The sequence below is a fragment of the Hyperolius riggenbachi genome, chromosome 6 (assembly GCF_040937935.1).
Source record: "Hyperolius riggenbachi isolate aHypRig1 chromosome 6, aHypRig1.pri, whole genome shotgun sequence".
Taxonomy (NCBI): domain Eukaryota; kingdom Metazoa; phylum Chordata; class Amphibia; order Anura; family Hyperoliidae; genus Hyperolius; species Hyperolius riggenbachi.
The window spans coordinates 377389249-377533427 of NC_090651.1; the positions used below are offsets into that span (position 1 = coordinate 377389249).

At 45.0% G+C, this 144179-nt stretch overlaps 3 protein-coding genes across 4 annotated transcripts; 1 reads left to right on the top strand and 2 right to left on the bottom strand.

Annotated features, from left to right (window-relative positions):
* Positions 1 to 5971: 5971 nt before the first annotated feature.
* Positions 5972 to 27203, bottom strand: LOC137521968 (uncharacterized). Of its 2 annotated transcripts, XM_068241945.1 has the most exons (4): positions 27109 to 27203; positions 14314 to 14783; positions 12202 to 12319; positions 5972 to 7581 (listed from the first exon to the last, which is right to left on the bottom strand). In XM_068241945.1, the coding sequence occupies exons 1-4, from the start codon at positions 27119 to 27121 to the stop codon at positions 7571 to 7573; spliced, it is 612 nt and encodes a 203-aa protein (XP_068098046.1). In that variant the 5' UTR covers positions 27122 to 27203; the 3' UTR covers positions 5972 to 7570. The 2 variants fall into 2 exon arrangements, with proteins under 2 accessions (XP_068098046.1, XP_068098045.1); XM_068241944.1 differs by lacking the exon at positions 12202 to 12319.
* Positions 27204 to 45810: 18607 nt separating this feature from the next.
* LOC137521969 (uncharacterized) lies at positions 45811 to 56855 on the top strand. The gene is made up of 3 exons (XM_068241946.1): positions 45811 to 45869; positions 51598 to 52067; positions 56226 to 56855. Exons 2-3 carry the CDS (start codon positions 51603 to 51605, stop codon positions 56676 to 56678), a joined length of 918 nt encoding a protein of 305 aa, XP_068098047.1. The 5' UTR covers positions 45811 to 45869; positions 51598 to 51602; the 3' UTR covers positions 56679 to 56855.
* Positions 56856 to 69301: 12446 nt separating this feature from the next.
* On the bottom strand, positions 69302 to 92946 carry LOC137523077 (uncharacterized). Its single transcript, XM_068243276.1, has 5 exons — positions 92918 to 92946; positions 85317 to 85350; positions 81200 to 81310; positions 75816 to 76202; positions 69302 to 70007 (listed from the first exon to the last, which is right to left on the bottom strand). The coding sequence occupies exons 2-5, from the start codon at positions 85326 to 85328 to the stop codon at positions 69891 to 69893; spliced, it is 627 nt and encodes a 208-aa protein (XP_068099377.1). The 5' UTR covers positions 85329 to 85350; positions 92918 to 92946; the 3' UTR covers positions 69302 to 69890.
* Positions 92947 to 144179: the final 51233 nt, after the last annotated feature.

Sequence of the window (144179 nt, forward strand, 5' to 3'; positions counted from 1 at the left end):
TAATGCAAAAACGGATCTCGCTCTACACAGACATAGAAACGGAGGGAGATCCGGATTGTCTACTACCTGCTCCTCCACTCAATGACAAGGTGTGTAGGCTGGAGGGGGGGGGGGGGGGGGAGCAGCCAGGAAGAGGGGCAGCGGGGAGGGGGGGGGGCAGTCACCCCCCCCCCCCTCACCTGGGTCCTCTGTCCCGCTCCCCCTCCAGCTAATAAAATGTAATTGCAGCGAGCGGGGAAGCTTACCTTCCTTCCTCTGAATGCCGTGTGACTTCTTGCAATGCCGCCCACTGAAGTATAGAGGGCGGCATTGCAGGAAGTCATGTGGCAAGCGGTGGAACACAAGGAAGGTAGGTAACCCTCCCTACTCGCTGCATAACCATCACATTAATGCAAACAGCTGGGGGACGGAGTGGGGGGACGACCCCCCTCCCCGCCTCTGCTGCTGTTTTTTTTTCTACTAGAACAGCATTTAGGGCTGGTGCACACCAAAACCCGCTAGCAGATCCGCAAAATGCTAGCAGATTTTTAAACGCTTTTTTTTATTTTTATGAGGCGTTTTGCTAGCGGTTTTCAGTATAGTAGATTTCATATATTGTTACAGTAAAGCTGTTACTGAACAGCTTCTGTAACAAAAACGCCTGCAAAACCGCTCTGAAGTGCCGTTTTTCAGAGCGGTTTGCGTTTTTCCTATACTTAACATTGAGGCAGAAACGCATCCGAAATCCAAAAAATGCCTCACCCAGGCATTTTTCGTTTCTGCAAAACGCCTGCCGCTCTGGTGTGCACCACCCCATTGAGATACATTGACCAAGCAGATCCGCAGCCGCAAGCGGATCTGAAAACGCCCAAAAAGCCGCTCGGTGTGCACCAGCCCACAATTAGTTAAACACAGGACTGCCTGCAGGGAAAGCTGGACACATCCGAACTGGAGATAATGTTATCTTGTGTTTACATTAGTCACGTGATACAATTAAGTAAATCTCTGACTGTGCAGTCACTCCTCAGACACTCCACAGTCAGACACTCGGAAAGCATTTCTGCTGTATTACAGGATGAATAAAACCAGTTCTGAATAAAATGCAAAGGCAGCTCTCAGAGCAAAAAAAATGTTCTTTGGGAACTTGTTATTTCTAAATGAATAATACTTATGCACAAAAGCAAATATGATAACCTTATGGCATATAAAAAGTAGGAAAACATGTTTTTATTGATTATGTCAGGGTTTTATACCGCTTTAAACAAAATAACATTTATTAGATGCTCCAAAATGCCACCAATGCGCATTTGGGAGCATCTAAAAAAGGTCATTTTGTTTAAAGGACAACTGTAGGGAGGCTGCCATGTTTTTTTTTTCCTTTTGTGCAATACCAGTTGCGTGGCTGTCCTGCTGATCCTTCGCCTCTAATACTTTTAGCCACAGCCCCTGAACAAGCATGCAGATGATCAGTTTTTTTCCAACATTCATGTCAGAACTGAAAAGAATAGCTGCACGCTTGTTTCTGGTGTTATTGAGGCTAGATTCACAGTGGGACGTTGCGTTTTGATGCCACGTTAAAGTCGCACCGCAAGCTTACAACGCAACGCGCCCAAAAAGTGGCAACGCAGCGTTACCGTCGCATACAGCAGATACAGTAAAAAATACAGGCAATGAAAAGTATGCTTCCAAGTCATTACTGAGCATGTGCAAACAGTCCAACGCAGCTAATAACATGTATAACGCACTGCATGCAGTACTTTTACTTAACGTGCAGCGTTAGACACCAACGCAACGTGTGCACTGTGAACAGGGCATTGATTTTTCATTGCAGTGAGTTATTCTGCGTTAAATGCTGTTTTAACGCGCGACTTTAACGTCCCACTGTGAACTTAGCCTCAGACATTATTCCATCCACATAGATCAGCGGGGCTGCCAGGCAACTGGTATTGCACAAAACAAAATAAAAAAAACATGGCAGCCTCCCTACAGCTGTCCCTTAAAATAACGGCTTTCAGTCTGTTACTCTACAAGGGAGGCAAGTCCACCATTAACTTCCCCCTTTTAAATGTTTTTTTACACGGTTTTATTCTTGTTGGCGCCTCTGTTCAAAAGTTTAACAAAAACTTACATGTTTGGTGTTATTAAGTTAGATCAGCACATTGCAGTGAGCAATAAACCGTTCTTGTGCATTTCAAAATTTACAGCAGTATTCCTTCAAATACCAATAAGGATCTGTAAAGTGTAGAGATCCTATGCAGGGCCACAGGGGCTTATCTGGGCAATATAGCACCTGTGGCAAGCACTGAAATTGCATTCCCTGCCCAACCAAGTAGTGACATGCCAGATAATCAAGAAGTCACTGCTCCCTAATAAAATATTAAGTAGTCACACACCATCAGATAATATAATTAGGGAGCCACGTGTGGCAGGGATGAGATTGTGAGCTCCTCTTGCACAGTGACAGCTGCTGTGGCGCCCATGGCATGATCCATACCTGCACCCTCTAGATACGCCACTGCAGGGCCGTAATAAGAGCTAGGCATGCAAAGCTACTGCTCAGGGCTTGGGGAGAGCACTGGTATCTGCTGATAGGCAAGCTTATGTTTAATTTTCATAGATGTTTCCTAAAGCTTTAGGGAATGCTTTTGTTTTTCTTTTAAAGCAATCCTGTGACATTTAAATCAGAAAAAAAAGTAGTAATCGGGGGGGGGGGGGGGGGGGAATCAATTGTATCAATCTGAAAAGTTACAAAAAAAATATATTTTATTGAGCCATTTACATTTAAACCAGGAAGTCACAAACAGACAAGATGAGAAGGTGGTGGTCTCAGTGGAAGGGGGTGGGGGGGGGAAGGAAGCACCATTTTTGCATCTCAACAACACATAAAAGTGTTACAAGGCCTGCCATCTGCAGAAAGAGCAGGCAGATAATGATTTCTGTAATTAACAGTAGCAATGAGCAAACAAAAGCTTTCATCAGCAGGGGGTGGGGAGATAGGGCATTCTTCAAGGAGTTTTCATTTCATTCACTTTCATTCAGAAAACAAATGTACACAGATACACTAACTACTTCCGAGTACTGTTAGTAATACTCAGATTCAGTGTAGCACCATCTTGTGGCCAAAAAGTAAGAATACACCCACCCATACATTATACATATATTTATATAAAGATATACATTTCTATTTGATGTTAACCCCTTACAGCCCTACCCTATGTAGTTACCAAAATAAAACACTTGTAAAAAAAAAAAAAAAAAAAAAAGAAGGACACCATTTAACTAAAAAAAAATAGTTACCTGATAGACTGTTTAATATGTATGTCATGATAGTATATTACTGTTAATTTTGCAAATAAAGGCTTGTAATTAGTAATATAGCATTAAAATCACTAAACCGAAAAATACACCTTTATTTTCAGATAAAATATTTTCGGCATACGTTGCAATAGGGACACATAAATAATAACCGGGACAAATAAAATGTTTGGGTTTAAGCCACAGCAGCAAATTTTATTTTAAAACAATAATGGCCAAAAACTGAGAAATAATGATTTTTTTTATTTTCTTTCTTATTATTCCCTTGAAAATGCATATAAAATAAATCATAGTAAAAAGTACCACCCAGTCCTGTTCAGTAGTGAATACCTATTAGTTGCAAGTTATCACATTTATGAATGACCACATGGGCTGTCCACTAGTCTACGATGCCAAAACTTGTTTATTGGATGTATTTGCTGATAAGGTTACAGATAAACATAAGAAAGAATTTGTGATGGAGAGATTACATACGGCACAGAAGCAATTTACAAAGAATTGGATAACTGCAACAGTCCCCTCTTGCTCAGACTGGATTCAGGCAGTTAATGTAGTGCTGCCTTATAGGAAGGCTATCAAAACAGAGGCGCTCTACTCCGGTTTAATAAAATATGGGCAGTGTGGCTTGGCTCCATGCATACAGTTATGGTAATCGACCATTCAACAGATATACTGAGAGAGTGAGGTGGGTGGAGGTTCTGACTTCAGGTGGGTACACACGTCAGATAAAAGTCTTTAGAAAATGAAAGATCACAGACCAATTTTACCCCCTTCCATGTAGTATGAGAGCCACACCTACACAGTCTATTCTATGGAGCTGCACTCCCCATCAGACAGAAATCTTACCCCCTTCCATGTAGTATGAGAGCCACACCTACACAGTCTATTCTATGGAGCTGCACTCCCCATCAGACAGAGATCTTACCCCCTTCCATGTAGTATGAGAGCCATACATACACAGTCTTTTCTATGGAGCTGAACTCCCCATCAGATAAAAATCTTTGCAAGATGCTGCACACACAGATGCTGTAGACATGCAACAGATCAGTATCTGCAAAAGATCTGTTCCTGCAAAATGCATTCAAAGTCTATATCTGCAGATCTCATACACACCTTGTTTAACGGACCATCATCTGCAGATCAGAAGATCCAACCTGGTGGATCTGATCTGCAGATAATGGTCCGTTAAACAAGGTGTGTATAATGATCTGCAGATATCATAGACTATGAATGCATTTTGCAGGAATGGATTTTTGGCAGGAACAGATCTTTTGAATGTCTACAGCATCTGTGTGTGCAGCATCTTGCAAAGATTTTTATCTGATGGGGAGTTCAGCTCCATAGAATAGACTGTGTAGGTGTGGCTCTCATACTACATGGAAGGGGGTAAGATTTCTGTCTGATGGGGAGGGCAGCTCCATAGAATAGGCTGTGTAGGTGTGGCTCTCATACTACATGGAGGGGGTAAAATTGGTATGTGATCTTTTATTTTCCAAAGACTTTTATCTGACGTGTGTACCCACCTTTCCTCTCTGAATTACCGGGTGAACTACCTTCAAGTACTTTATACGCCAATATGCAATGATTCGTTTTGCTTTTTTTAAGAGCTGTTGGTTGTAAAAAGATACCCGAAGTGACATGTGACATGATGAGATAGACATGTGTATGTACAGTGCCTAACACACAAATAACTATGCTGTGTTCCTTTTTTTCCTTTCTGTCTGAAAGAGTTAAATATCAGGTATATAAGTGGCTGACTCAGTCCTGACTCAGACAGGGAGTGACTAGCTGGTGGCTGGATGGTGTAATGGTTAAAGAGAACCAGAGATGAAGCACCCTCTTGTATTTTACTTTATAAATCAGTGGGAACATGACAGTAAACACCTAATCTGCCCTTTGTTTCATTGTTCTCTGTGTAATCTGACTGTTATCACCTCTGATAAGAACCCCCGACTGAGAAGTCAGGCTGCTCCGTCTAGCTTTGCTACAGAAAGATTATAGCTAAGTCTGTCTTCTGTGGTGTTATTTCAAGCCCAAGCCTGCCCCCTTGTGGCTTTGCTATAATGACTCAGCAATAATCATTCCCAGCAAAGCCAGATTTAATTGCTCAGTCTGGGATTCTTGTGACTGCTGATAAGAGACACTTTTAGCAGTGAGGACGAAACAGACAGCATGGTAAGTGTTTTCTCTAATGTTCTTACTGATATACATGGTAAAATACACAAGGGTGCTTCCTCTCTGGTTCCCTTTAAGGGCTCTGCCTCTGACACAGGAGACCAGGGTTCGAATCTCGGCTCTGCCTGTTCAGTAAGCCAGCACCTATTCAGTAGGAGACCTTTGGCAAGTCTCCCTAACTCTACTACTGCCTATAGAGCACGCCCTAGTGGCTGCTGCTCTGGCGCTTTGAGTCCGCCAGGAGAAAAGCGCGATATAAATGTTATTTGTCTTGTCTTGACTACAGTGTGTCCCTCACTGATAAGAAATTACAACTATAAAACACTTTCCTAGCAGAAAATGGCTTCTGAGAGCAAATAATAGATAAAAAGGGGAATCAGTAAGGGTCACACTGTAGTCACTTCCTGTCTGAGTCAGGACGAAGTCAGCCACTTACATACCTGATATTTAACTCCTTCAGACAGAGAAAGAAAAAAGGAACACAGCCTAGTTATTTGTGTGCTTGGCACTGTACATACACATGTCTATCTCATCATGTCACCTGTCACCTCGGGTATCCTTTAAGCAAGTAGAGTTACAAATGTTTTCAATGTTACATAATGGAGCTTTATGCTTACTAGTCTTCTCCTGTGTGTGTCAAGGGCTATTATTTATTTTTCATTGCTATAGTGTTGGCTCTATGTGATGTTTTATATGCTGTATTGTAGTTATTATTGTGATTTTTTTTTAAACCATATTTTGTATGGTTCTGAAGCTTTCAATAAACTTGACTTGAAAAAAAAAAAAAAAAAAGTACCAACCAAAGAAAGCCTACTTTTTGGTGAAAAAAAATAAAAATATATAGATAATTTCTGTGCGATAATTTATCAGCGAATGAATGGGAGAGCATCATGTGAAAATTGCTCTGATTTTTAACTGGGAAATCCTATGGTTTGGAAATGGTTAAAGGATGCTGGCCCTTACAGTATATGCAGGCGGTAATATTGGACAAAGAGTTGCCAATCAAAATCAAGAGGGAACGCACACGTTACATTAGGAAGAGCTCATTCTTGCAAGATGATATTTCAATTTCATTCAAACAAACGCATTTATATTAGTTACACAGTCTTGGAGTTCGCATGACCTACCCTCACTTTTACTGCAAAATACTTTACCAACCAAACCAAAAAAACTTGCTGATGGTGATCACCAAAAATGCCAATATTCGTTTCGCATTAATATTTGTGAAAATAATGTTGTATTTGATCTTCAAAACAAAACATTTCTATAAAAAATAGGTTGTTATTTTTTCGTGTATTTTTTTGCATGTACAACAAATTTTGCATTAAAAATAAATTTTTTTTTCCAGGAAAAAAATAGTCACGTTAAAAATATTGTTTTTCCACAGTTGTTTTTTGCTGTAAAAATCTTGATTTTTCAAAAAAAAAAAAAAATTTATGTTAAAAATATCATTTACAAGCTATTATTTTTCGTTAAAGTTTTCTCGAATCGAAAATTGAATTTTCTAAGCGAAAATGACTACTGAAAATGCGCAAGCAACACTGCGTGCTCCAGTTCCCCACATCTGTATAAGGTCGTGTAACTTGTCTGTGAAGAAAGCTCGTCTACCTGGTATGGATGGCACTGATTGTTCTGAAACGCAGAAGGTTGCCGCTGAGGTAATTAATAGCCCGTGTGGTCCCCATGATATTGTGGCCCTCTGTGGGAGGAGTGTGGTGGTGCAGGTACAGGACGACGGATTAGATCAACCCATTGGCTAGTCAGAAGCCCATCACTTGCTTTGTACAAGATTTCATCGATGGCAACATGGGCGTGGTGCCACTGCTCACGGTTCAGCATGTTCAGCCTCTGTCCCCATTGCAAACCGATCAGTTCATTCACACTTTGCTGATTGTGTAGTAAAACTGAAGCTTCTTGCACACGGCCTACAATCTCATTCACGGTGCTCTCATTCCTGCCTCTGTAACCACTTCCTGTGTCTGGTACTCTTGGTGTGTCCGGCAATATTGGAGAGTTTGGTCCGGAGTTTAGCCAATCATTATTCGAGGTCTCCTGTGCATGAGTCATATGGTTGAGGGGATCAGACGTTCCAGGCCTGCTGCTACAAGTTGTCTGGAGAGAAAAACAGACGATGGTAAATTCACCATGAAATTGACATTTGATATTTTGCAATTACAGAGTACACAACAAACCCTGGGTGACTCATGTCCACTTGGCAAGTATGAGATTAAAGGACACCCAAGGCGAAAATAAACAAGTTAAATAAACAATTGTAACTATCTTCCTTCTCCTAAAAAATGACTAAGATATTCCAGTTTTATTTTATGTTTAAATCTACCGTATTTTTCGGAAGACGCACTCTTTCTTCCCCAAAACTGGGGGGGGCCTGTGGGGGTTAGTGGGTGTGTCTTATATTCCAAAGGTACGGTATTTTAGCCCCATAACATACTTACCGGATCCTGCCGCCGCGATCCTCGCCTCCTTAGTCTGTCCGCTGTCATCCAAGGTCACAGCAGCCGTCATCTGAGGGTCCCATTAGGTGTCATCAGAGGGTCCAGCAATCCCATCCAGTATCCCCGCTCTTTAAGTGTCCAGGTCGCCGCACGTGCGCCGCTCGTCACGCAGAAGGGGGCACTGTAACTAAGAAGAGGACACCGTAACTATGGAGGAAGTCGGCCCTGGCAGCGCGTAATCACCGCAAGCCCGCATTCAAGCATGACTGCAGCGAAGAGGAGCCGGCGACTTGGACACTTAAAGAAAACCTGTACTGAAAATTAAAAAAGTCAAAATAACCATACACAAGTCATACTTACCTCCTGTGTAGTCTACTCCTCAATCTCTTTCTCCTCTCCTGTGTCCTGTTTGTCCACTGTGATCAATGGAATTCTCCGTCCTCCATTTTGAAAATGGCCATTACCCCATAACAACTTCCTGGTCAGCACACAGTTAAACTGTAACATCGCCCACTTGAGCCATAGGGAAACGTGGACACATCAGTTCTCCTTTTAGCTGTAACTGACAGCAACTGATATATTTCAGTTCTGACAAAATGTTGTCAGAACTGGAAGGGATCATTGTCAGAAGAAAATGGTGAGCTTCTGAGAGGAACTGATGGCAAGGTAACTATGTAATGTTCATTTGCAGCTACATATTGTGTTTATTTTAAATAATTTTACTCAGTACAGGTTCTCTTTAAAGAGCAGGAATACTGGATGGGATTGCTGGACCCTCCGATGACACCTAATGGGACCCTCAGATGACGGCTGCTGCGACTCTCGGGTGATGACAGGCAGATGGAGGAGGGGAGGATCGCGGCAACAGGATCAGGTGAGATGCAGCAGGGGTGAAGTGTAGTGTAGTTTGGGTTGGCTGGAGGGGTTAGTGAGGGAAGTGTAGTATAGTTGTTGTAGTAGGGGCTAGTGAAGTAATGTGTAGTTGGTGGGGGCAGCAGGGGTAAGGGAAGTGTAGTGTAGCAGGTGTTCGTATAGATGAGCAGTGTAGCTTAGATAAAGACAGTTTTGGGGGAGTTAGAGGTCCATAAGAAGCCCCTGCACCATAGACGCACCTAGGTTTAGTTTATTTTTTTTTCCAGATTTTTGCCCTCTAAATCTAGGTGCGTCTTATATTTCGAAAAATACGGTACTTTTTAAGTTTTAACAGTTTTATTGTTTTTGCTCAATGACACATTCATTAAAGTATGCCAGGGGTAAAAATCTATGAACTATTGACCCTTTTTATCTCTTTCCCGCTCTCAGAAGCCATTTTCTGCTAGGAAAGTGTTTAATAGTTGGAATTTCTCATCAGTTAGGGTCACACTGTAGTCACTTCCTGCCTGAGTCAGGACTGAGTCAGTCACTTACATACCTGATATTTAGCTCTTTCAGGCAGAGAAAGAAAAAAAAGGGAACACTGCTTCATTATTTGTGTGCTAGGCACTGTATATACATGTCTCATCATGTCACATGTCACCTCGGGTATCCTTTAAAGCTAATGGGAAGCTTAAAAAAACAAAACAGATACTTACCTAAGGAGAGGGAAGGCCTGCCCACTTCTCTCTTAGTCCCCACCCTTAAGCGCTGGCTCCCACGTTTGAATCCTCCACCGCAAGAAGCTTAGGAAGTCTTTAGGAGCCCAAGTGCTCCCGAAGGGAAGTGGCTCCTTACTGCGCATGTGTGAGAGGGCGATTGCGCGTGCGCAATATGGAGCCAGCAGTCTTCATGGAGCACTCGGGATGCCAAGACTTCAGAAGCCTCCTTTGGAAGAACAGAGAGCAGTATTTGACCTATCGGTTCGGGGGAGCCAGCGCTGGAACGCAGGGACCGCAAGAGGAGCGGGAAGGCATTATAGGACCCAGAGCCTTTCCTTTGGTAAGTATCTGGTTGATTTTTGGGAGGTTCCTGTTCACTTTAAAGCATAGTTGAAGTGAGAGGGATATGTAGTCTGCCATATTTATTTCCTCTTAAGCAATAGCAGCAGATCAGGCGTTTTACATTTTTAATCTGGATTAGCTGCATGCTTGTTTCTGGTGTTATTCAGACACTACTGCAGCCAAGTAGACCAGCAGGACTACCAGTGCCAACAGGGCCAGTTCTAAACTTTTTACTGCCTGAGACAAACTTGTGAGGATGCCCCCCCCCCCCCAAGAATTGAAATGATCACACAGCACCCGTCAATTTTCACCACACGTTATAGCTGTGATGATCCCCCCAAAAAACACCCTCAGCATATGTAGATAGCCAGGTATAGGTGCCCCCAGTATAGGTTAGCCAGGTACAGTTGCCCCAATACAGGTTAGCCAGGTACAGTTGCCCCCAGTATAGGTTAGCCAGGTACAGTTGCCCCCAGTATAGGTGAGCCAGGTACAGTTACCCCCAGTATAGGTTAGCCAGGTACAGTTGCCCCCAGTATAGGTTAGCCAGGTACAGTTGCCCCCAGTATAGGTTAGCCAGGTACAGTTGCCCCCAGTATAGGTTAGCCAGGTACAGTTGTCCCCAGTATAAGTTAGCCAGGTACAGTTGCCCCCAGTATAGGTTAGCCAGGTACAGTTGTCCCCAGTATAGGTTAGCCAGGTACAGTTGCCCCCAGTATAGGTTAGCCAGGTACAGTTGCCCCCAGTATAGGTTAGCCAGGTACAGTTGTCCCCAGTACAGGTTAGCCAGGTACAGTTGTCCCCAGTACAGGTTAGCCAGGTACAGTTGTCCCCAGTATAGGTTGGCAAGGCATTCTCTTCACTTCCTGTTTCTGCCTGGTGCTGTCCCCAGACTTCTGCCGCCTGAGGAAGTTGTCTCACTTGGCATCATGAGCTGACCGGTCCTGAGTGCCAAGCAACTGGTACGGTTTAAAAGGAAATAAATATGGCAGCCTCCATATACCGCTCACTTCAGTTGTCCTTTCAAGTACATCAAAAAGCCCTCCTACAGAATATCAACACTTAGGCCTCGATTCATAAAAGTGTGTGCGGTTAATGAAATCTGTGCGGGAAAACTCCGCACACGGTATTTCACACTTCTGGGTGGTCATTCATAAAATTTTGTCAGTTGCGATAACAGAGCGGAGATCTCCCGCTCTAGGCTGGTGGAAGGCTTGCGGAAATTTAGGAAGCTGCCGGAGTCCCTCCGTGCGCTGCTCTCTGTGCTGCTGTTTGGGAGGTCTGTCCCATTCACTTGCACATATTCCGCATGGTTATCGCTACATCCCGAGGTAGCGGTAATCCCCGGCTGCATACCGCTTGCGGTAATTTTTATGAATGGGCATGTTGTTACTTTTATTAACATAATCACCGCACAAGGCGGTGATTTATCGCTCTGCTCGCGAATGTCGGCTTTTCATGCGGAAACAGCCTTGATGAATACACATTTTGCTTAGTTGTCGGTAGAACATCCGGCGAACATCTCCAAATCTCTGGGGCTCTTACTACTTCCGGGTCGCACTAACCCGGAGTGGTACGCCTGCGCTGCCCGGCAGAGCGCATCCTAGATCGCGCTCCTGTTGCCGGGCAATTTCTGCGCGTGTGCGTGACGTCATGAACGACGGTCACGCTCATGCGCAGAGAGTGCCCGGCAACAGGAGCGCGATCTAGGGCACGCTGCACCGTGCAGCGCAGGCGTACTACTCCGGGTTAGTGCGACCCGGAAGAAGTAAGAGCTCCAGAGATTTTCGCCGGGCAAACAGTTCGCCACATCTCTAGTTGTCGGTAAAGTCATCTGTTTTCAGCATTTCCGCATGCGGGAATGCTTTATGAATCGAGGCCTTAATGTAATATGCCTTTATCCAGCTTTAACTGAGCAACTATTGTTTCCCATGATGCATCACTACTGAATAGTGGTTCTGGGTCACCCCAAGCTGCTTGGGTACTCTGTAGTGCTGGTCAAAGCCCTGACCCCTAGATCCATATCAAACCATGCCATGCATCGATGAGGACCAAATGTCCGAAACAGGTTGTCTGCATGTTGGGTTGATGTGGCTCTGCTATAATTATAAGCTAGAGGCTAACTATACACCAGCGGTTCTGGATGTAAGCCTGGCTTCAGAGGCATACAGAGATAAGTTGGATATACAGGAGCGAGGCATCATGGGAAACCACAGTTGCTCATGTTTAATCCTGGATTATTGCAAATACCTTCTGTGTTAATAATTGCTTTCCCACAGACATTGGCCCTGGACTACAATGGACATGTGACTATGGTAGGGTTTCTATTGTGAGTGTTCGGGGACAGTGGTTAGTGCTCTCACCTTGCACTGCTGGGTCCCCGATTCCCATCCCAGCCAGGGCACTATATGCACAGACTTTGTATGTTCTCCCTGTGTCTGTGTGGGTTTCCTCTGGGCACATTGATTTCCTCTCACATCCCTATATGTAGGTAGAAAAAAAACAAAGTCTTGTAAAAATCACACCTTTTAATGGCTAACTGATAAAGTTAAATGATGCAAGCTTTCAGGGATCTAGTCCCCTTCTTCAGGCATATATCCAAATGTTAGCAGAAGTAAAACACTGATGCAGGTAAACAGCAAACACGAAGATGGCAGTTGTGCTGGTTGCTGTTTAGCAGTTAAATGTCAGGTGATCAGCAGGCTGGAGCCAGTGAGCTTATGCAGGTTTCTGAAGAAAGTGAAGCCAAGTCAATCATGTTACATGTTACAGGAGTCATGAATCCCGTTCCACAATTTAACCCTTCTGTTAATGTCTTGAACATTTTCATAAATTTGTACTCAAATATTTCTTGCTTGTTCATTTTTGAAGTTACCCTTAAGAATAAGTACTTTGAGATCTTGCATGCTGTGTAACTTCAAAAATGAACAAGCAAGAAAGATTTCTGAGTACAAATTTATGAAAATGTTCAAGACATTAACAGAAGGGTTAAATTGTGGAACGGGATTCATGACTCCTTATGTAACATGATTGACTTGGCTTCACTATCTTCAGAAACCTGCTAGATTTCATGTGTGTTTGCATGAGCTCACTGGCTCCAGCCTGCTGATCACCTGACATCTAACTGCTAAACAGCAACCAGCACAACTGCCATCTTTGTGTTTGCTGTTTACCTGCATCAGTGTTTTACTACAACTAACATCTGGAAATATGCCTGAAGAAGGGGACTAGAGCCCAGAAAGCTTGCATCATTTAACTTTATCAGGTAGCCATTAAAAAGGTATTACTTTTACAAGACTGTTTTTTTCTACCTACATATATGGTTTGGCTAACACGGTACAGAAAATTTTTTACTACTATCTCTCACATCCCTAAAACACACAGATAAGTTAATTGGCTTCCACCTAAAAAAATTGGCCCAAGACTATGATACATACACTACACGATAGACATTCATATGTCTATTGTATCGTGTAGTGTATGTATGATTGTGAGCCCCTCTGAGGGACATTTAGTGACAAGACAAACTTTTTGGAACTAGTCTACTTTAGGGGACCCACCGTAAATCCCCATAGAGAATTTGAGCTGTGCTGAAAACGGAGCGAATTTCCGCTTTCAGCCTGTTTATACCCCCCACAAGTCATATATCTATGGAAAGCTCAGAATCTGCTCTAACGAATGGTGCCACTTTCGGTGAGAAAAAGCTGAAACTCACCGTGTACGAGGCGCCGAACGGCCGCGATCGCGGCTCCGTCAGCCATCTTGACATCTGTGCTGCTCCTATTTTTCTCCCTCCTCATTGGAGGGATTGTTAGCTGGGGGCGTGCCAGAAACTGCTCTCTCACAAGACTCACAAGTTACTAGCTCCAACTTTTTTGGTGAGGGGGCACACCTTGATGGCTTTGAAAAATTTTCAAGACACCCCTGAGCAAAAACAACTACCTTTATTAGGCAGCCCCCCCCCCCCATCCATCCATTAGCAGCTAGTGATGTTTATTGGGCAACATTCCCCCTCCAAGTAGTATTCCCACTCCTTGTAGTGACACCCCCATCACCCCTCCTCCTCAAGTAGCTAGTGATGCTTACTAGGAAGTATTTTCCTCAAATAGCTAGTGATATTAGGCCACATCCCCCTTTAAGTAGTCAGTGGCACCCATTGGGCAAGTGGATACTGACCCAACCCCTTGTATATCAATGTGGTGTTGTGCTACCTGATGGCAAAGCACAAAGGATGGTGATAAAGGCCGAGGCACTCCTGGAAGGTGCTTGAGGTGCACCAGGGTGCCGCGGCACCCAGTTTGAGAAACTCTGCTCTACAGCATTGTGGAAGATGTCAGCACTATATAAATATGAAATAATAACAGTTAGTATAGATACTAACTAGCGATAATGAAATACACACATGATACAATTGTACCAAATATGTACACTGGTACTAAATAGAAGTCTTGAAATTTAACAGTGCATGAACTCACTATTTCGAGGCTGCTGGTCGACGCATCACAAGGTGAGTAAGGAATGCCATGTGCCTCCTCCAGTGGTGTCCATACCTCCTGGTCACTTGCCACTGTCCCAACCTGCACATTGGAACTGGTTGTGATCGGACAGTCCTGCTCATATACAAATAACAAAAGATCAAAGTACCACAAATATGGTTTCTTAATCTTGTCTGGCCTTGCTCCTGACTTTTTGGATGATTGATATTTCTTGTAAACTCTGTGAAATACGGTTCGTAAGCATTGAATTTTGCGCTTCACAGACGTGACATCGACATCACGGTTCCTTGATTTGCAGAATGACACCAGGCTGTTATAGGCGCTCTCCATCTTAGTGCGGTCCCGGTATTCATTGGATGTTGTTTTCCATAAGCACGGGAGTCGTCGGTACTGCTCAATAAACTCTGCGGTGAACTGATGGTCCCAGCCTTGTTCCCTTGCCATGTTATCTGTCCATAGGTAAAAACACATCTTGTCAGTAACGTGAAGAATCAAACATGCACACACTTTACACCGCACTTTTCTCAGCGATATCATTCACTGCCATGCTCTAGACGCTAATTAAGGTGCAATCGATAAATAATTTAATTGTGGTAGTAGGATATCGGTAGACTTACCGATATACTACAACCTTATTCATATTGTGAAATATCGGCAATGTTTGCAGATATTTCACTATAATCTAACCTCTCCCTACTCTCACACAGAACCCTACCCTAGTGGTGACCAACCCCAAGACCCCCCTGGTGGCACCTAACCCTAAGACCCCCCCCCCCTGGTGGCGCCTAACCTCAAGACCCCCCCCCCAGTGGTCCCTATCCCTGAGACCCCCTGGTGGTGCCTAACAATAAGACTCCCCTGGTGTTGCCTAATAGAGATGGCCCGAACATTTCACCGGCGAGCAGAAATCTGTGAACATCGGCTGTTCGCATTTGTGGCGAACAGTGAACATTTGGCGTGTTCGATTCGCCCCCTGTGCATTTATTGAGCTAAACTTTTACCCCTTACCTCACAGTCAGCTCACATGGCAGCCAATCAGCTAGCACCCCTTCTCGGATCCCCCACCCCCTATCAAAAAGCAGTTGCGGTGGCCATATTGGATTCATTCTCTGCTGGCTGCTGACTGTTAGTGAGAGCAGGGACAGACTTGCTGCAGATAGGTAGGGAAAGCATTTGCTAGGCCTGTGTTCTTGTTCCTCACTTACTGTGAAAGCACCCCAAACAGCCCCTTTGAGAGCTAGTACATCAGTCTCCTGTGTTTTTTTGTGTGTGACACTCCACAGCCCACTGACACTCAGAGCTGTGTGCACACTACTGCTGTTACCTCATTAAGCTGCAGACACAGTACCACTCCAGTGCATTATTATTTCACTGGGCCAAATGTACATGAACCTAACAGCGGTGTAACCTAGAGATCATAATGGTGGACCTGTGCAGTCAAATTTTGGATGGAGCCCCTATCCTTTAATTAAATTGTTTACTATCAGTATAGGCATAGAATAAAGATGCATACACATTCCATTTTAAATTGGTCAATCACTGACCAATTTTACCACCCCCATGTCGTATGAGGGCCAAAAGACTTTGAATACTATGAATTAGGCCTGAAAGATAAATCGAATTTAAATCGAAATCGCGATCACCAAGATCACAATTTCAGAATCGTCAAAGTGGCGAATATCGCGATCACGTCATTTCCACGAAAGGAAGTTTGAAGAAGCGCCTTCAAACTTTCCCAAAGTCCCAGTGCCCACAGCGTTGTACACACCTTCCATCCTCTACCGCCCTCTGCCGCCTCTTGTGCTTGGCAAAACTTCAGGTTCCTGTATGTCACATGATATACTGGAAGTATCCCGTGCATTAGAGCTTGCAGGAGGCAAAGTGGATAGACGGGCATCGCTGGACTCGTGCTGGAAGCTATGTCCAGAACTGATGCAACTTGGGGGACAGAGGGGGCACAAAGAGAGACACAGAGGGGGCACAGAGACACAAAGGAGGCAAGAGAGAGACCCAGAGGAGGCATGAAGAGGCAAAGGGGGCACAAGGAGAGACGGGGACAGAGGGGGGACAAAGCTTGATTTGAAGGAAATCGTGAATCGAAATCGTAATTTTGGACAGAAATCGCTCAATTCAATTTTTTTCTAAAATCGTTCAGGCCTACTATGAATAGAGCTGTGTTCTCATGATACTTAGAAGTACTAAAATTGGCTAATCAAAATTGTGTGTGTAGCAAGTTTTACAACTAATACTGGAGGTAGCAGGGATCAGCACACACTGCAGCTAGTTTAATATCAATACAGGCACAGAGTAACACATTATAACGTACATACTGGTGGTAGCAGAGATTAGTGGCACATAACACCTTATACCAGTGATCTGCAAACTTGGCTCTCCAGCTGTTAAAGGACTTACGAGGCCAAGATTTTAGAAAAAAAAATAAAAAAAAGTTAGCTACCTGCGTCAGCTTCTCAGGCACGGAGGACGCCGTCCGCGCCGTTACGCCCGGTCACCGCCGCTCAGTAGCCTCCCAAACGGTCCCCGACCGCGCGGCCCGGGTCGCAGCTCTGAGGCCAACCCCCCCCCCGATCCACGTAACAGTAGCGTGGATCGGGGGGGTTGGCCTTAGAGCTGTGCAGCCGCACTCGCGGCTATGCATACTGCGCAGCCGTGGCCAGCTCCGGCCGCCATCTTTCTACAGGCTGGAGAGCCCGACCCGGGCCGCGCGGTCGGGGACCGTTCGGGGGGCTACTGAGCGGCGGTGACCGGGCGTAACGGCACGGAGGGCGCGGACGGCGTCCGCCGTGCCTGACAAGCTGACGCAGGTAGCTAACTTTTTTTTTATTTTTTTCTAAAATCTTGGCCTTGTAAGTCCTTTAAGGAACTACAAGTCCCACAATGAATTTGCCTTTATGAATCATGACTGTGGCTGTCAGACTCCCGCAATGCATTGTGGGACTTGTAGTTCCTTAAAGTAGAGTGACCATATTTTTGTGGGTCCAACCTGGGACGGGGGGGGGGGGGGGGGGGGGCGTGGGGGGGGGGCGGCGCGCGTAGCGCGCTGCGGCGAAAAGTGGGAAGGAGTGAGGAGCACGCAGCGGCGAAGACTGGGGGAGGGGGGCTGCGGCGCGCGCAGCGCGGCGCGGCGAAAAATGGGCCATGACATTGTATGGGCGGAGCTAACGTAATGATGTAACAGCGAGGCATAAGAAAGCAGTGTTTACGCCATGATGTGGACAAACGAGACTTTGTATCATGGGTGTGCAGAAACTGTGTGATGCTAATAGTGTACCGTAACCACAAAGCAGCAAACATAGCCATCTATGACCATTAAATAATAAATGCAGTAACAGTTACCCCGGACACCAGAAAATAAACGCAATAGGCAACATGTCAGTATAAAATAAACGCAATGCGGGCAACATGTCAGTACAAAATAAACGCACTGCGGGCAAACATTTCACCAGAAAAGAAACGCACTGCGGGCAAACATTTCACCAGAAAAGAAACGCACTGCGGCCAAACATTTCACCAGAAAAGAAACGCAATGCGGGCAAACATTTCGCCAGAAAAGAAACGCACTGCGGGCAAACATTTCGCCAGAAAAGAAACGCACTGCGGGCAAACATTTCACCAGAAAAGAAACGCACTGCGGGCAAACATTTCACCAGAAAAGAAACGCACTGCGGCCAAACATTTCACCAGAAAAGAAACGCACTGCGGCCAAACATTTCACCAGAAAAGAAACGCACTGCGGGCAAACATTTCACCAGAAAAGAAACGCACTGCGGCCAAACATTTCACCAGAAAAGAAACGCAATGCGGGCAAACATTTCGCCAGAAAAGAAACGCACTGCGGGCAAACATTTCACCAGAAAAGAAACGCAATGCGGGCAAACATTTCGCCAGAAAAGAAACGCACTGCGGGCAAACATTTCGCCAGAAAAGAAACGCACTGCGGGCAAACATTTCACCAGAAAAGAAATGCACTGCAGCCAAACATTTCACCAGAAAAGAAACGCAATGCGGCAAACATTTCGCCAGAAAAGAAACGCACTGCGGGCAAACATTTCGCCAGAAAAGAAACGCACTGCAGGCAAACATTTCGCCAGAAAAGAAACAATGCGGGCAAACAATAACATTTCACTAGAAAAGAAACAATGCGGGCAAACATTTCACCAGAAAAGAAACAATGCGGGCAAACATTTCACCAGAAAAGAAAAAATGCGGGCAAACATTTCACCGGAAAAGAAACAATGCGGGCAAACATTTCACCTGGAAAAGAAAGCATTTACTCACCTGGCAGAAGTGTCCGGCCTCTGGCGCGCTGCTCCGTCCCGGGACCGTCTTGTTCCTCCTGCTCTGGTCTCCCGCGCTGACAGGGCTACGGCAAGATGGCGCCCGAAGCCCTGTACTAGTGACACAAATAGGTCTCCAGTACAGGGCTCCGGCAGCCATCTTGCCGTAGCCCTGCTCGCCTGCTGGTGTCGGAAACAGACACCGGAAGAGGAGGCTGGAGCGGGGCTGCGGGCAATGAACTGGCACGGCGTCTATAGACGCCGCTGCCAGTTCATTGAGGAGAGAGTGGCCAGAGTCCCGAGGCCGGGACGTCCCGCTGCTGAAAGCGGGACGTTTCCCGGGACCTCATTAAGCCTGGGACAGCGGACCCCGAATCCGGGACGTGTCCCGGGCAATCCGGGACGTCTGGTCACTCTACTTAAAGGGAACCTAAACTGAGAAGATTATGGATGTTTCCTTTTAAACAATACCAGTAGCCTGGCAGTCCTGCTGATCTCTTTGGCTGCAGTAGTGGCTGAATGACACACCTGAAACAGGCATGCAGCTAATCCAGTCTGACTTCAGAGCACGTGATCTGCATGCTTGTTGAGGAGCTGTGGCTGAAAGTATTAGGGCCCGTTTCCACTAGAGCGAATCTGCATGTGTTTCCTGCATGCAGATTCGCATAGACAATACAAGTGGATTGGACTGTTTCCACTTGTCAGGATTTCTGAGCATTTTTCTGTGCAGAAAAAAATCTGCACAACAGAGCCATCAGAATTCGCATACCGCTATGCAATTCGCATACAATGTATTTAGTAGGAAATTTGCATGCGGTTTTGGTATGCGAATTCGTATACGATTTCGCATAGAAACAATGTAAAAGCACACAGGCACTGCCATGGTTAAATTTGCATACATAGTCATCCATGCGAAATCGTATATGAATTTGTATGAAAATCCGTATGCGAAATTCGCATCTGCATGCAAAATTTTTCCACGGCGATTCCCAGCTCACAAGTTGAAACGGGCCCTTAGAGACACAGGATCAGCGGGAGAGTCAGGCAACTGGTATTATTTTAAAAGGAAAAATCCATATGTTTCTCAGTTTAGGTTCCCTTTAAAGAGAATCTGTATTGTTAAAAATCGCACAAAAGTAAACATACCAGTGCGTTAGGGGACATCTCCTATTACCCTCTGTCACAATTTCGACGCTCCCCGCCGCATTAAAAGTGGTTAAAAACAGTTTTTAAAAGTTTGTTTATAAACAAACAAAATGGCCACCAAAACAGGAAGTAGGTTGATGTACAGTATGTCCACACATAGAAAATACATCCATACACAAGCAGGCTGTATACAGCCTTCCTTTTGAATCTCAAGAGATCATTTGTGTGTTTCATTCCCCCTGCATCTCTCATGCACTAAAGTTTCAGGCTGCTCGTTTCTTCCTGCAAACAGCTTTCCCCTTGTCTGTAATTCTTCAGTATGTGAAAGCCCAGCCAGCTCAGAGGACGATTTATCCAGCTTGTAAAAGATAAGAGAGAAGCTGCTCTAATCTAATTAACACACAGGCAGTGTGCAGAGAGTGGCCTGGAAGGGGGAGTTCATAGCAGAACCACAATACTGAAGAACTTGGCAGCCTTCCAGACACAGGCCACAAGTCTGACAAGGGAAAGATACATTGATTTATTACAGAGACTGTCATAGTAGAAAGTGCTGCAGTAAGCCAGAACACATTAGAATAGCTTTTGGAACTTGTAGGATGATAAAAAACAGGATGCAATTTTTGTTACGGAGTCTCTGGAGAGCCAAGTTTGCAGATCACTGCCTTATATGATACATACTGGGGGTAGCAGAGATTGGCACATGCAGCAGCTAGTTTACTATCTGTACAGGCACAGTGTAACTCCTTATACCATACATACTGGGGATAGAAAAGAACCAGGGCTGAGGAGTCGGAGTAATTTTGGGCACCCGGAGTCGGAGTCATTTATTTCATAAACTGAGGAGTCGGATGATTTTTGTACAAAATTCACAGCCCTGTTAAGAATTAGAGTAAGGAGTCGAGGAGTCGGGGCAATTTTGGGTACCCGGAGTCGGAGTTGGCGTCGTGGCTTCATAAACTGAGGAGTCGGAGTTGAAGTCGGAAGATTTTTGTACCAACTCCACAGCCCTGAAAAGAACGACACAAACTACAGCGAATTTACTATCAGTATAGGTGCAGCGTAAAGGCTCATACACACAGCCAACTTAATAATGGACAACCAACAAGTTGTTTGCCTGACAAGTACATACACACAGAGACCAACCAACAAAACAACCAACTCACTTAAATACTATGTATGCAAGCTAAATGACAAACTGAACAACATGTCCGCATTCAAAAACAAAGTTGTTCAAAAGACTTGTACACATGTTCCAACCTGAGTGATAGTTGGGCAGATTGATGCACCGGTTGGATCTGGCAAACAACCTTTTATGAGTTGGTCGTCTTGTTTGCCAGCTGTACACACGCCCAGCTATGTTCCAACAGACAAGTTTGGAAAATAGTTGGTACGTGTGTATGATGACGTATGCTGGGCATACACGAGTCGATTTGGCGGCTCGATTAGCCGCCGGATCGATTCCCGCTCGTCCCCACCGGCACTTATCTTCCGCTTGATTCGACCGCCATTGTCCGCCCGCGGAATCGATCCCCGCGTTGATCGGACATGTCGGATATTATCCGTGTATGCCCAGCATAAAAAGGGACACTTAAAGAGACACTGAAGCGAAAAAAAAAATATATGATATAATGAATTGGTTGTGTACTATGAATAATTACTAGAAGATTAGCAGCAGATTCTCATATTTTTATTTTCAGGTATATAGTGTTTTTTCTAACATTGCATCATTCTATAATATGTGCAGATTACACAACACTCAGCATTCAAAATGAGTCTTTCAGAGCAGTCTGTGAACTAATGACCTCTCCTCTAACAGAGGAAAAGTAAATAGTTAACTAACAGTTGAGATAATAAAAGTCAGATAACAGCCCTCTCCATGACTTTGAAAGTCGTAGAGATAAGGCCTCAATTCACTAAGATCATGCTAGAGATAATAAGGCAAGAGAAAACTTACCTCCACACGTGAGAGAGTTATCTTACCTCTTCATTCCTTAAGTTACCTCCTCTGTAGTTATTTTCACATGCAGCTAATTAACAGCTTGTCTTTAACTCTGGAGTTATTTTAAGGATTGGAGAGTTAATTTAAAGACAGAAGAGTTAACTTTAGGCTTGCCTGAGGTAAAATGTTTCCTGAATACTACATGCCTTATCACCATGGTAACAACTCTAGAAGAGTTATTAAAGACAGGAGATAAGTTTAGTGAATTGAGGCCATTTTGTATAGAGATAACAACTGGAGTTTCTTAACTCTTCCTGTACTGGAAACAATTACACTGATGTATCTGATCTTAATGTTTTATTTCTTAGCTGTACTACACATACAAAACATAATATCATAGTTTTTTTTCGCTTCAGTGTCTCTTTAAGCCGAAAGTGAAAGTAGCTGCCGGCGGGGGACAGGAGCATCTGATCGAGACTGTGAGGGCACAGGATGGCTGCAGGGGACTGGTAGAAGCCCCAGGTGAGTAAAACTCATTTATGGCTTAAAGAGAAGAATCTGTATTGTTAAAATCGCACAAAAGTAAACATACCAGTGCGTTAGGGGACATCTCCTATTACCCTCTGTCACAATTTCGCCACTCCTCGCTGCATTAAAAGTGGTTAAAAACAGTTTTAAAAAGTTTGTTTATAAACAAACAAAATGGCCACCAAAACAGGAAGTAGGTTGATGTACAGTATGTCCACACATAGAAAATACATCCATACACAAGCAGGCTGTATACAGCCTTCCTTTTGTATCTCAAGAGATCATTTGTGTGTTTCTTTCTCCCTGCAGTTCTCATGCACTGAAGTTTCAGGCTGCTCTTTTTTCTCCTGCAAACAGCTTTGCCCTTGTCTGTAATTCTTCAGTATGTGAAAGCCCAGCCAGCTCAGAGGATGATTTATCCAGCTTGTAAAAGATAAGAGAGAAGAGAGAAGATGCTCTAATCTAAATAATACACAGGCAGTGTGCATACAAAGGCCTGGAAGGGAGTTCATAGCAGAACCACAACACTGAAGAACTTGGCAGCCTTCCAGACACAGGCCGACAAGTCTGACAGGGGAAAGATACATTGATTTATTACAGAGATGGTGATAGTAGAACGTGCTGCAGTGAGCCAGAACACATTAGAATAGCTTTTGGAACTTGTAGGATGATAAAAAACAGGATGCAATTTTTGTTACGGAGTCTCTTTAAGTGGCTTCAGATCAGCGCACGCAACATAGTGCACACCCCAGCCAAAATTGAAGAATAATACCAGCAACAGGCAGATGACCTCATTCACAGGATAAGATGCCAATACTATCTAAATACACAATATAAAACTTTAATGGACCACTATGGCAAAAAAAAAAAAAAAAAAAAAAGTAAGCTGTTAAAATCTGACAGTACCGACAGGTTTTGACCTAGTCCATCTCCTCATGGGGGATTCTTAGGGTTTTCAAAAGCATTTCCTGAACGGCAGTTGCAAAGTCTAATGCTACGTACACACATGCGACAACAATCGTTCGTTGAGAACGAGGAACGAACTTTTAATTGATGAAAGAACGACCTAAGTAAAGTTAGTTTTAAAAGGTGTGTAACGATCTGATCGTTAGAGCGAACGTTACATCACGTAAACCAACTATTGCGCCTGCGCATAAAAATGAGAAGTTTCACAGAGAAATAGTGAAATGCGCATGTCAAGCCTAGTACGGACGACCGTTTCCAACGATGTTTACTATACTACTTTTGCAAACGATCGTCGTTGGTTAAAATCCGCCGAGACAGAACTTTCTTTTGTAGCGATTTGGCTCGTTCGTCGTTTGCCTCAATAGTCGGTGGTTCGTTTTTTTGTAACGATCGTCGTTGGTAAAGATCGGGGAACGATCGTTACAAACGACTATAGTCGCATGTGTGTACGCACCTTAACTGCCAAAATAGTGTGCAAGTGAGTAGGGAGGCTGGCTGGTATCTTACTATTTTGGCAGTTAAACTGCTGTTCAGGAAATGCTGTTGAAAACAAAGAAAACCCTGAGAATCCTCAATGAGGAGATGGACTAGTCCAAAACCTGTCTGTTCTGTCACATTTTTACTGCTTAATTTTTTCACTGGAGTGGTCCTTAAGTGTACCTGAGGGATAAAAAGAAATGAACATATACCTACTTTGATGACCTATAAGCTCTGACACCTTCAGGCGCCTTAATGTGTCTAGCATCCCCTCTGTCTTGCCACTGTAGCCCCCCTTTGTAGCTCTGACCAGGACCAGTTGAAAGTAATGGAACCTGTGCTTGCCCAGAATGCTCCTGGCTGCAGCTGCTACACGATACCGTGCATGCCCCCTGGACATCCTGAACGGAGGATGCCACAGTGACAAGAACAAGGGATAGGCACAGTGAGGAGCCTGGAGGTGTCAGGAGAGCCTATGCATCGTTGAGGTCAGTATATCGGTTAACCCTTTATTCTCATCAAGCTTTTTTTAAAGTGTACTTGTGAGGGGAAAAAATAAGCACCCTAGGCAGACACTCATCTTAGAAGAGAGAAGTCTCTGGATAATCCGGAGGCTTCCCCATCCCCCACATTGCTCCAGTGCTGGGACCCCCCGAACCTCTGCAACAAGGGATTGTCGTGTACCTGCACTCTTGCCCGTGCACAAGCATGGCTGCATGGCGCGGGTGCACGACCGCTCACACCTGTGCAGCAGCACGGAGTCACTGGTCCAGAGCGTTTTCCTGCTGTGCATAAATGGCTCCGTGGTGCTTCATACGCAAGGGTGATCAGTCAGCTGTGCAGTACGGCTGCGATCGCTCACAGACGAGGGTCCTCAGCAGCTGTGGTGGTCCGGAGGAGGGTGTGGGAAGCCTCCAGAGGGAAAAGACTTTTCTCCAGTGTCACAGTAATACATAAGATTTAAAAAAACAAAAAATAAAGGAAGCATCTATAAGGGCTCATTCACATTGCGCTCCGATCGCGTTAGCCATTTTTGGACAAGTTTTTTTTTAGCGATTCCCGGCGCTTGGGTGGAAGATGCGTTTTTGTTAAAAGCGCTTTTCTAATCACTTTTCCCGAGCGGTTTTTTAATTCACTCCCTGACGCAAGTCAGGAAGTGAACTCTTTGATCTGGGAAAGAATAAATGCAATGCATTTATTCTTAAAAACATGAATGGAATCGCTGCACAAAGCGATTTTGTGAGTGTTTTGCGCTTTTCCTATACTTTCCATTGAGGCAAAATCGCCTCAAAATGGTCCCTGCAGCGCAAAACGTAACGGCAAGTGAACTGAACGCCCAGTGAGAACCATATCATTGGAAAGCATGGTGTAAGCGCTTTCAGGGCATTTTTGAAAAATCGCCAGCGCTTTAAAAAAAAAAAAAAGGCAAAACCGCCTCTAATGTGAGCGAGCTCTCATGCTGGGAATACACGGTTCACTTCTGCCGCAGATAGATGGTCCGATAGATCATTTCTGATATAGCCGATCGCCGTTCGGTCTTTTTGCCGCTCAGTTTGTCATTGAAGTGAATGGAAACAGATAAGAAAAATGAGCGGAAGAGAATTGTGCGGAAAATTGAGCGGCAGAAACGACCCGTGTATTCCCAGCATTAGGGAGGCAAAAAACACACATTCACTTGCTGCTTATCAGCTAAAAGCAGCAGGGTTGGCAGGAAACTGCAGACACTCGAAGGGCCCATTCACACGTGAGCGGAAATTGCGCTATTTCCGCTCAGCGCAAAACGCTAGCAGTTTGTAAAAACTGCTAGCCCATGTAAGCCTATGGCAATGTTCTCACTGCCACGTTTGCGGTTAGCATTAACTGCAAATGCGTAACATGCAGCGTTTTGCCGGCGATTCGCACTCGCGATTGACATGCATAGCAACGCTAATTGCGTTCGCTCCCAAAACGCTACAGTGTCCAGTGATTCTTTCCGCGTTAATCGCAGAAAAATCACTCCCGCAAACCGCTAGCGGTAGTCGCCGGCGTTTTGCGGTTTTAGGGGTGAATGGGGCCTAAAGCTGATCTCTTCCATCCTGTAGACAGATTCCCCATGTGTACAGTCTGTCGGCAGACTGATAGGGCCCATTCACACTAGAGCGCTTTTCAGGCAATTTCAGCATCGTTGGAAGTCGCTAGCGTTTTGAAAAGCGCTTGGTCAATGTTACGTATATGTGGCTGCTCTCATTTAAGCGTTTTACGTTTTTCAGCGATTAGCTGAAACGCAAACGCGTAACCTGCACCATTTCTGAGCGATTTTGAGCGATTAGCGCTTCAATGTTAAAGATAGGAGCGCTTCAAAATCGCCCCAGAAGCGCTGGGCTGTTCACAATAATCAGCGGCTTACCTGCGCTTTTACTCAGTAAATATTGCAGATTACCCATAAAACACTGCAGTTTACCCATAAAACACCTGTTTCCTGTGTAGTGGCCATTTCCTGTATGGGAGAGCGACACACGTGCAGTAAAATCGCTAAACGCAAAACGCAGGAAAACGGAAGGGCCCGTTCACACTTAAAATCGCAGAACGCCGGCGATTACCGCCGGCGTTTTTGCGGGAGTGATTTTCCCGCGATTAGCACAGAAAAAAAATCACTGGACACTGCGGCGGTTTTGGAGCGATCGCGATTAGCGTGCTATGCACGCTAATCATGATCGCAAATCGCGGAACGCTCATCGCCGGCAAACCGCTGCATGCAGCGCGGTTGCGGTTATCGCTAACCGCAACCGCGGCAGTGAGAACACTGCCACTCGCTACATTGTGTAGCGGTTCTTGCAGAACCGCTAGCGGTTTGCCGTGAGCGGGAATTGTGCGATTCCCGCTCAGGTGTGAACGGGCCCATACAGTTAAAAAACGCTCCAAATACTATTGAGGAAAACACCAGAAAAACGCTCAGCGTTCGCATTTAGCGATTTATAGTGTGAACAAATCCATAAGGCTGGTTTTGACTGATCTGTTCAGCAGTCAAAACCAGCCTTATCAGCCTGCCGACAGACTGCACACAAGGGTAAACTGTCGACAGAAGGGCCGGTCTGACGACCAGTGATTTGATGAAATCAGGGCTGTGTATGTAGCTTTATAAGCCCAGATATACAGAGCATGCTGGGGGAGGGGATACCTATCTGATGTCTGGCTTATCAGCATGCCTTGCCTGTGTGTGCTGCCTGTGTACACTGGTGTGGGAAGCCATTGTTTTGCAGATCTACTTGTGCAGCTCAGGGCCAGGCACCCCACCCTGCGGGCATTTACATGTGAATTCCAAAACAGACATCTGTTTCTGAACTCTAATCAAAAGTGCGTAAAAACCAGCAACACCGAGAGCCAAATATAGTGTAGTAAATCTTAACAAATGATAAATGTTTAGAGTAAATGCGATATACTCACAAAGCAGGGTCATCCAGAGTGTGAATTACATCAGCTTCTTAGCCCCTCCCCTCCAGTGTCACCCTACAGTCAGTCCCAGGGCCAGGCTCTCTCTGCTCTAGTGTTGTCCGGATCATGAACGATTCGGATCTTTGATCCGAATCTATTTTATGAGTCGATCATCCGAATCATCAAAATGAGTGATTCGGATCGCAAAAGGGGCGGGGCCAGGGGCGACACGCCCCCTCTCAGCGGGCAGCGGGGTCCTGGAAGCAGAGCAGGGACTGATCGCTGAGTTGGATGGGAGGCAGCCTTGCACAGGGACAGGTAGATGAGAGAGAGGGGACATGGGTGCCACTGCCAGATATGTGTAGAGCACACATACTGGCTATAACGTGCTGCCCATTACAGGCTGTCTGTTCCGTAGTGCTGCACAGTGATCACATTGGAAGCTTTTGGCTCAGCACAGCTCAGTAACTTTGCAGGGACTGTGATTGCTTTGCAATATGATCCTCCCAGACTCTGCTCTATACAGCTGCACTTATCTTCGGGGAATGCTTTCTTTCACTGTGCGACATTTGCATGAGAAAGTACACAGATGAGCATATAGGTGAAATACATGTAAAGCATATGATTGCAGCATGTGGGTATTGTGTGCAAGCAAACATTTCTGCTCTCTGCTCGTCCCTCCTCCCTTCTCTGTCCATTCCCTGCCCTCTGTCCATCATCTCCCCTTCTCTGTGTGTCCACCCCCCTCACCTTCTCCTGTCCACAGACCTGTCCTGCTAGTCATTTCACCCCCGAATGCTTCCCTAGTAAAATGATCCGAGATTCGGATCAAAGATCCGGATCTTTTCAATGATCCGATTCGAATCATCCGGATCATTGAAAAGATCCGAACTTCCCATCTCTACTCTGCTCTAGCTGGACAAAGCAGAGACATTTCTGTGCAGCCAGGAGGAAGTGACTGGAGGGAGGTGGAGCAACAGGGGAGGTAGGCGGGGGCTGCTGCACACTGACACACATACATAGCTTTACTAGTGATGGGAAGTCCGGCTCTTTTCAATGAATCGATTTATTCGATTCAATTCATCAAAAAGAACCGGATCATGAACCGATTCATTTGATTCATGTCACTGGGGAGGGTGTGGCTAGCAGTAACTGGTTGCTAGTCACTCCCCTCCCCTGCTAATTGGCCCAGGCATCTATTATTCCTCCTCCTGGCTCCTTCTCCTTCAGCTGTGTATGTTAGAGATGCGAAGTTCGGATCTTTTTAATGATCCGGATGATTCGAATCGGAACATTGAAAAGATCCGGTTCTTTGATCCGAATCTCGGATCATTTTACAAGGGAAGCATTTGGGGGTGAAATGACTAGCAGGACAGGAGAAGGGGAGGGGGGTGGACACACAGAGAAGGGGAGAAGATGGACAGAGGGCAGGGAGTGGACAGAGAAGGGAGGAGGGACGAGCAGAGAGCAGAAATGTTTGTGCACACAATACCCACATGCTGCAATCATATGCTTTACATACATTTCACCTATATGTTCATCTGTATACTCCCAACTCCCATTCCCAGAAGATAAGTGCAGCTGTATAGAGCAGTGCATGAGGATCATATTGCACAGCAATCACAGTGCCTGCCCTGTCCTAGCCCAGCATGCTGCCTGTAAAGTTACTGAGCTGAGCCAAAAGTTTCCAATGTGATCACTGTGCAGCACTACGGAACAGACAGCCTATAATGGGCAGCACATTATAGCCAGTATGTGTGCTCTACACATATCTGGCAGTGGCACCGATGTCCCCTCTCTCTCATCTACCTGTGTGGCTGTGCAAGGCTGCCTCCCCTTCAACAGAGTGATCCATCTCTACAGTACTACAGTACAGACTACAGTACTTACACTACATAATATAGACATATGGCAATAGTAGGGTTTAGATTGTGAGCTCCTTTGAGGGACAGTTAGTGACAAGACAATATATATATATATATATATATATATATATATATATATATATATATATATATATATATATATATATATACAGTGTACAGCGCTGCGTAATATGTCGGCGCTATATAAATACTAAATAATAATAATAATAATAATCTCTGCTCTGCTTCCAGGACCCCGCTGCCTGCTGAGAGGGGGGGGGGGGGGGGGGGGGGGGGGGCGTGTCGCTCCTGGACCCGCCCCCTTTGCGATCCGAATCACTCATTTTGATGATTCGGGAGATTCGACTCACAAAATAGATTCGGATCAAAGATCCGAATCGTTCATGATCCGGACAACGCTAGTGTATGTGGGCCATTTTCCACTAGCTGCGCTTTTGCCAAAAATGCAAAACGCATGTGTTTGCTGATTCTTAGGGCTCTTTTCCACTATGAAATGCGATTGCAATCGTGTTTTAATTTCCACCATGCGATTGCGATTGAGCTACTATACTCAGTATAGTAAAGCTCAATCGCATCCAAAACGCGGCAGGACGACGATCGCGTTTTGACCATTGCATCGCAATCGGATCGCACTAATGGAAATTGCTGCTGCAGTTTCCATTAGTTTAATGTACCTTGCGATTTGCGATCGGAATCAAATCGCAAATCGCAGGGTAGTGGAAAAAGGCCCTTAAAGCGGAACTGTACATTGCTAATAAACACAATCTTTCACTTACCTGGGGCCTCCCCAAGCCCCCAGCAGCTGTCCTGTCCCGTGCCGCTCCTCAACAAGTCTCCGTTCCCCCGCCGCTGCTCGGTCCCGCACCTCGACTTGTAAGTCGATGCCAATAGCAGGGGACGCGAAGAAAGGATACGCGTGGCCAGAGCCGTGCAGGCGCAGTGGCCCGGCGGCAAAACCGAAACTAGCTGGCGGCGGGAGAACGGAGGCTCGTTGAGGAGCGGCGCGGGACCGGACGGCTGCTTGGGGCTTGGGGAAGCCCCAGGTAAGTGAAACGATGTGTTTATTAGCAATCTACAGTTCCGCTTTAAGTGCAGCCTGTTTAAAATAATAATCCCGGGTGGCCTTTTCCACCTCTGTGTTCCGATTTTTTAAAAACCGCAAACGCACGTCTGCGCGATTATGATGCGTTTCGCGTTTCATTGTAAAGTATAGGAACGCATGAAAACTGCTTTGTGTTTTGCACTGATTTAAGCACTAGTATCTATTTTCAAAAATCAAGACAACACTGGCAAATGAGAAAAATGCAAAAGCATAATAAACGCACATCAAAATTAGTCAAGTTTTGCAGTGGAAACGGACCCTGTGCAGCTGCAGTTCCTGAATCATCCACTGAACTGATTCGATTCAGTGTGATGAGTCGGATCACTCAACTCACAGGAAAGAACCGGCTCAAATGAACCAATCACTTATGAACTGGACATCACTAAGCTTTACTTGATAGCTCAGCTATCTTATGTGTTGATCTGTGATCAGGGCTGGTACGAGGTTCTCCAGCACTAGAGGCAGAGGTTCCAAAGTGCGCCCAGGGGCGTAGCAATAGGGGTTGCAGAGGTTGCGACCGCATCGGGGCCCTTGGGCCAGAGGGGCCCCAAAGGGCCCTCCCTCAGCCACAGTATTAGCTCTTTATTGGTCCTGTGCTCATATTAATCACTTCTATAGATACTTTGAATGCTAGTAATCATTAACAAACTGTTTCCCATCCCCTCTGACACTGTCGTTGCCTTTTGCAGGTTTTGGTGTGCCGTATCAATTGTTATGTATAGAGTGCTTGGGGGGGGGCAATGTAAAACTTGCATTGGGGCCCACAACTCCTTTGCTATGCCACTGAGTGCGCCCCTCCCCAACTGTGCCCACCCCAGTATAGATAGCAAACCTCCCTCAGTACAATAACCAGATTTGCCACCATAACGTATGATAACGATTTCAGAATGAAATCTATTGGAAATTGATTGAAAATTGATCTAAATGCATTATTGCATGATTAGGTCCAATGCCACTCTATCCAGATTTGCCACCATAATGTATTAGGCAGCCCCCTCCCCAGTATAATAACCAGATGTGCCCCCCTCCTCTTCCCAATGTATTAGCTAGGTCATCTCCCTTACCCCCCCCCCCCCCCTCCTCCCTTCCCTGTAGTAGCCAGATGTACCTCCATCCCTCTTCTCCCCCACAATATAGTAACCAGATGTGCCCCCTCCTCCCAGTGTATTAACCAATTACGGAACAACGCAGTACAAATTTACGTCGGGCGGGTGGCGCTGCGGTTCTGACCGGACGTAAACTCTACGTCCCATTCACCGCACGCCCCCGCCTGTCCCCGTCGCTCGGTCCGCTCTGTCCCCGCCGCAATGTGATGCCCTGCCGCCTCTATGACGGCAGAGCACTGTGAGCCTGGCAGGAGCCATTTACATTGGCTCCTGGCCCTGTCATTACTGTAAGCCAATCCCATTGGCTTACATTGAGTGACAGGGTCAGGAGCCAATGAAAGCGGCTCCTGACCGGCACACAGCACTCTGCTGTCATAGAGAGGGCAGAGAGAGCAGCCTACGGCGGGGACAGAGTGGTGTGACCGGGGGGAGTGGCGGATTATGGCGGCGATTCGTGGGGGAAAAAAAAATTCACTTACCTGGGGCTTTCCCAAGCCTCCTGCCGGCATCCTGTGCCCGCGCCGGTCCTTCGGTGCCCTCCGGTCTCCCTCCGCGGCTAAGTTTCGTTTTCGGCCAACTGCCAGTCGTCCTCCAGCAAAGCGTCCTGTTCTTCTGCATTACTCATCGTAAAGAGCCGTAAAGCGCATCCGCATGACACAAGACGCGTCATGCGGATGCGCTTTACGGCTCTTTACGACGGGGAATGTGGAACGCAGGGGGCTGCGTTGCCCCCTTGCCGCGGGAATTGGATCGGCAAGGGGGTTAAGGGCCCATACACTAGTTGATTTCCTGAGCACTGGAGGTCGCTCTGACGTCATCGCCGGGGACCGGGACGGAGCTCTGGCGAACGGCTGCGCGCAGAGGTGCGGCGAGGGAGGTCCTGGGAGCTTGGGGCTGGAGGAAGCTCCCGGTAAGTAGCCTTTATTTTCTTTTGAAAGCCCGGATAACTCCTTTAAGGTAGCCATACATGTAGCGATGATGGGCAGATTCAAATGAGACAAGTCTCTCTCTGATCGAATCTGATCGGAGAGATCTGTCAGATGTCCATACACTGAAGGCCGATTCCTGGTCGATTTCAGCATGAAATCTCTCAGGAATCAGCCGAGCCGGCCACATTGGCCGCCTCGCCGCTGTGTGTGTAATGTATAAATGTGCTGTAACGTATGTTTATACATTACCTGTCCTGCCCATCTGTCTTATGCTGCTCTTCTATTATCCGTATACACACTGTCGGCGTAGCACATGTGTGATGTCACAAGCCGTCGTGCTATGCGTGTATAATTGAAAAAAGGCAGAAGACAGACAGGCACTGCAACACAGGACAGGTAATGTACAGGGCCGGATTTAGGCCTAGGGCACCACAGGAGGAAGGGCACCAAAGCAGCCGGCTAAACTGGTGCAGCATTTGTAAGCTTGCAAATGCTGCAATGCAGGGAGATCAGGTGAGCTCCTGCCCGCGGTACTCTGCTGCTAGCCGCCTGTGCAGCAGCCACCTTGCTCTCTGCGCACGTTTGCATTGTGGCCGGCGGCTATGGACTTGAGCAGCATTGGAGACAGAAAGGAAGAGGAAGCTTCTGCACTGGAGATGAGCGGAGAAATGAGTGACACTGATGGCTGCTGCGGTGTGAAGGTGAGCTGGCTACCTATCCTGAAAGGTGGGGAGATAGAGGGATTAAGGGAGTCATCTGGCAACCTATACTGGAGGGAAAGGGGGAGGAGTCATCTGGCTACATATACTAGAGGGAAGGGGAGGGGTCATCTAGCTACCTATACTGGAGGGAAAGGGGGAAGAGTCATCTGGCTACCTATACTGGAGGGAAAGGGGGAGGAGTCATCTGGCTACCTATACTGGGGAAGGGGGGGTCATCAGGTTTCCTATACTAGAGGGAAGGGGGAGGGGTTGTCTCGCTACCTACTGAAGGGGGGTGGCTGGTGACAGTGGCCTAGGGTGGCAAAGAGTTCAAATCCGGCCCTAGTAATGTATTAAAGCACATAACAGCACATGTACACATAATACACATTGCAGGAACAGCGCCGGGGGCTTCATCGTGTTCATTGCTCATCCTTCCTGATATCACTCGCATGCAACAGTGCAGGACGCTATTACAGACGGGAATGCGAGCAAGGATACGCATGGCTAGAGCCGCGCAGGTGCAGTGGTCCGCCGACTCCCAGTTGGCAAAACCGTAACTGCACTGGGGCGGCAGGGGAACGGAGGATCGTTGAGGACCGGCACAGGGCGGCTCCAGGGGCCTGATAGAAGCCCTAGGTAAGCGGAACTCATTGACGAAGTGTCATTAGAAGCCCAGCACTAGAGGAAGCTGTGCATAGAAGACAGAGGTCTGCAGTCCCCACATGCATGACGGAAAAGGTAAGCAGCTGCCGCTAAACACCAATACAGTGGACGGCATTGCAGGAAGTGCCGGAAGTGGAACGCACGCTGGAACGCGGAAGAGGTCATCCCCGCCCGCTGCCTCTTACTAGCAGCGGCTGCTTAACTTTTTAAGGCTGGAGGGGAAGCGCAGATCGGGGAACCTAGGCGAGGGAGGGGGTTCTGACTACCCTCCACGCCGCTTTGCCCAATACGCCCTTCCTGCCCGCTGCCCCCTCCAGTTCGGCGCCCCCCACCCACGGCTTGGAGGGGGCGGCAATTTTTTCTAAGTTTGCCTCAGGCGGCAAAAAGTCTAGGGCCGGCCCTGGACAGGAGGATACCATTTGAGGTACCCGCCGACCTCTAGTTCAGTGCGCGTGGGCACCGGCTACGTCTTCCCGCAGGAGTGTGCGCGTACTCCCGCGGACATACTGCGCCTGTGCTGACCCCACTGACCACTTTTTTGGAATGGGACCTTTTACAGATGAACAGAGAGAGGTGCCGGGCCTCATTAGGAGCGGTTAGCCTATGCACACCTCCTCCCACATATACATGCCGTCAATTACAGCGGGATGCGTTACTGTGACGGAAGGTGACAGCCGCATGGAGGAGAGGGGAATATAAAAGAAGAAGCGGCCGCCAGCTAAGCTAACACGAGTGGCGGCCACAGGAGAGAAAGGGGAGCGGGCATCGGGGACAACTATACCACCCAAACTGCGGTAACTATACTACCCAAACTGCGGTAACTATGCTACCTATACTGGGGAAACTATAATCCCCATTCTTGGGCATCTATACTCCCTATACTGGGGGCAACTATACTAGCTGCACTGGGGCAACTAAACTCCCTATACTGGGGCAAATATACTACCTATACTGGGGTAACTATACTACCTACATGGGGTGACTATACTCCCTATACTGGGGCAGCTAAACTCCCTATACTGGGGCAAATATACTACCTATACTGGGGTGACTATACTCCCTATACTGGGGCAGCTAAACTCCCTATACTGGGGCAACTAAAAGCCTGAAAATCATACATGCAAACATTTAAAGGGACTCCGAGCTCACAATAAAAAAGAAAGTTGTACTCACCAGGGGCTTTTTCCAGCCCAGTGCTGGTCGGGAGGTCCCACGACGGCGTCCTGGCTCCTCTCCTTCTCCCCGCTCCGGAATGGCTGGCAGGCCGCAGCCCGGGCGACACTCTCCCGAGTGTCGGGCTGCTTCTTCCTCATATGACGCTGATTACGTCACACGCTGGCCGCCTCGCGTCATCACGGCGGCCGGCGTGAAAGTACTGCGTCAATACTTTGTAGAACCACCTTTTGCTGCAATTACAGCTGCCAGTCTTTTAGGGTATGTCTCTACCAGCTTTGCACATCTAGAGACTGAAATCCTTGCCCATTCTTCTTTGCAAAACAGCTCCAGTAAATTGTATATATCACCCATTTCTACCCCAGCTCTATACCTTCTGTGAAGGCATTTGTTTCATGGCTATAATACTACTGTGTAGGAGCATACAGGTCTCTCTGTGATTGATGGCAGTCTCACACTTAGCCTCCACCACAGTTATGTTACCATACTCCTAGTTTGCCATGTGCTTTTGCAATCACTTTTAACAGTACTCTGCCGTGGTGGGACTAGCTACACCCCAGTATCCTCTGACTGATTGCCAGCACTGGGGGGGATCAGCAAAGACCTCGCACCTTACAGCAACGTACTTTTATTTCTTTTTTGCATATATATGTGTATCAGTACTAAAGTGAGACTGACAGTTATGACACTTGTGTCAAGTCTCTCCCCATACCTGTATATATGTTATTTGGAGACCTGTTGATCACTGGTTTACAAGACTACAATCCAGCTGATTGACCAGTGACTCCTTACGTCACTTATTTTGTACATATAGGTTAGGTCCTTTGTTGGGACATAGTTTGTGAACAAATATTACCTGTACTCCCATTCGGTTTGTTTATGCAAAACAGCTCCAGCTCAGTCAGATTAGATGGACAGCGTTTGTGAATAGCAGCTTTCAGATCTTGCCACAGATTCTCGATTGGATTTAGATCTGGACTTTGACTGGGCCATTCTAACACATGGATATGTTTTGTTTTAAACCATTCCATTGTTGCCCTGGCTTTATGTTGAGGGACATTGTCCTGCTGGAAGGTGAACCTCCGCCCCAGTCTCAAGTCTTTTGCAGAATCCAAGAGGTTTTCTTCCAAGAATCCCCTGTATTTGGCTCCATCCTTCTTCCCATCAACTCTGACCAGCTTCCCTGTCCCTGCTGAAGAGAAGCACCCCCAGAGCATGATGCTGCCACCACCATATTTGACAGTAAGGAATGGTGTGTTCAGAGTGATGTGCAGTGTTAGTTTTCCGGCACACATAGCGTTTTGCATTTTGGCCAAAAAGTTCAATTTTGGTCTCATCTGACCAGAGCACCTTCTTCCACATGGTTGCTGTGTCCCCCACATGGCTTGTGGCAAACTGCAAACGGGACTTCTTATGCTTTCTGTTAACAATGCCTTTCTTCTTGCCACTCTTCTATAAAGGCCAACTTTGTGCAGTGCACGACTAATAGTTGTCCTACGGACAGATTCCCCCAACTGAGCTGTAGATCTCTGCAGCTCGTCCAGAGTCACCATGGGCCTCTTGACTGCATCTCTGATCAGCGCTCTCCTTGTTCGACCTGTGAGTTTAGGTGGACGGACTTGTCGTGGTAGGTTTACAGTTGTGCCATACTCCTTCCATTTCTGAATGATCGCTTGAACAGTGCTCCGTGGGGTGTTTAAGGCTTTGGAAATCATTTTGTAGCCGAAGCCTGCTTTAAATTTCTCAATAACTTTATCCCTGACCTGTCTGGTGTGTTCTTTGGACTTCATGGTGTTGTTGCTCCCAATATTCTCTTAGACAACCTCTGAGGCCCTCACAGAGCAGCTGTATTTGTACTGACATTAGATTACACACAGGTGCACTCTATTTAGTCATTAGCACTCATCAGGCAATATCTATGGGCAACTGAATGCACTCAGACCAAAGGGGGCTGAATAATTACGCACACCCCACTTTGCAGTTATTTATTTGTAAAAAAAAATTGGAATCATGTATGATTTTCGTTCCACTTCTCACATGTACACCACTTTCACGTGGTCTTTCAAGTGGAATTCCAATAAAATTGATTCATGTTTGTGGCAGTAATATGACAAAATTTGGAAAACTTTAAAGGGGCCGAATACTTTTGCACACCACTGTATCTATTAGATCCGTCTATCTGAAGGAAAATTGTACCGTGCAGATGAGGCTTAAAGAGAACCAGATATGAAATGAAGGAAAGGTTTTATACATACCTGGGGCTTCCTCCAGCCCCATACGCACGGATCGCTCCCACGCCGCCGTCCTCCGCTGCCTGGATCCGCCGGTACCGGGTCCCGTCATTACTGCGAGTCGGCCAGTCGGCCAGTGGACGCGGCCAATTGTCCGCATCACAGGGGCTCCCTCCATATAAGTACGCGTGCGGATGCATACTGCGCAGCCGCATGCGTAAGGGTATGAAGGGAGCCCCTGTGATGCGGACGATTGGCCGCGTCCGCCGGAAGTGACGGGACCCGGTACCGCCGATACAGGAAGCGGAGGATGGCGGCGTGAAGGGCGATCCAGGCTTATGAGGCTGGAAGAAGCCCCAGATATGTATAAATCCTTTTCCTATTTTAGCTGGTCATTCGTCTCTGGTTCCCTTTAAAGCCCCATACATACAACATACAACAGCGGTCTTTTATGCAGCTCAATTGTCAAACATGTCTTGTTGTGAAACAAGATGAAACAACTAAAAAAAAGTATGTTGCTATTGTTCAAACAGCTGATTATTATTTATTTATAAAGCGCCAACATATTCCGTGGCGCTGTACAATGTAAGAAAACAAACAAGGGATACGTAATGATACAGATAATGATATACATCAGATATGGACAGAGGTACAAAATACAGAACTGGTGATTACTATAGCAGATTTAACATGATGACTAAAATGTGAGTGCAAGCTATTAAATGAATAACATTCCAAGACACAAAAGGGGTGAGAGCCCTGCCCTTGCGAGCTTACAATCTAAAGGGCTGATAAGAAGTCAATTCAACAGTTGGATTGAGTTCTTTTCAGGCTTATCAGCTGTTTGAACAATAGCAAAAGACTTTTGTTTCAACTTGTTTCACAACAAAAGTTTTCTGACAATTGTGCTGCATAAAAGGCTCCAGTTGAGCGTGTATATGGGGCTTCAGCCTGTGGTCCTCAAGCAGTTAATTTACACACAGTTTCTGCATAAAGGCGCGTACACACGCCTGATTTCTTCAACAACGGGGCGGCCATTCTGAGGACAGTTACCCCATGTGTACAGTCTGTCGGCAGGCTGATAAGACTGGTTTTGACCAATCCGCTGAGCGGATCAGTCAAAACCAGCCTTATCAGCCTGCCAACAGACTGTACACAAGGGTAAACTGTCGTCAGAAGGTCCGCCCCGCGGGTGGGTCTGACGACCCGTCGTTTGAAGTGATCAGGCATGTGTACGGAACCTTTAGATAATACAGGACAATGCTGTTCAGTTGGAATACACAAACATGCTGAGTTGTCTGGATGTCTGGAAAGGTTGTCTTCCCAAGATGTTAATGTAATTGGCAGGACTGGGGTCCAGGACAATCACCTCACAGCTCTGCATTCATGGATTGTGCCTGGGTTGTGCAGGGATATAAAGGCAGTTTGCATAGTCCATGGATACTATAACAATGAAGTTTCTCCATTGCTGTCCGTAATAGGATCTTACTAGGAGGGGTTTCCAGTGTTACCTATTTTCCTCATCCTACCTTCCTACAGATACACAAGCGATTGCAGCAGACGTCATCATCACACACATTTCTTTCAAGGATTTTTCTACAGAGGTTCGGTGAGTATTGAAAATGTAATAGCTTCTTTGAACGTTCTTGTCTATGAGCTGTTCATTGAGTACACATGAGCAGTTTATTAACATTGTAGGTACACGTTGTAAGTACGGTGTCAACGCCATATGTGTCTTTGGTGCTTTTTTTTAAAAGTCAGTCGGCCAGATTTATCAATAGTGTCTAAGAGCTGGGGCACACCGAGCGAGTTTTTCGGCGTCTTTGCAGCCGCTTGCGGCTGCGGATATGCTTGGTCAATGTATCTCAATGGGGTGGGTCACACCAGAGCGGGAGGCGTTTTGCTGAAACGCATACTCCTGGGGTGAGGCATTTTTTGGATTGCGGAGGCGTTACTGTCTCCAATGTATAGGAAAAACGCAAACAGCTCTGAAAAACGGCAGTTCAGAGCGGTTTTGCCGGCGTTTTTGTTACAGAAGCTGTTAAGTAACAGCTTTACTGTACCAATATATGAAATCTACTACACCGAAAACGCTTCACAAAACCGCAAAATGCTAGGTGAAACGCTACAGAAAAATAAGAAAAAGCCTTTTTAAAATCTGCTAGCATTTTGCGGATCTGCTAGCGGGTTTTGGTGTGCACCAGCCCTGAGAGAGAATTCTTGGAAGGTTTATAGAAATCATGCAGAACTGTCTCAGACATTTTCAGAAGGTGCAACATCCTTCTTAGGGCCAGTGCACACCTAAAAGCGCCAGCGATTCTAGGCATGTACCTAGCGATTTTGTACTTATGCCTAATGGTTTTTTGGAGTGTTTTGGTGTAGAAGTTTTTTTTATTTTTTGTACAGTAGCGCTGCAAATGTACTGCTTTTGTAAAAAAAAAAAAAAAAAAAATGCTGGGGAAATTGCTGTGTTCTAGCACTTTATAGAGCGATTTTTCACTTCCCCTAAAAGGATGTGGATTTTTCCTTTTAAATAATACCAGTTGCCTGACTCTCCTTCTGATCCTGTGTCTCTAGTACCTTTATGCTGGGAATACACGTTACGTTTTTTGCGTTTTATTCTCAGTGAGATCTATTAGCCATTCAATTCTCTGTTCAATTCTCTTAACTTCGTTTTTCTTATCTTTTTTTCCATTCACTTCTATGAGAAATCGAGCGGAACAGAATCGAGCGGAGAATCGGACATGTCGGAATTTTATAATCGAAGGCATCTATCGGAATGATTCTTCGTGAAAAACGCGCCGTGTATTCCCAGCATCAGTTACAGCCCCTGAACAAGCATGCAGACCAGGTGCTCTGACTGAAGTCAGACTGGATTAGATGCATGCTTGTTTCAGGTGTGTGATTCAGCCACTACTGCAGCCAAAGAGATCAGCAGGGCAGCCAGGCAATTGGTATTGTTTAAAAAGAAACATCCATATCCCTGCAATATTTACCTTTCCTGGCTCCAGCGCAGCCGCAGTTGTGGCTCCACGATCTGCTAAGGCGGAGTTAGTCAATCCTGATCGAGCCCGCTCTACTATGCAGGCAACACGTTTTTGGATTCTACGCCGATCATATATAATTTACCTGTTTGAGGGCTCTGGACATTGTTCTTCCCTCAGCGGTGGCCACTTTGTTTCCTCCTTGGCGCTGATACACATATGCAAAAAAAAAAAAAGGTAGGAAATAAGAAAAAAAAATTGTCGTAATTGCTTTGATAAATCTGGCCCCACTGTTTGCAAAGACTAACGTTGGCATTGCTTTTAGTTTTCTGTAGTATATTGTTATTTCAGATATATATTCATATTTTTTCAACACCACTTTGGTTCATTGTGCGCTTGGTGTCGCTGCATATCTCTTCACCCCCCCACCCCTCTCCCTCTCTCTTTCCCTACTCTCATGCTGGGCATACATGGCGTCGAGGGAGGCTTATCAATCGAGCCTGATGGTTCTATTGATAATATCCGACGTGTCCGACCACCGCGGGTATCGATTCCGCACTCGATACCCGCGGGCTGACAATAGCGGTGAATCGAGCAGAAGATAAGAAGCGCTGGCGGGGACGAGCGGGAATAGATCCGGGCGGACGAGCAGGGACGCGGCGGGAGTCGATCCGGCAGCTAATCGAGCAGCCGGATCCACTCATGTATGCCCAGCATTACAGGGATTGAATCTATGGTTATTACAACTGAACTGGGTTTTTTTATCCCTTGGTTCTTACTTTATATATTAAAAATGCGGGGGGAGGAGGGGGGTTGTACAGTCATATTCTTCTTTTTACCGGCAGCACTTCTGTACATTTTGTAGCTTGGTGAGTTGGTGGTTATGGATGGTTGAGGGATGGATGAATTCGGAAGACTGTTGTTTTTTTAGGGCAACACATCTATCCTGGCTACAGATAAAGTTTATAAGTAAATAATGTTTCAAATTTTTTTGGCTGGACATGTTTGTCTCTAGCGCTGGGTTTGCGTTTATCTTCCCCAGTGACAGGCGCGTCGCTAGCATCATATATCCGTGGCCCGTGCCACGGATATGCTGTTGGGGTGCCCCGCATGTCTCTCCCTGCCCCTGGGGCCCCTGAAAGTTTGTTGATCGCGATTTGCGACCGCACAACATGGTGGCCGCCATCTTGCAGTGTGAGAGCTCCAGCCCTCCATTCATCCGACCATCTGCCCAATCACGAGAACCTGGCAGGGGGCGTGTAGTTAGATTCAAAAGGCGGGGGGCTGGAGAGAGCTTAGTGTAGCTCCGCCCCTGCATGTGTAGACACCATGGACGTAGATTGCCTGTCCACCGCATTGCATCCTGCCGTCCTCCTCACTCAGCATTATACAAATTTACTACTGCAATGACGGACAGAGCCGGGATGAGCCAGAGGCTGGACAGCAGGGCCGGGTCGAGGCAGAGGCAAGAGAAGCTCCAGCCTCAGAGCGCAATGTAGGAGGGGGAGCTGGGCGGGGCCGAGGCAAAGGTGAGAGAAGCTCCAGCCTCAGAGCGCAGTGTAGGAGGGGCACACACAGGGCCGGGCCGAGGCAGAAGCGAGAGAAGCTCCATCCTCAGAGCGCAGTGTAGGAGGGGCGCACAACTCTCTCAGCTATCATTCCCCTATTGTGTTTGAAGCAAAGAGAAATAAGCAAAGGGGATACACGGCAGTGACTGCAAGCCAGATAAGTATAGATTAAGGTGTTGGGGGCCCTGGGGCACCTCTTAGTCTAATAGCAATCAGTGTGTGACGGCTGGAATGGCAGGGATGGAGGGTGCACTTCGGTGTCTCAGTCTTGGGGGCACTAGTCTACTTTAGGGGACCCACCGCAAATCCCCATAGACAATTTGAGCTGTGCTGAAAACAGAACGAATTTCCGCTTTCAGCTCTTTTAAACCCCCACAAGCCATATATCACAAGCCATATATCTACGGATAGCTTAGAATCTTCTCTAAGGAATTATGCCACTTTCACACAATAAATGTATTATTATACATTATTATTCCCTTGCCCAAGTTCAGTGGAAGCTATGTTTTACTGCACAGCCACTAGGTGGCGTGTGGAGTACACTTTTTCTTCTGGCACGCCCCCAGCTAACAATCCCTCCAATGAGGAGGGAGGAAATACATGCTGCACAGAACTAAGATAGCCGACGGACCGTTTCACGCCTCCTACACGGTCACTTTCAACGTTTTGTCACCGAAAGTGGCATAATTCATTAGAGGAGATTCTAAGCTATCCGTAGATATATGGCTTGTGGGGGTTTAAAAAAGCTGAAAGCGGAAATTAGTTCCATTTTCAGCACAGCTCATATCGTCTATGGGGATTTGCAGTGGGTCCCCTAAAGTAGACTAGCGCCACCTTGGGTGCTGGAGGACGTTGTCCCGGCTCAGCTGGACAGGCTACAGCGCATGATTGACAGGGCGCTGGGAGTGGAGTAGAGATGCGAAGTTCGGATCTTTTCAATGATCCGGATGATTCGAATCGGATCATTGAAAAGATCCAGATCTTTGATCCGAATCTCGGATCATTTTACAAGGGAAGCATTCGGGGGTGAAATGACTAGCAGGGCAGGAGAAGGGGAGGGGGGTGGACACACAGAGAAGGGGAGAAGATGGACAGAGGGCAGGGAGTGGACAGAGAAGGGAGGAGGGAAGCAGAGAGCAGAAATGTTTGTTTGCACACAATACCCACATGCTGCAATCATATGCTTTACATATATTTCACCTATATAGGCCCATACACACGTCGGATTTTTGCGAACGACCCGTCGTTTGAACGTTCCGTCGTTCAGTCGTTCGCACGTCAAATCCGGCGTGTGTACAGACTATCGTTCGGGTGATAAGACTGGTTTTCAGCGATCCACCCGGCGGATGGTTCAGGACCAGTCTTATCACCCGAACGATAGTCTGTACACATGCTGGATTTGACGTGCGAACGACGGAACGTTCAAACGACGGATCGTTCGCAAAAATCCGACGTGTGTATGGGCCTTAAAGAGTAACTGTTAGCCCCCAAAGTGAAATTTAAATCTGTACAGCAATGTTTTATTTAGTATTAAAGTGATCAAAAAAGCCAATGCGTTCTGCAAAAATCAGTATAATTTTGCTACTATGTAGCCTTTTGCCCACGCTAACGACGCAAAGCCGCATATCAGATACTGATGACATGCCTATGTTTCCCCTCTCCCCCCACACCCCCTCAGGACCAGGTGCCGATCTATTTGCACCACAAACAGCTGACCGCTCTGACACGGAGACAGAGCGGCAGCACTTCCAGCCGGAGCACCGCAGAGCAGCCGCCGCCGTGCATCTCTCACATGTGATTCTCTCACATGTGACTCGGCGGCGGCTGCTCTGCGGTGCTCCGGCTGGAAGTGCTGCCGCTCTGTCTCCGTGTCAGAGCGGTCAGCTGTTTGTGGTGCAAATAGATCGGCACCTGGTCCTGGGGGGGAGTGGGGGGAGGGGGGAAACATAGGCATGTCATCAGTATCTGATATGCGGCTTTGCGTCGTTAGCGTGGGCAAAAGGCTACATAGTAGCAAAATTATACTGATTTTTGCAGAACGCATTGGCTTTTTTGATCACTTTAATACTAAATAAAACATTGCTGTACAGATTTAAATTTCACTTTTGGGGCTAACAGTTACTCTTTAAGTCCATCTGTATACTCCCAACTCCCATTCCCCAAAGTGAAGTGCAGCTGTTTAGAGCAGTGCAGGAGGATCATATTGCCCAGCAATCACAGTGCCTGCCCTGTCCTAGCCCAGCATGCTGCCTGTAACGTTACTGAGCTGTGCCAAAAGCTTCCAATGTGTTCACTGTGCACAACTACGGAACAGACAGCCTATAATGAGCAGCACATTTCAGCCAGTATGTGTGCTCTACACATATCTGGCAGGGATCCATCTGAAAATGGCGCCTGTGAATAATGGCGCATGCTGTTGCCGCTAATCCGTTTGCCGCTTATCGCTATTTAACGTTAAAGCCTTATTGTTATTTAACGTTAAAGCCTTATTGTTATTTAGCGTTAACACACAGAACCCTCCCTGTACCTATCCCTAACCCCTAAACACCCCCTGTGGTGCCTAACCCTAACCACCCCCCTGGTGGTGCCTAACCCTAAGAACCCCCTGGTGGTGCCTAACCCTAAGACCCCCTTAGTGGTGCCTAACCCTAAGACCCCCCTGGTGGTGCCTAACCCTAACCACCCCCCTGGTGGTGCCTAACCCTAAGACCCCCCTAGTGGTGCCTAACCCTAAGACCCCCCTGGTGGTGCCTAACCCTAACCACCCCCCTGGTGGTGCCTAACCCTAAGACCCCCCTGGTGGTGCCTAACCCTAAGACCCCCCTAGTGGTGCCTAACCCTAAGACCCCCCTGGTGGTGCCTAACCCTAACCATCCCCCTGGTGGTGCCTAACCCTAAGACCCCCCTGGTGGTGCCTAACCCTAACCATCCCCCTGGTGGTGCCTAACCCTAACCACCCCCCTGGTGGTGCCTAACCCTAACCACCCCCCTGGTGGTGCCTAACCCTAACCACCCCCTGGTGGTGCCTAACCCTAAGACCCCCCTGATGGTGCCTAACCAGTGGCGTAGCAATAGGGGTTGCAGAGGTAGCAACCGCATCGGGGCCCTTGGGTCAGAGGGGCCCAGAGGGGCCCTCCCTCAAGCATAATATTAGCTCTCTATTGGCCCTGTACTGGTAATAATCACTTCTATAGATACTTTAAATAGTATTAATCATCAACCTACTTGCACCTCTGACATTGTGGAAATCCTTGGCAGGTTTTGGTGCACCGTATCAATTGTTATGTATAAAGTGCTTGGGGGGGCCCCATGTAAAGCATGCACCGGGGCCCTTAGCTCCTTAGCTACGCCACTGTGCCTAACCCTAAGACTCTCCCCCAGTGGTGCCTAACCCTAACCTTGACAGTGTTACATTAAATCCATTCACCGTTTTGCAGTTAAATAATGTCTGCAGTTTGGCTTATGTAGGGTGCTATTGATAAATAACGTTACTGTGCGCAATAACGTCTGCTGTTTTGCAAATGAACTGCACTATTGATAAATAACGTTAGTGTGTGCCACTATTGATAAATAACGTTAGTGTGTGCCACTATTGATAAATAACGTTAGTGTGTGCCACTATTGATAAATAACGTTAGTGTGTGCCGTTTTTCTTCTTTTTTTCCCTGTGCGCCATTATTGTGCAGTACTAACGATAAATAGCGATAAGCGTATCTTTTTAATGCGGCGCCATTTGTATGTATAGGCACTGTGCGCCATTATTCACTGATCCGATCTGGCAGTGGCACCGATGTCCCCTCTCTCTCATCTACCTGTCCCTGCAAGGCTGCCTCCCTCCAACAGAGCGATCCATCTCTGCTCTGCTTCCAGGACCCCCTGCCCGCTGAGAGGGGGGCGTGTCGCTCCTGGCCCGCCCCCTTTGCGATCCGAATCACTCATTTTGATGATTCGGATGATTCGACTCACAAAATAGATTCGGATCAAAGATCCGAATCGTTCATGATCCGGACAACACTAGAGTGGAGCAGAGCCGGGCCGAGGCAGAGGCTGGACAGGCTATAGCCTCTGAGCGCATGATTGACAGGGCGCTGGGAGTGGAGCCCGCCATCTATCCTCCTCTCTCTCTTTCCTCAGAGCTCCCCTCCTGTACGCGCCGTGTGCCAGCGATGTGTGGCCGGCTGGCAGCGTGTTCTCTCTCCCCTCTGTGTGCCCCCTCCCCCCCTGCAGTGCAGTGGACAGGCAGCGCTCACTCACCTCATCCTTGTTCCAGACGCCGCAGGTCTATCTATCTCCTCTGTAGTGTCACTGCACTGCACTTCCTGCTCCATAGTTTGGGCTCTAGTGCCGTATCTGAGAAGCAGGAAGTACAGGGAAGCGACAGTACAGAGAGAGCAGACGGGACCTGCAATGCCTGGAAGCAGGAAGAGGTGAGAGAGCGCTGCCTGTCCACTGCCTACACAACGCTGGGGAAAGGGAGGGAGGAGGCACAACTGTCTACTTTATGCTATGGAAGGGGAGGCTGGCTCATATGGCCACCTTATACTGAAAGGAAGGGGGGGGGGGGGGTCATCTGGCTCCTTATCCTGGTGAGGAGGGAGGGAGGAGGGGGCACATCTGGTTACTATACTGTGGGGGGAGAGGGACGGAGGTACATCTGGCTTCTTATTCTGCGGGGAGGGGGGGGCACATCAGGCTAATATATGGGGGGCAAGGGTACATCTGGTTACTGGGGAGGGGGGGGGGGGTATCTGGCTTCTTATCCTTGGTACAGAGCGCACATCTGGCTTCTGTACAGGGGAGGGTTGAGCACATCTGGCTTCTAATCTGCAAGGAGGGGGCACATCTGGTTACTTACTATACTGTGGGGGGAGAGGGGTGGAGGTACATCTGGCTACTACTGGGAAGGGAGGGGAGGTAAGGGAGATCACCTGGCTAATACATTGGGAAGGGGAGGGGGGCACATCTGGTTACTATACTGTGGGGGGGGCTGCCTAATACGTTATGGTGGCAAATCTGGTTATTGTACTGAGGGCAAGTTTGCTACCTATACTGGGGTGGGCTCAGTTTGGGGGGCACTTTGGAACCTCTGCCTCTAGTGCTGAAGAACCTTGTCCCAGCCCTGATCACGGATCAACACATACGATAGCTGAGCTATTGGGTAAAGCTGTGTATGTGTGTCAGTGTGCAGCCCCGCCTACCTCCCCCGTGGCTCCACCTCCCTCCATGCATTTCCTAGTGGCTTCACAGAAACTCTGCTCTGTCCACCTAGCCTAGAGCATAGAGAGGCTGGGACTGCAGTGTGATGCTGGAGGGAAAAGGGTAAGAAGCTGCTGTAATTCCCACTGATGACCCTGCTTTGTGAGTATACTGCATTTACTCTAAACATTTATCATTTGTTAAGATTTACTACACTATATTTGGCACTAAGTTGTCACAAGTATATTTGTAAAACAATGGCATCCCACAATAGTGTAAACATCACATACAGGCAAGGCATGCTGATAAGCCAGACATCAGATCAGTATCCCCTCCCCCCACCATGCTCTGTATATCTGGGCTTATTAGAGTGTCTGCAGTTTCCTGCCAACCCTGCTGCTTTTAGCTGATAAGCAGCAATGTGTGTTTTATGCCTCCCTAATGCTGGGAATACACAGTTTGTTTCTGCCGCTCGATGCTCCGCACAATCGTTTTTGCTGCTCTATTCCCAGTCGATTCTCCTATCTTCCGCTCATTTTTCTTATCTTTTTCCATTCACTTCAATGACAAACGGAGCAGCAAAACGATTGAACGGCGATCGGCTATATCACAAATTATCTATCGAACCATCTATCTGCGGCAGAAATGAACCGTGTATTCCCAGCATTAAGGCCCGTTCACATTAGAGGAGCTTTTGCCTTTTTTTAAGCGCTGGCGTTTTTTCAAAATCGCCCTGAAAGCGCTTACACCATGCTTTCCAATGAGATAGTTCTCACTGGGGGTTCCGTTCGCTTGCCGTTACGTTTTGCGCTGCAGGGACCATTTTGAGGCGATTTTTGCCTCAATGGAAAGTATAGGAAAAGCGCAAAACACTCACAAAATCGCTTTGTGCAGCGATTACATTTGCATTTTTAAGAATAAATACATTGTATTTATTCTTTTCCAGATCAAAGAGTTCACTTCCTGACTGACGTCGGGGAGTGAATTATAAAACCGCTCGAGAAAAGTGAGTAGAAAAGCGCTTTTAACAAAAACGCATCGCCCACCCAAGCGCCGGGAATTGCAAAAAAAAAACCTCGTCACAAAACGGCCAAAGCGAACGCGATCGGAGCGCAATGTGACCGAGCCCTTATAGATACCTCCTTTTTTTTTCTTATTTATTACTATTACACTGGAGAAAAGTCCCATCCCTCTGGTGGCTTCCCACACCCTCCTCCGGACCACCACTGATGCTGAGGACCCTCGTCTGTGAGCGATCACAGCTGTACTGCACGCGTACGTACGAAAAGGGCGTCGGGAAAAAAGGGCGCGTGGTATAAACGATAAATGGAAATATCGTTTATAGAAATTATTGTGTAGAATTTCGTTTATAAATAGTGTTTTAAGAATTTATAAATCACTAAATAATGTGTATGAGATCGGCAATTCTTAAAACGTTAATCTTCCCTGTTTGTAAAGTGAAACTTATATTTTCGTTTATTAAAAACCCTCCCTGTACCTATCCCTAACCCCTAGACCCCCTGTTGGTGCCTAAACCTAAGACCCCCCTGTTGGTGCCTAAACCTAAGACCCCCCTGTTGGTGCCTAAACCTAAGACCCCCCTGTTGGTGCCTAAACCTAAGACCCCCCTGTTGGTGCCTAAACCTAAGACCCCCCTGTTGGTGCCTAAACCTAAGACCCCCCTGTTGGTGCCTAAACCTAAGACCCCCCTGTTGGTGCCTAAACCTAAGACCCCCCTGTTGGTGCCTAAACCTAAGACCCCCCTGTTGGTGCCTAAACCTAAAACCCCCTATGGATAATAATATTTTACAGACATTAATAAATAAAAAATGTAAAGAAAAAAAATGTAAATTATTTTTTTGGGTGGATAATAATGTGTTAGAAATGTTTTAGAAATAGTGATTTATTATCTTCATAAACGTTATTCGTCACGGGCTCATTTTGTAAACTTAAATCATCACAAACATAGTTATAAATCCTTAAAAATCTCCGGGCGCCGTTATAAATCCTTAAAAATCTCCGGCGCCTTATTTTCCCCGTTCAGCGCCCATTAAACGATATTTATAATGGAAGTGAATGGGGCGCCCTTTTTGTCCACTTGTCTCATGCGCCCAAATCTACTGCTTCCGTACTGCACTGCTGACTGATCACCCTTGCCTTTCAATAGGGTTGCTCAAAATAATAAATATTCTCTTTGAAAAAAAAAAATAGGGTTGCTCATTCGGATTCCGCGGAAATGCAATTTTCGCATTTCCAATCGGAAATTGCATTTCGGAATGCGGAAATCAGTAATACAGGGGCAGTAGGCGGATTTCCGATGGAAATCGTGAACATTTCCGCCGAAATTAACATAGATTTGCTCAAAAACTATAAGGTCTTTTTGAAAACTTTTTTTTTTCATCTTGTTCACAGTCTTCTGTTTAATAAACCCTGAAAATGTACCTATGGGAGCTTTGCTATTAACCGCTAAAGTTGGTGGTTTTTGACTGTAATGTAAATTGCAGAAAATCCACATTATCCGATATGCGGTAATTTTAAGCCAATCAGAAGACTCAGAATGAATAAACCAATCAAAGAATGGTGATTTAGGTGGAAATTTTCGCATTCTCTGGTTGGCTTATTCATTCTGGTCCGATGACCTTCTGCCGGATAGATTCCCCGCTCGATCCCTGCGGGCGGACAATAGCGGGGAATCGAGCGAAAGATAAGGAGCGCCCGCGGGGACGAGCGGGGACGTGCTTTATAGCTTTGCTCTGTGTGCCTGTCTGTTGAACTGCATACCATATTGCCTTTACCTTCTCGGGATTACCATTGTGTTTGAACCAACTTTCAGGGCTCCTTCACACTAAGGGCGTTTTTGCCCTTTTCTCAAGAGTGGGTGATTTTCAAAATCGCCCTAAAAACACTTGTGCAATGATTCCCTATGAGAGTTTCCGATCCGCTCAGCAAAGCGGTGCCGGGACCATTTTTGAAGCGATTTTACCTTAATGGATGGTATAGGAAAAACGCAAAACGCTCACAAAATCGCTTTTTGCAGTTATTGCATTCACGTCTATTAAGAAATAATACATTGTATTTATTATTTTTCGAGTCAAAGAGTTCACTTACTGACTTGCTTCAGGGAGTGAATTACAAAATCGCACTGAAAAAGCACTTAGAAAAGCACTTTTTACAAAAACGCAGCACGCAGTGGAACGCCGGGAGACGCTAAAAAAAGTGCACAAAAACACAAAACACTTGCACTTGTGATTTCGTTTTTAGATGCGAACAAGGCCTCAATCTAGATCCTATGGAACTGTGATTCTACGGTTATTGCCATCTGACTATCCCTTTCAATATTTTGCCGTTGTGTATGGTTGTCGGAAGTGGGAGTGTTGTTATGGGGTGGCCATCCCATGTACCTTTTATTTTAATTTTTTTTATCGAACATACTATCCAATGAATTATTATACTTTTGCATGTATTTGGTTTAATGGCATTACTATTAGATTTTTCTCTGGTACGTATGTCCTGCTATTTAGCATTTTTTCACTACCACTATTTGATTATTGCGTATGGTGCGCCTTTGATAATTTGCCTTAAAGACATAGAGCAGTTAAGAAAAGCAAGGCCAAAAATAAGCGCAAGTTAAATAGCGGTGAATTTTAAAACCTACAAAGACTGTTTCTGGCCACAAAAGTGATCAAATAGTTGGGGGGGGGGGGGGGGGGATCCATGGCAGAAGTCCCACCAAAAATTACGGAGTTGACGCAAAGTCATGTTTTAATCCCTAAAGGGCAGAAATCACATTATGCACAGCTCTGGGTGTCAGTGGGCTGTGGAGTGTCACACACAGAGAGATACAATAGTACTATCAGAATACAGTGATATAATAATGCACTGGAGTGGTTCTGTGCCTGCAACTTAATGTAGCAACAGCAGTAGTGTGCACACAGCTCTGGGTGTCAGTGGGCTGTGGAGTGTCACACGCAAAAAACACAAGCGACCGACATGCTAGCCCTCAATAGGGCTGTTTGAAGTGCTTTCACAGCAAGTGAGGAACAAGAACACAGGCCTAGCTAATGCTTTCCCTACCTATCTGCAGCAAGACTGACCCTGCTCTCACTAACAGTCAGCAGCCAGTAGAGGATTCATCCAATATGGCCACCGCTGCTGCTTTTTAATAGAGGCTTGGGGGGTCTAAGAAGGGGTGCTAGTTGATTGGCTGCCATGTGTCTGCTGACTGTGAGGTAATGGGGTCAAAGTTTAGCTCAATGATAATGTATAGGGAGCGAACCGAACACGCCAAATGTTTACTGTTCGCTGCAAATGCGAACAGCCGATGTTCGCAGAATACTGCTCACCGGCGAAATGTTCGGGCCATCTCTATTAGACACCACCAGGGGAGTGGTTAGGGTTAGGCACCACCAGGGGAGTCTTACTGTTAGGCACCACCAGTGGGGTCTTAGGGTTGGGCACCACTATGGGGGTCTTAGAGTTAGGCACCACCAGGGGGGGTCTTAGGGTTAGGCACCACCAGGGTGGTCTTATGGTTAGGCGCCACCAGGGGGGATCTTAGGGTTAGGTGCCACCAGGGGGATATTAGGGTTAGGCCCACCAGGGGGGGTCTTGGGGTTAGGCCCACCAGAGGAGGGTTCTGTGTGAGAGTAGGGAGAGGTTAGATTATTGTGAAATATCGGCAAACATTGCCGATATTTCACAATATGAATAAGGTTGTAGAATATTGGTAAGTCTACCGATATTCTACTACTGCAATTAAATTGTCATTTATCGATTGCACCTAAATTAGTGTGCAGCTTTTTTAAATGCATGCCCCAAACAGGTGGCATGGTAGCGAGTTGTTACGAAACAAGTCTAGAGCATGACAGTGAATGATATCGCTGAGAAAAGTGCGGTGTAAAGTGTGTGCATGTTTGATTCTTCACCTTACTGACAAGATGTATTTTTACCTATGGACAGATAACATGGCAAGGGAACAAGGCTGGGACCATCAGTTCACCGCAGAGTTTATTGAGCAGTACCGACGACTCCCGTGCTTATGGAAGACAACATCCAATGAATACAGGGACCGCACTAAGATGGAGAGCGCCTATAACAGCCTGGTGTCATTCTGCAAATCAAGGAACATCGATGTCGATGTAATGTCTGTGAAGCGCAAAATTCAGAACTTACGGACCGTGTTTTACAGAGCTTACAAGAAATATCAATCATCCAAAAGGTCAGGAGCAAGACCAGACAAGATTAAGAAACCATATTTGTGGTACTTTGATCTATTGTTATTCGTATATGAGCAGGACTGTCCAATCACAACCAGTTCCAATATGCAGGTTGGGACAGTGGCAAGTGACCAGGAGGTATGGACACCACTGGAGGAGGCACATGGCATTCCTTACTCACCAAGTGAGGCGTCGACCAGCAGCCTCGAAAAGGTGAGTTCATGCACTGCTGAATTTCAAGACTTGTATTTAGTACCAGTGGTCATATTTGGTACAATTGTATCACTGTGTATTTCATTATCGCTAGTTAGTATCTACACTATACAATACAATACAATAACATTTCTATAGCGCTTTTCTCCCATAGGATTTAAAGCGCTTAGGCTCTCTCAGATTCAGTAGTTGGTAATAGGATGAAGTATTAACACAAAAGTTATATTTCTGCAAATGCCAAACTGAACAGGTGGGTTTTCAGTCTGGATTTAAACACGTGCAGAGATGGAGCTGTCCTGATCTGCTGAGGTAAGGAGTTCCAAAACGCAGGAGCAGCATGACAGAAGGCTCTGGGACCAAAAGTTTGCAAGTGGACTCTGGGTATGACTAGATTATTAGAACCTGTGGATCTGACATTGCAGGGATATACTAACTATTATTATTATTTCGTATTTATATAGTGCCAACATCTTTCACAGCGCTGTAGAGTATATAGTCTTGTCACTAACTGTCCCTCAGAGGGGCTCACAATCAAATCCCTACAATACTGCATGATACATGGACTTATGAATGTCTATGTATTGTGTAGTGTATGTATCATAGTCTTGGGCAAATTTTTTAGGGGTGAAGCCGATTAACTTATCTGTGTGTTTTAGGGATGTGAGAGGAAACCAATGTGCCCAGAGAAAACACACACAGACACAGGGAGAACATACAAAGTTTGGGCTTATACTGTAGTGCCCTGACTGGGATTTAAACTGAGGACCCAGTGCTGCAAGGCGAGAGCGCTAACCACTAAACCACCGTACTGTCCCCGAACACTCACAATAGAAACCCTACCATAGTCACATGTCCATTGTAGTCAAGGGCCCATGTCTGTGGGAAAGCAGTTATTAACACATAAGGTATTTGCAATAATCCAGGTTTAAACATTAGCAACTGTGGTTTCCCATGGTGCCTCGCTCCTGTATATCCAACTTATCTCTGTATGCCTCTGAAGCCAGGCTTACATCCAGAACCGATGGTGTATAGTTAGCCAAAAAGTCAGTCTGTCTCTCTCTCTCCCTCTCATCTTCCAGGGAATTGTAGTTTTTCAAAAGCCAGCTTACATACCATGGCTGGGAATTTAACCCAGGTCTCAGTGTTTGGTAGGCAACTGACTTATCTGCTATACCACCAACAACACTACATGCTGAAGCCAGCCTAGCATGTACCATTATGATCAATCCAAGAGAAAAAGTAGCATGCTTAAGGATTTGTAGCATGTCAAAAGCCAACTCACTGTGGCTGGGAATTGAACCCAGGTCTCAGTGTGTGGTAGGCAACTGACTTATCCGCTATACCACCAACAACACTACATGCTGAAGCCAGCCTAGCATGTACAATTATGATCAATCCAAGAGAAAAAGTAGCATGCTTAGGGCTCTTTCACACTAGAGGCTGCAGTAGAAAAGGCTGAAAGTCAGCCTTTTGCTTAACGCCAATACATAGCGTTTTCAAAGTGTTTTCAAACCGTTTTGAAAGCGTTTTACAGCTCATATGAAAACGTCCTTTTTTTTTTTTCTATAAAAATAAGTGAACAAGTCAGCTGTAAAACGCTTTGAAAACGCTGAAGTTGGCGTTTTCCATTGACTATCATTGAAACGCCAACAGCCAACGCTCCAAAACGCCCAGTTAGATGTGAAAGGTAAAATGAAAGTCTATGGACTTTCATTTTACCTTAGAAAACGTCAACTTTGGCTGTGGCGTTAAAACGCCGACAAAGTCCTCTGGTGTGAAAGGGCCCTTAAGGATTTGTAGCATGTCAAAAGCCAACTCACCATGGCTGGGAATTGAACCCAGGCTGGGAATTGAACCCAGGTCTCAGTGTGTGGTAGGCAACTGACTTATCCACTATACCACCAACAACACTACATGCTGAAGCCAGCCTAGTATGTACCATTATGATCAATCCAAGATAAAAATTAGCTTGCTAAAGGATTTGTAGCCAGGCATGGCCTTGCCTTTTGTGTTCAACAGTCGTCCGAAGAGAAGCCATGGTAGATTCATATCTCTCTCTCTCTCTCTCTCTCTCTCTCTCTCTCTCTCTCTCTCTAGTAGGGATGGTCACCGCTTTCCATGGAATTGTATTTTCCGGAATTTTTAGGCGGAAATTGCTCATTCAGTTCCGTTTGGTCGGAACAGAATTCCTTTTTCAGTCTGGCGGAATTCGGAAAATGCCTGTGAAATTCTGCCAGTATCCGTTGATGGTTTTAAGCTGAAAATTCAGTTCAATGGCATCAAGTCCTAGAGAGAGAGAGAGAGAGATCATTTTTCTCTTGGGTATATCAGAATGGTACATGCTAGGCTGGCTTCAGCATGTAGTGTTGTTGGTGGTATAGTGGATAAGTCAGTTGCTTACCACACACTGAGACCTGGGTTCAATTCCCAGCCATGGTATGTAAGCTGGCTTTTGAAAAACTTCAATTCCCTGGAAGATGATACCCTCCTCCCTCGAGGAGAGAGATTGAGATTTTTTTCCGACGGAATTCGGAATTCCGAGGAATTTCGTACAAATCCGGCGGAATTTTCATAGTGACGGAATTTAACACTGATGGAATCCGTGATTTCCGGCGGAACGGAATTTGCTCGTTCCGATCATCCCTATTCAGGAGTGATGTATCATGGGAAACAATAGTTGCCCAGTAAAACTGGATTAAGGCACATTACATTGAGTGCTGCGGTTCTGTGGGAGGGCTTTTCGGTGAATTTGAAAGGACAACTGAAGTGAGAGGTATATGGAGGCTGCCATATTTATTTCCTTATAAACAGTAACAGTTGCCTGGCAGCCCTGCTGGTCTGTTTGGCTGCAGTAGTATCTGAATAACACCAGAAACAAGCATGCAGCTAATCCGGTCAGAACTGAAAATAATGTCAGAAACGCCTAATCTGCTGATATTGCATAAAAGGCAATAAATATGACTACATATCCCTCTCACTTCAATTGTGCTTTAAAGTGAACAGGAACCTCCCAAAAATCAACCAGATACTTACCTAAGGAGAGGGAAGGCTCTGGGTCCTATAGAGCCTTCCTGTTCCTCTCCTGGTCCCCAGTTCCATGGCTGGCTCCCCCGGTACCAATAGGTCAAATACTGCTCTCTCTGCTTTGGGAGCCTGAGTGCTCCATGAAGACGGGTGGCTCCATATTGCGCACGTGCAAACACCATCTCTCGCACACTCACGCATTGCCGTCCTGCGCCGCCCAGGGGAAGGAGGGGAGGGAGGGAAAGGGAGCGAGGCCTGAAATCGCTGCGGAGGGGGGCTTTGAGGAGCCCCCCCCCACTACACGCAGGTAGCCGGCGGCGATCAGACCCCCCCAGCAGGACATCCCCCTAGTGGGGAAAAAAGGGGGGGAAGTCTGGTCACCCTGGCTGTTACACGATCTGTGCTGTGGGCTGAATAGCCCACCCAGCACAGATCTTCCCAAAATAGCCCGGTCCTTAAGTGGTTAATGGAGGGTAAGAGAAGTGGGCAGGCCTTCCCTCTCCTTAGGCAAGTATCTGTTTGTTTGTTTTTAAGCTTCCCATTAACTTTAAAAGATACCCGAGGTGACACGTGACATGATGAGATAGACATGTGTATGTACAGTGCCTAGCACACAAATGACGATGCTGTGTTCCTTTTTTTTTCTTTTCTCTGCTTGAAAGAGTTAAATATCAGGTATGTAAGTGGCTGACTCAATCCTGACTCAGACAGGAAGTGACTACAGTGTGACCCTCACTGATAAGACATTCCAACTATAAAACACGTTCCTAGCAGAAAATGGTTTCTGAGAGCAGAAAAGAGATAAAAAGGGTCAAAAGTTCATAGATTTTAGCTCTGGCATACTCTAATGAATGTGTCATTGAGCAAAAACAATAAAACTGTTAAAACTTAAAAAGTAGATCTAAACATAAAATTAAACCGTGGAATATCTTAAAAAGTCATTTTTTAGGAGAAGGAATATAGATACAATTGTTTATTTCATTCGTTTATTTTCACCTCGGGTGTCCTTTAATTCATCTCATACTGTCCAAGTGGATATGAGTCACCCAGGGTTTGTTGTGTGCTCTGTAGTAGATTGCAAAATATCAAATGTCATTTTCATGGTGATTTTACCAACGTCTGTTTTCTCTCCAGACAACTTGTAGCAGCAGGCCTGGAACGTCTGATCCCCTCAACCACATGACACATGCACAGGAGACCTCGAATAATGATTGGCTAAACTCCGGACCAAACTCTCCGATATTGCCGGACGCACCAAGAGTACCAGACACAGGAAGTGGTTACAGAGGCAGGAATGAGAGCACCGTGAATGCTGAGATTGTAGGCCGTGTGCAAGAAGCTTCAGTTTTACTACACAATCAGCAAAGTGTGAATGAACTGATCGGTTTGCAATGGGGACAGAGGCTGAACATGCTGAACCGTGAGCAGTGGCACCACGCCCATGTTGCCATCGATGAAATCTTGTACAAAGCAAGTGATGGGCTTCTGACTAGCCAATGGGTTGATCTAATCCGTCGTCCTGTACCTGGACCACCACACTCCTCCCACAGAGGGCCACAATACCATGGGGACCACACGGGCTATTAATTACCTCAGAGGCAACCTTCTGCGTTGCAGAACAATCAGTGCCATCCATACCAGATAGACGAGCTGTCTTCAGAGACAAGTTACACGACCTTATACAGATGTGGGGAACTGGAGCACGCAGTATTGCTTGCGAGTTTTCACCAGTTATTTTTGCATCGAAAAAATCCTATTTTTGAATCGAGAAAATTTTCACGAAAAAAAAACATTGTATTTTTGTGTTTTTGTGTAAAAATGCGAAAAACTATATTTTTGCTGTGAAAATGTGAAAAATATTTTTACAAAGAAAAGCACAAAAATGTGGGAAAACTGTATTTTTTCCGCAACTATTTTACCACAAAATAACTGTATTTTTTTAAGGCTAAATTCTTGATACACGCGAAAAAACATGAAGAATAACAAAACTTATTTTATATAGAATTTTTGTTCAAAGATCGAATTTAACATTATTTTCACAAAAATGAATGTTAAAAGAGTATTGGCGTTTTTGCTCATCACTGGTAGCAAGTTTTTTGTTTGGTTGGTAAAGTATTTTGCAGTAAAAGTGAAGGTAGGTCATCAGAACTCTAATGCTACGTACAGACATGCGACAACGATCGTTCGTTGAGAACGACAAACGAACTTTTAATTGATGAAAGAATGACCTAAGTAAAGTTAGATTTAAATTGTGTGTAACGATCTGATCGTTAGATCGAACGTTACATCACGTAAAGCAACTATTGAGAAGTTCCATGGAGAAATAGCGAAATGCGCATGTCAAGCCTAGTACGAACGACCGTTTCCAACGATGTACTACTTATGCAAACGATCGTCGTTGGTAAAAATCCGCCAAGCTAGATCGTTCGTTTTTAACGATCTAGCTCGTCCGTCGTTAGACTTAATGATCGTTGGCTGCTTTTTTTTAAACGATCGTCGTTTGAAACGATCGGGGAACGATCGTTTCAAACGACTATAGTTGCATGTGTGTACGCACCTTTAGACCTGTACAAATTCTCCCTGAAAATTGTGTAATTAACATAAATGTGTTTGTTGGAATAAAATTGAAATATCACCTTGCAAGAATGAGCTCATCCTAATGTAACAGTGTGCGTTCCCACTTGATTTTAATTGGCCACTCTTTGGCCAATATTACCGCCTGCATATACTGTAAGGGCCAGCATGCTTTAACAACGTCCCAACCACACGATTCTCCCCTTAAAACTTAATAACTTTATTGTTGCTTATCACTCAGAAATGATCTATATATTTTTTAGGCTTTCTTCTTTGGGTGGTACTTTTTTTTTTTTAAATAACATGTCAAGTTTATTCAGAACCATACAAAAGATTGTAAAAATATGAATAAGAAGTCTCAATAATAACTACAATACAGCATATAAAACATCACGTACAGCAGGGCCGGAGCTACCATAGGAAAAAAAAAACAGTTGCCCCAGGGCCCCAGAGCCTGTAGGGTCCCCCAAGTTGTCCCTCCCCCATCTGAACTGTTGCTCCCCAGGGACACTGCAGAGTCTGTTAAGTTGGGGGATGATTGAGGGAGGGTCAGCAGCCAGCTCAGGGGCTCAGAAGGGAAATTTGGCTGCAACAAAGGGCCTCTGATGACGCTTTTTGGTCGGGGTGGTGTCGTTTTGGGAGCCCCCAGGCTAATCTTGCCCTAGGGCCCCATTGTTACTTAAACCGGCCCTGACGTACAGCCAACACTAAGTATAGCAATGAAATAAATAATAGCCCTTGACACACACAGGAGAAGACTAGGAAGCATAAAGCTCCATTATGTAACACTGAAAACATTTGTAACTCAACTTGCTTAGCAAACAACAGCTCTTAAAAACAGCAAAACTAACCGGTGCATATTGGCGTATAAAGTAGTTGAAGGTAGTTTACCCGATAATTTAGATAGGAAGTCCTAACCTCCGCCCACCCTACTCTCTGTATATCTGGTAACTACTTGCCGAAAGCGCCAGCTCCCCCAGGACCGCTCAACGCCAATTGGCGTGAAGTCCTGGGCGTGTTTTGCAGGAGATTGCACACGCAAGAAACCACCGTGTCACTTGGCTGTCCCCCTGGGAGACTCAGGAGCGATCGGCTCTCATAGGCTGCAGGATGTCAGTTTTTTTTCCCTGTTTGCGAAAAATGCATTGTGAACTAGCCCATTGATTAACCACTTTGCATCCAGAGCTTGTTTCCCCCCATATGGACTGGAGCAGTTTTGACATTTTAGGTATGTCCCTATTTAATCAGCAATAATTTTATCCCTACTTATCACACCTAAATGAAATATACAGCGTTTTTTTCAAGACTAACTAGGCTTTTATCAATTTTGTTTTCTATGTATTTTAATGGGAGAAAAGAGGAAGCAAATAAACACATTATTTCTCAGTTTTACCAATTCCAGTTTAAAAATAAAAAACACTACTGTAAATAAAAAAAAAACATACATTTTGTTTGGCTATTTCTCCCGTTTATCACAAAACTTAAATTATGTTTCTGACACAATTTATGGTGAGGATATTTGATTCTTAAATAATGCTACAGTGTGTATTTTTCTTTGAGAAAACGCGGAAAAGCCGCCGCGAGTATTCAGAGTAAGGCGGCTGATTCCGTGTTCAACATGGCAGCTGGCGCGCATGGGCCTGCATCCACTAGCCTGACGGAGCGCGGAGAAACCGCCGCATGCCCAGTGAACAAGGCGGCGGATTCCACGTCCGTCGCGGCAGTTTGCACGCATGGACTTACCACTAGCAGTATGGCTGAACGCGGGGAAAGCGCCGCATGCTCTGACAGCGGTGCGGCTGGCCCTGCGTTCAAACCAACAGATGCATTACAACACATGTCTGGTGTGGCTGGGACTGATAGTCCACACAGGTTCAGAAGGACGCGCGCGGGCGCTGAGACTGGAGACAGAGCCTTTATGGCAGTCAGAAGGGTGTCAGCTGATCCAGCCGATCAGCTGACAATTCTATCAGGTTTCATTGGTCCAGCACTTAGGGGAGGCGCTGGAGAGCGCTGGTGTATATATACTGGGTGCTGGTCATTTCTCTGGTGTCTGGCGTGTGATCACTACGTGGTAGCACTCAGACCTTGTCAGTATCTGTGATATTATCTGTGTTATTATCTAGACCAGTTCCTGGGTGTTGACGATCAAGGACCTCACACCTCAGTCTAGGGAAAACTGTATATTATCTGTGTTATTATCTAGACCAGTTCCAGGGTGTTGATGATCAAGGAGCTCACACCCAAGACTAGGCATTGTTGATTATTTGTTATGACCTTCTGCTTTCCTGACTACTCTTATGATCTCTGATTAGGCACTTCGCTATATCTGATCCTCTGTTGCCGAACTCGGCTTGTCTTAGGATTCCGCATCTGTCTCCTGTCTCTGTCCCTGATCTGTCTGTCTGTTGCCGACCCGGCTTGTCCGACCTTGAGAGCTATCTCCTCAGTCTAGAGATAGCTCACAGACCTGGGGGTGACACCCTTCCTTGGTGTCACTCACACTCTGCCCTTCCTACTCCTAGCCTGACCCCTCCCTCGGGAGAGTCTCAGGCTTACGGAAGGAACGTGTTACTGTGCAGTACTTCTTACTACTGTGCACCTGCTCCTCAGGTGCAGTCCTCAAAGTATTTCTGTTGCACCAAACACTCTTATTACCCAGGTGTCCAGAGGTTAGAGATATATCTGATTATCGGTGATACTGCAGATCATCAATAATCGGGTATATATCTGCATTCTCGGTGATACTGCTGATCACCGGTAATCAGACCCTCTCTGTGTTACACCGATCGTTACATTTTCACCATGAACTTAGAAAATAAAAGTATTTTTAATGATAAAAATCAATCTTATTGGCTCAGGGAACATATATTCGCTTTCACCAATTAGTGCTGCAGCAGATAGTGCCAGAGGTTTTGCACAAGAGCCATCCCAATCAAGCACAACAGTGCTTCAGCTACAAGACGTATATCTACGTCCTCGTAGCTTAGATGAAGTCACAGAGGACGTAGATATACCGTGATTGAGGCTTCTTGCACGCCGGGACGTTACAGGCGCACGTTAGTGCAGCCTGTAACGCTCCCCCAACGCACAGCAATGTAACACAAGTGGGCTGTTCACACTGCCCACGTTGCGTTACATTGTAACGCAGCAAAGTGCTGCATGCTGTGCGTTCTAGGCGGCTAAGCCGCGTTAGACTGCTTGCACATGCTCAGTCATGTTGGGGAGGAGGGGAGAGCGGCCGGGCACATGGCTAATTAATATCCACTGCACTCAGTGACGTGCAGTGTTTACTTCCTGGAGCGGCCGCTCTGTGCGGCGATTGGCCGGGCGGGACCATGTGATGCCGCATGCGTCCAAGAGTACGCATCACGGACGCCAGAGTGAGCTGCACAACGCGGCTCACTCCGACGTCCACATCAGAGAGCACCAGGCGTTGCGTTAGGGGCACGTTATGTGCCCTATAACGTCCCCTAAACGCAACGTCCTGGTGTGTAACTAGCCTTAAACATTAGTTCTCAGTTTAAATCAGTGTATCAATTTATGTAAGCACAACAGACCATTTATATATTATACATACATTTATACAGTATATAAAGGTACAAACACACATACATACAAAAACCACTTAGGCCAATTTCGAAAGCAGGTGCTAGAAGCTTGCGCATGCCTGCACATCAACAGCATCCGACTGGCCACCCAATTTGATTATTATAATCGGAACTGATGAACATTGATGGCACCGAGAGCATGTCCAATCGATGATGTGACCAATTTCCGGTTGTATTGGTGGAACATGCTGTAAGATGTTATGCGGACGCCTGATCGGATGCACGGTGGAAACGGCTAGGGGTGCCCATTCGGATTCCACTGAATTCAAATTTCTACATTTCCAATCAGAAATCCGAATTTCCGATCGGAAATCAGAATTCTGCAGAAATCCAATTTACCGCAATTCGGTAATTTTAGCCCGATCACAGAACTCAGAAGCATTGGACCAATCGGAGAATGCTAAATTTTTCAGCAAAATTTTAATTTTAGACCAATCACAAGTCAAGTCATTTTCTGCTTTTCGTTTTTCTGATTTCCGGTTTTCCGATTTTTTTTGTTCATATTTTGCATTCTCTGATGCTAAAAAAGTTACTAAAAAATACTCCTTGAGAATCGAAAAAAACCCCGGAAAATTGGAAAAATGGAAAATTGGAAATTGGAAAAATCAGAAATCGGAAAATCGTACATTGGAATTCCCACTGAATCGGAAATCAGCATTTCCAACCATGCCTAGTAATGCCGTGTGATATCGGGACAAGCAACAAACGCGATGGAACCCTCAGCGGTGTTCCTCTTAGTGTAAAATGTGCCCCCCCCCCCCCCCCCCCGATGATGGGCAGATTTGACCAAGAGACAAATCTCTCTCTAATCGAATCTGATTAGAGAGAGATCTGGCGGCTGCCCATACAGGGCGACTCCCGATCTATTTCAGCATGAAATTGATCCGGAATTAGCTTTGTGCGGCGCATCCACCGCCTCACCGTCTCCCCTAATTTGTAATGAGACTCCCCTGGAGCCCAGTGCTATACACATTACCCAGTGGCGTAGCTAAGGAGCTGTGGGCCCCGATGCAAGTTTTACAATGGGGCCCCCCAAGCACTCTATACATAACAATTAATATAGCAGACCAAAACCTGCAAATGGCAACTACAGTGTCAGAGGTACAAGAAGGGGGTGGGGAACAGTTTGTTAATGATTACCACAATTCAAAGTATCTATAGAAGTGATTATTATAAGCACAGGACCAATAGAGAGCTAATACTGTAGTTGAGGGAGGGCCCTTCGGGGCCTCTCTGGCCCAAGGGCCCCTATGCGGTCGCAACCTCTGCAACCCCTATTGCTACGCCCCTGACATTACCTGTCTGCTGCTTGTCCACCGCCGGCCCTGGACACACTCCTCGCTCTATACACACACATGGCTGCCGGCGTACACACGGGTGCATGTGTGATGTCACACGCAAGCCCCGTTACTCCAGAAACCACCGGCGTGTATGGAGCAAGGCAGGGGCGTAGCAATAGGTAGCGAGCACATCGGGGCCCTTGGGCCAGAGGGGCCCCGAAGGGCCCTCCCTCAACTACAGTATTTGCTCTCTATTGGTCCTGTGCTCATAATAATCACTTCTATAGATACTTTGAATAGTGGTAATCATTAACAAGCTGCTCCCCATCCCCTTCTTGCATCTCTGACACTGCAGTTGCCATTGGTAGGTTTTGGTGCGCTGTATCAGTTGTTATGTATAGAGTGCTTGGGGGGCCCCATTGTAAAACTTGCATTGGGGCACACAGCTCCTTAGCTACGCCACTGGAGCAAGGAATCCCCCCCCCCCCCCCTCTTCTTCCCTCCTCCCTCCTCCCCTCTGCCTTTGAAATCTCTGGCTAGTAACACCTCCCCCTCCTCCTGCCCAGACTGAGCTCCCATGAGCCCTTGCTACTGTCTGAAAATGCCAAGGCTCTCTGAAAACCTGTGGGCGTGGCTTGTTTAGTTTATAGGGAATTAGAGTATTAAAACAAAAACAAAAAAGCATTTGGCTTGAGGAATCTATATATATAAAATCGGATGTATGTATGTATGTGTGTGTGTGTGTGTGTGTGTGTGTGTGTGTGTATGTGCCGCGATCACGCAAAAACGGCTTGACCGATTTGAACGAAACTTGGTACACAAATCCCTTACTACCTGGGATGATATGTTCTGGGGGTCTCGCGGCCCCCCTGCACATGTGGGCGGAGCTACAAACAGCTAATCAGATTCCACCCATTCAAGTCAATGGAAAAAATGTAAAAGGCTGACATTCTCACAGTAATCAAGCCAGAGTCCCCACACTTGGCACAGTTGGTCACTTGGTGACCGAGGTTACAAATCCAGGAAAAGTGGGCGGAGCATAAAACAGCAAATCAAATTTCAGCCGTTCATTTTACATGGGAAAATGTAAACTGCAGCCATTCTTAGACTGTTAATCACAGGGTTCTCAAACTTGGCACACTTGGTCACTGGGTGAATGCGATTAAGATTCAAGAAAATGGGTGGAGCCTACAACAGCCAATCAAAATTCACCTATTGATTTTCAAGGGGAATATTTAAACTGCTGCTATTCTGAAACTTTTAATGGCAGAGACTTCAAACTTACTACAGTCAGTCAGTGGGTGACTGGGGTCCAAATTCACTAAAGGGGCGGGGCCACATACAGCCAATCAGATTTCCTTGGTGGATAAACTGCTTAAAATCACACATTTTTGATGCCAGGAACCTGAAAACTCACACACTTGGTCACTGGGTGACTGTGTGTCAAGGTTACAAAAAGTGGGCGGAGCTAAAACCAAATTTCACTGGAAATTATAAACTGCAGTCATTCTTACACCGTTAATAGCAGGGTTCTCAAACTTTGCACAGTTGGTCATTGGGTGACAGATTAGGATTTTCGAAGGTGGGTGGAGCCTACAACAGCCAATAAAAATTCACCTTTTGATTTTCAAAGGGAATGTTTCATCTGCTACCATTCTCTTATACTGGTAATAGCAGATGCCTCAAACCTGGTACAGTTGGTCACTGTCCAAATTCAGGAAGGGGGCGGAGCCACAAACAGCCAGATTTGTTTATTTTTCAATGGGAATATACAAAGTATTGATACTAAGGACCCCAAAGCTGATAAACTTGATGATTGAGTGACTGTATGTCAAGGTTAGAAAAAGTGGGCGGTGCCAACAACTTCATTTTTTACATTGCAGGGTTCCCAAACTTTACACAATTGGCCACTGGGTGACTGGGATGAATATTCAGAAATGTGGGTGGAGCCTACAACAGCCAATCAAAATGTACCTATTGATTTTCAAGGGGAATATTCACATTGCTACCATTCTTACACTGTTAGTGGCAGAGGCCTCAAACCTGATACAGTCAGTCATTGGGTGACTGGGGTCCAAATTCACTAAAGGGGTGGAGCCACAAACAGCCAATCAGATTTGTTAGATTGATTTCAGCCATTCTGTTATTGGCAGGGTTCTCAAACGTGACACAGTTGGCCACTGGGTGACTGGGACTAATATTCAGAAAAGTGGGTGGAGCCTACAGCAGCCAATCAAAATTCACCTTTTGATTTTCAAGGGGAATATTTACATTGCTGCCATTCATGCACTCTTAATGGCAGAGGCCTAACATCTGCTACAGTCAGTCACTGGGAGACTGTGGTTTAAATTCTGAAGGTAGCGGGCCAAAAACAGCCAATCAGATTTGTTTAATTTCAATGGTAAAATGCAACTTATTGATGCCAAACACCCCAAAGCTTATAAACTTGGTCATTAAGTGACTGTATGTCAAGATTGGAAATAGTGGGCGGAGCCAAAAACAACTAACTTTTTACATGGGGAAATGTAAACTGCAGCTTTTCTTACACTGTTAATGGCAAGGTTCTCAAACTTCACACAGTTGGTCACTGGGTGACTAGGATTAATATTTGGAAAAGTAGGTGGAGCCTACAAGAGCCAATCAAAATTCACCTTTTGATTTTCAAGGGGAATATTGAAACTGCAGCCATTCTCACACTGTTAATGGCAGAGGCCTCAAACCTGCTACAGTCGGGCGTTAAGTGTTTGGGGTTCAAATTCAGTAAAGGGGCGGAGCCAAAAACAGCCAGATTTCTTTGCTGGATAAACTGCTTCCATTAGCACAATTTTGATGCCAGGAACCCAAAAGCTCACAAACTTGGTCATTGAGTAGTGACTGTGTGTCAAGGTTACAAAAAGTGGGTGGAGTTAAAAACAGATTTTTCTGGGAAATTGTAGCCCTTCTTCACTGTTAATGGCAGGGTTCTCAAACTTAGCATAGCTGGTTACTGGGTGACTGGGATTAATATTCAGAAAAGTGGGTGGAGCCTAAAAATGCCAATCAAAAATCACATGTCACTTTTCAAGGAGAATATTAAAATTGCTGCCATTCTTGCACTGTTAATGGCACAAGCCTCAAACCTGGTACAGTTGGTCATTGGGTCACTGAGGTTCAAATTCAGAAAAGGGACAGAACCACAAACAGTTAATCAGATTTGTTTCATTTCATGGGAAAATACAAATTATTGATGCCAAGGATCCCAAAACTCACAAACTTGGGCATTGAGTAGTGACTTTGTGTCCAGGTTACAAAAAGTGGGCGGAGCCAAAAACAAATTTCACTGGGAAAGTGTAAACTGTAGCCATTCTTACACTGTTTATTTCAGGGTTCCCAATCTTTGCCCTGATGGTCACTGAGTGACTGAGATTAATATTCAGGGAAGTGGGTGGAGCCTATAATAGCCAATCAAAATTCACCTGTTGATTTTCAAGTGGAATATTTAAATTGCTGCCATTTTTACACTGTTAATAGCAGATGCCTCAAACCTGCTACAGTTGGTCATTGGGTGACTGGGGTTCAAATGCTGGAGAGGGGTGGAGCCACAAACAGCCTATCTGATTTGTTTAATTTCTATGGGAATATACAAATTATTGATGCCAAGGACCCCAAAGCTCACAAACTTGGTCATTGAGTGTTTGTGTGTTAGGGTTAGAAAGTGGGCGGAGCCAACACCAGTCAAATACATACACAGGCAACGCCGGGTCATCAGTGGCTGGAGACAAATACAAATTTCACTGGGAAAATGTAAACTGCAGCAATTCTGTTAATGGCAGGGTTTTTAAACGTTGCACAGTTGGTCACTGGGTGACTGGGATTAATATTCAGAAAAGTGGGTGGAGCCTACAAAAGTGAATCAAACTTCACCTATTGCTTTTCAAGGGGAATATTTAATTGCTACGATTCTTGCACTCTTAATGGCACAGGCCTCAAACCTGGTACAGTTGGTTATTGGGTGACTGGGGTTCAAATTAAGAAAAGGGGGTGGAGCCACACACAGCCAATTAGATTTGTTTCATTTCAATGCAAATTATTGGTGCCAAACAATGCAAAGCTCACAAACTTGGTCAGTGAGTAATTGTGTGTTAGGGTTAGAAAAAGTAGGTGGAGCCAACACCAGCCAAATACATTCCCGGGCAACGCCGGGCAATCAGCTAGTGCCCTATAAACAATAGGAAAGGAACACAATTATGCAACAAGTAAAAGTTCATCTCGATTCCACTTAATTCAACAAAAGCGATTTATTTATATACTCCGGATAGATGCAATGCGTTTCGCGGGCACATCCCACTTCATCCATAAAATTGGAGTACAATCGACTGTAGACAGAGACAAACATAAGTTCGACTGAATATTGGTACTTAGCATTAAAAACAAAGGTGATAAAACTACATTTTTTTGTGTGGTGGTTAGGTGACTAGTATTGGATATAAGTGCTCCACCACTGATGTCTCATAATCATGTCCTGATATTTCATTAAAGTGAACCTCCAGACTAAAAATCTACTCAGCAGAACTGAAAAGGCTTGGTGTTTCTCATTTCACAGCATCAGAACTATGTTTTTCTTATAGAAGTCTCATTTTTAGCTGCATTTTTAGCTAAGCTCCGCTCCATCAAAGAAAACTGCCCGGGCTTTTTCCCCCTGATGCTGTGCGCTCCATGGATGTTCCTCTCTCTAGCTTCTGACGCGACTTCCTGTATAAACTGGAAGCCGCGTCAGACACTAGAGGGAGAATCGTCCAAGCAGGAGCGCACGGAAGGTATGCATCTGCCGCTGCCCCGCCGCCTGCATACACTTTATTCAATGCTGGAGGGGAGCGCAGAGGGGAGAGCCCGAGGTGAGGGAGGGGGGGCATGGGCTGCATTCCCTATTGTTACGCCCATGGACCCAGTAAGTATAATAAAGTTTTATTAAAAGCTAATCGCTTGACCCCGCAAAGCGCTGCATAAGGCCTCTTGCACACTACTTATGGTTCTGATTTTTTTATACGATTCGATTTTTGATTCCAGTTAAAAAAGTACTGCATGCCACTACGTTTTTTAGTTGGAATCGAAAATCGGATTGTATAAAAATCGGAATCGCATGAAATGTTCAAGAGGCCTTAAATGCTTTGATAAGTGATTTATGCAGCACTTATATACTTTCCATTGAGCGCAAACGCACTCAAAATGCTGCAAGTCCTGCGATTGCTATTAACCCTAATCGCAATCGCACTTATGGGATCCGCCCCACTCACTTTAATAAGCAAAGCGTTTTTGGGAATCGTCAGCGATCCCAAAACACAGCCAAAAACAGCCTAGTGGGTTCCTAACCTAAGTCTGAATAAACCTCTTGTAGTGGCATAGCAATAGGGTTGCAGAGGTCTTGACTGCACCGGGGTCCTTAGGCCAGAGGGGCCCCGTAACTGCAGTATTAGCTCTATATTGGTCCTGTGCTGGTAATAATCAGTGTTGCCAACTCATCCCTTTAAATACGGACACTTATGAATTATACATGTTTTGTGGCTAGTTAGAGGCAGTTTAGGCACTGAATATGTGTGAGAAGCCCCAGAACCTGTATAACTTAGATGTGTCAGTATTTAAAGGGATGAGTTGGCAACCCTGGTAATAATCACTTCTATAGATGCTTTGAATAGTAGTGATAATGAACACACTGTCCCCCCTTCCCTTCTTGCACCTCTGACAGTGTGGTTGTCTTTGGCAGGTTGTGGTGCACCAAATCAATTGTCATGTTGTAGCACGCTTACCTTCCAGCGGCAGGTCCCGCGGCATCTCCGGCGTAGTCCGGGCGAGCGGCTGGACTGCCACACTGGAACTTTCTGGCGGCATCCCCAGCATCCCTCCGGCGGTGTCTTCCGGCTCGCACGCGACCCAAAGGTCGCATCGCGCACGCGTAAGTCTGAGTGAGCCTTATAGGCTCAGGAGGAGGGTTTAGGTGATCAGCAGGGGGATGTCATTGGTGACATCACCTAAAGGGGAAGTGACTGCTGATTTGATTTGGAGTTTGTATATAAGGACAGGAGCTTCAGTTGCTCACTTGCCTTGATACTAATCAGTTCGCTGGTTCTTGGCCCTAGCTGGCTTTTGAGTTACATCATATATGGTGGTGCTCGCCATATATATGTACTCCAGTTAGTCAGTCGTTGTTAGTTGATCATTGATAGCTGTAAATTGTAATTTCCTAGAAAAATCATATATATTGTATATTTATCTATGTACCGACTTTTGCCTGCCTCTTGACTCCGCTCTTGCCTGACGATTCTGTACCTCAGTCATCTGATTCCTGTTACTGACTCGGCCTGTCCCTGACTCTGTTACTGTCTGATCCTCGCAATACGACTGACATCTGATACACGTGTATGACCCAGCTTAAATTTGACTACGATTTAGCCTTACGACTTTGTAACTCAATATCGACACTAGTGCACAAGTTCTGACTGGTCTGAGATTATACATTGTACTGTTGTGTAGTTACCTGTACGTTATCACGTCACGGACCAGCGTGATACATGTATAGAGTGCTTGGGAAGGATGTCAATGTAAATCTCACACTGGGGCCCATAGCTCCTTAGCTACGCCACTGACCTCTAGCATTAAATTATGTTGGTGACTTATGAACAGGGCTTTGCAAACAGGCAAACAACAGGCAAGCATTAGAAAACAGAATTTGTAAATGTGTTTATTTTTTATACTCTTACACTGAGGGAATGGAAAAAGAAGAAGAAAGGAATGGGCTAACGTCAATATACCAACATGTTTATTTTATCATAGGACCACACAATGTCCATAAGTAAACTATATAACATTTTTTTCACATGATGATTGCTACAGAACAGACTGAGGCACACAAACAATGATACATCGTAAAAATAGTCCTACGCAACATACAGTATATACCTACTGCACACAATAAAATCCAACAGTGTGACTCTACCCTGAATTCGATAAAATGATCGTTTGTACAGAAAAAAAATATTTTCTAGTAAGAAATCTGATTGAATGCCTTATTTTTATCGGTATAAGTGGATTGGGAGTAGATAATTTATTTTTGATTAATGTTTTTAAATAATGTTTTATGAAAATTGAATGGTGTAGAGTAGATTGTCAGTTTCTTGGTTTATAGACCTAAGCAATTTTTTGATAACTATGCAAAATTGACCACACTACCGATCGAATCCCGATCGGACATGTCGGATTTAATCGATCCAATCGAATTTGATCCAATTGAATCGATTGCATGCGGAATAGAATAGTGATTAGTAAATAATTTGCATCTGATTTGTATTCAAGGTGAGTAATTAGCCCCAGGGGGGGCTCAGCACATCTCTGTAGGTTTCATTTGCAGCCTGGAGCACTGCCCATTGCTTGCTGTCTTCCTTGCAATAATCCAACTTGCATTCACATTTCAGGCAACACTGTCAGGAAAAACGTAGAAATTATGTAGGAGTTTATAATAGTATGTAAATGCGGATAACCTCCAAATTATTTAGGAAAAGTCAACATTTTTTAAATTATTGTTTCCTGAGATTTTAATTACCACTAGGTGTTGTCAATGAGATGTTAATATTTGTGGCTAAATGCAAATGTGATGCAAATCTGCTGAAGATAGGCGATATCACACACAGCTTCACAAGGCGGCACTTCCTGTGAAGGTGGGCTACTCTGCGATTCCAACGCTGTCCGTAGCTTTATGGGATACTATTTTTCAGGATAAGCCCACTAAATATACCGTATATACTCGCAAGCAAGCCGAATTTTTGACCCCCCAAAAGTGGGCCAAAAGTTGGGGGGTCGGCTTGCTTGCGAGTCATGTGTGGGTGGGTGGGTGGATAGGTGCTGTCCCTCCCCGCTCCCCCCGCGGCCACCGCTGCTATTACCTTAGGCGGCGCCGCTGCCTCTATCCCCGTCCTCCTCCGGTAACTCATTCACAGCAGCGCGCCCCCCGCTGCTGTGATGACGCAGGAAACCATAGAGAGCGGTTCCCATAGTAACGGCATCACGCTACAGGAAGCCGCTCTCTATGGTTTCCTCGTCATCACAGCAGCGAGAGGCGCGCTGCTGTGAATGAGTTACTACCGGAGGAGGACGGGGATAGAGGAAGCGGCGCCGCCTGAGGTAATAGCAGCAGCGGCGGCCGCAGGGGGAGCGGGGAGGGACAGCACCTACCCACCCACCCATACTGGGGCATTATGCTAGCTATATGGGGCACTATACTAGCTATAATGGGGCACTATACTAGCTATAATGGGGCACTATACTAGCTATACTGGGGGCACTATACTAGCTATACTGGGGGCACTATACTAGCTATACTGGGGGCACTATACTAGCTATACTGGGGGCACTATACTAGCTATACTGGGGGCACTATACTAGCTATACTGGGGGCACTATACTAGCTATAATGGGGCACTATACTAGCTATACTGGGGGCACTATACTAGCTATACTGGGGGCACTATACTAGCTATACTGGGGGCACTATACTAGCTATACTGGGGGCACTATACTAGCTATACTGGGGGCACTATACTAGCTATACTGGGGGCACTATACTAACTATACTGAGCACTATACTAGCTAAACTGGGGCACTTCACTAGCTATACTGAGCACTATACTAGCTATACTGAGCACTATACTAGCTATACTGAGCACTATACTAGCTGTACTGGGGCATTTTACTAGCTATACTGAGTACTACCTACCTATACTGAGCACTATACTAGCTAAACTGGGGCACTTCACTAGCTATAATGAGCACTATACTAGCTATACTGAGCACTATACTAGCTATACTGGGACATACTGGGGGGATCACGCGGCCAGCGTTTCCTACCCCCGGCTTACATGAGGGTCAATCATTTTTTCCTGTTTTTTGGGGTAAAAGTGGGGGGGTCGGCTTACATGCGGGTCGGCTTGCTTGCGAGTATATACGGTATATATATATTGCTCTCACTGCCGTTTATGACTATTGCTCTATTACAGGGATCCTGAGAAGAAAACGGGTTCCTTTGATAGTTGTCCTTTAACCACCTCAGCCCTCAGTCGTGTTCACTTTATGCATCCAAGCAATTTTCACCCCCCATTCATTAGCCTATAACTTTATCACTACTTATCACAATGAACTGATCTGTATCTTGTTTTTTCCGCCACCAATTAGGCTTTCTTTGGGTGGTATATTTTGCCAAGAGCTACTTTACTGTAAATGCATTTTAACAGGAAGAATAAGAAAAAAAAACTGGAAAAAAAAATCATTATTTCTTAGTTTTCGCCCATTATAGTTTTAAAATAATACTTGCCTCCATAATTAAAACCCACATATTGTATTTGCCTAATAGTCCCGGTTATTACACTGCTTAAATTAAGTCCCTATCACAATGTATGGCGACAATATTTTATTTGGAAATAAAAGTGCATTTTCTTCCATTTTGCATCCGTCACTATTTACAAGCTTATAATAAAATTAAAAAAAAATCATTTTTACATGGATATTTAAAAAGTTTAGACCATTAGGTAAATATTTTTTTTTATTGTAATGTTTTGGTTTTTTTTTTTTTTATTAAACATTTTATTTGGGTATTTTTGGGAGGTGGGGTGTAAACAGCAATTTTTTAATGTAAATATGTGTTGTTGTTTTTTTATGTAGATGTAGCTTTACTATTTGGCCACAAGATAGCAATGATGAGTTTGTTTACATTACGTCACTCTAAGCGTAACATGTACGCTTAGAGGGACGTAAGGGGGACGTATGAGGCAGAAAGAGCGAGGCTTCCGAGAGAAGCCATCACTTTTTCAGGGATCAGTAATCATGCACCATGTCATGATTCATTGATTCCCTGGCTAACAAACCGCAGGCCGGGAGCGAGCGTGCACGTGCGTGACCGGCCGCGGGAGCGCACATGCGGCCTTTCGGACGTATATTATACATCCAAAAGGCCGAAGTAGTTAAAGGACACCCAAGGCGAAAATAAACTAATGGAATAAACAATTGTATCTATCCTCCTCCTAAAAATGACTTTTTAAGATATTCCACAGTTTTATTTTATATTTAAATCTACTTTTTTAAGTTTTTACTGTTTTATTGGTTTTTCTCAATGACAAATTCATTGAAGTATGTCAGAGCTAAAATCTATGAATCATTGACCCTTTTTATCTCTTTCCTGCTCTCAGAAGCCATTTTCTGCTAGGAAAATGTTTTATAGTTGTAATTTTCTTATCAGTGAGGGTCACACTGTAGTCTGACCCAGTCCTGACTCAGACAGGAACTGACACTTACATACCTGATGTTTAACTGTTTCAGGCAGAGAAAGAAAAAAAGGAACACAGCCTAGTGATTTGTGTGCTTGGCACTGTACATACACATGTCTATCTCATCATGTCACAGGTCACCATCGGGTATCTTTTAATGAAACAATCAATATTATTGTGACTGTTCCGGACCCACAGGGCCTACCAGCCACTCTGTTTTCATACAATACGTTCTGAATAATCTGATTGAAAATATATTTGTTTATTGTAAAGTATACCGGTACTGGGCCCCTTCAAGGACGCCTGACTGCTCCTCCCCACGTGCACCCCACGCACCCTTGTGCCTGCACAGTGCAGCGGCAGTGCACACGGACACTGGTGGATGCGGTTTTATTATTTAGGATATTTACAATACATCCAATGTATATGTCGGTACCCTTTGGTCAATTATTACATAGATACATAGTTATTTGGGTTGAAAAAAAACATACGTCCATCGAGTTCAACCAAAGAACAAAGTACAACACCAGCCTGCTCCCTCACATATCCCTGTTGATCCAGAGGAAGGCAAAAAACCCTACAAGGCATGGTCCAATTAGCCCCAAAAGGGAAAAAAATCCTTCCCGACTCCAGATGGCAATCAGATAAAATCCCTGGATCAACATCATTAGGCATAACCTAGTAATTATAGCCATGGATGTCTTTCAAAGCAAGGAGAGCATCTAAGCCCCTTTAATTGCAGGTATAGAATTTGCCATAACTACTTCCTGTGGCAATGCATTCCACAATGCATCACTCTTACTGTAAAGAACCCTTTCCTAAATAAATGGCTAAAACGTTTTTCCTCTATGCGCAGATCATGTCCTCTAGTCCTTTGAGAAGGCCTAGGGACAAAAAGCTCATCGGCCAAGCTTTTATATTGCCCTCTGATGTATTTATACACGTTAATTAGATCCCCTCTAAGGCGTCTTTTCTCCAGACTAAATAAACCCAGTTTATCTAACCTTTCTTGGTAAGCGAGACCTTCCCTCCCACGTATCAATTTTGTTGCTCGTCTCTGCACCTGCTCTAAAACTGCAATATCTTTCCTGTAATGTGGTGCCCAGAACTAAATTCCATATTCCAGATGTGGCCTTACTAGAGAGTTAAACAGGGGCAATATTATGCTAGCATCTCCAGTTTTTATTGTATGTGTAAGCTTCGTTGCATGTATGGTGCAACATTTTAACAAGTGTTTAACAAATTCAGTATGAACGAAGCTGGATGGACCTCTTGTGATTACTTTAAGTGTAGCCCAGCAATATGATTTGGTTAATTACCGTAGTAAGGGTCTTGAGTAAGGTCCTTTTTGTAGATTACTTTTAATCAATACTTTTAGTACTTGTGGTACTTTTAGTAGTTGACCTGAGGCTGAGATGGTGCATTACCTTCACACAAACTATTTATTAATTACAAATCTAAAAACAATGTACTTGAAGGGAATCTGAAGTGAAAATAAACTTATGATATAATGAATTGTATGTGTAGTACAGCTAAAAAATAGAACATTAGTAGAACAGATATGAGTCTCCTGTTGTTTCCAGCACAGGAAGAGTTAAGAAATTATCACTTGTTTTCTATGCAAAAGAGCTTCTCTGACCTCTCCAACCAAACTTGGATCGGCTACAGTGCAGTTTTCTAAAGCACTTATCTCAAACTGTCCCTCGCTGTTTCTTGTTTTATTGTCAGGAAGTTCAAAGGGTCTTTAGTTCTGCTCTGTTTCATCACTTAAAATACAGGTGCCCGTATGCAATTACCTTTTTCTCCTAGGAGACAATATTTCATCTTCTCTTTAAAATAACTTTTCAGCACTTTTCATTGGAAAAGGTAGCAAAAGTTAGGTGAAAAGGTACTATCAATGTTATTTTGAGTATTTTTTTTTTTTTTTTGCTTGCTGGTGATTTAACTACTTAACGACTGACCCACGGCAATGGGCGTGGTCGCGGCGGCAGCCCCAGGACTGCCTAACGCCAATTGGCGTCAAGTCCTGGGCCTGGGATTTGCAGGAGATCGCACACAGGCTGCGCACGCATCTCCTGCTCAGGGGGCGGAGCTCCACCCCGACTTCAGTCTCCGGGCGGCTATTGCTGCTCGGGAGACTGTTAGACGGCGAAATCGCCGTCATTACACAGTGTACACCACTGCAATCAGCAGCAGCGCTGTACTGGGGACAGCCGAGTCACACACTGGGGACTCAGAAGCGATCTGCTGAAGCCTATCACAGCCGATCGCTGTGATAGGCAGACAGGGGGAGGGAGGGTAATGTGAATATGAAAATTTTTTTTATAAAAAATGACAGAAAATGTTTGTTCATAAACAAACAAACAAACAAACCTGGGGGTGATCAGACCCCACCAACAGAGAGCTCTGTTAGTGGGGGGGAAAAAAGGGGGGGGGGGGAATCACTTGTGTGCTGAGTTGTGCAGCCCTGCAGCTTGGCCTTAAAGCTGCAGCGCCCATTTTCATAATAAAAGGGGGTTAATCACTATGGTCCTCAAGTGGTTAAAGGGCATTTTAGTGACAAGTTTTAAAATATCACCTAGGAGAAAACTCTGGGGGAAAAGTTAATTGCATATGGGCCAGAGTGGGGTTTGTAAACTGCAAATATTACAGAATGATGAAATGTTATTAAAAAAAAAAAAGCTATATAACAAAAAATAAAAATAGGAGACCCTTTTCTTTGCTGCTAATGATCTATTCATTATCCCTAATAATACACATACAATTTATTATACCATAAGTTTTTGTGTGGTTTTTTTTCCGTTTTTGCTTCAGTTTCACTTTAAGAGGCAGCATTACGGTAACCACTGTTCATCAGCTTGACTGCTAATATGATGTAATGGGACTAGATTGATGACGTCATCACATTATTAAAAACTTTTTTGAGGTCTTTTTACGCTTTTTTTGGAAATTATTTTGAAACTTTATATTGACCTGGCTTGTTGGAGCGCTGAGTTCCTTTCTTGTGTTATATGACTGGCGAAGGTTAGTGAAGATGTTTGCGAGTGGAATGGCATAATCTAAAAACGTTGCTGTCTTCGTAAAGTAGGAATAATAAGAGTTATCGTCCTCTCCATTCGCGTTCCTCTTCGCCACTGCCATTTCTTCTCTCATTTGGTTCATGAACTGTCCATGACTATCGTGCATCCTATCCATCTTGTCCATTAGAAGATCCCGCTCCTCTTGTAGCTGCCATTGATTTGTTCTGAGCTGGTCCGTTTCGGCCTTGAGCTGGTTCCGTTCATCTAACAATTCCTTTAGTTGCGCTTGCACATGATTCCATTCATTGAGCATGAGCACACGGTAACAAGCAAAGCTTACCTAAAGAGGTCAAAAGAATGTCAGTGTCTATACTAGTTTCAAAAGCTTTATTGACAAAACCATTGAGATATCATTAACCCTCCTGGCGGTTTGCAAAAAATCCGCCAGGGGGCAGCAAACTCTTTTTAAAAAAAAAATTTTTTTTCTTTTCATGTAGCGAGACAAAGTCTCGCTACATGATAGCCGCAGCTCAGCGGCATCCCCCCAGCCCCTCCGATCGCCGCCGGCGATCGGAGATCCCGTTCAAAGAACGGGATCTCCTGGAGGGCTTCCCCCGTCGCCATGGCGACGGGCGGCATGACGTCACCGACGTCATCGACGTCGTGACGTCATTGGGAGTCCCGGCCTACCCCGTAGCGCTGCCTGGCACTGATTGGCCAGGCAGCGCACGGGGTCTGGGGGGGGGGGCGGCGCGGCGAGCGGAGGCACCTAATCGGTGCGGAGCGGCGGCGATCAGACTGCACACGCAGCTAGCAAAGTGCTAGCTGCGTGTTGCAAAACAAAAAGTGTACAAATCGGCCCAGCAGGGCCTGAGAAATCCCCCTGCGCGGCATAGCCCGTGCTCAGCACGGGCTTACCGCCAGGGAGGTTAAAGCATCAGGATAACAATATATTTTTAATTCAACAAAAACAATCTAAGTAGAGCGTGATATATCAAACCATGACAAATGTGAGGTATACAATATAGTCATAGTTACAAATTTCCTCCCCCCACTGGGTGCTGGTGGGCTGGGAGGGAACGGATGAGTGAGATAGGAGGGTGACACTGGGTGGGTGGGTGACACTTGGTGGGGGGTAACACTGGGTGGGTGAGGAGTGTGACACTGGGTGGGTGAGGTGACACTGTGTAAGGAGGGTACACTGGGTGGGTGAGGAGAGTGACACTGGGTGGGGGTAACACTGGGTGGGGAGGAGGTTGTCATTTAGTAGGGAGGGTGACACTGGGTGGGGAGGGTGACACTGGGTGGGTGGGTGACACTTGGTGGGGGGTAACACTGGGTGGGTGAGGAGTGTGACACTGGGTGGGGGGAAGGTGACACTGAGTAGGTGAGGAGGGCAACACTGAGTAGGTGAGGAAGGTAACACTGGGTGGGTGAGGTGACACTGTGTAAGGAGGGTACACTGGGTGGGTGAGGTGACACTGTGTAAGGAGGGTACACTGGGTGGGTGAGGAGAGTGACACTGGGTGGGGGTAACACTGGGTGGGGAGGAGGTTGTCATTTAGTAGGGAGGGTGACACTGGGTGGGGAGAGTGACACTGGGTGGGTGGGTGACACTTGGTGGGGGGTAACACTGGGTGGGTGAGGAGTGTGACACTGGGTGGGGGGAAGGTGACACTGAGTAGGTGAGGAGGGCAACACTGAGTGGGTGAGGAAGGTAACACTGGGTGTGTGAGGTGACACTGTGTAAGGAGGGTACACTGGGTGGGTGAGGAGAGTGACACTGGGTGGGGAAGAGGGTGACACTGGGAGTGCATCCTCACTATCTTCTTCTATGTCCCTCCTCGTGGCCTGGCTCGCTGGGAGGGCATCCCACCATCTTCTCCATCCCACTGGCTCCATCCCCTCGTGGCATGGCTGCTGAGTCTGACGTATTCAGCATAAAGCACAATCAAGCAGCACTGTGGAGGCGGGGCCGGACAGCTGTGAGAGATGTTGTGTGACCTGGAGCAGGAGGGCAGATCGGAGTCCCACAACTGGGAAGTTCTGATCCAAAAGTGGGATGTTACACGGGACGTTCGTCAGCCCGGGACAGGGGACCCCAAATCCAGGGCATGTCCCGGCAAAAGTAGGACATCTGGCCAGGGTATCAAAGCTAGATACCTTTAGCTGGAAGCCTCACAGCCACATCAAGATGTCGACCATATAAAGTCGGGTACCGGGGGGGGGGGGGGGGGCGGGGGTGACAGTCACACAGCCACAGGTCACAAGTAGATCTGCCTACTTACTAGTGACCAGCCGCTCATGCAGGAGGAAGCAGGGACCAGGAAAACACACAGGCGAATAGAGCCCGGAAAGCCGACTCTTCCATGGGCGCCGTGCACTGACAGCCTGCAGTACCGCTACAGGACATCAGGTGTCATCATGCGGTGGTGACGTGATGATGACTTGACGTCTGATGCAGGCAGCCCAGGAGGAGTCAAGGAAGGTGATCTCGCTGCAACGCACGTCACCAGCTCCCTAGCAGTTATGTCCTTCCTGCGCTCCCCTTCCTCTATTTGTCGCTCTGCGCCCAGGGCGGTTGCCCTGCCCACACTGCCCAAGAAATGGCCCGGGAGGGGGGGGGGGGGATCTTAGTAGTAATCTTAGTAGTTTACAAGGGATGAATTTACTAATTACCTACACAGTGATGCTGCTTGGTGAATAATATAAATCGCTCAACTGGGTGGGAAGATAAATCCAAAATGGATGTGCTCAGGTAAAAAATCCAAAGGTCCCAGGTCTTTTGAAAGAGTAAAATCCTGTCATGAGTTCTTGCTAACATCCTCTCGTAGATCATGACTTGATGGACTCTCTGTACAACTACTTCAATGTAATGAGAGCTAGCCTTTCATTGGGATGCCAGGTATACTTCTGTCACCATGGCAATAAATTGTGTAAGACGATGGACTGGAAATTTGGTCAAGGTTGGTTTGTGTCCCAATAAAAGAATAGCTGGATCCTTAATAATCGAAGATTTTGTCACCTTATGTAAACTCTATCCCAAAAACGTGATACTAATGGACAAGTACACCACATAAAAAAGAAAGTACCCATTGACGGGCGTAACAATAGGGGCTGCAGCCCATGCACTCGCTGAGGGGCCGCCTGGGGCCCGATCAGGGCCATTTTGATGGGCTGGAGGGGTCGCAGTATGAGGGGAAAGCTATGGCCACTCTCTCACCTCGGGCTGTCACCTCTGTGCTCCCCTCCAGCTTCAATAACCATATGTGTTCAGCGGCGGGCAGCGGCTGCTACATACCTTCCGTGCGCTCCAGCGTGGACGCTTCTCCCTCTAGTCTCTGACGCGACTTCCTGTATAAACAGGGGGGGGCGCTCAGAATTTCTGCAGCGAGGCCCAGTGGGTCTTAGTTACGCCCCTGTACCCATTCTATGGCAACCTCTTTCAGTGTCTATATTAAAGAAAACCTGTACTGAAAATAAAAGTCAAAATAAGCATACACAAGTCATACTTACCTTCCATGTAGTCTACTCCTCAGTGTCTTTCTCCTGTCCCACGTCCTATTTGTTCACTATGATCAAGGGAATTTTCCGTCCTCCATTTTGAAAATAGCCATTACCCCATAACAGCTTTCTGGTCAGCACACAGTTAAACTGTAACATCGCCCACTTGAGCCATAGGGAAACATGGACATTACCTGGTACATCAGTTTTCCTCTCAGCTATAACTGACAGCAACTGATATTTTACTGACAGCAACTGATATATTTCAGATCTGACAAAATATTGTCAGAACTGGATGGGATTATTGTCAGAAGAAAATGGTGAGCTTCTGAGAGGAACTGATGGCAAGGTAACTATGTAATGTTCATTTGAAGTTACCTTATGTGTTTATTTTAAATATTTTTACTCAGTACAGGTTCTCTTTAAGGAATACTGTACTACTATAAATACATATTTGTTGTCTAAACTGTTCTCATGGATGAATGTATCATTATCTTTATTTTTTATAAAGTTCAGTGGTTTTGTTACGCAGAATTTGCTGATCTAGGTCTATGGTCCTCTGATATCTCATGTAGGATTTTTTTAAAGCGGACCTAAACTCAGAACTTCCTTTCTGCTCTAAAACATGAGCATCAGCATAATAACCTTTAAAGAAAACCATTTCTTTGCTAAAGCTGGTACAAATCCTGCAATAAATCTGCAGTGTGTCTACTTCCTGCTTTCATGGAAGCAGGCAAAGGGTTAAAATCCTGTGTTTATAAATTAGCTGCTCTGGCAAGGCAGGCAGCTGACACAGCGGAGGGATCAAATTACAGTTGTGATTAGTCACAGATGAGGGGGAATTAGACAGGTTAAACTCTCTGAATACATACAGGGTGCATTTCTCTGTGTTTTCCTTGTGTCCTGTGCAAGAGTTCAGCTCCACTATAAGGAGATTTCCTGCAACTGCTTAGGCTCATATAGTTTAGCCTTTTCCTTCTTAACAAAGATGGTGCAGTGTGAATATGTGTTTTAGCCATCTGTTCTCTAGTATCCTCAGCTAGGAGCGAGCTGCACTTTTTGCCATGTTCGTAAACGATCACCTTAGCAAGCAGCAGTTTGTGTCTTACCCTATAGCAGGGGTCTCAAACTCAATTTACCTGGGGGGCCGCAGGAGGCAAAGTCAGGTTGAGGCTGGGCCGCATAAGGAATTTCACAATTGCGGGGCATCTCCGCCTCTGCCCGCCCCTCTCACTCTTCCGTCACAGAGAGGGGCAGGGAGAGGCGGCAATTGACGTCAGGAGGGGCAGAGCTGAAGCTGAAAGCTCTGCCCCTTCCAGGAAATGCCGGCGGATTGCCTCCCGGGCGATTTGGGGGCTCTGCAGCCCTCGTTTAGCGTCGGGGATGCGGCGGATTACTTGGGAGCACTGAAGCGAACTATATGGAAGCTTTTGCCGGTGAGGGCCACAAAATATTGTATCGAGGGCCGCAAATGGCCCGCGGGCCGCGAGTTTGAGACCCCTGCCCTATAGGAAAGCAGAGTATGTAGTTGCTAGCTCAAAGCAGTACGCTCCTCCAAACTCTCTGTAAGTAAAGAGGCCTTATGTGTAGACTTCAGGTAAATATGTTCTTGTCTGCCTTTCGACCTGCAAGTGTCAGGGGATGCGTCAGCAATCAATAACAGCAGGCTCTCAAAGGTCTCATCACATTGCAGTGAATACTTGCCTTCTGAAAGAAAATGTAAAAAGAAAGAAGGTGGAAAAGAGGGGAAAAGCAACGAACTGCAAACGTAAATAAAAGGAAAAGAAACTGGGGTATGAACTGCAAATGCACCACAAGAGGAAATGAACTCACCAATCCAGCAATCAGTGAGATCCCAAAGAAGATAAATGAGTTCTTAGTCCTGTGCCACCACGTCACATGCTCTGTGTGTTCCGGCTGTACCCCTTCCTGTTCTCTGTGTCCCTAAATGAAAATATAATAAATGTTATACACGATCACCCACCATACAGGCACTTCAGATGTTTTTACTACAGCTAGCTAATAACTGTTTATTGAGGGCTCAATACTATAACTGTTTTCAGCAGCAGTATTTATCTTTATTGTGGTGACATTCAAGGTGGCCGATTAACAAAAAAACAAAAATCATAAACCATGTGTCACTCTTAAAGGACCACTGTCGCGGAAATCTTAAAATCTAAAATATACATAAACACATTTATGTATTTATATAGCGCCGACATATTAAGCAGCGCTGCACAGAGTATACAGAGTATATTGTCTTGTCACTAACCTCAGAGGGGCTCACAATCTACTCCCTACATACAAATAAGAAGTACATTTCTTCTTGAGTAAAATGAGCCATGAATTACTTTTCTCCTATGTTGCTGTCACTTACAGTAAGTAGTAGAAATCTGACATTACCAACAGGTTTTGGACTAGTCCATCTCCTCATGGGAGGTTCTCAAGATTTTCTTTATTTTCAAAAGCACTTACTGAATGGCAGTTGCTCCTTCCAACTGCCAAACAAGTGTACGGTGAGCAGGGAATCTGGCCAGCATCTTTGCATAAATCTTTTTCAGGGAGTGTCTTTATAAAGAATAAAGGACCTGCTGAGAATCCCCCATGAAGAGATGGACTAGCCCAAAACCTGTCGGTAATGTCAGATTCCTACTACCTACTGTAACAGCAACATAGGGGAAAAGTAATCTATGGCTCATTTTAGTCAGGAAGAAAAGTAATTCCTATTTATATGTGTTTTTATATATATATATATATATATATATATATATATATATATATATATATATATATATATATCATATATATAACATTTTAAGTTTTTTGCCATAGTGGTCCTTTAAAGAGGAGCTGTAACGCAGGCTTGAACTTCATCCCAATCAGTAGCTAATACCCCCTTTCCCATTAGAAATCTTTACCTTTTGTCAAATAAATCATCAGGGGTGGTCTGTGTGGCTGATATTTTGGTGAAGCCCCTCCTACAGTGTGATGTCATGACCATGGTCCTAACAGTTTCCTGTCTGTGAACCTCGTTATATTGTGGGAAGTAACAGCTGTTTTCAACTGCCAAGCAACCAGTATCTCCCTCTGTGCCTAGGTAGAGCTATAAAAAATGAACCTTTTAGCCTATTGCATTGTTATGGGATGTGGTTAGATAATGGCAGTGGGTGCTGTCTGTTTTTTTTGTTTTGTTTTGTTTTTTCATGTCTGCCAGTAGTAAAGATGAGGACCTGCAGGCTGATTGTGAATCAAATAATATGAACAAATTACTTGGCGAATATCAATAATTTCTTAATTTCTCTTCTATTTTGTTAACATCTCACTTTGCAATGTATTGATTTATTTTCCCTTTTTCACTAAAGTTCCTCTTTAAAGGGGCACTATGGTGAAAAATGTAAAAATCTAAAATATGTGCAAATTTATACAAATAAGAAGTACAATTTTTCAGAATAAAATGAGCCATAAATTACTTTTCTCCTATGTTGCTGTCACTTACAGTAGGTAGTAGAAATCTGACAGAAGAGACAGGTTTTGGACTAGTCCAACTCTTCATGGGGGATTCTCAGCAAGGCTTTTATTCTTTATAAAGATATTCCCTAAAAAGGATTTAAACAATGATGCTGGCCAGCTACCCTGCTTGCTTGACAGAGCAACTGCCATTCACTAAGTGCTTTTGAAAATAAACAAATTCCTGAGAATCCCTCATGAAGAGATGGACTAGTCCAAAACCTGTCGCTTCTGTCAGATTTCTACTACCTACTGTAAGTGACAGCAACATAGGAGAAAAGTAATTTATGGCTCATTTTACTCTGGAAAAAAAGTACTTCTTATCAGTATATGTTCGCACATATTTTAAATCTTACAATTTTTTCGCCATAGTGCCCCTACAATGTCTTCTTCTTTCTGGTTTATACCGTGAAGAAATTGGAAGGGCCATGCAATTACATAATCACAATCAGTCAGACACAACAAAAGCTTTTTGCAAATGTATTAATAATGAATTGATATGGCAACAACGTCTTCCATTGTGCTGTACAATTTAATAAACATTTAACAGAGGAAGAGGAAATGACGTGGGCAATCATGGACAAATGCATTATTATATAACCACCTAATGCAACGGCCTGGGAAAATTTCACTTGAAGTCCCAGGGCCATGAATATTTGTCTTCAGCGGAGGGTGGCCGGCGCTCGCTCCCGCACATGCTCTCACCGCCGCCCATTAGCGGGGAGATGAACATAGTTCCCATTCATTAATCTAAGTCTTCGTGTCAATGAACTCCGGCATCTATGAGATGCCTGCGTCATTGTATCTTCCTGGAGTTGCCACGCATTACTTCCGATTCACATACTAACTTATCTTGTGGCCAAATAGTAAAATTACACCTAAATACATTTTATTTAATAAAATTACCAACTCTTACATTTAAAATTAACTGCTTCCCTCCCACACTCTCCCGTAGTACCCAAATATTATTTTTTGTATTAAAAAAAAATAACAAAAAAAAAATGACGTAACAAATACATAAATAGTTACATTAGGGACTGAACTTTTTTTTTTTTAATATGTATGTCAATAGGGTATATTACTGTTATTTTTTTTTATTTATGGGCTTGCAATTAGTGATGGAAGCAAAACTAAAAAAAATGCACTTTTATTTCAAAATAAAATATTGGCGCCATACATTGTACTAGAGAAACATTTTAAATGTTGCAATAACCAGGACAAATTGACAAATTATAAAATGTATGGGTTGTATCCACAGTAGAATGTTTTATTTTAAAACTATAATGGCCGAAAACAGAAATAATGTTTTTTTTCAATTTGTTTTCTTTAAAATGCATTTAGAATAAAATAATTTTTAGCATAATGCACCTCCCAAAGAAAGCCTAATTGGTGGCAAAAAAAAACACAAAAAAACAAGATATAGATGATTTTGTTGTGATTAGTAGTGATTAAGTTATTAGCGAAAAGAAAGGGAGGAGTGCTGACAGGTGAAAATTGCTCTGGTCCTAAAGGGGAAAAACCCCTCAGGGGTCAAGTTATTAAAGCGGATCCAAGATTTAAAACTATAACAGGTAACTTGTCTATATATCTTATCTAAAGTTTAGATAGTTTACACAGCAAATCTAGCTGCAAACAGCTTCAACAGTTTATGATTATTTATTCCTGTGATACAAGGAGGGCAGCCATGTTCTGTTTGTCACAGTCTGAGGGCTGGAGATGCTATCAGCTTGCCTGTGTGTAATGTGACAAATTCAGTCCCCTCCCCTCTGCCTCTGAAATCTCTGGCTAGTAACACCTCCTTCTGCCCAGACTGAGCTCCCATAAGCCCTTGCTACAGTGCCAAGGCACTCTAAAAAGCTGTGGGCGAGGCTTGTTTAGTTTATAGGGAATTAGAGTATTAAAACAAAACAAAAAATAGTATTTGGCTTGAGGAATGCCCTATAAACTATATGAAAGGAACACAAGTATGCAATGAGTAAAAGTTCATCTCGGATCCACTTTAAAAGGAAATATGACAGCCTCTATATCCCAATCAGGTCAGTTGTCCTTAAACATGGTTTCCTATTGGAAATCACAGTTATTTCTATAGCTGTGATATATACATATTCTGACCCTTTCACCATAATATCAATTAAATAAGGAACTTTTTGACACAGTAATTAGTACAGAGAGTCAGGGGCGTAACAATAGACCCTGAAAGGGATGCAGCTGCAGGGGGCCCAATTAGTTCTAGTTACGCCACTGCAGAGAGTCCTCAGTTTACATCCAGGTTTGGTTCTCACATACATTATTCATGCTGATTAAAAAAAATGGTGGCTTTAGCAATTCTTTGAAATTCATGTAAGGTAAATGAGTGAGAATTCAGAACTCCCTGCAGAATAGTGTCTATAGGTTACTCAGGGGTTATTGCCTTTAGGTGGTAACTGTACGCTATTTTACTTACATATCCAGACATTGAGGATCTGATTCTAGGCAGTCTGAAGAAAAAGAAAGATAGTGTACTAAATATAAGTATTCCAAACTGACCCACATTTAATAAAACCCCTACCAAAACATTTTGTGTGTTGCAATGAATTCATAACCTGTAACCACTTGAGGACCGCAGTGTTAAACAACCCCTAGTGACCAGGCCATTTTTTACTTAATAGGCCACTGCAGCTTTAAAGAGACACTGAAGCGGAAAAAAAAATGATGATATTATGATTTGTATGTGTAGCACAGCTAAGAAATAAAACATTAACCATCTTAGCGGTATGGACGAGCTCAGCTCGTCCATCACCGCCGATGGCTGCCGCTCAGGCCCTGCTGGGCCGATTTTGTTCAAATAAAGAGCAGCACACGCAGCCGGCACTTTGCCAGCCGCGTGTGCTGCCCGATCGCCGCCGCTCTGCGGCGATTCGCCGCGAGCAGCGGCGAAAGAGGGTCCCCCCAGCCGCCTGAGCCCAGCGTAGCCGGAACAAAAAGTTCCGGCCAGCGCTAAGGGCTGGATCGGAGGCGGCTGACGTCAGGACGTCGGCTGACGTCCATGACGTCACTCCGCTCGTCGCTATGGCGACGATCTAAACAAAACAAGGAAGGCCGCTCATTGCGGCCTTCCTTGTTTATTCTGGGCGCCGGAGGCGATCGGAAGAACGCCTCCGGAGCGCCCTCTAGTGGGCTTTCATGCAGCCAACTTTCAGTTGGCTGCATGAAATAGTTTTTTTTAAATTTAAAAAAAACCCTCCCGCAGCCGCCCTGGCGATCTTAATAGAACGCCAGGGTGGTTAAGATCAGATACATCAGTCTAATTGTTTCCAGTACAGGAAGAGTTGAGAAACTCCATTTGTTATCTCTATGCAAACAAGCCATTAAGCTCTCCGACTAAGTTAGTCATGGAGAGGGCTGTTATCTGACTTTTATTATCTCAACTGTTCCTGGACTATTTACTTTTCCTCTGTTAGAGGAGAGGTCATTACTTCACAGACTGCTCTGAAAGACTCATTTTGAATGCTGAGTGTTGTGTAATCTGCACATATTATAGAATGATGCAATGTTAGAAAAAACACTATATACCTGAAAATAAAAGTATGAGAATATTTTCTTTGCTGCTAAGCTTCTAGTAATTATTCATAGTACACAACCAATTCATTACATCATATTTTTTTTGTCGCTTCAGTGTCTCTTTAAAGAGAACCAGAGATGAAGCAACCTCATGTATTTTACCTTATAAATCAGTGGGAACATGACAGTAAACACCTAATCTGCTCTTTGTTACATTATTCTCTGTTTAATTTGCCTGTTATCACCTCTAAGATAAGAATCCCGACTAAGCAGTCGGTCTGGCTTTGCTACAGAATAATTATAGCTGAGACTGTGTTCTTTGCTGTCTTCAAGTCCAAGCCTGCCCCCTGCTGGCTTTGCTCAGGAATCATTATAGCTGAGTCATTATAGCAAAGCCAGAATCAATGCTCAGTCCGGGATTCTTATCTCAGCTAGATAACAGACACTTTTAGCAGTGAGGATGGAACAGAGAGCATGGTAAATGTTTTCTCTAATGTTCCCACTGATTTCTATGGTAAAATACACAAGGGTGCTTCGTCTCTGGTTCACTTTAAGGCCTCGCTGCAGGGCCGTACAACTCAGCACGCAAGTGATCCCCCCCTCCCCCCCCCTTGCTTTTTTCTTCCGACCAACAGAGCTCTCTGTTGGTGGGGTCTGATCGCTCCCCCAGTGTTTATTTTTTTTATAAATATTTATTTGTTTTTGTAAATAAATTTCACTTTTTTAAAAAAAATTTGTCTTCCTCCTTCCCAGTGATCGGCTGTGATAGGCTTGAGCCTATCACAGTGGATTGCTTCTGTCTCCCCCAGGGGGACAGTCGTGTCACACAGCTGTCTCCAGTACAGATCACAGCGCTGTACAGTCCTATTAGACAGCAGTTTCTCCGTCTAACAGTCTCCGACCGACGATCGCTGCTGGCGGAGCGGAGCTTCATCATTCACGTGGAGATGCGCGATCTCCTGCAATCCCCGCCCACAGCCATTCACACCAATCGCCGTGGAGTGGTCCTGGGGCTGCCGCCGCGTTCATGCCAATTGGCATGGAGTGGTCAGCAGGGGGTTAAAACACCAGCTTTATTGAATACATAATAATAAATAAGCTTAGGGTGATCAAAAATTTTACAATGGGCAAATGAATATTGTAAAAAATAAGCAATTTTATTATTATGTTATTGTAAATACAGTTCCTCTTTAACCTCTCGCAGACTGCTTAACAAAGAATGGCGGTGGGTCCGTGGCTCTCTTGTTCCTCCGTGACACATATATGCATCGTCTTGCGAGGAACAAGATTTGACAGGAGCTCTTGTGTGCAGAGGCGGTCCCAGCCATCAGCTTGCCAGCCAATGATCAGCGCTGGCAGGCTGTTTTTTTTAGCAGTTAGTTATTTAAGTATTTATATAGCGCTGACATTTTAGTATAGTGTCAAGTCACTAACTGTCCCTCGGAGGGGCTCACAATCTAATCCCTGCTATAGCCATAGGTCTATGTATGTATTGTGTAGTGTATGTATCGTAGTCTAGGGCCAATTTAGGGGGAAGCCAATTAACTTATCTGTATGTGTTTTTTTTTCGTGTGTGCAAAATTTTGGGGTTTTTCATTAATATAATAAAAACTAAAAATAGCAGCAGCAATCATTAACCACCAAAAGGAAGTCTATTTGTGAGGAAAAAAGGAGGTAAGATTCATTTGGGTGCTAAGTTGTATGACCGAGTTATGAACCGTGCCCACTAGGGGGTATAAACCTCTGGGGCTCAAGTGGTTAAGGTTCTCATGAAATGAAAAACATTGGAGAGATTAACCTCCCTGGCGGTAAGCCCGAGCTGAGCTCGGGCTATGCCGCGCAGGAGGATTTCTCAGGGCCTGCTGGGGCGATTCGCCCCATTCAAAGTGCTGTGCGCGCAGCCAGCACTTTGCTAGCCGCGCGCACAGCTCGATCGCCGCCGCTCTGCGGCGATCGCCCGCACGCAGCGGCTGAAGAGGGCCCCCCCCCGCCAGAGCCCTGCGCTGCCCGGATCAATGAGTTCCGGGCAGCGCTATGGGCTGGATCGAGTGCGCATGACGTCAGGACGTCGGCTGACGTCCATGACGTCATGCCGATCGTCGCCATGGCGACAGGAGAAGCCAAATAGTGGAACGCGTTATATACGCGTTCCCCTGTTTGCTATTGATGCCGGCGACGATCGCACTAGAGGGCCACATGCGCCCTCTAGTGGTGTTTCATGTAGCTACCACTAGCTTTACATGAAACCAAAAAAAAAAAAATTAAAAAAAAAAGGATTTTTGCCCAATTTCAAAAATAAATTAACCGCCAGGGAGGTTAAGAAGCGCTGTGATGGCATATAACAAAAAACATTATTCAGGATACCTAATATAGGCCTCAATTCTGGTAGAGTTTTCAAACAAATGACCTCATGTATGGTAATTTACCTTATGAGGTAATGACATTTAGCAATTCTAGTAGGTTTTAGTCATGTTTTACTTTATGTGGTAAATTATGAGGTAATCCATGAGGTAATTTGCATTAATATTACTAAAAATGGCTATTCTTATGGAAATTAGGGGGCATGTTTGCACATAATTTACCGATCAGTTTAAGACCTGCCTGTACCCGAAGGTAAAGTCAATTTGTATGCATATTGCAGTTTTTAGTGGAGTTCTTATTGCTGTTTTAGTGTTGTTCCTATTCAGGCTGTGTAATAGAAAAGAATAGTAGAAATAAAACTCCAAATATTTACTGGATTTTTTAAATAAGGGATTCCAATAAATATGCTTTTCATAGGTTGCTACATAATCAAATACAAAAAAAAAATATTCCAAAAGACTATCTGAACTTATGGAAGACAATTGAAGACTACTAGTATTTATTTACTGCATGCTTACTGCTGAAATACCGCATACTTTACCTCACTTTATGCATTTACCTCACGTTTTACCTCACGTTTTACCTCACGTTTTACCTCATGTTTTACCTCATGTTTGGAAATGCAGAAAAATCTTTCAGAATTGCTAAAATAAGAGGAAAACACTGCATGAGGTATTTTACCTCACGTTGCTACCAGAATTGAGGCCATTACATTTATTATTTTGGCTTTAGCATCAGAAACACTTCCAATTTCTATGACATTAAGTGTATTTTGGCAGTGGCGGTGTCACCTCCTCACCCTACCAGTTTCACTAAAAAGCTTCAGCAGGGGTCTGATGAAGCCTTTTACCGAAACAGGTCATGTGAAGAAGGTGACGCCCCAGCTGCTGACATACACTTAATGATCATTAATGTTTAAAGAGTCCCTGTCACATGGATCCTGGGTGTAAGTTTTACTACTATTTTCATGCACATAACAGTGCTTTTTACTGTTATATTGGCTTGAAAAATTAAATAAGGGATTCTGAGCAATCTACACTTAGATGTCTATTAGTTTCTTTATACACAACTGGGAGCAATATCTTTGGAAGAGATGTGGTGAGGTCCAGGAATGTATGGGAAAGTATCTCCAGATGCTGACTGCCCCTGAAGAGAGATACTGCATATGTGCTGTAATGGTGCGTACACACCAGCTACAAATGTACCCGGTCGCTAGCACACGGGAGCGTGTGCGACAGATCGGCGACAGACAGCTCGTCGCCAGGTCCCACCGCATACACACGGCGGAAGAGGGATTAGTGATGCGACGGAAGCTGTCGCCGACGTTCCTCCCCCCAAACTCACCCCACCGGAAGCTCCGTCTACTGCCTATTAGTTGCTGTCGCTAGTCCGCATACACACGCGGACTAGCGACAGTTGCGGCGAAGTTGCGGCGGCAACTGTCGCCAGGCGATTGGCCACGCCAATCGCCCGGCGACAGCTCTGAGTAGCGACGGTTCGGGGCGCGCGCGCCATACACACGGGCGACCTGTCGCCACAACACGCGCGTGTAACGTGGTTGCGGCGACAGTTGTAGCCCGTGTGTATGTAGCTTAAGACTTTGTTGTTCAGTTGACAGGTCACACATTATTTCGTGAGTATAACATTATTCCCAGGTGGCGGGTATGTGTGATGTGCTGAAGAACTGCTGGTGATATTCATTTATACCTGAGGATTTGTGAAGTTTGGATCTACATTTTTGAACTAACTGTTGTTGAGGAGCCATGGCTTTGGCTGCACCCCTATTGAAATTTAAACTGATTGCACTTATTGCACCACCTTATCCCTTTATTGACCTTAAATGGGAAGGGATCTGGATGGTAACTCAACCCCACACTGTTCTAGCATTCTGATTGGAAGGCTTTGTGAGAGACAGATTAGCCACGCCTCCCCTCCCACAAGACTCACTTCCTCCACTCATCCCTGGGAGAGGCACAAGAATATCATAGGCATGGTCATGTGACCGCACTGCATATGCACAGATTACAGCATTAATCATCTTTATTAAAGAGTGGCTGGATAGTGTACTGGTTTAGGGCTCTGCCTCTGACACAGGCGACCTGGGTTAAAATCTCAGCTTCCTGTTCAGTAAGCTGCACCTTTTCCGTAAGGAGTTCTTGGGCAAGTCTCCCTAACACTGCTACTGCCTACTAAGTGTGCTATAGTGGCTGCCTTGCAAGTCTGACAGGAGAAAAGCGCTATACAAACATGAAGGAATTATTATTATTAAACCTTTATTTACATGTTAAAGACTACTAGGTGGATATGGGTATAATAATAACAACAACAACAAAGACTAGGCAAAAGTGGCTTTAGGTTAAAGATTCCTCTACTAATCTTAACTGCCAAGCTTTTGATATAACTGGTGGCTTTGCTGTTTCTTTAAAGTCTATAATTTCCCCGCGTACGTACAAAAAGGGCGCCTGGACAAAAAGGGCGCGGGGTGTAAACTCTAAATAATAATTAATCATTAATAGGGTTTATAAAAATAGTGTGCTATATTTCGTTTACAAATAAAGTTTAACAAAATTATAAATCATTAAATAATGTTTATAAAATCGGAAATTGTGAAAACGTTAATCTTCCCTATTTGTAAAGTTAAACTTATAATTACGTTTATTAAAAAAACAATAATATATGTTTAATTGTTATAATTGTATATTATTGTGAATAACCTTCATTTATGGTTTGTTCTTATAATAAAATCTGAAAATATTCTTTATAACGATGATATAAATATAAGTACGTTCGTAATAAGTGTTGTAAAACATTAGTAATTATTACTAAAATTTTACTAAAACTATACCTAAGCCTACTCTTACACAGAACCCTCCCTGTACCTATCCCTAACCCCTAGACCCCCCTGTTGGTGCCTAAACCTAAGACCCCCCTGTTGGTGCCTAAACCTAAGACCCCCCTGTTGGTGCCTAAACCTAAGACCCCCCTGTTGGTGCCTAAACCTAAGACCCCCCTGTTGGTGCCTAAACCTAAGCGCCCCCCCCCCCTGTTGGTGCCTAAGTAACCCTCCCTGTACCTACCCCTAACCCCTAGACCCCCCTGTTGGTGCCTAAACCTAAGACCCCCCTGTTGGTGCCTAAACCTAAGACCCCCCTGTTGGTGCCTAAACCTAAGCCCCCCCCCCCCCCCCTGTTGGTGCCTAAGTAACCCTCCCTGTACCTACCCCTAACCCCTAGACCCCCCTGTTGGTGCCTAAACCTAAGACCCCCCTGTTGGTGCCTAAACCTAAGACCCCCCTGGTGGTGCCTAAACCTAAGACCCCCCTGTTGGTGCCTAAACCTAAGACCCCCCTGTTGGTGCCTAAACCTGAGACCCCCCTGTTGGTGCCTAAACCTAAGACCCCCCTGTTGGTGCCTAAACCTAAGACCCCCCTTTATTATGTGGATAATAATGTTTTACTAATTATTGATGCAAAAAATATTTTGCAATTTACGTAACGTACTGATCGCTTTATTTTGTGAATAATAATGTTTTTTATTATGTGGATAATAATGTTTTACAAATTGTGACTCCAAAAAATATATTGCAATTTACATTACGTACTGATCGCTTTATTTTGTGAATAATGTTTTAAAAACAGTAAGGGATAAAACTTTAAATAATGTTTTAATTATTTAAATAAGATAAATATATTTAGTATTTTCATAAACGTTATTCGGCACGGGTGCATTTTATAAACGTAAATCAACACAAGCTCAGTTATAAATCATTAAACAGCTCCGGGCGCCGTTTGTAAACTTTATTTAGCTCCGGGCGCCGTTTGTAAACTTTATTTAGCTCCGGCGCCCTTTTTTCCTGCTCGGCGCCCATTAAACGTTATTTATTATGGGAGTGAATGGCGGCGCCCTTTTTGTCCACTAGCTGCCTGCGCCCTTTTTTCCCAGCTCCAATTTCCCCAGTGAAAGGGACTTTTTGGTCATATGTCTTCCTAGAATGACACAACGATTATAATCACTGGAGTAAAAATTATTACAAAGTATGATCTATACTGATGTCTTCTTCTTTGAATATTAATAACAGTATAACAAAAAATGTATACTCTATCAACTTTAAAAATCAAATCAATGGCATAAAATGAATATTTACCGATAATGCACACGGACACGTTTAGTTCTTTGAACGTCTTCATAAAAATTACTTTCAGTTTCTTTTCACAGGTTTGGAAAAGCAAAGTCGTGACAGAGACGTCAGACATGGACCTTGTACATTTAATAGTTCTGTGAAAGTATATCCAGTTCAGCTGGTTTTCAGGCCTGCCAAGTGCAAGTGGAAGATTTGCTTCTGGGGAGAATAACAGACACATTACACCTCTAACACACTTACATGTTTGGGGTCAGGGGCGTAACTAAAGAGGAGCAGTACCTGCGATTGCAGGGGGGACGAGAGCTGTGGGGGGCCCCCAACTACTAAAATCCCCTTCCTACGATACAGGGGGCTATAATTCAGATCACGGCCCGTATGTAATTAGCATTTTATCCTGAGTTTTCTCCTAGGAGATAATTTTACACATTTATAGGTAGATAAATACTTGTTCTACTTACTTAACATATGTATTGTACTCCCATCCACATTTTGATATCAGTGAACTTTACATAGTAAATGAAGAGAAAAGTGTTCCAGGCATTTTCCATCTGTACTGCCTCTGACTGAAGCCAATCCTGATGTCATTTCCTCCCTTACTGTATTTTTCTCCTGCCTGAAATGTGTGTTGGCATTGCCTGCCCACCTCCCCACTGAGCTCTGTACTAGAAAGTGCACTGTCATATCTAGCTTGCTTTGCAAAATGTGAGCACAGTATAGATTGTATTTCAGCAGCTTCTGCAGAGGGGTGAGGGGTATTTCCATTCTCAGCCTCTTGTCGCACTGAACTGCCCTCAGCCAATCAGCGAGGAGCAGGAATGTGGGAGGGGAGATAACAATGCTCCCCAGCAATAAACCAGAATAGAGCCAGACTGACTGAGATAAGACTCATTACAGCAGACACATTTATGATTATATTGGAATGCGTGCAGTGCAGAGCCAGGATGTAGACTACATAATAAACACAAAGCAGTGGGTAAATGGAATTTGATTTTATGGCAGACAATAATACCACCTGTTAGGATGGGCTTCCCTTCGTTTTGCCATTCACCCACCGTGTGAATTATGCATGCCCAGAATGCTCCTGGCCACGGCTGCTGTGTAGAGCTGGGCAGAAGAGCTGACGGAAAGGGAGCAGAGCAGAAGTTAGCGCCACAAAATGGAGGGGCAGAGTGGTACAATGGAGAGGAGACCATCCAATCAGGGGGACCTGAAAGTAGTAGGACCCCATACTACACTTTGGCATGAGTACTTCAAACATTATAGGGTTAATTCAGATGTGAACCTGAAGCGAGGAAACTCACTTGTGGTTAGATATGTATTTATATGTTATGTATATATATGTTATGTTAGATATGATATCTAAAGAGGCCCATACACTTATACTATTTCCCGCCGATGTACAGCAGATTCGATCACTGTGATCGAATCTGCTGTGAAATCATTGATCAAACGCAGACCGAACGATCGTTTTCCGTCCGAAATCAATTGTTCCCGTCGATCTGTCCGAGCGAAAGATTTTGCTTGATCGCCGGCGGGTCGGGAGTGAGTTTGAATGTCCGACGACTGACGCTAGCGGCAATACATCACCTGATCCGGCAGGCGCGAGTCCCCGTTGTCACCGCTGCTCCTTCTCCGCTGGGTTTCGGGAGGCTTCACTTCTTCCTGTCCCCACAGGAAGTTTGAACAGTAGAGCGCCCTCTACTGTTTAAACTTCCCCGGACAGGAAGTGAAGTGAAGCTGGAGCCCAGCGCGGAGAAGAAGACAGCGGAGACCAGGGGACTCGCGCCGGCCGGAGCAGGTAATGTAAGCAGGGGGGGCGGCGGCAGCTTCACAGATGGTGAATCGATTTCATGCTGAAATCGATTCACAATCTGTTTGCAGTAAAGGCAGCCATACGATCCCTCTCTGATCAGATTCAATCAGAGAGGGATCTATCTGTTGGTCGATCTGATGGCAAATCGACCAGTGTATGGCTACCTTAAGAAGATAGAGTCTTCTCTTTACTCCATGCTAGCCATCGTTCCTGCTCTGTGCCCAGTCAAACTTCTTCAACCTGCTAGCTACGATGAGATGGGGAGGAGTCAGGTCAGCAAACTTTCCAGTAAATTCGCACCCTTGTCTTCACAGGAAGTGGATCTGCACAAGCCAGTTAGCCGGGCACATTCAATACATTTATTGCAAAAAATATGAATGTTCAAATTCACTATCAGATGCGTAAAAATACAAGACTGAACTAAGACGTTAAATGAGACTGGGTCCAGAGATAGCAGTGGTGTTACCGGATCATAGTTATATACAGTTTCTTCTTTGCATGGTAGAGATTCAATATCACCCAGAGAAAGTAATTGCAACCCGCCCCCCCCACCCCCACAAACGCCTTACCTTGGGTGTGTTAACAATCTGAAACTAGGTGGTAGGTAGAGGCAGGCCTTCTGATCGATGGAGGGACAGATCTGCTGATTAGGGAGGGACTTGAAAAAGCATAATTGAACATTTAACCAGGACCTCTCATCATAAACAGGTGAGGAAACCGTAAGTGTATTTACATTGCTCCAGGGACGGATCTAGGGGGGGGGCAGACGGGTCTCTTGCCCCAGGCGCAGCTTGTTGAACTCTTAAAAAGGCGGCAAAATTTGGATGGGGAATGGCAGTTTAGGCGACAAAACCTGATCTTTAGGTGCCAAAACTGGATGGGGAATGGCAGTTTAGGAGCCAAAACCTGACCTTGCCCCAGGCGCAACTTGGTCTAGATCCGTCCCTGCATTGCTCAATCAACTAGATGACACAAGAAACAGAAGAGACATGGGGCTTGATTCACAAAAGAGTGCTAACATTTAGCACGCCCGTGTAAAGCTGCTTTGCACGTGATATCATGTGCGTAAAGATTTAAGCTCATAAAATAATGACTTCGTGAGAAGTCAATAATTTGTGCGCATAAAGTTTTGCGCGCATTACATTGTATGCAAACCAGCTTAGCACTGGCGTGCTAAGCATTCACTCTAAAAGGTTAGCAGGCAAAACGCCGTAGTTCTCACGTGCAAAGCGGACTTATCGCTTGCGTGTAAAAGTTAACTAAAACTTTGCATGCGTAACACGCGCGCAAAATGGCTTGCATGCACGTTGGCACGTGCAAAGTTTTTAGGCGTGATAACTCAGTTATCACTGTTTTGTGAATCAACCCCCTGGAATGGTCTGTTATCAAGAAAAATATAAAGTACAAGCTAACATCTAATCAAACAATCAGTGGTGTTACTACAAATCATGTCCTCCCACAAACTTTTATGGGGTGCCCCCTAATGGTCACACCCCTTCCCTTGCCAGGGCCGGTTTAAGGAACATTGGGGCCCCAGGGCAAAATAAACCTGGGGGGCCCCCCAACAGATACCCCGGAACAAAAATCGGCATTAGGGGACCTTTTTTGCAGCTGGTATAGTCAGGGTGTGAAGTCCCAATCGGTCAAAGCTCCACATTCTGGCTATCCCAGCCTGCATGGGGGACAAGGGGTTAAAAAGTTTCAGGATGGGGACCCCACATAATTTAAAAAAATAAAATTCCCACACCCTAAACATAAAAAAAAAATTGGGAAAATAGAAAAATGCCAGGGATCTTTATACAGCCATATTGTGGCTGTATAGCGATCCCTGGCCAAAGCGCTGCGGCTGTGTATGGACCCCCTGGAAACCCCGTCAGGAAATTTATTGCTCTTTCGTTTGATACATGTAAAATTACACTACTGTTCGTTAGATTTGCTACTAAAAGTGACATTTACCGCATTTAAAAGTATACTTTTTTCCTTCGAAACTTTAAAATCGATTTTCTCAAAAACTATAAGGTCTTTTTGAAGGTATCCAATCAGGACACGTGCTAACGGCCGTTTGTACTCTCAGGCGGGCTTATTTGCACAGATCTATTTGAATCAGATATCATGGTGTTTTTTTGAATATTTATTTTTATATGTTTATGTATTTTTATGAATATCTAATTTTAGCTGCTGCTATTTAAACCAGAATAAATTTACAATATTTTACAGCTATCAACAGCTTGGGCGCAGGAGTTCTCTTTTAATTTACTTTTTAAAATAAATATATCCCTGAGAGTCCCCTATAAAGAGATGGACTAGTCCAAAACCTGTCACTTCTGTCAGATTTCTACTACCTGCTGTAAGTGACAGCAACATAGGAGAAAAGTAATTTATGGCTCATTTTACTCTGGAAAAAAATGTACTTCTTATTTGTATATGTTTGCACATATTTTCAATGTTACAGTTTTTTGCTGTAGTGCCCCTTTAATTAAAACAGACTAAAGGTGCGTACACACGCACTACTGTAACAAACGACGGGTCTGTCAGACCCTCCCACTGGGCGGGCGTTCTGCCGACAATAGGACGTGTGCACACGCTGTCGGCTGACTGATAAGACTGAATCTGTCAGAAACACTTATCAGTATGCCGACAGCGTGTTCACACGTACTACTGTCGGCAGAACGTCCGCCCAGTGGTAGGGTCTGTCAGACCCGTTGTTTGTTACAGTAGTGTGTGTGTACGCACCTTTAAACTCCTGTACAGAATTTAAGGAAAACACACAGAAATCCACCGTGTGTTTACAGAGAATAGACTGTCTAATGCTGGGTACACACTATGCGTTTTTCCGCCCGATCCGCAGGTCGAACGGGATCGATTTGACTATTTCCGACATGCTCGATTCAGGCTTCGATCATTCCTGCCATCGATTTGCATGCTAAGTATGCAAAATCGACGGCAGGAACGATTGAAACCCGAATCGAGCATGTCGGAAATAGTCGAATCGATCCCGATCGACCCGCGGACTGAGCTGGAAAACGCATGGTGTGTACCCAGCATTATTCTTCCTTATCTGCAAGTTATCAGCAAGTGTTAGCTGTCTGAATTGTGTCCAGGTTCTGAGCTAATATGTAAACACTGGAGGTTAATCCTTTCTGTGCTCCCAGGAAAACCAGGAAATAAACACTGCAGGATCTCGGTTGGAGTTCTATAAGCTTCTAGGTTTACTGGCTTGTCACTTAAAGAGGAACTCCAACCAAGAATTTAACTTTATCCCAATCAGTAGCTGATACCCCCTTTTACATGAGAAATATATTGCTTTCAACAGACCATCAGGGGGCGCTGTATGACTGATTTTGTGATGAAACCCCTCCCACAAGAGGCTCTGGTACCGCGGTACTCTGGGCAAACTGCCACAATGTAACAATGTTCACAGACAGGGAATAGCTGCTTACAGCTGTCTCTAACAGCCAAAACAGCTAGCAGCAGCTACATAACCTGCCCACAGTAAACATGTCACCATGTGATACATGTCAGAATGTAAATCAGGGAGAGGAAAGATTTTACAATGAGCAAACACTGACTAAATCATTTATACATAATTATTGTAAAAATGAAGCACTTTTTTTATTACATTATTTTCACTGGAGTTCCTCTTTAAAGTGAACCTAAACTCCCCAAAAAATTTAGTTTCACTTACCTGGGGCTTTTACCAGCGGGAATGCGTGCAAAGGTACGTGTGACGGCCCACCGAGTCCGAGTCGTCAAAAATGAAACTAGCTAGCGGCGGGGAGCCGGAGGAGCTGTGAGTGACTGCGAGGGCACAGGATGGCTGCAGGGGGCTGGTAGAAGCACCAGGTGAGTGAAACTCTTTTTTTTTTTTTCCTTTTGAATTTAGGTTCACTTTAACTGTCCCTCAGAGGAGCTCACAATCTAATCCCTACCATAGTCATATGTCTATGTGTGTATTGTGTAGTGTATGTATCATAGTCTAGGGCAAATCTGGGGTGAAGCCACAAGGTGATTGGCTGGATGCAGGACTACAGAAAACTAACTGAGGAAGTGAAGGAGCGATCGCCGGCCGGGACAAGGTAATGTATGTCTCTGCACACATCCTCCCTCCAGCTAATGCTACTCCCTCCACCCCGCTGCTAATAACGCTATTTAGTGTTATAAGTGTAAGGCACCCTTATGAGCCATTTTTTAACACTTATAACACTAAATAGCGCTATATAATGTAAGTCTATGCGTCGCCATCTCTATTCCCCTGGCGCTGTGCGCCATTTTTATCTGTCCCGATTATAACTCATGCTTATACAAGTTTTGCCAATAAATGTACCAAAAGAAAACCAAAAACTATACTGCCTACTTGCAATCGGGTATATGCATTCAGGCTAAGACACACCCATCTAATAGCCCCATCCAAATTTTCGCAGGGGGCAGGGACGGATCTAGGGGGGGGGGGGGGGCAGACGGGTCTTTTGCCCCAGGCGCAGTTTGTTGAATTTAAAAAAGGCAGCAAAATTTGGATGGGGAATGGCAGTTTAGGCGCCAAAACCTGATCTTTAGGCACCAAAACCTGACCTTTAGGCACCAAAACTGGATGGGGAATGGCAGTTTAGGCGCCAAAACCTGACCTTTAGGCGCCAAAACCTGACCTTGCCCCAGGCGCAACTTGGGCTAGATCCGTCCCTGGCAGGGGGGGGGGGGGGAGCAGTGATTTCTAGTTACGCCCCTGCCAGGAAAATTAATTAAATAAGCTTTATTTAGCAATCATATCCATCAACAAGGACAGGTAAAAACAATTTAAAAACATACAGACTGGGGGTATTCTGGGCTGAAGTAATTACCCCGACTGGACCTGGGTAGGTGCAAAAAAATCAATACACCGTGCTAATAAAGAGTGAAATATAATCTGTGCGAAAAGATCAAAAATAATTGAAGGTGTGTACCAGGATGTAAGCATGGCACACAAATCCAGTTTTAATTGGCTAATCACTGACCAACTCTACCACCTCCCTGTAGTATGAGAGCTTTTCTGCGCAATCTGCTCATGGTATTAAAAATCTGTTGGCCATCATGCTACATGGAGAGGATGTAAAATGAGTCAGTGGTTGGCCAGTCAAAATTGGATGTGTGTACCAGGCTTTATTTGCCGTCTTTGCTCTGCAGGAGGACTACCTGCAGCCTGAAACCTCTTGAGGGATGATCTGATTGTCGTGCTTACCTTCAAGTTAAATAAATAGTATGACTGCAAGTTTGTGGCTTGGGCGTAACAATCACCCCTGTGGCCCCTGTCATCGTAGGGGGGCCAGAGACTTTGGGGGCCCTCCTCCTTCCTCTACCCAACTGCAAGTGCAGCCAATTAGCTACGGGTGAGCAGAAACTACGCCCAAACGTAATTACGCATTACGCATTGTAATTCATAATAACGCATCGTAATTGTAAAGCAAAGTTTGTAAATTACGCTTACGAATTTACGCATAAAATGTACCGCTATGCGTAATTACGCCTGTTGTACTGGATGTACGCTTGCAAAAATACGCATTGTCAAGGGGAATTTAAGCAACAGTAGAACTACGTTCAGCTTACGCGTAATTGCGTAATTTAATGCGTAATTACGTTTGACAACCGTAGGTGAAAGCTGGTTACACCTACGTAATTCTGCTACGTGGAAGATTAAGCATAAAATTAAGCGTAATTAAACGTAATCGTAGTTTTCTCATTACGAGCAACCCTACAATTAGCAAAGAAACCTCCCCATTCGCTCACAAAAAACCATATGCAGGAGCATGTGTAATTTTTTCCTGCTTCCAGTCGCTGCTTCACAGCAGAACACTCTCTGCTGCCATTCGCCGACTCCCGATCACATGGGGTCAGGGGACCGATGAGGCCCCATGCTATCATATCTGCAGGGAGGGGCCCTATTAAAGGATACCCGAAATGACATGTAATATGATGAGATAGACTTGTGTATGTACAGTGCCAAGCACACAAATAACTATGCTGTGTTCCTTTTTTTCTTTCTCTGCCTGAAAGAGTTAAATATCAGGTATGTAGGGGGCGTGGCCGCAAGCTCATGGTGTGAGGACGCGTGTCGAGTGAGCTCCCGTCCAGCCAGCACCTTATAGCTATCCTGACTGCAATTTACTTCCCACAACTTCTCCCTAAAGTTGCTGAAGATACCCCCAACTGCTTACCAGCCATGACGACCCCTCGAGTCTTTGCAGCCGCCGCCAAACTGGAGAAATTCCACCGCGGGAACCAAGATGGCGCGGATGCGACGTCACCCCCAGCGCTTGATGTGGAATACCCGGAGTCCCCGGAGCCAGAACAATCAACACCCACTCTGGTGCAAGTGCTCACAGCCATTGCAGGCTGCCAAGCCAGCTTGGCCGCCATCACCACTACTCTCGGCTCAGTCCGGGCGGACGTAACCTTCCTCCGACAAGACTTGGGCGCCTTAAAAGATCGCGTGGGCGAATCAGAAAAACGTATTAGCGACCTGGAGGACACAGTACGCCCGCTCCAAAAGGAGATGGGCCAGGTACAAAAAACAGCTAAGTCCACATCAGACCGCCAGGAAGACCAGGAGAACCGCCAAAGGCGCTCCAACGTTAGAATCGTAGGCCTGCCCGAGAAGGCCGAAGGCACTACACCGGAGCAGTTTACAGAGGAGCTGCTGAAATCTCTATTTGGCAGTGAAATCTTCTCCCACGTCTTTGTGGTTGAACGGGCCCACAGGATCTCCCCCAAAATCCCAGCTCCAGGTCAGCCACCTCGTACTTTTATTTTTAAACTTTTAAATTATCGAGACCGAGATGCAGTTCTACGCGCTGCGCGTGAAAAGGGCGCCATGACATACAAAAGCACCACAATCTCATTCTATCCCGACTTCACTACGGAGGTGCAAAAACAAAGGGCCAAATTTGCCACAGCCAAACGTAAGTTACGAGATCTGCAACTCAGCTACGCCATGTTGTATCCGGCTCGTCTCAGGATCCTTGCAGATGGGAAATCGCACTTCTTTACTGACCCTGAAGATGTTTTCACCTGGGTGGATAACCGTAACAAAAACGCCCGGCGCTCCTCGCCGCAGCGCTGAGGTACTGTACTTTACCATTCTGTCAGTTCTCCCTGGGCCTCGACCCTATGTGGGCGCCCATAGTACTTCCACTTCCCAGCTCCCCAAACGACATGGAAGGTTTAACCGACCATCTCCGCAGAAGAGACTCTAGACTTTACCTCCCACAAGACTGTTCATGTCTACTCTCCCGGGGGAAAAAGGCTGCACTCTGAAGCCACAAATATGCAGCTACGGAACTCTGATACCTTCACTCAGCCTTGAGGCATACAAACCTCTTTTCATAAGCACCTAACAGCCTTCCGTAAATTTTCTGGAACATTGCTACTATAGGGGCTGACTTCTCTACAGGAGTACCTCACTCCCTTCCCCATTGAAATGCCCCCCTCCCCCTAAAAAACACATCACTGATGGCTAAGCTTACTCTCACTAGTTAAAACTCATAAACGCATGTACATTACTGCCGATGCAAACTAAAGGGACATTGTTTCCGTGTTAAAGCACTGAAATTGCCGTAAATAAGTTATACCACAAGCTGGACGGCCCCGCTTTACACCGTTCTACCACCACCCCACTTTAATCCGTTTATATTTGTGTAGTGTTTAAGTTACGTGCTGGCTCATACTCGTGAGTCAGTTAGTAGAGCTAAATTGCCTCCACTGGCTCACTTGACCTGGCACGTTTTTATGATTGGGTCTAAGCTTCACTTAGCTGTTATAGTGAAGCAGGGTGTTTACTTGGGTCTGTTTTTGTTGGTTATGTTGCTGTTTAAGTTACCCATTGACCATATAAGAATCCTGTTTTCTACAACACAGTTCCAGTATAATGTTATCATGATGTATACTCTCGCTCCTTTCTCTCTACCCCGATGTCCTCCTCAAATACTCATGCTGCTCTCTAGATGGCTAGAAACACCAATAACCTAAATATAATATGTTGGAATGTGAGGGGTTTAAATGATTCTATCAAGCGCTCCACTGTCCTGAATTATGTGAACAAAAAGAAGCCAGATATCTTTATCTTAATTGAGACTCATATTACAGGCAGCAAATTAAAAACACTGGAAAGACAATGGGTGGGCAGGGCATACCACTCCGAATTCTCCCAATACTCCAGAGGAATATCTATTCTCATCAGGAAATCTGTCCCCTTTCAATCCCACTCAGTCAAAATTGACCAATACGGCAGATACATTTTTCTATACGGCCTGTTATACAACAAGCCTATATCTCTACTCACCTTCTACATTCCCCCCCCTTACTCCTCACTACTCCTAAAAGAAGGCCTGGCCTTTACATCAACACTACCCCTATGCCCTAGTATCTGGGTGGGGGATTTTAATATGGTTTGCAACCCCGCTATGGACAGATTTCCTGCTGCACTGAACAAACCAACTGCGTTTGCTCATTTAATGTCAGAAATGTCCCTGATCGATGTCTGGCGATATCTACATCCCTCATCCAAACAATACTCATGCTTTTCAGCCTCCTACAATACTCTATCCAGACTGGACTACTTCTTTGTCTCCAAAAATTTGCTGCCAGTAGTAATGTCCACGGAGTTCCTCCCTCGCATAGTTTCCGATCACTCTCCGATCGGCATGACAATGTCCTGGGACGACTCACCCACACAAGTTATCTGGAAATTCAACCCCTTCTGGTTATCTTTATTCACCTCAGATGATTGGCTAATTGACAAACTGACATCCTTTTTCCACACACACAGAGAGGAAAAAGATAAAGCACTTATCTGGAACACTTTTAAACCCTACCTGAGAGGTCTCCTCATAAGTGCGGTGTCACATTATAAAAAAGAAACTAATAAATCTATTTCCGAACTCCAGGTTAACATTCCGATACTAGAACAAGCTTATATTTCAGATCCCTCTGAGGTGAACGAGAGTGCCTGGAAAAAGGAACAAGCTCTTCTTTCCAGTATATCAAAGGGGAAAGCACACGCCAAAGCTTTCTTTTACAAACAAACTTTTTACGAACAGGGTGAAAAAACAGGTACAATACTGGCCAGAATGGCCAGGGATAGAAACTCCACAGGCTTCATCAGCAGCATTAAAGACGCAATGTCCTCAATATTCACGGGTCCAGTATTAATTAATAAATGTTTTGCCACCTACTTCCAAAATCTATATACTGCTAAATCTGCTTTTACACGCGAGGAGGCCGAGATCTTCTTATCTGAAATTTCTCTCCCCCGCCTCACCCCAGAACAAGTAGAACTACTTGATGCACCCATTTCCTTAGAGGAACTAGAACTTGCTCTCCACTCGCTCCCCAATAAAAAAGCCCCTGGAATAGACGGTATCCCTAGTGAAGTTCTTAAGAGATTTTCTGAAACTATCTCATCCCCTCTCCTCCAGACATTCCACTTTGCCTTCGAACAGGGCATCCTCCCGGCCTCTATGCGCACCGCCCTTATCATTCTGATCCCCAAACCTGGAAAAGATTTATCACTATGCGACTCCTACCGACCCATCTCCTTACTCCCAACTGATGTTAAAACTCTAGCCAAAATACTAGCTGCACGACTGAGCAAAGTCATTCTATCCCTTATTCACGATGATCAAACTGGCTTTATGCCTGGCAAAAAAACCTCTCTTAATATCAGAAGGCTATATGCAAATCTCCAAGCCAACCATATAAATAAAGGCAACAGAGTTGTGGTCTCTTTGGATGCCGCTAAGGCATTTGATGCCGTAGAATGGCCATTCTTACTAGCTACACTTTCCAGGTTTGGGTTCGGTGACAACTTTATCAGATGGGTGCAAATTCTTTACACAAACCCTATGGCCCAGATCTGCACCAACTCAAATATTTCAGACCCCTTCCCTATAGGCCGGGGGACCAGACAAGGCTGCCCCCTCTCGCCCTTATTATATGCTCTCTCCACTGAACCACTGGCATGCAAGATCCGAGCTGACCCACGAATAGAAGGCCTCAAAATAGGTAATACTGAGGAAAAAATCAGCCAATACGCTGATGATACTATCCTATACTTAGCAGACCCTCATAATTCTCTCAACACTGCTTTCGAACTAATCACTGAAATGGGAGAATATTCGGGTTTATCAATTAACTGGAGCAAATCCGCTGTTCTCTCTCTTGATGGTCGGGAGATCTCGGCCTCCTCGCTAGCATGCCCTCTCCAACCTGTTACATCCTTCAAATACCTTGGAGTGGTGGTCCAAGCCTCAGTAACTAAATATTATCAGGACAACGTCACTCCCTTACTATCACTCACTCAAAATAAATTATCCTCTTGGACAAAACTACCCTTATCTGTTATGGGTCGAACAAACCTAATTAAAATGGTCCTCATGCCCAAAATCCTATACATACTACACAACTCGCCTGTGCATCTACCTTTACTCTTCTTCAATAAACTCAGATCCCTGTTCCTATCTATAGTTTGGAATAAATCCCGGGCCAAACTCAGACATGCAATACTACAATGCCCCACCTCCCTGGGTGGAATAGCTTTACCATCCCCACACTTGTACTACATCGCCTCTCAACTAGAACAGCTAGCCCACTGGTTTGTAACAAATTCCCTGCAATCACCAGACCTGCTCGGCTTCCCCTCCACAGGTAGCTCTAACAACTTACCTTTTGCTCTATTGAAGGGCACCCTTACCTCTCAATCCCCCTCAAACACTATTCTACTCCAAGCCTCCAAAATTTGGCGCACTGCAAACAGATTAATGTCCTCCTCGGCCTGGGAATCCTACACTCCCCTGTGGCACAACCCTAAACTTCCTGAGCTACTTAAGCTTAACAATGCCAACCGATGGGCAGATAGGGGTATCCACTACATGGGTCAAATAATCAAGCAATCAACTCTCCTTCCCTTCACTGACCTCCAAAGTCAATATTTACTACCCCCGCACTTCCACTATATGTATTTACAACTGAGATATGCCCTGGGCTCTCAATTCCCCAACGGACTCCCACACACTGAAAACTCAATCCTTATGGATTTCCTCAAAGACGGCCCCCTCCCTCACCATATAGGTATCCTATACAATACACTCAATGAACAAATCTCAGGTCCAATAGTGGAAAACTCCAAAGGAAAATGGGTACAACTGGATGTTCAATTAGATGAAGAAGAATGGGAAGATTGTCTGCTAGCTACCCGCTACGTATCTCCCAGCATTAGGGACCGCCTGTCCCAACTCTATATTATCCACCAAAGCTACCTCACCCCCAACCGCATTTCAAAATATGCTCAGAACACCACAAACTCCTGCCCTAAATGTGCATTGCCCGACCCCTCCTTCCTACATCTTTTATAGCTTTGCCCCCCAATTGCCGACCTGTGGAAACAAGTTGTAAATTTCCTTCATGACACCATGGGCTCCCCAGCCTCCTTAGATATTAAAAGCTGTATACTCAACATATATGATCAAGACATAAATAAGTTTGACAAACACTTTTTATTGGAGACTTTACTCATGCTCAAATTGTGCATAGCATTTAGATGGTTATCCCCCACGCTTCCTACATTTCTTGACTGGAAAATTAAGGTTAAAAATTCTCTTCCTCTTAAAAAATTAGTATATCAACATAGGGGTTGCCCCTCTAAATTTAATAAAATTTGGGATAGATGGACGAATAACAATACCTGATTAGCTTGTCTTCTACCTATAAGATTCTTATAAGATAATGCCCACCGCTTCCGGTCTCTCTGCCTGACTACCTTGCATCGCTCTGGAGAACTCCGCCTATTAATTAAGTGAAGACACTCTTGTCCCTTATCCTTTAACCTCACAACCTATCACCTCCTCTCTTGTGCTGGCCTTAAAACTCACAGGATAGGACATTTGGGTATTCCCTACTTAATACACTGTATATTAAATCCTTTCCTCACACTTGTTACTGTGTTCACTTGACGCAAATTGTTTTTCTTTTTTAAGATTCTGTAAATGTATATGTACTCCCCAGATATAACAACTGACTGTACCTGTTTGAACATTCTGTATACTCTGTAATGCATTCCTCATTCAATAAACCTTTTGGTCAATTAAAAAAAAAATATCAGGTATGTAAGTGGCTGACTCAGTCCTGACTCAGACAGGCAGTGACTACAGTGTGACCCTCACTGATAGAGAATTCCCCTTTTTACCTCTTTCCAGCTCTCAGAAGCCATTTTCTGCTAGGAAAGTGTTTTATAGTTGGAATTTCTTATCAGTGAGGGTCACACTGTAGTCTGAGTGAGGGTCCTGTCTGAGTCAGGACTGAGTCAGCTACTTACAAACATGATATTTAACTCTTTCAGGCAGAGAAAGAAAAAAAGGAACACAGCATAGTTATTTGTATGCACTGTACATACACATGTCTATCTCATCATGTCACATGTCACTTCGGGTATCCTTTAAGTCTAGTTATGCCCCTGGTTTGTGGGTACATTTATGTCCTTCTACACACCTGCAACCCTCGTTCACTTAACTTTCACTTCGGCAACTCCCATGACCTTCATTGTTCTGCTATCTTGGTATGAGGACCTGTAGGAGGCACAGAGCTTCCTGATGATTGAGGGTTGTTTGAGATGCAGCCAGGAGCTCCTGTAATTCCAGTTTCATGTCATTGTTCTTTGTGCTAGACCAACGGTGATAAATAGAGGTTGCTGCACATTGTGTCCATCAGACACTTGAGACATGACCGATGAGCGGACTGTGCTACAATCTCACAAGAAGAGGTAAGGAAGAGAAACAGAATGCTAGCGTTTTCCATGCCTTTTTGTTGTTTTTTTGTTTTATATAAACGTGTGAGAGATGAATTTACTATAGACGTACATAGACGTAGAAGTCCATATTCATGCTTTCATTCTTAATCTATGTCTATTGAGTGGTGGGCTGCGAAATTTCGGATATGCAAAATTTCGGATTGAAATTCGCAATTACGCATTGTAATCGTAATGTGAAATTTAAAAGAAAATTGTAAACAATTTCGTATGTAGTATTTCAAAATTTTACGTTCTTTTTCGCGTAATTTCCGCAAAATTTTGCATAATTTTGTGCCGACTTTAGAGGCTAATAGCAAAGTCCCCATAAATGCTATTGCTGCCAAAATTGCTACATATGTTAAGTGGAATAGTGGGTACAAGTCACAAAAATAATTTTTCAAAAAGACCTTGTAGTTTTTGAGAAACTCGATTTTAAAAATGCAAGAAAAACATGGTTTTTAAACTTAGAAAAATGACAGTTTAAACACCATTTTTCTTTGCGTTTTTAAAATTGAGTTTCTCAAAAACTACAAGGTCTTTTTGAAAAATTCTTTTTGTGACTTACAAAGAAAAATGTTTTTTAAACTGTCATTTTTCTAAGTTTAAAAAACATGTTTTTCTTGCATTTTTAAAATCGAGTTTCTCAAAAACAATAGGGTCTTTTTGCAAAAAATTTTTTTTACTTGTACCCACTGTTCTCCTTAACCCTTTCTGGACCAGCACCCTCTGCCCCCTTAAGGACCAGAGGGTGCTGGTCCAGCAAACCGCCGCTTCGCGACGAATCGCCGCAAGTTACCTTCGCTCCCGCCGGACATGCCGCTCTGTCCCCGCCACAGGCTGCTCTCTCTGCCGTCGCTATGACAGCAGAGCGCTGTGCGCCAGTCAGGAGCCGCTTTCATTGGCTACTGACCCTGTCACTCCATGTAAGCCAATGAAAACTTCTCCTGCCCGGCTCACAGTGCTCTGCCGTCATAGAGGCGGCAGGGCAGCACATTGCGGCGGGGGCAGAGCGGACCGAGCGGCGGGGACGGGCTGGGGCGTGCGGTCAATGGGACGTAGAGTTTACGTCCGGTCAGGACCGCAGCGCCCCCTGCCCGGCGTAGATTCACACTCGCTCGGTCCGCAGGTAGTTAATATGTGTAGCCATTTTGGTGTCAATACCATGTATGGGGACTTTGCTATTCACTGCTAAAGTCGGCAAAAAATTACGCAAAATTTTATGAGAAATTATGAATGACTACATGAAATCAATTGAATTTGCAAATTGTAATTAGGTATAAGCATAATTGTGTAAATGTACGCAAAATTTAGCGAAATCGTAATCTGCGGATTACGATCATCACTATGTATGTTTAAAGGAAAAACAAAAGTTTGCTTTCTTAAAACAGAAAGAATTTGCGATAATTCAGGTTGGAGTGAGCTTGAGATGTCTCCCAGCGAATCACTGCTGAATATATGCAAATTAACCATTGTAACCCTTAGAAGCTAAACAGACCTCCAGAACCGCTGGAATGCAATGATGTGTCAGCTTGTTAATATGTACAGAGCCATAAAAATCCAACATGCATACAGACTGTTTCAGATTGTTTGATCCTCATCAGTGCATGGTACGGATTAATTTGGCTCTATGCAGTAGGGCTTGTAACACCGAGAGGTACAGACTAACCAGCAAGCTCATGGTGACCCAGAACACATTGGAGTGTGTAAGGGACTACAATGGTCCTAAAAGCCCCCTTACTAAAATGCTATGGAAAACAAAAGTTTGCTTTCTTAAAACAGAAAGAATTTGCGATAATTCAGGTTGGAGTGAGCTTGAGATGTCTCCCAGTGCAACACTGTTTAAAGGAGTAATATTGTAAAATTTAGAATACATACTTACAGTATAAAATATACATTTCTTCTACAGTAAAATGCACCTAAAATGACATTTCTTCCTATGTTCCTGTCACTTACAGTAGATAGTAAAAATCTGACAGATTTTGGACTAGTCCATCTAGGAGATTATCAGCTTTACATTTATTCTATTGCTTTTATCCTTTATTTACAAAATCACTCCCAAGAAAGGATAAATACAAAGATTTTAAACAGCATCCTTATGCTGGGTACACACGCTAAGATTTTCCGTGCGATTTTGCAACCCGATCATTTTTCCCGTAGGATTCTGCACTTGACGCTCTTATCTTGATTCGTTTTTCTTATCTTTTTCCATTCGCCGCTATGAGAAATCGAGTGCAGAAACGATCGGGAGCAATATCGAACATGACGGATTTTATCCATTTATCGCACGGAAAATCGTACTGTGTGTATTAGGCATCACTTTATTTGCACATTATGGGCCAGATTCAATTCACCTTTTCGTCTACGTTTTCTCTTAGGGCTCGTTTCCACTAGTGCGGTGCGGAATCGCTGCATAGCACCGCTGACGAAATCGCATGCGGATGCGATTCTGCATGCGTTTTTTGCCGCGATTTCGCATGGGATTTCGCATAGGCAAGGTATATGCGATTTTAACCATGTCACTGCCTGTGTCAATTAACATTACTTCCAATGCGAAATCGCACGCGAAATCGCGGGAAAAAACGCATGCAAAAAACGCATGCGATTTCCCTATTAAATACATTGCCTGCGATTCGCCTGCATTCCACACGCAGGCGAATTCTGCAGGCCCTACCGTGCAGAAAAATCCTGCACAGAAAAACGCAGAAGAAAACTGACAAGTGGAAACAGGGCCATCCACTTGTATTGGTTATGCGAATCCGCATGCGGACAACGCATGCGGATTCGCTCTAGTGGAAACGGGCCCTTAGGAGATAATTTTTCATCTTCTGTTTAAAATAACTTTTCAGTGCTCTGCTATTGAAAAACTATCAAAAAGTAGGCGAAAAAACTTTCCCAAAACCTGACAGATTTCTCAGATTTGTATTGCCTACTGTAAGTGACAGCAACATATGAAAAAAAAAAAATTATAGTGCATTTTACTCTAAGCAAAATGTACAATTTCTATGTATGTATATTAAGTTTTACATTTTTTATGTTCTTTAGATTTTCTTGTCCGTATGAACATGAATGTTTGCCAGGGCTGTGTTCCAAGAGAGAAAGTCAATTGTACTTTCCACTGAAAATGATGATAGTTGCTGTATTGTCTGTCGCAGAGACACAGAGTCACCCATTGATATGTGCATCATGTGACCTCACGGGGTGCCATGTTTGTAGGCATAAATAGGGCAGTGCCAGCCTTCTTGTGAATGTTTACATTATACTTACCTCTGTTCCATCTCCTCATTCAGTGGTGTAGCTAAGGAGCTGTGGGCCCCAATGCAAGTTTTACAATGGGGTCCCCCCAAGCACTCTATACATAACAATTGATACGGCACACCAATACCAACCAATGGCAACTACAGTGTCTGAGGTGCAAGAAGGGAATGGGGAACAGTTTGTTAATAATTACCACTATTCAAAGTATCTATAAAAGTGATTATTATGAACACAGGACCAATAGAGAGCTAATACTGTGGTTGAGGGAGGGCCTTTCGGGGCTCCTCTGGCGCAAGGGCCCCGATGCGGTCGCAACCTCTGCAACCCCTATTGCTACGCCCCTGCCCCATTGACCAGTTGCCATGGAGCCTATCTATTACTTACCTATTTCTGTGGCCAGAGCCGGGACAAGGTCCTCCAGCACCCAAGGCTGAGACACCAAAGTGCTCCCCTCCATCCCTCCCACCGCAGCCGTCACACACTGATTGCTATTAGACTAAGAGGGCCACAGGGCCCACAACCTCCCCAACACCTTAATATCTAGTTATCTGGCTTGCAGTCACTGCTATGTATCAACTTTTCTTATCTATTTCTGCTTTATACACAATTAGGAAAGACAACTGAATGAATTCTGCGCCCCCTCCTACACTGCGCCCTGAGGCTGGAGCCTCTCCAGCCTATGCCTCGGCCCGGCCCTGTCTGTGGCACCTGCTTATCTGGGCAGTGACTTTCATGGCTCTCAGTCCAATACTTAAGGTGCATACACACGCCTGATTTCTTCAAACGACAGGTCGTCAGACCCGCCCACGGGGTGGCCATTCTGGCGGTCGTTTCCCCGTGTGTACCGTCTGTTGCCAATCCGCTTGGCGGATCGGTCAGAACCAGCCTTATCAGCCTGCCGACACACTGTACACACGGGGAAACTGTCGTCAGAATGGCAGGTCTGACAACCCATCGTTTTAAGAAATCAGACATGTGTATGGAACCTTTAGGTAACTGGTAAAGTGCAATTATTCATATATTGACTTAGCAACCCTATTTTTTGTTGTTGTTCTTGTTAGGCACTCTTCCTATTTTTATATGCCTTTCTTAGCTGATCCCGGTCTTCTTCCTAATGCCTAACATTCGTCTTGTTTCCTTGTGCCGAACCCTGCCCCGGAGACTGGGCACTTATCGATACGGTCAGATGTTATTTGAGTGTGTACGGTGTGCACGTGTTTGACGCTTACTACTTTTAAAGTGTCCCTGTAATAAGGGCCTCAATGTAAGTGATGTACTCTGTTTTTTTTATTGTTCTTGAGCATGAGCAATAAATGTTATTGGTTTTAAAAGCAACTATTAACTGGCATATTTCGTTCAAGTGGTAGACATCTTGGGCTTGATTCACTAAAGGTAGCCATACACTGGTCGATTTGCCATCAGATTCGACCAACAGATAGATCCCTCTCTGATCGAATCTGATCAGAGAGGGATCGTATGGCTGCCTTTACTGCAAACAGATTGTGAATCAATTTCAGCATGAAACCGATCACAATCTGTGAAGCTGCCGCCTCCCCCGCATACATTACCTGCTCCGGCCAACGCGAGTCCCCCACTGTCCCCGCAGCATCTTCTCCGCGCTAGGTTCCGGACCGGCTGCAGCTTCATTGAACTGCCTGTCTGGGGAAGCTTAAACAGTAGAGGGCGCTCTACTGTTTAAAGTTCCTGCCGGGACAGGAAGTTCAATGAAGCTGCAGCCGGTCCGGAGCCCAGCGCGGAGAAGATGCTGCAGGGACAGTGGGGGACTCGCGTTGGCCGGAGCAGGTAATGTATTGCCGCTAGCGTCGGTCGTCGGGCATTCGTACGCCGCTATCGATGCACTCCTGACCCGCCAGCAATCAGACAAAATCTTCCGCAGGGACAGATCGACGGGAATCGACGGGAACGATTGATTTCGGACGTAAATATATCGTTCTATCAGCGTTTGCGCAACAATTTCACAGCAGATTCGATCACAGTGATCAAATCTGGTGTATATCGGTGGGAAAATAGTTAGGTGTATGGGCCCCTTAAGACAAATAGCATGCCTTATCAGAGATAACACTCCTTATCAAAGTTGACATGCCTTATCAGAGTAGCATAGCGCAGTTATGCCTGTGAATTGGCAATGAGGAGAGCTCTACTCTTCCTGCTCCGAGCCCTGCGGGTTCATAGCACTCACTATGCTACTCTGATAAGGATGGAGAAGCAAATAAAATTTGTGGGTTTAACTAGTAGTTAGCACTGTTTATTGTAACGCTATAATTGATGTAAATGGAGAAATAGCGTGTTTTTTCATTTTTTTCCTTATTTTCCTTTTAAAATGCATAGAAAATAAGGTAATTACTAAACAAAAATACATAGATCATAAAGGTGTGATAAGTAGTAATAAAGGTATTGGCGAATAAATAGGAGCAGTGCTAATTTTTGAAAATTGCTCGTCCTGAAGTGCTTAAGGTATTTGCGATAATTCAGGTTGGAGTGAGCATATGATGTCTCCCACGGTAGATCACTGCTGAATATGCAGATCATCCTTTGTTGTCCCTGTAAGCTAGCCACACCTCCAGAACCGCTGAAATTAAATGATGTGTCAGCTTCTGAATTGTACAGAGCCACAATAATCCAACATACATACAGACTGTTTCAGACTGGTTGATCCTCATTAGTGCATGGCATGGATTAATGTGTCTCTATGGAATAGGACTTGAAACACCCGGAGTTACCTATTGCCCACCAGCTCATGATGATCCAGAACTTCAAGGAGTGTGTAAGGGGCAACAAAGGACCAAAAAGACATCTTACTAAAAAGTGCTATGTAACACAGAATGTTGCCTTCTTATAACAGAAGGTATTTGCGAATCACGATTATGGGACAACGAAGAGATTATTTACATATTCAGCAGTGATGAATTGTGGGAAACATCATATGCTCACTCCAATCTGAAAAATCACAAATACCTTCTAGAAGGCAATATTCTGTATTACATAGCATATTGAACGACTGAAACTGTCGTTATTGGCCGTTTTGGCTGATGGTTATCACATGTGTGTACGCAGCTTAAGACGGAAAGGATTTAGAAAAGCATCACTGCTAAAACCTCACTGCTGTCGAGATGTGGTGAGACCAAGAAAGTAGAAAGGGTGCGGAGCGGCACACTTGTCCTAGTAGTTTTCGTGTGCTTGACCTGGGACGCTAAGCATCATCCCAAAAGACATCCAAGAAGTAGAAAAGTTGGTCAGCACACCAGCTTCTCAATAAGCAAAATTTAATGTATCATATGTCAACACTACGGTTAATAATTGTTTCGGGGCCACAGAGGGTCCCCTTCATTCCCCTGGTTTTTCTGCACTGTTCTGATGAAGGGGACCCTCTGTGGCCCCTAAACAATTGTTAACCGTAGTGTTGACATATGATACATTAAATGTAGTGAGACCAGTCTTACAACTCAGCCAACAAACCATTTAGCGCATCATTCATGTGAAGCCATCTGGAAAATGAAACCTTGTTCACATAATATTATGTTTTGTTTAGATAACAGCGTATCAGTGCTGACACGCGGCTGTACCAGGAATCTGTTGAAAAACCTGAAAAAGAAAAGAAAGACAAGTGTACAACTAGCTCAAATACCGTGTACTGTACATACTTTGCATCTTTCAATGAAAAAGTGATATATGTGCATATACTCAGGTTTCTCCAAAAATAAGACCTTCCCTGAATATAAGCCCTAGCTTGACTCTTGAGGACGTTGGAAACATAAACCCTGCTCCCCAAATAAGCCCTAGTTACAGCTCATGAAAGTTAATTTAAATAGTGCCCCTGTAGCAACGATATTCATGTGAAAATGTAACATCAATTGGCAATACAATGCAATAGGACAGATAGACCCTTCACCAAAGAGAAACCCCCCAACAGAATCCTATTCAAAAGACCTCACAAGACCAAAAACCAATAAAGGTTGGTAAGCACCGGATTGTCGGTAAATGTAGATTGTTGTGATGGGAAAAAACGTTGCAAGAATTCATGATGGAATTCAGGGTTGGGACTCTTGGGAGAGTTATGATGATGTTCCGGAATGTGATAACATGACTAGATTTGAATAAGTGTTTGCTTTTTGTTAATGAATTAATGTATTATATTTTTCATGGGAAAATACAGACATCCCTGAAAATAATCCATCTTTTTGAGCAAAAAATGAATGCACTGTAGAGAGGGAGAGGGAAGGAGATTCTCTTCTCAATGCTCAAGGGCTGGGAACTGTGGAAGCTGAATGTTCTGCACAAGAGATTGAGAAGATCTATGTGCGAGGACAACGGCATGTCCAAAAACTGTCAAACTGACCATCAACTCCAGAAATAACCCCCGTGACCCTAAACCCCCCCCCCCCCCCCCCACACACACACGGATCTAATTGAGGGCTCTATGGTCCAATGACGTAGCAATGGGGGGTGCAGAGGTTGCGACTGCACCGGGGCCCTTGGGCCCGAGGGCCTCCCTCAAACACAGTATTAGTTCTCTATTGGTCCTGTGCTGGTAATAATCAGTGGTGGGCTGAAATTTCGCATATGCAAAATGTCGCATTGAAATTAACAAGTATGCATCATAATCGTAATGCGATATTTCAGAGAAAAACGTAATTCATTTCGTATGTAATAGTAGTATTTCAAAATTTTGCGTAATTTTTGCTAAATTTTGCATAATTTTGTGCCGACTTTAGAGGCTAATAGCAAAGCCCTCATACATTCTATTGCTACCAAAATTGCTACATATGTTCAGCAGAATAGTGGGTATAAATCACAAAAATAATTTTTCCAAAAGACCATGTAGTTTTTGAGAAACTTGATTTTACAAATGCAAGAAAAATGGTTTTTCAAATGTTTTTTTTCCTAAGTTTAAAAACCATTTGTTACTTGCATTTTTAAAATCGAGTTTCTCAAAAACTATAAGGTCTTTTTGCTAAATTCTTGTACCCACGATTCTCCTTAACATATGTAGCAATTTTAGTGTCAAACAGCATGTATGGGGGGTTTGCTAATCACTGCTAAAGTCGGCAGGAAATTATGCAAAATGTTGCAAAATATTATGAGAAATTATGAATGACGCGTCAATTCAATTTGCAAATCGTAATTACGTATAAGAGTAATTGCAAAAATGTACGTGAAATTTAGCGAAATCTTAATTTGCTGATTACGATCATCACTGGAATCACTTCTGTAGATGGTTCAAATAGTAGTAATCATAACAAACTGCTCTCCATCCTCCTCTCGCACCCCTGACAATGTGGTCATCCTTGGCAGGATTTGTTGCGTTGTATCACTTGTTATGTATAGAGTGCTGGGGGACTCAATGTAAAACTTGCACTTGGGCCCACAGCTCCTTAGCTACGCCACTGCTGAGGTCACCTACTGGGCATGACCATCTCTAGTTACCTAAGGTGGGAGGAAAACACCTCCAAAACGCAGAGAAGGGCCCACCGACGGCTTTTCGTCCTGCGCCGGCTAAAAAAGTTTGGCATGTCTTGCGCCCTTTTGATTCGCTTCTACTCTTCCACCAGGGCCGAATTCAAGACAAGGCCACCTAGGCCTTGTCCAGTGTTGCCAACCGTCCGTTAATTTACGGGCTGTCCGTAAATATAAAGGTAATTTTGCCTGCCCGTAAAGTCCGTAAGGGTCAGGGCGGCATCCGTAAAAATACATCCCGGCGAGAGGAGGGGGCGGGGCAGCTAACAGAGATACAGAGCTGGCCGAGAGGTCTCTGGAGAGACTCCAGTCCCGCCCCTCAGCTCTGCTCAGCCATCCAACAGCAGCCCAGCTTTTGTCCCTCCCAGCCTCTCCTTTCTTCCGTCGGCTGGGCTCCACCCCCAGTATCACATGGACTTCTTGCGGAGTTAGACAGCAATCTATTGAAGAGGAAACAGTGCCACAGCAAGAGAGATAAATAAGCAATACACCCCAGCACATAGAGATTTGTGCTGATTAATCTCCTCAGTAACGGAAGAGGACTCCTCTCCCCTCTTATCTGTGCTAAGCTGCTTTGTTTTGTGTTTGTTACATGCACCTTCCCCAGCCCCTTCTTGAATTTCTGAGTGACCACCATGTGCTGCTAGCAGGGAGAACTGTCTCTCCCTGTCTGAAAGTGTCTCTCCTCTCCTTGGTTCCTCATCATCCCCACCTAGACTGGCATTTACTTGTCTATCTTGCAGACACTGCTTTGTGACTGTATTTCCAAGTCCTCTCCTCGCTGCTCGCATCAGTGCCCAGCCTCTACTCCTTCCCAGTGTGATGCTTCCTGGAAGGTCTGGCATACATCACATATGCCCAGAGATCAGGTAAAATGCTATTGCTTAAGGTCTCCTCCATTATCCTCCTGCCACAGAATCCCTGGGCTGTATACTATATTTAGCATTCACTGACTGCAGCCACAGGCACACACTCCTGCACTGCATGGGGCTAAGAAAAAAAATCACAACAATGTGTTTCTCCTCCTCCTCTCACTAAGAATACTACTTTTTGCAACTCCCTGCAAATGGCTATCTTAACACTGTTATTGGGGAGGAGGTGTGTGGTGCGCTGCGCTGCCTGTGTGAACACACAATGATACTGTGTGTAGTATGTGTGAGGTGTACAGCAGTGTTGCCAACCGCCCGTAGATTTACGGGCAGCCCGTACATATTTTTTACAAATTAAGCTGCCCGTGAATTCCATAAGGAATTCAGCAGCATCCGTAAGGTCGGCCAGTCGGCCGCCCGCCCTGTGCGCAGGAGGACAGCAGCTCAGTGGAGGGAGAGCTGTGTCATCAGCGGTGGAGAAGGGGGGCAATCCCCCCCCCATTCCCTCACCTTAGGGTGCTCTCCCCCCCTCGCTCTCCCCTCCGGAACTAAGTGCTGTGTGGCGTTTGGCAGCGGGCGGAACTCACCTCCGTCTCGCTCCAAGCGCCGGAAGTTCTGGTGCCGCAGCTGCTGCTCTGGTCTGGACCAGACCAGAGTAGCGGCAAATCATCCTGCGACGAGACACGGGTAAGTTCCGCTCACTGCCAGCCACTCAGCACTTAGTTCTGGGGGGGGGAGAGAGGGAGGGAGAGCACTAAGGTGAGGAAAGGGGGGGGGGAGATTGCCCCCCTTCTCCACCGCAGCTCCCACACAGCTATCCCTGCACTGCGCTGCTCCCTTCCTGCTGGGGGGTCACCTGGCTACCTATTGTGGGCATATATACCTCTGGCTACATATACTGGGCACATATACCTCTGGCTACATATACTGGGCACATATACCTCTGGCTACATATACTGGGGACATATACCCCTGGCGACATATACCCCTGGCTACATATACTGGGGACATATACCCCTGGCTACATATACTGGGGACATATACCCCTGGCTACATATACTGGGGACAGATACCCCTGGCTACATATACTGGGGACAGATACCCCTGGCTACATATACTGGGGACAGATACCCCTGGCTACATATACTGGGCACATATACCCCTGCCTACATATACTGGGGACATATACCTCTGGCTACATATACTGGGCACATATATCTGCTGGCTACATATACTGAGGAAACTGGCTGTTTGCCATTATGTGCATTTACTGGTGAAAATCTGTCTCTTATTATGTGCATTTACTGGTGAAAAGCTGTCTCTTATTATGTTCATTTACTGGTGAAAAGCTGTCTCTTATTACGTGCATTTACTGGTGAAAAGCTGTCTCTTATTACGTGCATTTACTGGTGAAAAGCTGTCTCTCATTACGTGCATTTACTGGTGAAAGGCTGTCTGTCATTACGTGCATTTACTGGTGAAACGCTGTCTCTTATGTGCATTTAGTGGGGAAACGCTGTCTCTCATTACATGCATTTACTGGGGAAACGCTGTCTGTCATTATGTGCATTTACTTGCCATGCCCAGTGCCGCCGCCGCGCCGCAAATTTCCTCGAACATGTTACCCCCTACCCATTTGACTGCCCTCTCATATGTGCCAGTCTAAAACCGGCCCTGTACCCCTGCCTATATATACTGGGCACATATACCCCTGGCTACCTGTTCTGGGGACATCTATACCCCTGGCCACCTATTCTGGGGACACCTATAGACCTGGGGCTACCTATTTTTGGGGAACCACTGCTGTCAGATTAAATCTATTTTGGGGAACTGCTGCCAGATTATGTGTATGTTGGGGGAATCGCTGCTGCCAGATAACATCTATTTTTTGGGAACCACTGCCATATTATCTGTATTTTGGAAGAACCACTGCCAGATTACGTGGATTTTTGGTGAAATGCTGTAAGATTACATGTATTTTGGGGGAAGGGGGGGAAACACTACGGCAGAGCTCAAACTTCCCTGGCAGACCTTTTACAGCAATACTAAAATCATGTATAGTTGGCCCCACCCATGACCACGCCCACATTCTATTGCGTGACCACGCCCATTTTTTGGCGCGCTGGCGCATGGGTTTTTGTCAGTGAAAAAAATCTTTTGTCAGTAAATTTGTAGGTATTTGTCAGTAAAAAATAACATGAAAGGTTGGCAACACTGGCCTTGTCCTGAATTCGGCCCTGGTGGAAGAGTAGGAGCAAGGGCACCAAAGCACCAGGCTTAATTGGTACAGCATTTGCTAGCTTGCAAATGCTGAAGTGCAGGGAGATCAGTAAGCGCTTGACCGCGGTACTCTGCTGCCAGCCCCCTATGCAGTGGCCTCCCTGCTCTCTCTGTATGTTGGCATTGTGGCGGGCAGCTATGGAGTTAGGTAGCATTGCAAAGTAGCAAGTGGAGGAAGTGGAATAGCAGCTGCCAGTCACTCACATCTCCGCTCATCTCCAAGAAGTAGAAGCTTCCTCTTTTTCCATCTGACTCGCTTGTAACATGCCGATGGGTCACACATGAGAGACGCCGATTGGAGGGACAGAAATACAGCAGCGGCTGATGGAAACGGAGGGGAAGAGGAAGCTTCTGCACTGGAGACAAGTGGAGAAATGAGTGACACTGATGGCTGCTGCGGTGTGAAGGTGAGCTGGCTACCTATACTGAAGAAGGGTGGGAAAAGGGAGAGATTAAGGGAGTCATTTGGCAACCTTTACTGGAGGTGGGGGGGGTCATCTGGCACCTATACTGGAGGTGGGGGGTCATCTGGAACCTATACTGGAGGTGGGGGGGTCATCTGGCACCTATGCTGGAGGAGGGGGGGTCATCTGGCACCTATACTGGAGGTGGGGGGGGGGGGTCATCTGGCACCTATACTGGAGGTGGGAGGGTCATCTGGCACCTATGCTGGAGGTGGGGGGGGGGGTCATCTGGCACCTATACTGGAGGTGGGGGGGTCATCTGGCACCTATACTGGAGGTGGGGGGGGTCATCTGGCTACCTATACTGGAGGGGGCATCTGGTGACAGTGGCCTAGGGTGGTAAAGAGTATAAATCCGGCCCTGTCTGCCACCATCGAGATGATTCTCTGCTCCTCTATCGTATGGTACCCGGGCACCTCCGCTAGGGACAAGTACGAGCTACAGAGAGTTATCAAAGCCACAGAGAAGACCATTGGGGCCTCCCTCCCATCTCTAGCAACTGCTACCTCAACCTACTTCCATGGGGTCACTATTTTTTTTACTAAATTCAACACAGGGTAATAGTTTGGTAATCCACTGAAAAAAAATGCTTCATATCGTATTGGTGATATCTCAGACCGCACATCAACTATGTATGTATTTGTATTGCTGGGTGTCCTGATTGTACAGAGTTTTAAACGCCTCATGTACATTATCTACAGGTGAAACTTGAAAAATTAGAATATCGTGCAAAAGTCCATTTATTTCAGTCATTCAATTTAAAATGTGAAACTAATTCATGAAATAGGAACCCTTTGCAGGTGTTTTGGGTGAATTCGCTGATTAGAGTCGAACACTTTGAGCCGAGAATTTAGAACCTTCTCACGATATTCTAATGGGCTGAGATTGTGATTTTGGGGTTCTCATAAGCTGTAAGCCATAATCATCATCAACATTATAACAAATAAGGGCTTGAGATATCTCGCTGTGCATGTAATGAGTCTATTTCATAGATGAGTTTCACCTTTTAGTTTCAAAGGCTTTTATTAAAGATAGCTGTGAGCCTGTGACAAACATGCTGATGCAACAGTAATATAAAAAACAAAGTTAACAAAGAAGATGTATTCAAACAGAGACGTATCCAACAACAAAATAGATAAATAAAGTGTAAACACAAAGGACAAACATGCTGCCCCTGTAACCTCTGCGTCTGATTGCTTCATGAGAGAACAGGCCCTGGAGATGAGCTATATGGTACGTAACTGCCAACACAATAAATTGCACCAGCTTATGCGTGGCATACTTGATTCCAGGAGTTTTAAACCTTAGTTAGAGTATCTTAGGGTCTTTCATGATGGGGATATTCAGATCATTTTGAATAAGTGTGTGCACCCTGTCCCTTTGGACATGACCAAAAAATGTGTATTAACGAACCCACATCAGAGCATCGGCGAAAACATTAGGGCGATTTAGAGCGATCAAATCCATGGATTCCCTGGGAGGTCATATAAATTTCACAGAAGTTTCAAGGCCTGAACTGTAGATGCTAGTTTCACCTTTTAAGTTGAGTTACTGATATCAATGAACCTTTGCACAATATTTTAATTTTTCAACCTGTATGCTCCCCAATATTTTGTTTTGCGCCAAGTACAGTGCTACAGAAGATGTTGGCGCTATTTAAGTCAAAAACAATAATAATATTAACATGCTGATTTTATATTTGGAAAAAAATGGTACCTGTGGTTACATTCTATTCATTGCTGGCTGCGATATGACATGGGAATTATTTTAATTACACTAAATTACAAAAAGTTTTGTGTGGCGCATACTGTATATACTGTATGTCATAGCATTTATTTATTTTTTTAAACAAAAACTGTAATATCACTTTAAGCTGAAGTATCGATTTTACAGAGAAACTGAACTTTGACAGGTTTGTTTAAATATTGTGATGTGAAACTATGCGAAACCAGCTAAGTCGCGTTAAGTAAACTTCTGTCACTCTACAAAACCAGTCAACTGGAACCAACAGAGGTTACATCAGCAGATATGTGGACAAGGGAAAGTGTTGTGATCAATGCCAAAGGATGATTTATAATGGGCTGGGCCCCCTGGTTTCGAATCCCTGCCACGTCAACATCTGCAAGGAGTTTGTATGTTCTCCCCGTGTCTGCGTGGGTTTCCTCCGGGCACTCTGGTTTCCTCTCACATCCCCAAAACATACAGATAAGTTAATTGGCTTCCCCCTAAAGTGGCCCTAGACTACAATGCATACACTATACGATATAGACATACGACTATGGTAGGGATTAGATTGGGAGCCCCTCTGAGGGACAGTTAACCCCCTTGCCATTCCAATTATATCGGCAAGGCGGCGGCGCAGCACTTTTTAATTATTTTTTTTTAACTCATGTAGCTAGCCTAGCGCTAGCTACATGATAGCCGCTGACAAGCGACATCCCCCTACGTACTTCAATCGCCGCCGGCGATCTTTGCAAGCAAGAAATCCCGTTCAGAACGGGATTTCCTGCTGGGCTTCCCCCGTCGCCATGGCGATGGGGTGGGATGACGTCACCGACGTCATGGACGTCGGGACGTCAGAGGGAATCCCAATCCACCCCTCAGTGCTGCCTGCCACTGATTGGCCAGGCTGCACAATGGGTCTGGAGGGGGGGATGGCGCGGCGGGTAGCGGCGAATCGGCGGCAAGCGGCGGCGATCGAGAAATGAACGCAGCTAGCAAAGTGCTAGCTGCGTGCAATAAAAAAATGCGTGCGTGCAATAAAAAAAATCGAAAATCGGACCAGCGGGGCCTGAGAAATCCTCCTACGCAGGTTACCCCGAGCTGAGCTCGAATAACCGGCAAAGAGGTTAACCACTTAACGACCGCCTAACGCCCATAGGCGTCGGCGGGTCGTTAGTGGTATAGTATGGAAACGGCCGCTCCATGCTAGTTCACGGAGACTGTCTCCATGAACAGTGTGCGAGCCGCCGATCGCGGCTCGAACGCATAATGTAAACATCCGGGGAAGAAATCCCCGCTGTTTACATCACACGGCGCTGCTGCGCAGCAGCGCCGTGACGTAGATCGGCGATCCCCGGCCTCTGATTGGCCGGGGATCGCCGGCATCTGATAGGCAGAAGCCTATCCTATCCGGCGCAGGACGGAACTCCGTCCTGCGCCACTCACAGGGTAAGGGAGAGGGAGGGAAAGCCGGGGAGGGCGGAAAGCGCTGCGGAGGGGGGCTTTGAAGAGCCCCCCCCGGAAAGTGAGGGCAGCCGGCGGCGATCAGACCCCCCCAGCAGGACATCCCCCTAGTGGGGAAAAAAGGGGGGAAGTCTGATCGCCCTGGCTATTTCCTGATCGGTGCTGCGGGCTGGAGAGTCCACGCAGCACCGATCAGAAGAAATTCACGTGGTCCTTAAGTGGTTAAGTGACAAGACAATATATAATATATGTACAGCGCTATTGTTATATCAAACCAGACCTAACAGAGAAGCATTTAAATATCTGTTTCCCCTGAGCTCTTTAATTGTTTTTAAAGGCTTATTTAAGCGGGGAAAAAAATGAGTTTAACTTACCTGGAGCTTCTTACAGCCCTCTGTGCCCATGCCATCCTTCCAAGACCCTCCATCCAGCAACGGGCAATTCCCTAAAAGCTGAACGGTGGCGGGCAGTTGGAGGCTGCATTTTCTGTGCGATTGGACTTCTATACAAGTATAGGAGAGCATGAAAATCGCATATAGCACAAAATCATCACGCACATTTTGCATAGAATATTTTGAGCATTCTTTGTCATCATGCCCACAGTCTTTGTTTGTTGAGGCCCCCCAAATGGGGTACAGTAAAATGGCTCCGGCTAAATAATGGCGTGTGGTTGTGCCGCTAGTCTTTTAAAACGATATTTATCGTTTTATATCAAAACGGTATTTATTGTTTATGTAAATACATTAATGTCAATAAGATGAAGCAGAAGAACTGTGTCCCTCTCCTGCATTCAAACAAAATAATCATGTCAAAATCTCCCTTGAAGATAATCTATTGAAGCAAGCATCAGCTCATCCGTATTGTGCCAGAGAAGCACTTGTGACATGGAGGGCGCTGGCAGCCCAGCCGGGTGGATGAGTGCCTGCAGCGGGGAGCCAGCCGGGGAGAGATGTAAGACACAGGGATACTTGGCAGCAGATAACATGGAGCAGCAGCATGAGCAGCGGATATAGGGATGAGCGTAATGACCTAATTACGAATTTCCGAAATTTCGCGAAATTACTACAATTACGATTTTAGCAGTAATCGAAATTTCGTAATTTTCGCAAATTACGCAAATTTTCGTAATTACGATTACGAAATTTAGTATTTTAAAGTTTGCAAAGGTTTCTATCCCTCTAGATGCCTTCGTAATCGAAATTTCACTCCCGTAATGACGAATTTCGTGTCTTCAACCGAAAAGTTTGCAAAGGTTTCTATCCCTCTAGATGCCTAAAATGCACAGCCAGCTCCTCCTCCTCCTCCTCCTCCTCCTCTCTCTCTCTCTCTCTCTCTCTCTCTCTCTCTCTCTCTCTCTCTCTCTCTCTCTCTCTCTCTCTCTCTCCAGAGATCTGTAGTATTTCAAAACCATACTCACATTCATGACATGTCCAGGGATCAAACCCAGGCCAACCGCATGGAAGACAGCTATGCTCACCACCATACCACCAAACACACACTAAATAGACTGCTAACCTAAATCTTACTTGTAGACAGTCATATGAGACACATGCTGGGTGCAGGGCTTTGTGATTGGACCATGCGATAGAGTGAGGTGCAAAAATGAAATCATGCCTAGCAGAGGATGGTTTCACAGTGCTAAATGCTAGGCTGGCTGTGGTGCAATTGGTTAGTGTGTCTGGCTGGTAACAGCAAGGTTACAGGTTCAATTCCATCCAGGCATGTCTTTTCCTTTTGCGTTCAACAGTTGTCCAAACAGAGCCAACAGAGCCCCAGATAGCCATGTAGAGTTAGGTCACAGCTAGCCTGGCTGTGGTGCAATTGGTTAGTGCGTCTGGCTAGTAACAGCAAGGTTACAGGTTCGATTCCATCCAGGCATGTCTTTTCCTTTTGCGTTCAACAGTTGTCCAAACAGAGTCAACAGAGCCCCAGATAGCCATGTAGAGTTAGGTCACTGCTAGCCTGGCTGTGGTGCAATTGGTTAGTGCGTCTGGCTGGTAACAGCAAGGTTACAGGTTCGATTCCATCCAGGCATGTCTTTTCCTTTTGCGTTCAACAGTTGTCCAAACAGAGCCAACAGAGCCCCAGATAGCCATGTAGAGTTAGGTCACAGCTAGCCTGGCTGTGGTGCAATTGGTTAGTGCGTCTGGCTGGTAACAGCAAGGTTACAGGTTCGATTCCATCCAGGCATGTCTTTTCCTTTTGCGTTCAACAGTTGTCCAAACAGAGCCAACAGAGCCCCAGATAGCCATGTAGAGTTAGGTCACAGCTAGCCTGGCTGTGGTGCAATTGGTTAGTGTGTCTGGCTGGTAACAGCAAGGTTTGATTCCATCCAGGCATGTCTTTTCCTTTTGCGTGCGCGCGCTGCGCCATTGAACCCCATGGGGTATTTTGCGTGCGTAAAACTTTACGCATGCAAAACTTTGTGCTCGGTGTTTGGACAACTGTTGAACTCAAAAGGAAAAGACATGCCTGGATGGAATCGAACCTGTAACCTTGCTGTTACCAGCCAGCCACACTAACCAATTGCACCACAGCCAGGCTAGCTGTGACCTAATTCTACATGGCTATCTGGGGCTCTGTTGGCTCTGTTTGGACAACTGTTGAACGCAAAAGGAAAAGACATGCCTGGATGGAATCGAACCTGTAACCTTGCTGTTACCAGCCAGACGCACTAACCAATTGCACCACAGCCAGCCTAGCATTTAGCATTGTGAAACCATCCTCTGCTAGGCATGATTTCATTTTTGCACCTCACTCTATCGCATGGTCCATGGTCCAATCACAAAGCCCTGCACCCAGCATGTGTCTCATATGACTGTCTACAAGTAAGATTTAGGTTAGCAGTCTATTTAGTGTGTGTTTGGTGGTATGGTGGTGAGCATAGCTGTCTTCCATGTGGTTGGCCTGGGTTTGATCCCTGGACATGTCATGAATGTGAGTATGGTTTTGAAATACTACAGATCTCTGGGGAGAGAGAGAGAGAGAGAGAGAGAGAGAGAGAGAGAGAGAGAGAGAGAGAGAGAGAGAGAGAGAGAGAGAGAGAGAGAGAGAGAGAGAGAGAGAGAGAGAGAGAGGAGGGCTGGCTGGCTGGCTGGCTGGCTGGCTGTGCTATTCATTTTAGGCATCTAGAGGGATAGAAACCCTTACAAACCTGAAACAGTAAAATTTCGGTTGGAGACACGAAATTCGTCATTACGGAAGTGAAATTTCGATTACGAAATTGTAAATTACGATTTGAAAATTAATTACGAAATTACGAATTTGGGTCGTAATGTTAAATTTCGCATTCGTAATAAAAGCAGTTCGAAATTTCGAAAATTTCGGCTCATCTCTAATTGTCATATTGCTGTATGTCACCCCTAAATATTGTCTGTTACCTAAACTAACGTCCAGCGCTGCGTAATATGTTGGCGCTTAATAAATACAATAAATAAATAAAAATAATAAATAGTTTGTCTTTTTGCAGGGTTCACCCCTCCTGTTTTTCTCATTACTGGTAGGGCAGCCTTGGTGGGCACTAGGCAACAAAGTAGTCTGTCACCTGCTAGGGGTGATGGCCTATCATCCCTTGCAGGGTGTGCTGGTGAAGACCTGTGCTCACTTGGACTCCATGTCTCAGGGGTGCCCACACCAATCACTGGTGCCAAGATCAAAAGGACCTTGACACAGTGGCAGTTTAGGAATGACACTTGTTCAGACACACTGTAGAGGGTAGGTGCGAGGACATGTAGCACGGACCCCTTTTGGAGAAATTAAAGAATTGGTTGGATGAGTAATAGGCCAATGAGATTGGAATACACTTCCAGTACTCCTTTGAGTGTTTTATCTGAGATGTTTACAAACTTTCTTAGGGGAAAAAACCTTGTATGGAGTTGAGCTTTGAACCTTTTATTCAATTGTGGAAAAATGTAGTAGTAAATATGAGACTTTAAGTAGATACGGTATTCAAGCTGGGTAGACTGACACAGACATATCCTTTTGTAAACATAATAACATAATTCAGTATTCAGACATTTATGGTGCAGATTCCTTGGCACATGACATTATTTCTGAATAGATGTATGTAAAGCGTGTACTGAGGAGGACACTATGTCATGTGGCACGTTCATTGCATACAAGACAAAATTCAAGCACATATTTTGTTCCTGAAGCCATTGTTAAGGAATCTGTTGAAGGACCATTGAAAATACAATGAAAGATACCTCATGCAAATCTATTACCCACACACACAAACACAAAAGATGTGTGGTAAATGTCTGAAGGTCAGGACTGCCTTGAAAGGTTGACCATGACTGCATTTAAAGATCATAGTTGCTGTAGAAACATACAAGTGGTCTGGTCCTTTTCCCGGGACATAGGCTGAAAACCATATTATATGATTTTTTTTGTTATGACAATTAAATCATACAAGCAGATTTCAAATGCTTTGTGCATCTGCCCCCACACAGTAAATATTGCATACCAGAATTATTAAAGCTGAAGTACATGATTAACCCTCAAATAGGGATCATATGATCTGTGGTCACCGGTCAGCTTTTTTAAAACCACTTTAACATACTACTAAAGAAGTGCCTAGTGGATGTGTTTCCTCTTGTTCTCTACGTCTCCAGCTGTAGACATCTTTTGTGTGAAATGAGATGTTTCTACCTTAGCTGCTATGGTTATTCTTCTACACGGTAATTCTTGGGTGGGACATAATGGGTGAAGGCAAGTATTAGTCCCTAACTAAGTATTGGTCAGATGTACAACCCCAGTATTAGGTAGCTAGATGTGCCCTCCAGTATAGGAAACCAGGAGTGCTCCTCTTAGTATAGGTAGCTATAGGTGTGCCTGAGTATAGGTAGCTAGAGAGAGCCCCCAGTATGGGTAGCCACATGTAACTCCTCCCAGTATTAGGTAACCAGAGTTAATTCCCTTGTATAGGAAGTCAGAGGGCCTCTCAGTATTAGGTAGCCCCTCCCCAATATAGGTTGCAAGTTTTGATCCCATATTAGTTAGCACTTTTAGCTTCCCCCAGAGTACGTAGCAGATGTGTCTCTCTCCCCACTATAGGAGTATCCACTCTTGGCATTACACTGATGAGCTCTCCCTTCAGCCTGCCCTCCCAGTAAGGGGCCGGAGCTACCATAGGAAAAAATGGGTAATTGCCCCAGGGCCCCAGAGCCTGTAGGGGCCTCCAAGTGGTCCCTCCCCCATCTTAACTGTTGTTCCCCAGGGACTCTGCAGAGTCTGGTAAGTTGGGAGGTGATTGGGGAAGGTTCAGCAGCCAACTCAAGGGGCCAGGAGGGAAATTTGGCTGCAACAAAGGGCCTCTAATGACACTTTTTGGTCGGGGGTGTCTGTTGGGGGCCCCCAGGCTAATTTTGCCCTAGGGCCCAATTGTTACTTGAACTGGCCCTGCTCCCAGTGTCTTCTCTATGGCTATAGCGGCATTTTTCTGCATGTGACATGTGACAAGAGATGCTGCTGTAGCTATGGAGATGGGATGCTGGATACAAAGCCAAAGGGAGCCCTCATAAATGGAATGCCAAGAGACTGGATTTCATAACCTCATTTTTACTTTGCTTGCTACAATGCATAGAGAGAGAGGAAGAGAGGGAGGGAAAGGGGCATTTGGGTAGGAGAGTTAGACACCTCTCCACCCTCAGGCATCTGTAGTTGCAAGCTTCAGTGCCTCTATAGTAAATCTGGCCCTGATAATGTGGGATTGTACCATCATTTTTGGCTAACATTTCCAAGTTCCGATGGAAATAAAGAGGATCCTAGTTCCTAAATCTTTCATTGTTAGTAAATTAGTAAATGTGAACAAGATGACTGTACTGAAGTGTAGTTTGGCTCAGAGTGTCTGTGGGTCTAGTGAGGTAAGTACTCCTCACCTTTTAAACTGTTTTGATTGATTTATACTTTTGGGGGGGGGGGGCACCTCCTTCCCTGAATAAAATCTTCTTCAAGAACCCTGTTTACACATATGGGGCAAGGGGGCATATGTATTATTATTAGTACGTTGTGGATGAGCTGGGCACAGGGTGAGAGGAATGATGGCTCACCCTGCTGCCGATCTATTCCCTTGCGACATTAAATATTATTTCCCCTCCGAGTCATAGCAACTCAGAGGGAGGTGTAATTCATGATCCGGCGATCCCTGAGTGCACTGAAATCACCTGCTTCGCAGAGGGGGGCATAGTCATGAAATAGAGGGGCAACATAGCACCCCCTCCATTCCAAGAGCTAAGTAACCACTCAGGATGGACACAGGGGTTCTGCTGACAAATTCAAATAGCTGGTGGACTGTTCGCGCATAGGCAGTCACCCAAAATTCTGAGTGATCAGATAGGTACCTCCACCGTGGCTAATTTGTACAGGGAACTGCTGAGACATCATACATATTGGCCAAAAGTGTGCTAAATAGTCAAAACACAGGCTAAGTTATGCCTTTAACTACTTGAGGAATGCAGTGTTAAACCGTACAAAAGACCAGGCCATTTTTGTGCAAATAGGCCACTGCAACTTTAAGGCCTAGCTGCTAGAGATGGCCCGAACGGTTCGCAGGTGAACGGGAACTGGTGAACTTCCATGGTTCGTGATCACAGAGAACTGCGAACTTTTTCGGAAGTTCGGCCCGCCCCTTTACTACATCATTAGGGACAACTTTGACCCTCTACATCACATTAAATAGGCACATTGTAGCCAATCAGGCTACACTCCCTCCTGGAGCCCACCCCCCCTTATAAAAGGCAGGCAGCGTCAGGTATTGGACTCACTCATGTGCCTGCAGTAATTAGAGAAGGGAGAGCTGCTGCAGAGAGAGCTATAGGGAAAGCTTAGTTAGGCTCTTGTAGGCTTGTTAGCTTGCTCCTTTCTGATTCCTATTGCTAAAAAGGCACCCCTCAACAGCTCTTTTGAGAGATAATCTTGTTCTTGTGATCTATTTTTTTTGTGTCCCACTTGCATTATATACAGTCCTGTCAGTCAGTCGCAGCTGGCCTTTGGCCCCTTGGTGGTAATCCTACTGTGCCACTGCCAGGCCCAGCACATTCAGTGACTACCGGTGTGTGTGACAGGCAGCTGCACATTTGTAATCCCAATCACTGCACCTGCTCACTGTTCAGTGCACCTACCTACCTACGTACGTGAGCACACGCATTGTTAATACCACCAGTCATTGCACCTGTTCACGGTACCTGTGTGTGTGTGTGTGTGTGTGTGTGTGTGTGTGTGTGTGTGTGTGTGTGTGTGTGTGTGTGTGTGTGTGTGTGACAGCTGCACATTTGTAATCCCAATCACTGCACCTGTTCACTGTTCAGTGCACCTACCTACCTACCTACGTCAGGGCATGCATTGTTAATACCACCAGTCATTGCACCTGTTCACGGTACCTGTGTGTGTGTATGTGTGTGTGTGTGTGTGACAGCTGCACATTTGTAATACCAATCACTGCACCTGTTCACTGTTCAGTGCACCTAGCTACCTACCTACACGAGCGCACGCATTGTTAATACCACCAGTCATTGCACCTGTTCACGGTACCTGTGTGTGTGTGACAGCTGCACATTTATAATCCCAAACACTGCACCTGTTCACTGTTCAGTGCACCTACCTACCTACGTACGTGAGTGCACGCATTGTTAATACCACCAGTCATTGCACCTGTTCACGGTACCTGTGTGTGTGTGACAGCTGCACATTTGTAATACCAATCACTGCAGTGCATACTTGTAACCTGTTCAGTGCACCTACATGAGCGCAAGCAATATAATATACCATCAGTCACTGCACCTGTGTGTGATGCACATTTGTAATTCCAATCACTGCTGTGCATACCTGTAACCTGTTCAGTGCACCTACGTGACCGCAAGCAGTGTAATATACCACCAGTCACTGCACCTGTTCATGGCACCTGTGTGTGACAGCTGCACATTTGTAATACCAATCCCTGCATACCTGTTCACTGCACCTGTGTGACCGCACTCTGTTTAGTATACCAGTCCATGCATACCTGTTAACTGCACCTGTGTGACAGCTGCACGTTGTATTGTAATACCAGTCACTGCATACCGTTCACTGCACCTGTGTGACTGCACATTGAATTAGTCAAGTCAGTGCATACCTTTCACTTCATCCCCGCCGATATGGACAAAACAACAGGAAGAGGCAGAGGCAGACCCAGAGGCGGGCCACCCGGCAGGTCTGTTCGAGGTCATGCTGACGTGATTTTGTGCAACCTTAGACCAAAGTACAGTGCTCAAAGGGAGGCATGTCCCATCAACTCACAAGATTGTCGGGACGTGGTTGACTATTTAACACAGAACACCTCATCTTCCGCAGCCACCAGCGCTACTCCAAGTACCACATCTGCTACATTTGACACTTCGCAATTCGTTATTTGGTGGGGAGATTCAGAGCCATTATTGTTACAACAAGATGAAGGCGCTAAGCAAGTTACACCACCTCATATGTCTGAGTTAAGCGACACTATGGACGTAACATGTGAGGAGGAGGATGAAGAAGTACCTGCTGTTGGTGCAGTTTTGGAGGTGTTTGATACAAGCGAAGCTGGGGAGGATGATTATGTTGATTATGATGTTATGATGATACGGATGCCATGTGGGTTCCAAATAAATGAGATGAACAGGGGGACAGTTCAGAGGGGGAGTTAGAGAGGAGTAGGAGGAGACAAGTTACTGAAAGAAGCAGGGGGAGCTCGTCATCAGAAACAGCTGGTGGCAGTGTCCGGCGCCATGTATCGCCACCTATGGACAGCCAGCCAACATGTCCTTCAACATCAGCTGCTGACGCCACCATAGTGCTCACACCCCAGGGTGGCTCAGTGGTGTGGAATTTTTTTTAGTGTGTATGCCAAAGATCAGAGCAATGCCATCTGTACTCCCTGCCACCAAAAATTGAGCAGTGGAAAGGCCAACAACCACGTAGGGACCACTGCCTTATGAAGGCACATGCAGAAAAGGCACAAACTGCAATGGGAAGACCACCTGAGCAAAAGCAGCACACAAAAGCAAAGCCATCTCCTTCTCCTCTTCCTTCTTCAGGTGCATCATCTTCAGCCGCTTTCTCCCTTGCACTTTTACATTTACAGCCACCCTCCTCCACTCCACCTCTCACCTTAAACAGCTCCTGCTCCTCTGCCCACAGCAGCAGCCAGGTGTCCCCGAGGGAAATCTTTGAGCGGAAGAAGCCAATGTCTGCCAGTCATCCCCTGGCCTGGTGTCTGACTGAACTGTTATCCCACCAGCTGTTACCATACCAGCTGGTGGACTCTAAGGCCTTCCGAAAACACCGCAGGGACACCGCAGTGGAAGATACCAGGCCGCAATTATTTCTCAAAAAAGGCGATACCCACACTGTACCGGGAAGTAGAAAGGCAAGTGGTGTCATCTCTGGCACACAGTGTTGGGTCAAGGGTCCACCTGACCACGGATGCCTGGTCTGCCAAGCACAGTCAGGGCAGGTACATTACTTACACAGCCCATTGGGTCAACCTGGTGACCGATGGCAAGCAGGGAGTACGTGGCTGTGCAGCGGACCAACTTGTGACACCTCCACTGCTTGCAGGCAGGCCTGCTGCCACCTCCTCTCCTTATCCTCCTACTCCTCCTGCTACATCCTCTTCGCTGTCATTCTCCTCCTCCTTCTCCTTGGCTGAGTGGCAGCGCAACTCTACTGGTGCCACAAGCTTGATTTACGATAGCCAGACTCGCTGGAATTCGATTCTCCTGATGTTTGACCGCCTGCTACAACAGTAGAAAGCTGTCAAACAGTATCTCTACAACTACAGTCAAAGGACACAGTCTGGGGAGATGGGGATGTTCTGGCCGAAGTACTGGACACTCATGTGAAATGCCTGCAGGCGCATGCGGCCGTTTGAGGAGGTGACAAACATCGCAGTGAAGGCGCCATCAGCGACTTGATCCCGTATGCCTTCTTCCTGGACTGTGCTGTGCGCAGAGTGGTGGATCAAGCTGTGGATGAGCGTGCACAGGAACAGTTACAGGAGGAAGCATTGTGGGATCAATTCTCATCAGAACCATATGCTTCCTCAACACCTGCGGCAGCACAGAGGGGGAGGAGTAGGAGGAGGAGGAAGAGTCGTGTGGGGAAGAGGAGTCAGATGATGAGGAGAGGAAGTTTTTTTTTTTGAGGGGGCAGCAGAAGAACAACCCTAGCAGGCGTTGCAGGGGGATTGTGCTGCTCAACGCTCCCGTGGTACTGTTCGTGGCTAGGGGGAGGAGGAGAACTTACCTGACATCATTGAGGTAGAGCAAGAGGAGTTGGATAGTACGTCTGGATCCAACTTTGTGCAGATTGCGTCTTTCATGCTGTCCAGCCTGTTGAGGGACCCCCGTATAAAACAACTCAAGGGGAGTGACCTGTACTGGGTGGCCACACTACTAGACCCTCGGTATAGGCACAAAGTGGCAGATATGTTACCAACTCACCTGAAGACAGAAAGGATGCTGCACATGCAGAACAAGCTGGCAACTATGCTTTACAGTGTGTTTATGGGTGATGTCACAGCACAACGGAATAAAGGTACCACTGCCAGTAAACCTTCTCCCATGTCCACGCAGGCAAGGACAGGACGCTCTAGCGATTTCATGGTGATGTCGGACATGCAGACATTCTTTAGTCCAACGCCTCGCCTTAGCGCTTCCGGATCCACCCTCCACCAACACCTCAACCGGCAGGTAGCTGACTACCTAGCATTAAGTGTGGATGTAGACACTGTGAGCAGCGATAAACCCCTGGACTACTGGGTGCGCAGACTTGACCTGTGGCCAGAGCTGTCCCAATTTGCCATCCAATTTCTGTCTTGCCCTGCCTCAAGCGTCCTGTCAGAAAGGACCTTCAGCGCAGCTGGAGGCACTGTCACTGAGAAGAGAAGTCGCCTAGGTCACGACAGTGTTCAGTACCTCACCTTTATCAAAATGAATGAGGCATGGATCCCAAAGGGTTACTGCACGCCCGAAGACTAAGTCAGTCCCCACACACAGCATCTGTGCCTGCACCCCGTGTGATGGGCTGCCTGCCCCAAGACTAAGTCGCTCCCCACTCAGCATCTCTGCCTGCAGGCCGCTTGACTGCCACCACCAACAGGTTCCACCAGAACTGTCTAGCAGTGGCCGCTATAATAATTTTTCTGGTGCGTGTACATGCCTGCCTAATTTTTATGGCTGCACTGCAGCTGCAACAACAAAACAAAAGGCATGTACATGTGTCAATTCCCCTTCGTGATTGTTACCTTGCCGTGGTGAAGGGGCTTGCGTATCATAATGAAGCAATGACCGCCGGCTATATGAGTGTGTTGGGGGCACACCTGACCCAAGAAAATAGATAATAAGGTTGTTGCTTCATTGTGGACAGACCAAATTCGATCAGCTGGACACTTAATCACTGTTGCTCTGTCATTCAGCTACCTCAGCCCGACCATATGGGCTTGAAAACCACTTTATCGCCAGCACTCTGGCCATGGTGCGCACCAGTCCAGCACAGCCGTCACTACACAAACAGATGTTTGTGGTGCGTTACACAGTGAGTTTTGTCTGTCTGTGTGAAGCAGTACACTAATTACACTCCCTGATTGATGTATACACATGCAAGATGTTTTAAAGCACTTTAGGCCTCCAATTTAGCAATAAAATGTGATTTCTGCCCTTAAAACGCTGCTTTGCATCAAATCCTGATTTTTTTTCCCGGGACTATTGGCATGTATCCCACTCCGCCGTGTTCCCCTCCAGGTGTTAGACCCATTGAAACATCTTTTCCATCACTTTTGTGGCCAGCATAAATGTTTCTAGTTTTCAAAGGTCGCCTCCCCGTTGAAGTATATTGCAGTTTGTGGAAGTTCGCGTTCGCGGTTCGCAAACCGAAATCGGAGGTTCTGGCCATCTCTACTAGCTGCAGGGCCACACAACTCAGCACACAAGTGATTCACCCTCCCGCCCTTTTCTCCCCACCAACAGAGCTCTCTGTTGGTGGGGTCTGATCGCTCCCCCAATGTTTATTTTTCTGTGTAAATATTTATTTTATTAATACATTTGACTATTTAAAAAAAATACTAGCGCGCCCTCCCTTCCCCCGCCAGCCAATCCCCATGATCAGCTGTCATAGGCTTCAGCCGCGCAATCTCCTGCTAGCCCCATTGACAGCCGTTCACGCCAATAGTTGTGGAGCGGTTGGCAAGTAGTTAAAATATACATCATTGAATTTTACCTCGGCCACATTAAAAATTGAGCTGCAGTGTTACATTTCTCTTACTAGAGTTACTCTTTAAGATAATAATCTTCACATTTTTTTTCCTTTACAGCGTATGCTATGAAAAGAACATTAGCTCAAGATGCATTAAGCCTATATGGAAATATATTACCTTTCTTTATGGGGATTTAGCATGCAAAGTTGATCAGATCATTGTGTTTGGGACAAATAGCCATTCTTTTTTTGTGATCTATTACGTCTCCTATTAAAATGGAAAGGAGAAGATTTTTTTCTTTCTGTCTTTTGTCCACATCAGTAACCATGCCAGTAAAGCCATCAAGCTTATTTCTTCAACGAGAGCAAGCTTTTAGTTCAGCTTAAAATGTATAAATTGAATTTATAGCAATATGTTTTAATTAAGTGTTAAGGGGCATCTGAGTCAGCTATTTACCCACTTAAGTATTTCTTTAGAGAACAATGTTACTATTCTCATCATTGCTTCACTATAAAACATTATGTTTTAAAAGACTCAACCTCCACAGCTGTGCGTATGCTAATTGGAAATGACTGTACTCTAAAGAGGTATTAAATATATCTATCCTCCTGTGATATACTGCACAGTCTGCAATCAGAAAGCGTCTGTGCGTAGGCATCGGGATGAATTTTTCATACTGTAGGTCAATTTTAGAATTTTCGCAAAAGTTAGATATTCAGATTAGACAGAGTAGTTAGAAAGGAAATATATATACTCATGAAAATCTGACTTGCATACAACATTTGGAAAATTAGAAACGTAGTTGTTTTCTCTTTATTGAATGTCCTACTATTGCATTGCCTATCTTTTTGCCCATGGCCCGTATGCAAGTACGGCTATCTCCCTGGAGTACGGTTATCTCCCAGGAGTTCATTTTCATCTTCTCTTTAAAATAACTTTTCAGCCTTTTACAATTGAAAAATGCTAAAAAAAGTTATGAACCAAAAAAGCATATATGGGGCCCTTCCTGTCCACCTCTGTACCACTTAAGTATGGGGTGCCCCAGGGCTCAATCCTTTCTACCCTGCTTTTTACAATTTGCATGTTACCGCTTGGAAAACTAATCCAAAAATAGGGCCTGGCATACCACTGATATGCTGACGACACCCAACCATATCTTTCCTTCAAGCCTGGTGTGACAAACCCAACTCAAACTATAAACGCCTGCTTCGGCGAACTATAGCAATGGAAGAGTGACAACTGGCTGAGACTAAACACAGATAAAACTGAAGTCCTTCTGATCAGAGGGCAGCGCATGACAACAAAACAACTTAAACATGAAAGAAATGTTACAGCTGCATAGTAATCCCTGAAATCTCATATCCACAGGTTATAATAATTTAGTCATATACAGAGTCCACCTGAAAACTCTCGGTCCCAGAGCCTTCTGTCATGCTGCTCCTACATTATGCTGCTCCTTACCTCAGCAGCTCAGGACAGCTCCATCTCTGGACATGTTTAAATCCAGACTGAAAACCCACCTGTTCAGTTTGGCATTTGCAGAAATACAATTTTTGGGTTCTTTTCCGTTAGCCGGGCGCATCCACTAGGTGGCGATAAAACTCCTCTAGAGTTACATATTTCCCTACTATCCATGGCGGCCTGGAGAGGGAATAGTAATTAACGCCACCTGGTGGTTGCGCCCGGCTAACAGAATAGTACCAATTTTTGTTGTGTGAATACTTCATCCTACTACCAACTACTGAATATGAGACAGCCTAAGCGCTTTGAGTCCTATGGGAGAAAAGCGATATAGAAATGTTATTGTTGTTGAAAAACATGCCCAAAAGTTGGTGAAAAGGTGCTATCAAAATGATTCTGAGTATTTTCTTGCTTGCTGGTAGTTTAAAAGGCATTTTATGACAAGGGTCTTTATGCAATAAACCTTTTCTCCTGAGTTTTCTCCTAGGAGAGAATGTTTCATCTTCTGTTTAACATAACTTTACAGCATTCTGCAATTAAAAAAGGATGGAAAAGTAGGTGAAAAAGTACCATCAGAATTATTCTGAGTATTTTCTTGCTTGCTGGTGGCTTAAAAGGAATTATATTGATACGTTGTCAAAATATCACCTAGGAGGAAACTTAGGAAAAAAATCTTAATTGAATATGGGCCTAGGTCATATTTTCCCACCTCGGCCTATATGCAATTTTCTTTTTCTTTCGAGTTTTCTTCTAGGGGATAATTTTCATCTTCTCTTTAAATTAACTTTTCAGAATTTTACAATTAAAAAGGACCCAAAAGTTGGTGAAAAAGTACTATTAAAATTATATTGTTTTCTTGCTTGCTGGTGGTTAAAAAGGCATTTTATGGCATGGGGCCATATGCAATTACAGTAACCTTTTCTCCTGAGTTTTCCCCCAGGTGATATTTCTACAGCTTTTAAATAAATTACCTTTTACACCACCAGCAAGCAAACAATTCCTCAAAATATTTTTTATAGTACCTTTTCACCTACATTTTGGTACTTTTTCCATTGCAAAGTGCTAAAAAGTTAAATTAAATTGAAGATGAAAAATTATTTCCTAGGAGAAAACTCAGGAGGAAAAGTGAATTGCAAATGGCCCGTGGTGTGAAAATGTCACTAGGAGAAAACTCAGGAGAAAAAGTAAATTGCATATGGGTCCTTGTAAATACAATACCCTTAAACCCCCATCAAGCAAGAATATGCTCAAAATAATTTTGCTAGTACTTTTCCAACTAGTTTTTGGTACTTTTTCAATTGCAAGATGTTAAAAAGTGATTTTAATCAGAAGCTGAAAAATGGTCTCCTAGGAGAAAACTCAGGAGAAAAGACATTCTCTTTAGATATTGTCTTCTCTTTAAAATAACTTTTCTGCACTTTGCAATTGAAAACACAAAAGGAGAGACACCGAGAGCCCAATATAGCATGTAGTGATACTAAGGTAAATATGTAAAGACAGGTATCTATATATTTACTCGAAAAACATGGTTACCTCTTAGGCCCGGTTCACATTAGCGGTGGCCGTCCGGAATGGCCGTGCCGGAGCCGGACCGCTTGCAGAACGGACGGAACGGACGCACGGCAATAGCAATGAAAGCCTATGCGTCCGTTCACATGCGTCCGTTCTGCCGGACCGGAGCCGGACCGGATCCGGACCGGATCCGGACTCCGGCGTCCGTTCCAACATGCGCTATTTTTGGGTCCGGCTCCTCCGGCAGCCGTATCCGGGGCGGAGCCGGACTGCACCATCCGGCCAATACAAAGTAATGAGAACCGGAGAGCGCACAACACACTGGCTACAAAAACCGGACGTTCTACCCCACTTCCTATGCATTTTGGATGGGGACCACATGGAGTTCACAGAGTGGGGCAGCAGCGATTTCATGCTGGAGCTCTAGGCAGCAACATGTCTGATATAAGTCTGATAACGAGGAGGCGAACAACAGAGAATTCCCAGGTATACGAAAAATGCCTGGATCCATGGTCCCAACTGCAGTCTCTGTATCCACGGATGGTCTCCACACGTCCACCTGTCTCCAACAATGACCCCAGACCCTTCTGCTGACCTCCCAGACCCCAGGTATTTACAGGTTGTTATCTCCTTAAGAAACCGGATCCGGACCGCAACCGTGTTCACACCGCACGGAAACCGGATGCAAACGGACCGGATCCGGACCGGATCCGGATAGGAACCGTACGGATCAGGTCCGGTCCTGATACGGTGCGGTCCGGACATCCGGTGCGGTTTTGACAAAACCGCAAGTGTGAACGGGGCATTAGGCAAACACTGTAAAAGTAGGTGGGGAGAAATAATCTGACCCCATTCAGGATTAAGAAGTTGCTCTCTGTAGGTTGGAAAAAAGGGGGTTACACCCCTCTACCAAGAGTGAATTAAGCAATGGAATGAGTTTCGTAACAGAGGCATCAAAATAGGATAAGATACATCAAAGCTGTTTAAAATTGGAGGTAGTGGTGGACTTACCTCCTACAAGTAGACACAAAGGGCCATATTCTATTGGTGAACTCGCCAGCGCTAAGCACTGGCGAGTTCTTAACTTAGGCGATGGGGGCATCGCCTAATCTAATTAAACTTTAGACCCCCCCAGGCGGAAAAGAACTCGCTTGGGCGATATAATCGCCCAGCGAGTTCTTAACACGGAATCCAATTACCCTTATCATGTCTCCGGGAAGCGATGCTTCCCGGCAGACATGAGCGTTAGCTTAGACCTGCAAAAAGCAGGTCTAAACTAGCTAACGCACGTCGTCGCCGCAGCATCTGGGGGTCTCCTTTAATAAGGAGACCCCCAGAGCTCCCCGTCGGGTCGCCGCACAGTTTAGAAGCCAGCGCGCAGCTCTGCCCGGCTCCTCTGTCATACGTACCGCCGCCGATCACCCGCCGCCTCTCGCCGCAAAATCCGTCACGTAATTACAGTGTATCTAACACTGTAATTACTGTGCGCATAGAAGGAGCCCGGGCAAAGCATCTTTGAATCTGCAGCAGGGCTCCCCATTGGTCTGCTGTCTGAACCAATAAAATGGCTCACACAGCAGACCAATGGGGAGCCCGGCTGCAGATTCAAAGATGCTTTGCCCGGGCTCCTTCTATGCGCACAGTAATTACAGTGTTAGATACACTGTAATTACGTGACGGATTTTGCGGCGAGAGGCGGCGGGTGATTGGCGGCGGTACGTATGACAGAGGAGCCCGGCAAAGCTGCGCGCTGGCTTCTAAACTGTGCGGCGACCCGACGGGGAGCTCTGGGGGTCTCCTTATTAAAGGAGACCCCCAGATGCTGCGGGGGAAGATGTCGGCGATGTTCGGCGGACGAGTGCGCATGTGTGGGGAGTGAGGCCGTGGTGCTGATGGACAGCACCACAGCGTAAACCTCACTCCCCATCGCTCGGTAACAGGGAGCATCGCTCAGGCTTTCGCCTGAGTAATGCTCCCTAACGATTGGCCATTGCGCGAAGGATATGGGCAATAGGATTTGCCGGTAATCCTCGCGCGATGGCAAGGTGATAAGTAGCTCGCATCTGCAAGCTACTTATCACCTTGAATAGGATATGGCCCAAAGTTCTGTTGATTCATGGTCAAAAAATAATTTTTTTCACATACTCCTCAATGCAACAAGTTTTGCAGGTTTAATCCCACTTCATCAGGCTAAATACTGAGAAAAAAACTATTGCAGTAAGCCCAGGGCCCATATGCAATTCACCTTTTCTCTTACGCTTTCTCCTAAGAGATAATTTTTAACATATGCTTAACCTATTTTGGTTCCTGGACGTAGTTTCTACGTCCAGGAACCATGCGCGCTACAGCGCGCCCCCGCGGCCGATCGTGCGCGTGCACGCGCACTCCCGGCCGCGGATTTGGTAGCCAAGGAATCAATGTATCGGGCTATGGAGCCCGATCATTGATTCCTCTCCCCCGCTGAAAAAGCGACAGCTTCTCTCGGAAGCTGAGCTTTTTCTGGCCGTATCCTTCCCGATACGTCACTCTAAGCGCGTGCTACGCTTAGAGTGACGTCATGTAAACAAACTCATGGCCGCCATCTTGTGGCCAAAAAGTAATACTACACCTGAAAAACAAAAACAAAAAGAATTAACACACATTTACATTATAAATCTATTGTTTACCTCCCACCCTCCCAAAAGTACCCAAATAAAACGTTTAGTATAAAAAAAAAAACAAACATGTAAATAAAAAAAAAAAACATGTAAATATTTACCTAAGGGTCTAAACTTTTTAAATATCAATGTAAAGATGAAATATTTCTATATTTTTTTTTATTTTAAACTTGTAAATAGTGATAGATGCAAAATGGAAAAATGCACCTTTATTTCCAAATAAAATATTGTCGCCATACATTGTGATAGGGTCATAATTTTAACGGTGTAATAACCGGGACATATGGGCAAATACAATACGCGAGTTTTAATTATGGAGGCATGTATTATTTTAAAACTATAATGGCTGAAAACTGAGAAATAATGCATTTTTTCTATTTTTTTCTTATTCTTCCTGTTAAAATGCATTTACAGTAAAGTGGCTCTTAGCAAAATGTACCCCCCAAAGAAAGCCTAATTGGTGGCGGAAAAAACAAGATATAGATCAGTGCATTGTGATAAGTAGTGATAAAGTTATAGGCTAATGAATGGGAGGTGAACATTTCTCACGTGAAAACGACGGAACCTGAATGGGTTAAAATAACTTTTCAGCACTTTGTAATTGAAAAAAATATAAAAAGTAGGTGAAAAGGTACTGTCAAAATTATTCAGTGTATTGTCTTGCTTCTTGGTTGCTTAAAAGGTGTAAACATATCAACTTGGATAAAACTAAAGAGAAAAGGTTAATTGCATTTGGGCACAGCAAGCAGGAAAATACTCAAAATACTTTTGATAGCACTTTTTCACCTACTTTTCTGAACTTTTACATTTTCAGAGTGTTGAAAAGTTATTTTAAACAGAAGATGAAAAGGTGAAAATTTATCTTTAAGGAGAAAATTTAAAAAAAACAGAGAATTGCAAAATAACTATTGTCCCATGTGTAATTAACTTTTTCTCCTGAGTTATCTCCTAGGAGATAATTCTCATATTCCATTTAAAATAACTTTGAGCATTTTACAATTGAAAAATTACCTAAACGTTGGTGAAAAAGTTCTCTCAACATTATTTTGAGTATTGTCTTGCTTGCTGGTGGTTTAAAAGTCATTTTATGACATAGGCCCATATGCAATTAATTTTTTCACCTGAGTTATCTTCTAGGAGATAATTTTCATCTTCTCTGTAAACAAAATTTTCAGCATTTTACAATTGAAAAAGTACCTAATAGTAGGTGAAAATGTACTATCAAAATTATTTTGAGCATTTTCTTGCTTGCTAGTGGTTTTAACAGGATTTTATGACAACTTATGAAAATATCACCTAGGTGAAAAGTCAGGAGAAAAAGTGAATTGCATATGAAAATATTACCTAGGAGAAAACTTGGGAGAAAAATTTAATTGCATATGGGCCCTTGTCTGTTCTCCTGTGATTTATGTATCCTTTTCTGTTTTTTTTTTTCTCTTGAATAAGGCCTTCTTATCAGCTTATCTCATGAATTATCTCTACTTATAGTTGAGGTTAAAAATAAGCAAGTTGAGATAAACCAAGAGGAAGCATTGTGAATAAACCCCTTTAAGAGCCATATGCAATTAACCTTTTCCCCTGAGGTTTCTCCTTGGAGATAATTTTTAATTTAAATTTAAAATAAACTTTCAGCACTTTGCAATGGAAAAAGTACCTACAAGTAGGTGAAAAAGTACTCTTAAAATTACTTAGAGTATTTTTTGCTTGCTGGTGATTTAAAACTTAATTAAATATGGGCCACAGTCTGTTTAAGAATTCATTAAGGTAAGCTAGCGCAATACACAATTAGGGAGGTTAGGTGTGTGTATGTATATATATATGCATATATCATCAGCAAGCAAAAAATACGCTAAATAATTTATATATATATATATATATATATATATATATATATATATATATATATATATATATTTATATATATTCCTTAACAAGCAAAAAAGTCTTACTAAAAAATCTCTAAAATGCTAATTTACAGGAAAGTTGACGACCACGTTGTAAACATGACAGTCAGACATAAGAGCTGCAGATATATGTTTCTAAAGGGAGAGGAAAAATGCAGCCCCCTGAGACGGAATTTCATATGTCACCATCTGTGATAGAAAATGTGTATGTTTAAATGACAGTTGTGTCCAGAAACTAAAGACTTTTTCTATGAACCCTACTTACATGCTGCCCCACATGACAGTACACTTGTTTCAACGGAGTCATAATTGACCAGTTACATCAGCAAGGTTCACACATCTCCACTTTCTACAGTTTTGCTTGAAAAAACATTTCAGACCTCTGAGCTTTGCCCAGGCCATCAGTGTATTCACACAAAGGAGCAAAAACTGCTGTACCTTCTCTGAAATCCTCCACTGCTCATTATATTAAACCTAGGCTAGACTTGCGGTAATGAAGTTGGCTGGACTGTCATTTTAGTGTTAAGCCTACATTTTACTATTCATCCGTGCATTTAAAAATTTTAAGAGGAACCCTGTGCTTAAAATATAAGAACACCTGTTGCATGTATGTAAAGCTACCTGAACTGAAAATTAAAAGTCAAAATTAGCATACACATACTTACCTTCTGTGTATTCAACTCTCTAAATCTCTTTCTTCTCTCCAGCCTTTTTAAAAATGGTGATGACCCTGTAACAGCTGCTGGGTCAGCACACTGTTAAACTGTATTAATGCCCAAGTGAGCCATAGGGAAACGTGGACATGATCTTGCACATCAGTTGTCCTTTCAGTTGTAACTGGCAGCAACTGATGTATAACTGACAGCAACGGATATATTTCTGTTCTGACAAAAATGTCATCAAAATTGGAAGGAATCATTGCTAGAAGGAAATGGTGAGCTTCTGAGAGGAATTGATGGCAAGGTAAGTATGTAATATTTATTTGTAGGTACAGCATGTGTTATTTTAACTTCATGAGGACCAGTGGTTTATACCCCCCTAGTAACCAGGTGATTTTTTTTTTACAATTCAGCACTTTGCTACTTTAACGATTTTTTCTCAGTCATTCAACTTAGCACCCAAAGGAATTTTACTTTCTTCCCACTAATAGAGCTTTCTTTTGGTGGTCTCTGATTGCTGCTGCAGTTTTTTTCTTAAATTAATTAAAATTGTTTATTTTTTTAAATAAAAAACCCTATTTCTTTTCATTAACCCCCCCATCTTAAATTGGTCCTAGACAGTGATCCATACACTATACTAAACTCTCATGGGCATCAGCCTATGTGAGGGATTCGATTGTGAACTGTTGGGAGGGACTGTTAACTGAGCTAAGT

What these genes read in the sequence shown, in the direction of transcription:
- LOC137521968 (XM_068241944.1), bottom strand. An exon ending in CGACCAGCAGCCTCGAAATA is followed by an intron (nt 7,582 to 14,313) that starts GTGAGTTCATGC and finishes TTTTCTCTCCAG; the next exon opens with ACAACTTGTAGCAGCAGGCC.
- LOC137521969 (XM_068241946.1), top strand. Translation starts at nt 51,603, where the DNA reads ATGGCAAGGGAACAAGGCTGGGACCATCAGTTCACCGCAGAGTTTATT. An exon ending in CGACCAGCAGCCTCGAAAAG is followed by an intron (nt 52,068 to 56,225) that starts GTGAGTTCATGC and finishes TTTTCTCTCCAG; the next exon opens with ACAACTTGTAGCAGCAGGCC.
- LOC137523077 (XM_068243276.1), bottom strand. An exon ending in TCTCACTGATTGCTGGATTG is followed by an intron (nt 76,203 to 81,199) that starts GTGAGTTCATTT and finishes TGACCTCTTTAG; the next exon opens with GTAAGCTTTGCTTGTTACCG. An exon ending in TCAGCGCTCCAACAAGCCAG is followed by an intron (nt 70,008 to 75,815) that starts GTCAATATAAAG and finishes TTTTCCTGACAG; the next exon opens with TGTTGCCTGAAATGTGAATG.